This window comes from Rattus norvegicus, chromosome 15, assembly GCF_021556685.1.
Source record: "Rattus norvegicus strain SHRSP/BbbUtx chromosome 15, alternate assembly SHRSP_T2T, whole genome shotgun sequence".
NCBI lineage: Eukaryota > Metazoa > Chordata > Mammalia > Rodentia > Muridae > Rattus > Rattus norvegicus.
Window position 1 is genome coordinate 40828954 of NC_141548.1, and position 126125 is coordinate 40955078.

At 43.7% G+C, this 126125-nt stretch overlaps 5 protein-coding genes, 1 long non-coding RNA gene and 1 pseudogene across 9 annotated transcripts; 5 read left to right on the forward strand and 2 right to left on the reverse strand.

Annotated features, from left to right (window-relative positions):
- Window positions 1–24110: 24110 nt before the first annotated feature.
- On the reverse strand, window positions 24111–31088 carry Defb42 (defensin beta 42). Its single transcript, NM_001037532.2, has 2 exons — window positions 30978–31088; window positions 24111–24405 (listed from the first exon to the last, which is right to left on the reverse strand). The coding sequence occupies exons 1-2, from the start codon at window positions 31033–31035 to the stop codon at window positions 24200–24202; spliced, it is 264 nt and encodes an 87-aa protein (NP_001032621.1). The 5' UTR covers window positions 31036–31088; the 3' UTR covers window positions 24111–24199.
- Window positions 28156–28674, forward strand: Rpl23a-ps2 (ribosomal protein L23a, pseudogene 2; annotated as a pseudogene).
- A 7799-nt stretch (window positions 31089–38887) lies between the features above and the next one.
- LOC148000996 (uncharacterized) lies at window positions 38888–41550 on the forward strand. The gene is made up of 3 exons (XR_015638858.1): window positions 38888–39121; window positions 40789–40984; window positions 41069–41550. It is a non-coding gene; the product is annotated as an uncharacterized LOC148000996 (long non-coding RNA).
- A 2786-nt stretch (window positions 41551–44336) lies between these two features.
- Window positions 44337–48412, forward strand: Defb47 (defensin beta 47). Its single transcript, NM_001037526.2, is given in 2 exon segments — window positions 44337–44421; window positions 46710–48412. Coding segments are annotated over 2 exon segments (240 nt in total). The 5' UTR covers window positions 44337–44363; the 3' UTR covers window positions 46892–48412.
- A 12824-nt stretch (window positions 48413–61236) lies between these two features.
- On the forward strand, window positions 61237–66108 carry Defb43 (defensin beta 43). The gene is given in 2 exon segments (NM_001037528.2): window positions 61237–61414; window positions 65798–66108. Coding segments are annotated over 2 exon segments (213 nt in total). The 5' UTR covers window positions 61237–61356; the 3' UTR covers window positions 65953–66108.
- A 17967-nt stretch (window positions 66109–84075) lies between these two features.
- Window positions 84076–87828, reverse strand: Defb30 (defensin beta 30). Of its 2 annotated transcripts, NM_001037531.2 has the most exon segments (3): window positions 84076–84788; window positions 85990–86161; window positions 87726–87828. In NM_001037531.2, coding segments are annotated over 2 exon segments (228 nt in total). In that variant the 5' UTR covers window positions 87784–87828; the 3' UTR covers window positions 84076–84788; window positions 85990–85991.
- Window positions 87829–101019: 13191 nt separating this feature from the next.
- On the forward strand, window positions 101020–103435 carry Defb44 (defensin beta 44). Of its 3 annotated transcripts, none has more exons than XM_087586509.1 (3): window positions 101020–101157; window positions 101563–101722; window positions 102566–103435. In XM_087586509.1, the coding sequence occupies exons 2-3, from the start codon at window positions 101668–101670 to the stop codon at window positions 102736–102738; spliced, it is 228 nt and encodes a 75-aa protein (XP_087442635.1). In that variant the 5' UTR covers window positions 101020–101157; window positions 101563–101667; the 3' UTR covers window positions 102739–103435. The 3 variants fall into 3 exon arrangements, with proteins under 3 accessions (XP_087442635.1, NP_001399508.1, NP_001032618.1); NM_001412579.1 differs by lacking the exon at window positions 101020–101157 and adding an exon at window positions 101248–101405 and having other exon boundaries at window positions 102566–102947; NM_001037529.2 differs by lacking the exon at window positions 101020–101157 and adding an exon at window positions 101248–101302 and having other exon boundaries at window positions 102566–102947.
- Window positions 103436–126125: the final 22690 nt, after the last annotated feature.

Below are 126125 nucleotides of genomic sequence, written 5' to 3' on the forward strand. Positions count from 1 at the left end.
GCAGCCACCCAGTGATCAGCATGTCCACTCAAGAGTCCCCTCAGACTGACAGGGTTAGTGAGAGATTTAAACATGAAAAACCCTGGCACCTCAGTGCTCTGTCATTGTCCTTGATAAAGGATCCTGCTTTCAGTCCACATCTCTGGCATTTCCCCATCGCTGTTGGTCCTGCACTGGGCGTGGCCTGGCCCATTTCAGCCCAATTGTGAATTTCAGTAAACTCTTTGTCGATAGGCCGACACAAAGTAGGTCTGTGGACCAGCAGGTAGCAACCAAGGCTGGATGGCAGGGTACGTCCATTATCCTACCCAGTACACACGGGTCACTCAAACACGTATGGCTGCTGTCAGTTTATCTAAGCCGTTCAGAACTGTTTCTGAACAGGTGTTTCTCCAAAGGCCCTAGGTGTAGCTGGGTTTAAAATGCTATGTGTCAGACAGGGAGTGTTTTGGGCCCCTATGTTCCCCAGGTATCTAGGCACCTGAGTCAGCCCATGCCTAAAAGATCACGGTTCTTTCCGCAGCTGCCAGTGACTTGCCCACGCTTTCCCCAAGGAATTCCAATAAACTCATTGGCTTCCCCCCAGGCCCCGGCATTGGCTGTTCTTCCTAATGTCCTAGCCTCTCTCAGATCCTGGCTGTGGACCTCATGAACTGTTGGCATTTGCCTCTTTTTAGGGAAGAATCCTCCCATTTTCTCTGTGTCTCCTCCACATGCGTGAGAGGCAGCATTCATGGTGCTTGTTCTGCCTACCCCTGTTCATTAGTACCCAGAGCATCCCAGATGCATGCGGGACCCAGGTGCTCTTTGCCTCCGTCAGACCTCGGAGCAGTGTCTCGAAGTGGAATATGTTGGGGATCAAGACAGATCTCTCAAGAAGCCAAAGGCAGAAGAGAAACAGGGAGCGGGAGGCAACCAGGACCCACAGATCTCAGGATTCCAGAGAAAATTCACCGCATCTAAGGCAGGCTCGCATTTTCTAAGCTACAAATAAAAACTTGTTTGTTATGGGAAACTTAGGATATATTGAGTTTTTTAAAAAGGAACTTCTTACAGGATTCCTAAGACCACAGATGGTCACTACTGGAGTCCCCATCAGCCCTCTAGGGCCTCTAGCCAGATAGACACCAGCTGAGAGAGGGTCTTCGTCTACTCTCTTGCATGGGGACAACACATGGTCAACATGGCCAATTACTTGGCCATCAGATCCCAGCAGAGGAGTTGGTGGATAGTGTGGATACATGAGTCAGTGTTGGCATTTTCAGGATGGCAAACTTGCAGTTTCAGATGCTGGAGACCTGGGTAAGAGGGACCAAGTTCTCCCATGAAGGAGGAAGAATTGAGAAACTCACAGGCCAGAGGCATGTGACCTTCCCTAGAAAATCTATTTCTACACACCCCAGGTGAAAAGGGTGATGGCATACCAGAGAAAGGAGCCCACCGGACCCAATGAACCAGCAAGCTCAGTGGTATTAGATGCTGGAGCATGAGAACTTACTGAGAGCTATATTACAGATGCCCTCCACCCCAGTAACTTAATTCATATATGCTGGGGCCTGAAAGACACTCAGAACCCTTTCCCTCCATGGGGAAGTGTGAATGGAGCCAGTCTTGTGAGGGTCTCATGTAGGTAATCACACCTGCTTTGACTTCTGCCCAGAGGACAGAGCTCCATACCTCATCCCCCTAATGTCCAAGAATGTCCTTGTGAACGTGACAGGAAGCTGTCACTATCCTAGTCTGACAAGCCCCTGAGCTGGTGTTATGGAACCATTTTCTCCCAGTTGACACCCTTCCTGGGGAGAGAAAAAAGGCATGCACGTCCTCAGGCAAGGATGCTCCCCACATCACAAGATTCACGAGACCTGGCCCCAAGGTTATTAAGGCAGCAGCAATTACTGGCAGGAGAAGGTTCCTGGCAGTTGAGCTGCCTATAGGCAGACAGGGAACTCCAGGGGCTAGGGCGGGCTTTTGGGTGATGTTGCTGTTGTCTGAGTCACCCATGCTCCCCTAACCCACTGATTCACTAGGCTGACATTATTCATGTAGGTGAGATTCATTCTTAGGTGAATGGATGTCTCTTCCCAGGAAGAGTCACAATACCAGTTCTCTGGGATGCAGCCAGCACCAATGTATACTTTAATCCTAGAGGAATGATATTGGGACGTATAGAAGATCCTAGGACCTGTGTGAACTGTTTAGAACCAACCTGTCTCTAAAACCAGAGATGTCAGGGGAGAGGGAAGTGGTGGGGGAGGGTGGAGAAGAACCTGTTACCTGGGCCAGACAGCTCTCACCTGTAATACAAACACTCAGAGAAGTCTGCAGCAGAAGGCTCAGTGATTTGTGGCCAGCCTGATACACCCAGAATCCCAGACCAGCCTGAGCTATCTGTTGACCCCACTCCCCAAAATAAAATGACCCTGCACGTCTTCATTTGATGGTCCAATGCAGAGGTCACGTTTTGCCACGCACACGTATCAGTGGGAGGAGAGTCAGGCAAACGTGTGCTGGAGCACCATGGTTCTAATCCCATCTTCGTTCACCAGTGCTGTAATGAACAGCTTCACGTTCCACATCTTTATGCCTTGGGGTGAATATTACAGCATCTGTGCAAGCATTAAATTTGCTAGCACACCTTGGCTGTCGACACTTACACCTGCAGTATGTATGAGAGCCAGTAGTATCTGGGAGGGCATGGCCTCTTGTGCCTCAGTTCCCTCATTGGCCAACAATGTGATGACAAGCAGTGCCCAGCTGTATGTATGGGATACTCACGGGCTGACTGAGGGTTTGCATTTCCTGCTCTATGGAGGTCCCCCACCACCACGAGCTACCTGAGGTCACCATTATATGAGGTCATTGCTGGTAGCAGATTCAGAAGAGAGCTATGCTGTCCTCCAGTTCTGTTTCTACTGTGTTCTGCCTGCTTCCAGATAATTCCAGCCGTCTCATTTTCTCTGTGCATCCATAATTTCCAAGTCCTGGGTGGCATTAAGATGACCCAGATGGCTTAGGTCTCCCTCCATCATCTCAGTCCACGTGCAGTCCTTCTACCCTAAAAATAATCATGCTCACCAGGACACAGTGACACACCAAGTGCCTGCTCTCAGTGTGCACAAGGTGGGTGGGGGGTCAAGCCTCTGCTTTTGAGGATGAGGTTCTCTCTTCCTTGTCCAGGTCCCTGTTCCTTGGAGAGCCAAACAGCTCTTGTTAAACTGGTTTTAGGTCATTCCAGAGAGATTCGGGCCTGTGACAGCTGTACAGTTATTTTTAGATGAAATGTAAGTGACTCAGCCATCGTAAGTGTTGTACCCAACTAGAAGGTACTGAAGGAAGGGGCTAGCCAGGTTCACCCAAGTCTGGATCCATAGCTTAAAGCAATAGATTCTGCCCCTTAAGGTATGGGAGTAGGGGTCTGGAAGCAAGTGCATGAGGCAAGCCCCGGCACAGCCTGGCAAGGACTCGGGTGCATGCTTCTCCCTGATTTCACTTTCTTCCCGAAACGCCTTTACCCATCAAAGTTAGACTTAGATCCAGTACTGGGTCCTGTCTCCACTGTAGGGGGGAAGTATAAGGAATGGGAGCAAGTTCTAAGAGACACTGCCAGCTTGTATGCCTCCAGTGTCTCTTAGAGGGATTTCCCCTTCAGTCACTTCTGTGCCTGTTCTTTTGCTGTTCACGGAGAAAGGGGAGCATTTGTCCAGCTTGCTGTTCCTCAGGGACCAGAGGAATGGGACCTCAGAGAAACACTAGCATGGAACAAGTAAGCAACTAATATGGTAATTTGCTTCTGCCCTAGAGTGAAGTAATCAGCCCCCATGCTTAGAGGAGACAGTCATCAAGCTGCTCCCACCTCTTCCTTGAAACCTCAGCAAGCTCCTCCCACCTCTTCCTCGAAACCTCAGCAAGCTCTTCCCACTTCCTTGAAACCTCAGCAAGCCACTCCCACCTCTTTCTTGAAACCTCAGCAAGCCCCTCCCACCTCTTCCTCAAAACCTCAGCAAGCTCCTCCCACCTCCTTGAAACCTCAGCAAGCCACTCCCACCTCTTCCTTGAAACCTCAGCAAGCCCCTCCCACCTCTTGAAACCTCAGCAAGCTCTTCCCACCTCCTTGAAACCTCAGCAAGCCACTCCCATCTCTTCCTTGAAACCTCAGCAAGCTCCTCCCACCTCCTCCGTGGAACCTCAGACTGTTGTCCTGCCCACATGGCTGACCATGCCCTACAAGAAGCTCAGCTCTGGGCCTGAGGAGTGACCACTAACTAGGGTGCTGCCTGTTCTCTGGGACAAATAAAGAAACACAGCCTTTCAGATTTGAAATTGAGACAAAGCATTCCTGAAATGAGAGGGAAGGGTCAGCGAGCAAATGTGGGACAATTTAGGGCCACAAGAGCAATTTCTGTTTTAAACGTAGGACACAATTTATTAGAGCTTAAAGGAGAAGCTCGGGGCAGGCAAGCTGTAAATCTTAGATGCCATCCAGAGGAGAATGGGGGGGGGGATGGGGGAGAAGACCATGCTCTTAGAGTTACTGGCACAGCACGGAGGTGTCAGGCAGCTCCATGGTGGCGGAGGAGGCTCCAGAGAAGGGTAAGGAAACCCAGAGTGTTGGAAGAAGCATACTTTGGTTCTGGTAAGGATCTGAAAGAGACAGGAAACGAAGGGAGGGAGAGAGGGAAGGAGGGAGGGAGGAAAGGAGAAAGGGAGGAAGGAAGGAAGGAGAGAAGTAGAGAAATTGGGGCTGGGGATTTAGCTCAGTGGTAGAGCGCTTACCTAGGAAGCGCAAGGCCCTGGGTTCGGTTCCCAGCTCCGAAAAAAAGAACCAAAAAAAAAAAAAAAAAAAAAGAAATAGAGAAATTGTGTAATTAATATATGTTAAAATCTCTGAGGCTGAAGTCCAATCCAGTAACACAAAACCTCTACTTAAATCAGTCTACGTTTGTACGTTTGGTAATGGTTACAAAGACTGGCTTAAAGGGCAAAAACATATATGATCAAGGTTTGTCCACAAGTGTTCAGTTTAGATGAACATAGTTATGATTGATACTTTGAAGTCCGTATCCTTTGCTTCGGCTTGTGTCTTAGCTATTCAAAGAGGCAATTCATAGCAGGCTTACATCCAAAAATCAGAGAAATAACATTTTAGTAACTTAGTGACACACCTGAAAACTCTAGAAAAACAAGAAGAAATAATACCTGAAATAATCAAATTTGGGGCCGAATCAATAAAATAGACATAAATAGCAAATAAAATACAGCAATACAAAAATATCAATAAAACCAAGACATTGAAGCCAACAATTAAGAAATGGGACCTCATGAAACTGAAAAAGGACACTGTTGTTTGAGCAAAGTGCCAGCCTAAAGAATGGAACACTTTACCAATTATACATCTGCTAGAATATTAGTATCTAGAATATATTTTTTAAAAACTTAAAAACATGAACATAAAAAATAACCTAATTAGGGGCTGGAGAGATGGCTCAGTGGTTAAGAGCACTGACTGCTCTTCCAGAGGTCCTGAGTTCAAATCCCAGCAACCACATGGTGGCTCACAACCATCTGTAATGAGATCTGATGCCCTCTTTTGGTGTGTCTGAAGACAGCTACAGTGTACTTACATATAATAAATAAATAAATCTTTAAAAAAAATAACCTAATTAAAAGTGGGTTACAGAACTAAAAACAGTCTCAAAAGATGAAATACGAATGGGTAAGAAACACCTTTCTTTAAAAGGTTTGCTTGTGTGTTTTATGTGCATGGGTACTTTGTGTGCATGTACATCCGCATACTGCAAGACGCTATCAAACAGTTGTGAACTGCCATGTGGGTGCTGGGAATTGAACTCTATCTTCAAAAGAGCAGTGAATGCTGTTAGCCACTGAGCCACCTCTCCAGCTCTCAAGAAACACTTAAAAAAAAAAATTCAATATCCTTAACCATCAGGGAAACACAAATTAAAACTATTTTGAGATTTCATTTTATCCCAGCCAGAGTGGCCAAGATCAATAAAATGAATGATAATTTGTGCTGGAAAGGATGCAGAGTAAGGACGCGTATTCTCTGCCAGACAGAGTTCTGCTTCTGCTCTCGGGGTACTCACAAGACCTCGCTAGGCTTGAGTGCCAGGGAAAAATAGCCTTCTCCAAGCTGGTGTTCTGTGAAACTGCGCCTTTTTATTGGGGGGGGGGTAACAAGAGCTCTATAACTGTGGGGAGCAGGTAGGGGGTTTTTGAGGTGAGCATACATTATTGTCTGCTGCTGAGGTGCTGGGACTGTTTCATTTGCATGAAGAGGAATTCAGGTGCTTGCTGAACCTTATAGGGAGAAAAGAGTTAAACCTATAATTTGGCCACCAGATTGCATGACTCCTCAAGAGTGGCAGAGGTGGTGGTCATACAGGCTCATGTCCTGGAGCATGAGGCCCAGAAAGAGCAATCCTGCTGGTCTCCAGACAAGATTTTCAGGGTTGAACACTACTTGACCTCACTCCGGCTCTGGGCTGGCTCCCCAAGTCACGCGCTATCTGGCCCCACAACTCATTGCTGGTGAGAGCACAAACTAGTAAAGTTACTCTGGAGGTTCCTCAGAAAGCTGAAAGATCAATTTACCACGCTCTAGCTCTAACACTCTTGCACATGTACGTGAAGGACTCTACATCCTACTGCAGACACTTGCTTGTCCATGTCCGCTGCTGCTCTATCTGTAATAACCCAAAGTCTGAAACAAGCTAAATGTGTGAGCTGATGAATGGATCGTAAAAATACAGTACATTTACATAATGACTGTATAAAAATGGAATCATCATGAGTGACATAACCCAGGCTCAAAAGACAAATATTATATGTTTTCTCTTTCATGTAGATGTTCACTTTGAAGCTTTAATGTGTGTTTCAGTCCAAATAGCCATGGAGGTTAGGTACCTAATAAGAGACCAGAGGTAGTGGGGGGAGGGAGGGCTCTTTCAGGGAAAGGGAAACAGAGGATAATGTTATAAAAAGATAGAGGGAAACTAGAATAGGAGAATTGAGGGGGAGGAGGGTGGGAGGGCAGGTTAAAGGAGGGAATGTGGGGAGAGACAGCTAACACTGAAGGTCTTTTGAAAAGCCATATGGAATCCTGCTGCTGTGGAAGCTTCCTCTAGGTAGTCAGGGGTCTCTAGAGGAGCAGAACTGATGAAATGAATATACTGGTAGATGAATGCATATTCAGTCATTAAATATGAATTTATAGAATATAGATGTATTAATCAAATACCTAGTATATGAATATTAATGGACTACTATATAAATATCAATTATAATTGAATACATAATCAGTGAATATCACTATATTATATATATTCACTCCCATAAACATCATAAGCTATTGCTAAGATGTAGATTGCTCTATACAACCTGGTAGCAAGGCTCTTCTACCTCTGAAGCCAACACTTATGTCACTGAACATGGAGAGGTCAAGCTAGTGCCCAACTAGCAGACTCATCCCTGCTGACCAGTGTTTATGGGGTTGTAAGTTACTCTGAATGCTACTGGAGGAGAAAGGTAAGCATCATTACCCAACTACAAACCCTGTAACCTACAGCAGCGATCTGTCTGCAAAGTATACTGGGGCAGTGGCAACACAGATGTTATCATAAGAGCTATCCACATTCTGATTAGGCCCACATCTTCAGAGAGGACTCATACCTGACACTGCAAAAGTGCCTGAAACCCCAAGACTAGATAAGTCATGCCCTAGGGGAAAACCCAATACTGTCATCAAAGGGACCTAGTGATAGAAATGAGCTCTGGACAGTGAACTACCCATGGGTCGGTGCATCATCGAGCAACCCTCACCAGAAAAGCTGCTTCTTGCACAGATGGGAGCTAACACGGAGACTCGCAAATGGACAGTCTGCAGAGAGTGGGAGACTTCGGAGTGCCCAGGCCTAAGTAGGATATCGTCATCAAACCGCTTTCCCACCACAGCTTTCTGTACCTCCTGTTCCTGGGTCTGGACTTAGCTCTGTACAGAGGCAGAGCCAGGGCCTGATTTGAAACAGAATCAACGTAGCCAACCAACACAAGTCTTTTGGGTTTGGTTTGGTTTGGTTTGGAGCGATGTTTATTAAGCCAGGGATGTGTGCACGCTAGCCAAGTGCCCTACTACCAAGCTATACCTTCAGGCCCTAACATAGCAAGCACCTTACCCAAGTTCTTTACTTATGGAGGGAAACTCATAGCCAGCCAGAATACTACATGGGCGCTGACATGGAAATGTGTGTATATGTTCTACAAGGCCTGGACATTTCACTGGACAAGTCAGTCCCTGTGGCGTTGCTGGTTCCTCATCTGTGGTCGTCTCGCTGTAACTACCCCTAAGTAGAGCACTTAGCTCCCCAGGTGCAGGCCAGTTCTGTGGGTTTCTGCCTCCTTCGTTCTTGTGGATTTTCAGCCTTGGTTTCTGATGGCTGTCAAGATTTCTGTGCATTTTCATGTTTGCTGCTGGTTGGTTCCTCTGTAGCTGCATCAGGGAGAGTGACAAAAGACTTCTGCTGCCTGCTCAGCCTGCTCTGATGGAGCATCATGAATGACACCTTGGAAAAGGCAATGAAGACTGACAGGAAGGGCTAGCTAGCTGTGCCTCCCGGGCTTCTCTCTCCCCACTCTCTGAGAGCAGGCCCCGCAAACACTAGTGTGTGTTCACAGTCCCTTCCTTCCCTACACGGCGTTGTTCCCACTTAGCTCCCTGCCTCCTCTGTGGAAGCATGCCTGTCTAGTCCAAATGCTTACAGAGTCCTGAAAGAGGATTTGCTGGGCTGTTCATTGCACCAGACACTCCACGGGGGCCATCTAGCACACACGGCAACAGTGATGCTGCTGGAAACAGGCCTCCAGAATCGTTTGAAGTCCTTCTTTCCCCAAATGCATATCGGGCAGTGCAGCTCATACATGTAATCTCGCTCTTCATGAAGTTGAGTCATGGGGTCCTAGGTCTTAAGCCAGTCTAGGGCCTGTGATGAAATCCTATCTCAAAAAACAACTTTTTAGTTAAAATATTTAAATCCAAAGTCCACAAAAGGAAGGCTCATCCTTCAGAGCCCAGCATGTGTCTCCCTTGAATTGTCAGTGATGAGATTTTGTTACTAGGGATGGAACCCAGGGTGTCACTGTCACTGAACTGCACCAGTAGCCTGAGGTGGAATGTGTTTCTCTCTGCCATTGCCTGCCAGAAAGGCAGACTCACATGACTTCTACTACCTGCAGCAGGAATTGTCCCTCCTTGAAGACAGGGAACAGCTGCTATTTACCTCATGTGACTTAAGAGCCTCCACTTTTGGAGGCTTTGCAGGCCAGCAAAGGGATGCACAAAATAAGATAAAGGTCTATGGATATGCATGTCTATATAATAATTGCCATATGGAATCTCAGAGAGATTCAGTCACCCATCCAAGTTCCCACAGAATGGACAAGAGGTGGCGAATCAACTTTTTCTTGAGTCACTAGCCAGCTGAGTCTCAGGTAATGCTGAGTGGCAGTCTATCTTGTTCCCTTGATGAGCATGGTGCCAACTACTCCCAGCCCCCTTTGTGAGGTCTACACACAGGCCTGTCAGTGACATATGACATGTCACTTTCCTGTTCTTAGAATTCTTCAACACTCTGATTCCCTGATGAATTAATAAGCAACCTCACTTCCAGAGAGGTTCCCTACCCTCTATCCACTCCCGGTTTGTAGCAACAGACACACACGTAGTTCCTAACCCTGGAATGGGGAGCTGTGTCTGTCCCATGTAGCGTTGTCCCACTAAGGCAGAATGGAGTGAGCCTGGGTTTGGGAGCCTGGTCTGACCTGTTTAGGGGAACATCCCCTACGTGTAGAAATGGCACATTGGACGGGCACGCCAACAGCTGCATTTGACCCTCAACGTTGGATGAAATTGCTAAGCAATTGATAAGAGTTAGTGGGCACAGTTCTAGAGAAGCAGAGGTCACACCAGTTACCCATAGCTTTCCTGCTGGCCTGGCCCTCCTGGACACCAGCTCTGCCTCGTCCTTCAGAGAGTCGGCTTGAGTAGGTTTCTGGTTGTGTTGGTTTTTCTTTTTAAAGATTTGTTTGTTTTATTTATTGAGTTCACTGTCACTGTCCTCAGACACACCAGAAGAAGGCATCAGATCTCATTGCAGATGGTTGTGAGCCACCATGTGGTTGCTGGGAATTGAACTCAGGACCTTTGGAAGAGCAGACAGTGCTCTTAACCACTGAGCCATCTCTCCAATCCTGGTTTCTGTTCTTTGTAAACAATCTCTAGGACACACATGAGTTTTCAGAAATCCTCCTAGGATGGCCAACTAATGTTCAAAATAAGAATGTTTCTCTGGAAAGACAGGACCAGCCAAGGTTGGAAATGGTAATGGGTAGTTTCAGTCATCATATTTCAGCATGAGTCAATCCAAGAACTTCTCACTAAGACTCTTAGCTAATATTGGGGGCAATCAAGAATTTGATAGGGGTTCGGGGATAGAGCAATAATAAGGGTATAGACTTCTCCCAGGGGAGGGCAGGCCTGGGATGGGGAAGGCACTGTAGCTATTGGAAAATTTACCCAGAATTAATCCTCCTCCCAGTAACAAGGAAAATAGCTTATTAGGATTGCATATGTTATAAAAAGTACTCATCAGTATCTCTAATGTACACAATTCCTCCCGAGAAACTCATTATGTCAATGGAGGCTCATTACAGGAGATTTGGGAGTGGTATTTATATTGGACACAGTCTACTAAATACAGCAGCAAGGACTTTTATTACATGGGTACATGACTTGGAGCAAATGTCTCTCAATAAACTCATTAAGAAAGGATGTAAAACATGCTCTGGGAATGGTGGAGGAGAGATGCTTTGTTCTTAAAGCATCCCTACATAACAGACCCACAGATGCTGAAACTATGCAGTGTCTCTGGTGTGAGCAACTGCAACAGCATTGAAGGCAACTGTCTGATGCAAAGGTACAGATTGCAGAACTGGCTAGTTTTATGCCAACTTCAGGCAAACTATAGTTATCTGAAAGGAGGGAACTTCAACTGAGAAAGTGTCTTCGTAAGTTCTGACTATAGGGCGTTTTTTAAAATTAGTGATTGACAGGGAAGGGCCCAGCCCATTTTTGTGGGTGATGTTATCCCTGAGCTGGTAGTTCAACTAGAAAGCAGGCTGAGCAAGTCATGGGGAGCAAGCCAACAAGCAGCACCCCTCCATGGCCTCTGCATAATCTGCCTCCAGGTCCCAGTTCTGTTTGAGTTCTGTCTTCTGCTAATGAACAGTCATATAGAAGTGTAAACCGAACGAGTCCTCTCCTCTCCAAATTGCTTTGGTCATGGTGCTTCATTACAGGAATTGCAACTATAACTAAGACACGGTTTTTAAATTTAGCATAGGAAAACTAATTAATGTTTTCCTTAAGATACCTACAGGGGCCTAGGATGTAACTCAGTGGTAGAGACCACTTGACTAACTTGCAAAAGGCCTTGAATTCAGTCCTTCGTGTAGCAAAATGAAGTACGTGCATGTAAGAATGCCAGTGGGATGACTCCAGGTGTAAAAATACTTGCCTGAGGACCTGAGTTGTATTCCTGGGACCCACAAAGGGGAAAGAGAGACTCTGGCCTTCCTCACAAATGCTGTGGTGCATGCACACAGGGGCACACAAATAAAGTAAGTAATAAGTAAGTAAAGTGATTTGAAATTTTTTATTTTTAAAACAGAAATCATCGCTTCTCGGCCTTTTGGCTAAGATCAAGTGTAAAACAGAAATCTTCAAAGCCATCTCGAATTAAAGTTAAAATTGGGATTGGCAGGGTGGCTCAGCAAGTGGAGAGGCCTTACAAGCCTGATGACCCGAGTTTGATCCTTGTATCCCACAATGGACGGAGAAGACAAAGTCCTAAAGACTGTTCTGTGACCTCTATGAGTGCACTTGTTCACACACACACACACACACACACACACACACACACACACACACACACATGCAAATAATACAATTAAAACTGTTTACCTAAAAACTCAAATTTTTAGCTTAATTTTTAAGACCACTTTAGGAATTGGCTGATGGGTTAGATGTTCCAGGCACTGTGTTGTCCACTAGGGAACACCACTGCCTGGGACAGAAAGACAGACTGCTGCACAGACTAACATCGTCTGGTGACCTGAGGCACCCACATGCCAACTTTACAAATTATTCTTGGGTGATGTCAGAGATCTCCAGGGAAAGCCAGGGAAGTCTCACTAGAAGTCTATCTGGGGATATCAGCTTGGCAAATGGGGCTCTGGGAATGGGGTTGGAGTAGAACAGGAAGAGACGGGCCCTTCTATCTCATCCCAAGCTTCGACACCTCCTGATGCTGTTCCATTCAGTCCACAAATATGTATCCGGGGCCAACAAGATGGCTCACTGCTACACAGTATTCACCAGGTGTCACTGGGTACCACACAGCCAGCCTCCACCTCCACCTCCACTGGAGGTGATGACCAAGCTCAAATAGTGCATGCTACCATGAACACATGGGGGTAGGGCAGGATGGCCCATGCAACAGTGACATTTCAGCTAAGTCACATGAGACACCAACACAAGGAAGAGTAGGCGGAAGGTCAGAATGGGAGCGAGCGTGCGAAGGGAGGGGTCGACCAGGGAGTAGCACTTAGTGAACAAATCGGAAGGCAGGGTTACATAAGGCAGGAAGCGACAGTGCCAGCAAACGCTGTCAACTTGTATGAAGCTAAGAGACAGACTGAAGCAGCAAAGCAGACGTGCGTGTCTAAGATCCCTCCGTGTCTAAGATCCCTCTACTGCCTGTGTTAAAGAAGCCTCTCTTGAGAGTCGGCTCCATGAGCACACAGCTTCACAGGGGCCAAGGTCATCAGGCCAGAGTGGCAGCATCAGAGCTGAAGGAATGGCACCGATGAAAGGCAAGTTTCAGAAGGATCTGGAAGGCGTCGTGGATGGAGTGGGCGGGGCCAGAGGGGAGGTGTCAAGGATGCATGAGTCGTGTGCCTGGGGATGATGCCAGGTACCACTAGGGGCTAGTTAGAGAGGGAGCAGGTCACAGAGGGCTGACAAAAGGCCAAGGTTGGCCATGCTGAGTTTGAGAGATTTGAAATCTGGACTTGAAGTTCAAAGAAGAAATCTGGTCTAGGTAGAGGCCCCACAACACATGATAGAGTGAGAGATGGGGTAAAAGAGAGAAGAGAACAGGATAGGGCTGGGAAATTCAATGTCTACAGGCTCTATGAGGAGAATCTATCACTTATAGCAGGTCTTCTTTAACTTGCCCACTCTGGAGCCTTTTCGCATAAGAAATCTATACATGACCCCGGATATAAAGATATAATGTAGGTGTTCAAGTAAAGCATTTATTGATAATAAGCTTTAACTTCCCTCCACCACCCCTTCAATCCTGTCTTGCTCACCATTTTTACTTACTCAGGATCACCTTCTTAGGGATGACACCACCCCTGGTGGGCAGGGCCCTCCCATACCAATCATTATTCAATAAAACACCCACAGAATTTGCCCACAGGAAATGGGGTGGTATCATTCTTTCAGTTGAGGTTTCTCTTCCAAGATGATTCTAGCTTATGTCAAGTTGACCAAAACCAACCAGGACATTAAAAAAAATATTTTAAGCAATTCATATGTATGTATGTATGTATGTATGTATGTATGTATGTATGTATGTATGCATGCATGCATGCATGTATAACCATTTATATTCAATATATAACATATACATAACATATTACCATTTACTAAAGACAATAGCAGATTTACATACTGATAAGAAGGACATGATTGCTCATTTTTAAGTGAAGAATTAAATCTCGGCTAAATGTTTGATACCATAGGACACACACTACCTTTTGTAAACTTCATGCTGTCTCGGGACAGGGAAGTCACGTGATGTGCGCTATGGACGCTCACGTGATCCAGAGTCTCCTCCACCCAGGGAAGTCACCCAGCACTCACTCACGTTGACGTCCACCTTCTGAGAACTCAGGTAGGAAGATGCACTTGAGTTTCTGATGTTCAACTTGAATGTTAGGTTCGCATCCTGCCTGCCAGGGGCAAGCACTGGGGACTTGCCTCTGCGGTTAACACCCTGGGCCATGAGATACTTGGAGGCTTCTGGAGATCTCAGATCAAGTATAAAGGTGGCTCAGAGTGTGAACAAAGCCTTGGAGGATTTAGTGAGGGTAGAAGAGCTTGGGAGGGTGGGGGAGACCACACCACATAGACCTACCATTGCGGCAGTTGTCAGGGGAGCATGCAGGCTCCCAAGACCCTGACTGTGCAAACTACATTGAAGGTTCTCCTGCTGGTGTTGAATTGCCTCTCAGACTCCATAGGTGACAAAGTGGACAGGGAAGTGAGCTACCCTAAGTCTCTTGGCCTGTACACACGTCTCAGCCTAATAGAGGATCATTTATGTGTGCCTTCTATGTTGTGATGGTTCATGCCAGTGTGGCTTGCCCCAAAGAACATTGCCTCTGCTATATCAAAGCTGGAAATGGCCAGGGATATAAGGTGGATGCTTCAAAGGTCACCAGGTGTGATGTGACTTGTGTCCTGAGGGAGCCTGCCCATGTGCTTTTATCCATTCAGCAGACTGATCTCAAAATGCCCGGTAGGCAATGTAAACAGGGCTCTTGGCCCCTGAATACCAAGTTTGGAAAGTCCGGCAGAGAAAGCTCAACAGGTTCCTGCGGCTGTAGATGCTCAAGAGAATAGAGCAACCAAGAGAAATCCTCTAACGGGAAAGTGCTTCAGGGACTCAGCTGCCCAAAGCCTGCTCTGAACCTCTAGATGATTGAATCCACTCTGCCAGCCAACAGTTGTTATTCACCAGTTCAGACACAATTCATGGTTCAGAGGGGACTAGGGGAAGAACTGTCCTAACAAGGAAAATTACCCCTTGTCACAATTCTGCCAAGCTCCTGTCTGCTCTGGGCGAGAAACAAAGAGCTAAGAGGAAGGAGAGTGAACGAGGGCAGAGGCTTCTAGTGTTTTACTCTCAGTCTACTTGCTGACCCCAGGTACTGTGGACACACTGTGAAATCTGAAGGCAGAACAAAATGACTCACCCTTAAGGAAGTCCCCATTCGTCTGATCTGTCCTTGTCTGCTTCCCACCTGCCCTCCCCAGCACCAGCTCCCACCCCCCTCACCTCTGGCCCCCAGCTGAGTTCCTGAGAATGTCGATTTGGATGTGGAAGAAACTGCCCAGGGTTGTATTAAAAGTTAAACCCCAGAAAGTTCCTGGATTCTTAGGAGAAGTCTGCAGCGCCCTCTGCTGGAACTCATTGGTCTTGAGCAGAGTAGACAATAACTCACCGCCCACAGGCAAAACCACTTTTATAGATATTTCCTGTAAAAATTTCCTCTTGAGTTTCTATATAACACACTTCATTGTACTTGAGATGCATTTCTCAAATAAATTCTGTTACTTTACACTTTCAGTCTTTCATTTTGCCACTAATGCAAATTGACATTGAATATTAATCCAAGCTGTAGTAATGCTGGCCTCGTAGGTTTTTTTAAGTAGGTGTATTTCTGAGATTTAAATTTCAGTGAGTGAAAAGCTTACTTGCTATTAATAATGTAAAAGAAGAGTAAAGGAATCCGAGTTTTACTTTAGAGAATGCCAGCCTTGGCATAATAGAACACAGGTATGATGCTGTGAAGTAGAAGTGGGGAAATGCGGGTGTAAGAGAGGGAAGGAGAAGGGTATGAAGGTGCTGTGAAGGGGCAGCTCATAGCTTAAGAGCACGGGCTACTCTTCCAAAGGACCTAAGTTTGATTTTTTAGCACCCACAATGTACTTCCCGACCTTCTGTATATAACTCCAGTTCCAGGGGAGTGATGATCACCTTCTGGACTTTGCAAGCACTGGTTCACATGATGCACAGACACAAAAGCAAGCAATGACCACATATAAATAATTAAACAAACACATAAATAAATGATAGCAGGGGCCTGGAGAGGCAACTAATCAGTTAACCTCACTGGTTGTCTTATAACAGTCCCAGGTTCAGTTCCTAGCACAGATTCATGCCTAGTATTCTAGCTATAGCTGACTACCATGGCTAGATGAACTGACGTATATATAGTCCTTTACAAATGTCCTTCTGATGGGCTGGAGAGATGGCTCAGCAGTTAAGAGCACTGGCGGCTCTTCCAGAGGTCCTGAGTTCAGTTTCCAGCAACAAATTCCCTTCTGAGTTAGAGCTGAGGTCCTGTTACATTCAGCTAAAGTAAATGAGACCCTGGGGTGGATGGAGCAAGATGAAGTGTAGTCAGAGTGATACTCTGTCAGGAAAGGTACCAAGAACAGCCTGTGCTCATAGAAGTTTGCCATGATCGACAGGAAAATGGTTAGTTAGTTAGTTAGTTAGTTTTTTAAGACAGGGTTTCTCTGTGTAACAGAGCTCTGACTGGCCTAGACTCAATTTGTAGACCAGGCTGGCCTTGAACTCACAGAGATCTGTCTGCCTTGACTCCTGAATGCTGGGATTAAAAGTGGGCACCACCACAATCGGCTCAAAATGGTAAGTTCTTATGTGAGGAAATTATTAGTCTGGGTAAAAATAAGACAAGTACCATCTCATAGTTCCCTGGACCCAAATCCTGTGGGGAGGAGAGCTGAACACCCAGAAGTGCAGACACTCCTGAGAAATCAGAGAATACTCCGCCCACATTCCCAACCCAAGAGGGAATTGCCTAGTGCCAGCTATGCCAGCAGGGACCTAAGAGCAATCAGGGGCAGGACCCATCTGATTCCTGCCCTCACTGAGAACTGAAAGAAAGTCACCATGGGCACCTACACACCTGAGAGCAGAGCACCTGTTCCCAGAAATGGCTGAAAGAAAAAGGAAAACAGTTCTATAGGAGTGCTAACACAGAGGCCTACAGCAGGGTCAAGTCACTGTCAGAAACAGCAAGACACGCTACCACCAGAGACAACCTGATGGCGAGCAAGAGGAACCAAGACGACTTGGCATCATCAGATCCCAGTTCTCCCACCAAAGAAAAATACTGGATATCCAAACATACCAGAAAAGCTAGATTTAGATTTAAAAATCACATTTTATGACAATGATGGAGAACTTTAAGCAGGACATAAATAACTTCCTTAAAGAAATGCAGGACAACACAAGTAAACAAGTAGAAGCCCTCAAAGAGGAAACACAAAAATCCCTGAAAGAATTACAGGAAAACACAACCAAACAGGTGAAGGAATTGAACAAAACCATCCAGGATTTAAAAATGGAAATAGAAACAATAAAGAAAGCACAAAGGGAGACAACCCTGGAGATAGAAAAGCTAAGGAAAAGACCAGGAGTCATAGATACAAGTATCACCAACAGAATACAAGAGATAGAAGAGAGAATCTCAGGAGCAGAAGATTCCATAGAAATCATTGACTCAACTGTCAAAGATAATGTAAAGCGGAAAAAGCTACTGGTCCAAAACATACAGGAAATCCAGGACTCAATGAGAAGATCAAACCTAAGGATAATAGGTATAGAAGAAAGTGAAGACTCCCAGCTCAAAGGACCAGTAAATATCTTCAACAAAATCATAGAAGAAAACTTCCCTAACCTAAAAAAAGAGATACTCATAGTCATACAAGAAGCCTACAGAACTCCAAATAGATTGGACCAGAAAAGAAACACCTCCTGTCACAGAATAGTCAAAACACCAAACGCACAAAATAAAGAAAGAATATTAAAAGCAGTAAGGGAAAAAGGTCAAGTAACATATAAAGGCAGACCTATCAGAATCACACCAGACTTTTCGCCAGAAACTATGAAAGCCAGAAGATCCTGGACAGATGTCATACAGACCCTAAGAGAACACAAATGCCAGCCCAGGTTACTGTATCCTGCAAAACTCTCAATTAACATAGATGGAGAAACCAAGATATTCCATGACAAAACCAAATGTACTCAATCTCTTTCTACAAATCCAGCCATACAAAGGATAATAGATGGAAAACTCCAACACAAGGAAAGAAACTATGCCATACAAAAAGCAAGAATGTAATCTCCTTGTAATGAAACCAAAAGAGAGACACACAAACATAATTCCACCTCTAAGAATGAAAATAAGAGGAAGTGATGATCACTATTCCTTAATATCTCTCAACATCAGCAGACTCAATTCCCCAATAAAAAGACATAGACTAACAGACTGGATACATAAAGAGGACCCAGCATTTTGCTGCATGCAGGAAACACACCTCAGAGACAAAGACAGACACTACTTCAGAGTAAGACTGGAAAACAACTTTCCAAGCAAATGTTGTTTCAAAGAAACAAACTGGAGTTGCCATTCTAATGTCGAATAAAATTGACTTTCAACCAAAAGTCATCAAAAAAGATAAGGAAGGACACTTCATATTCATTAAAGGAAAAATCCACCAAGATGAACTCTCAATCCTAAATATCTATGCTCCAAATGCAAGGGCACCTACATTCATTAAAGAAACCTTACTAAAGCTCAAATCACACATTGCACCTTGCACAAAAATAGTAGGAGATTTCAACACCCCGCTCTCATCACTGGCAGATCATGAAAAGAGAAGTTAAACAGAGACGTAAAGAAACTAACAGAAGTTATGAAATAAATGAATTTAACAGGTATTTATAGAACATTCCATCCTAAAACAAAAGGATATACCTTCTTTTCAGCACCTCATAGTACCTTCTCCAAAATTGACCATATAATCAGTCACAAAACAGGCCTCAACAGATACAGAAAGATAGAAATAATTCCATGCATCTTATCAGATCACCACGGACTAAGGCTGGTCTTCAATAACAACAATAACGACAGAAAGCCCACATATTCGTGGAAGTTGAACAATGCTCTACTCAATGATAGCTTGGTCAAGAAAGAAAAAAGAGAGAAATTAAAGACTTCTTAGAATGTAATGAAAATGAAGGTACAACATACCCAAACTTATGGGACACAATGAAAGCTGTGCTAACAGGAAAACTCATAGCTCTGAGTGCAGCAGAAAGAAACAGGAGAGAGCATATGTCACCAGCTTGACAGCACACCTAAAATCTCTAGAACAAAAAGAAACAAATACACCCAAGGGGAGTAGAAGGCAGGAAATAATCAAACTCAGGGCTAAAATCAACCAAGTAGAAACAAAAAGGGCTATACAAAGAATCAACAAAACCAGGAGCTGGTTCTTTGAGAAAATCAACAAGATAGATAAACCGTTAGCCAAACTAACGAGAGGACACAGAGAGTGTGTCCAAATTAACAAAATCAGAAATGAAAAGGGAGACATAACAACAGAATCAGAGGAAATTAAAAAAAATCATCAGATCCTACTACAAAAGCCTGTATTCAACAAAACTAGAAAATCTGGAGGAAATGGACAGTTTTCTAGACAGATATCAGGTACCAAAGTTAAATCGGGAACAAATCTAAACATCTAAACAACCCCATAACTCCTAAAGAAATAGAAGCAGTTATTAAAAATCTCCCAACTAAAAAGAGCCCAGGACCAGATGGGTTTAGAACAAAATTCTATCAGACCTTCATAGAAGACCTCATACCATTACTATCCAAACTATTCCACAAAATAGAAACAGACGGAGCCCTACCGAATTCCTTCTGTGAAACCACAATTACTCTTATACCTAAACCACACAAAGACCCAACAAAGAAAGAGAACTTCAGACCAATTTCCCTTATGAATATCGATGCAAAAATACTCAAAAAAATTCTTGCAAACCAAATCTAAGAACACATCAAAATGATTATCCATCATGATCAAGTAGGCTTCATCCCAGGGATGCAGTGATGGTTTAATGTATGGAAATCCATCCACATAATGCAATATTTAAACAAACTCAAAGATAAAAACCACATAATCATTTCATTAGATGCTGAGAAAGCATTTGACAAAATTCAACACCCCTTCATGATAAAAGTCCTGGAAAGAATAGGAATTCAAGGCCCATATCTAAACATAGTAAAAGTCATATACAGCAAACCAGTAGCTAACATCAAACTAAATGGAGAGAAACTTGAAGCAATCCCACTAAAATCAGGACAAGGCTGCCCATTCTCTCCTTACTTATTCAATATAGTTCTCGAAGTCCTAGCCAGAGCAATCAGACAATGAAAAGAGGTCAAAGGTATACAAATTGGAAGGGAAGAAGTAAAAATATCACTATTTGCAGATGATATGATAGTACACTTAAGTGACCCCAAAAGTTCCACCAGAGAACTACTAAACCTGATAAACAACTTCAGCAAAGTGTCTGGGTATAAAATCAACTAAAGAAAAAAATCAGTAGCCTTCCTCTACTCAAAGGGAAAACAGGCTGAGAGAGAAATTAGGGAAACGACATCCTTAACAATAGTCCCAAATAATATAAAATATTTTGGTGTTACTTTAACCAAGCAAGTAAAAGATCTGTATGACAAGAACTTCAAGTCTCTGAAGAAAGAAATTGAAGAAGATCTCAGAAGATGGAAAGATCTCCCATGCTCATGGATTGGCAGGATTAATATAGTAAAATGGCCATTTTTGCCAAAAGCAATCTACAGATTCAATGCAATCCCCATCAAAATTCCAACTCAATTCTTTATAGAGATAGAAAGAGCAATTTACAAATTCATTTGGAATAACAAAAAACCCAGGATAAGGGAAACTATACTCGACAATAAAAGAACTTCTGGGGGAATCACCATCCCTGACCTCAAGCAGTATTACAGAGCAATAGTCATAAAAACTGCATGGTATTGGTACAGAGACAGGCAGATAGATCAGTGGAACAGAATGGAAGACCCAGAAATGAACCCACACTCCTATGGTCACTTGATTTTTAACCTTAACCCTAACCCTAACCCTAACCCTAACACCATCCAGTGGAAAAAGGATAGCATTTTCAGCAAACGGTGCTGGTTCAACTGGAGGTCAGCATGTAGAAGAATGCAAATTGACCCATTCTTAGAACCCTGTACAAAGCTTAAGTCCAAGGTGGATCAAGGACCTCCACATTAAACCAGACACACTCAAACTAATAGAAAAGAAGTGGGGAAGAGTCTCGAACACATGGGCACTGGGGAAAATTTCCTGAACAAAACACCAATGGTTTATGATCTAAGACCAAGAATCGACAAATGGGACCTCATAAAACTGCAAAGCTTCTCTGTAAGACAAAGGACACTGTCATTAGGACAAAATGGCAACCAACAGATTGGGAAAAGATCTTTACCAATCCTACATCTGATAGAGGGCTAATATCAAAAATATACAAAGAACTCAAGAAGTTAGACTCCAGAGAGCCAAATAATCCTATTAAAAAATGGGGTACCAAGCTAAACAATAAATTCTCAGATGAGGAATATCGAATGGCTGAGAAGCACATAAAGAAATGTTCAACATCTTTAGTCATAAGGGAAATGCAAATCAAAACAACCCTGAGATTCCACCTCACACCAGTGAGAATGGCTAAGATAAAAAAACTCAGGTGACAGCAGATGCTGGTGAGGATGTGGAGAAAGAGGAACACTCCTCCATTGTTGGTGGGATTGCAGACTGGTACAATCACTCTGAAAATCAGTCTGGAGGTTCCTTAGAAAATTGGACATTCCACTACCTGAGGACACAGCTATACCTCCCCTGGGTATATACCCAAAAGATTCTCCAACATACAACAAAGACACTATGTTCATAGCAGCCTTATTTATAATAGCCAGAAGCTGGAAAGAACCCAGATGCCCTTCAACAGGGGAATGGATTAAAAATGTGGTACATCTACACAATGGAGTACTACTCAGCAATCAAAAACTATGACTTCATGAAATTCATAGGCAAATGGAATGAACTAGAAAATATCATCCTGAGTGAGGTAACCCAATCACAGAAAAATACACATGGTGTACACTCATTGATATGTGGATATTAGCCCTAAAGTTCAAATTATCCAAGATGCAATCCATAGACCACAAGAAACTCAAGAAGGATGACCAAAATGTGGATGCTTCCTCTCCTTCTTAAAAGGGGGAACAAAAATATCCATAGGAGGGGATATAGAGGCAAAGTTTAGAGCAGAGACTAAAGGAATGGCCATTCAGAGCCTGCCCCACATGTGGCCCATATGTATACAGCCACCAAAACTAGATAAGCTTGATGAAGCTAAGAAGTGTATGCTGACAGGGATGGGATATAGATCTCTCCTGAGAGATACATCCAGAGCTTGTCAAACACAGAGGTGAATGCTAGCAGCAAACCACTGAACTAAGAATGGGACCCTCTTTGGGGGAATTAGAGGAAGGATTGAAAGAGCTGAGGGGGCTTGCAACCCCATAAGAACAATGCCAACCAACCAGAGCTTCCAGGGACTAAACCACTACCCAAAGACTACACATGGACTGACCCAGGGCCCCAGCCGCATATGTAGCAGAGGATAGCCTTGTTGGGGCACCAGTGGAAAGGGAAGCCCTTGGTCCTGCCAAGGTTGGACCCCCAGTGCAGAGGAATTTTGGGAGTGGTGGTAAGGGGGGGAATACCCTTATAGGGGAGGGGCTTATGGACAGGAAATCAGGAAAGGGAATAACATTTGAAATGTAAATAGAGAAATATATCCAATTTTTTAAAAAGGCAAGTATAATCTGTAAATGAGTGTGCCATTTGTTCATAGGAGCAAGACAACAAATGTTACTTGATGTGCTACCTGGTCATATGTCAACTCGATACAAGCTAGAGCTTTCTAAAAGGAGGGAACCTCGATTGAGAAAATGCCTCCATAAGATTGGCTGTAGGGCATTTTCTTAATTAGTGATCAATTCAGAAGGGCCCAGCCCACTGTGGGTGGTGCCATCCTGGGCTGTGGGTCCTGGGTTCTAAAAGAAAGCAGTCTGAGCAAGCCATAGAGAGCAAGCCAGGAGGCAGCACTCCTCCATGGCCTCTACATCAGCTCCTGCCTCCGGGTCCCTGCCCTGTTTGAGTTCCTGTCTTGACTTCCTTCAGTGATGAACAATGCTATGGAAATGTAAGCCAAATAACCCCTTTCTTTCACAACTCGCTCTTTGATTTTGCTGTTTGGTCACAGCAATAGAACCCCTAAGGCAGCTAAGACCTTCCCTTTTGAAGTATGTAACAAGCATTTCCATTGGTTGGTGAAGCTGCACCCAGCAGTGGTGGTGCACACTTTTAATCCTAGCACTTGGGATGCAAAACCACATGGATCTCTGTTTCAGACAGCCAAAGACACACAGAGAAACCTGTCTCAAACTCCCACTCCAAAGCAAGCCGTGAGACTTTCAGCCTCTTCTATTAGCTTTCAGAGTGCCCCCCTTCCTGTCAGCCCCCTCCGGTTTTTTCCTTTGCTTTCATATGTTTCTGATTAATTCTCATGAACTTAAAATACTGCTCCAAATTACTTTCTTCAAACCTTACTCCAGTTCTCTCTCCTCTCCCCTCTCTCTATCCTATTCCTCCTCTCCCAGCGATATCCTTTCCACTCTTACATGATCTGAAAACCCTCAGTGTCCTGTCTTTTAACTTATTGGCTCTATCTGTGAGTTATTTATCTGTTTTATAATTTCATCTTCATTGTTGCCAGTTGTTAATCTGTTGAGTCTCTATTACTGTTTTTAATTTGTATTGCTTTTTTGCGACAGAGTTTCACTGTGTGGCCCTGGCTGTCCTGGAACTTACTCTGTAGATCGGGGTGTCCTCCAATTCAGAAATCCACCTTCTACCCCCCAAGTGTTGCGATTAAAGACATATACCACAACAACCAGACCTGGAAACAGAATTTTTAAAATGATTTTTATTTTTATTTTATAAGTGTTTGTGTTTAACCTCATGTACCTATGTGTACCAAGGGTATGTCTGGTGCTGTGGAGTCAGAAGAGGGTGTTGGATCCCCTGGAAGTGGAGTTAGGGATGGCGGCTGTAAGACAACATGGGTGTGCTGGGAAGTGAACTCAGGTTCTCTGGAAGAGCAGCATTTCTTTCTAACTCAAAGAAAGTTTCTTGATTTTCAAATCTTTTAGTCGAATTTTGAAATGTCATAAAGAAATGATATCTAGGCATATTTGGAATCAATATTTGTTTATTGGCAAGCTGAATAGAACCTGGTTAAAGAGCTGGAGATGTTCGGTGTGACACTGTGTCCTTCTCGTGTTACTTCATCTTAGTCTGGAGGGGCTCTTGATAGTCTGAGAAGATAACTGGGGTTGGAATGGGCAGGAGAACCCACCACAGCCTGCAGCATTTCCATCTTCTCCGGCACGCGCCAATTTCGTCTTCTATCAGTTTACAAATGTCTCTTCTGCAAATGCCCTGAAGGTTGACACAGTGCGTCTCGGCTGCTCCTAAACCACTTCTAACTGCAGAGAAGAAACCAGGGAAGTGATAGGTCAGGGGGTGAGTGTCAAAGTGCAGTCATTCTTATGCACGAGGACAGAATGATTCTGAGCCAAGTGCCTCTCTGTGAGGAAAAGGAGTCAGACCAAAGATCCCCTTAGCAGCTCCTGCAGGATGACCCGCCTGCAGTCACCTCCTCGCCCTTTCTCCCAACAGCTTATTCACACTTATTCACAGCTTGCTCCTTAGTTTTCTTATAAACATATGAAAAGTCTAGATAAAGCTTCAGAAGTTACTGTGTTCAATGTTAGACTGAAACAAAACAAGATAGATGCCCTAAATATGCTGCTCTCTTCATCGCCTTGTTCCTTTATACAGAATGTCAAACTCCCTCTGTTCACTCACAAAACTTTTCTATTCATAATAACACAACGGTCCAGATGCCTTATTTACACAGAGGTTACATTCGATAGAGAGAGCTAATAGTACCAAAACCAAACCAAGCCAAACAACAACAAAAAACTAGCTCGAGTAATGAGGTGATTCAAAAAGAGGCAAACGTTTTGAACAAAATCATACATTGATGAATAAGATATACCCTGAGAATGGAATCAAAATTGCCAGAGATTGCTTTCTGGGGTCATGAAAACAATAAGGAAATATCCAAGGAAGAGAGCAGTGGACACACAGGACACTGAGGGCTGAGTCCCCAGAGTAAGTTCTTCAGAAAAGACTTGGATGGATGGATGGATGGATGGATGGATGGATGGATGGATGGATGGATGGATGGGAGGATGGATGGATGGATGGATGGATGGATGGATGGATGGATGGTGGATGGGAGGATGGATGGATGGATGGGTGGATGGGTGGGTGGATGGGTGGGTGGATGAGTGTGTGGATGAGTGTGTGGATGGGTGGATGGATGGGTGGATGAATGGGTAGATGGAACATGTCAGTGAAAAACATGTAATATTAAAAATGTGATCCATCTCGTACCAGGCTTACAGGCCGTGGTAAGAGTGAAGACTCACATCTCTGATGTAGTGGCTGCTTTATTTCATCTCCCTCACGATGCATACAGCAGCTGTCTTGATGTTCACTGTTCTCACTTTTTCTTACCTTCTTTTCCTCTCGCCCTTTTGATAAGGCAGAATCAAGTTTCCATGGGAAAACATTATAGGGGTAGCCTGTTGCAGTGCTAGTCTCTGGTAAGCTAATAATCCTATTTTATTATTTTTAATTGATATATACATATAATGTTATATAACACGAAGTAGTATATATTATACATATATGCATATGATTAGTTCATATTGTGGAATCACAGTGCCTCCATTGGATGAGGCTGTCTATGTGACTGATCTGGTGCCTGCAACACTGATATTTACTGAATCTGGCTCCAGATCTAGGGTCTAAGTTAACTCCTTATAGCAGTGACTCTAAATGCAGACTTTGACCACTGGTGCACATGGCTACAGTGACTCTAGGAACTAGTGCATGAGTGATATCACTGTAGTAACTGACTTGGTAATTGGTGCATAGACATGCACAGAGAGCTGTTAGTGCATGGACTCTGCCTGTGAAGTGGCTCAATATACAAATGGTTCAGTATTTGAGGAGTGAGTGGGGTTGTAAGAAAGAGAGTGGGTCCTGATACTGGGTCTAGTTAGGGTGTTTCCAACTTTGGTGCTCAAAGACATGATCTAGGCTAGGAGAGTAGTAGACCCAGTCCTGGTGTGAACCAACAGTGTCTACTTCTGTGTAGAGATGGCTAAGGTGAGTCTCATCTCTCTGTTTCCATCTCCCTGGGAGGACTGGTTATTGGTTACCCTAGTGGTAAAACATCTGAGTGCCTCTGTAGAGCTGCTTGAGGACCATGAGTGTGCTCAGTACGGTAACCTATCTTTCCTCTTTGTTCATAGTCATCCCTGGTGGTTTTGGATGCCAATCTCACAGACATCCTTTTTTGTATGGCTAATCAGATTTTCTTTTCCATTTCCCCCACTGTGCTCTGGGAATCCTGAGAGGGCCCTTGAGCCCTCATAGGAGATTTTGGTTAAGAATTGTTATGAGTATCTCATGTGTGAGAGGGACGGAAGCCAGTATCTTACTCTCTATCTTGATGGAATCACCTCTTCAAGCTTAGAAAGAAGCAGAAGTTGCCTTTTCTCTTGTGTTTAATCTTGCACTATCTACTTCAGTGTTAAAGTGTATCTTGTGTGTGCAATGTGCTGGGGTGGGATAAAAACAACACGAAAGCACCAGAGATGATAGAAAGAATGGGCAGGTATGAAGAAGATAAACTACAGATGAAAATGTTGACAAGACAAAATATTAATGACAAATTATACATTGGTGACAGGAGAATTTATCACAAAAGAGACATTTAAATTATTTACACAGTAGACAGCAGTACTGAAACCAAAAGGCTGCTGTGACCATAACAAATCACAAAAGGAAAGCATTGGGGACCAATGTTTACAGAGATTTCATAGTAAGTCACGTAGAAGAGTAAATCAGTAAATCAAGAAGAATCCTTTAGAAGAGACTTTACAAAATGTCAATTAATTATAAACATTAAAAGCCAATACAAGATAGCAACTCTGAGGCATGATTGTTTTTGTTTTTCAAGACAAGTTACTCTCTGTAGCTCTGGATGTCCTGGAGCTCACTGTATAGACCAGTCTGGCCTCAAACTCAGAGCTCCACCTGCCTCTGCCTCCTGAGTGCTGGGATTAAAGGTGTGTGCCACCAGGCTAGGCTGTGAGACATAATGCATAATGAAATAATTTATATCACTGTCACAGCAAAGAATGAAAGTAAATATAAGTATGCTTGTAAAAAAAAGTCAATAAAATATCTGTTGTGGTAGAATTGTGTTCTCAGTAACTCCACCTTCCAAGAAAAGAATTAAGCAGGCATCTGGAAAGCTTAATTCAGAGCACTGGCTGCTCATCCCGAGGACAACCATCTGTAACTCCAGTTCCAAATAATTCAATGCCCTATTCTGGCCTCCATGGACACTGTGCATATGGTGTTCATAAATACATTCAGGCAAAGCACCCAGATGCATAAAACAAAAACAATTAAACTTTTAATAAAACAAAACATCATTAAGAAAGAAAATCCTAAAGAACATTTATGGAGGAAACAATGTAGTAGAGATGGACTTCAGATTCAAGTTAAAATTCTGTGTTAATACCACTAAACTGGCTGTATTATTGAGTGTTCTCCAACATTTGTAAATCTGGAAAGAGCAGAAATAAATGTGACTCAGCTTGGAGTACAAAACGTTACAAAAGCATTTGTTCTTTTCCCAAGAAAGCACGCAAGTTGGATAGAGCTTTTAAAGTAGATCCTCGCTTGGTTCTAAGTTCACTGTAGGAGCTTGGGTCTCAGTGAAAGCTAACAGCTTTGCCCAGCTAAAGGGGAGAGACCGGCGGATGGTTCATGTGTGATTGAGTGGCAAAAGAAAAAAACAGCTGCTGTTGGCAGATATGAGAAGAGTGTCCTAAATTTTAAACAAACATCTGAAGGTGTAGTGATGCTTTTTTTTTTTTAAAGCATTCCCAGAGTCTCAGTTACATTCAGATTCCCTCTCTTTCATGAACTTCCGGTGAGTATTCAAAGATAAATACAGCAAACAAGAAAAAAACTACACATAGCAGGCATTCACAGGCTATTCCAGTTTGAGGTCCGAATTGGAGACTATTAAGAACTTACTAGGAGGAGGTGGAGAAATGGCCCAGCGGTTAAGAGCACTGACTGTTTTTTTTTCCGCCAAGATGGAGCCGAAAGCGAAGAAGGAAGCTCCTGCCCCTCCCAAAGCCGAAGCCAAAGCGAAGGCCTTGAAAGCTAAGAAGGCAGTGCTGAAAAGTGTCCACAGCCACAAAAAGAAGAAGATCCGAACGTCACCCACTTTCCGGCGGCCCAAGACCCTGAGGCTCCGGAGGCAGCCAAAATATCCTCGAATGCACCCAGGAGAAACAAGCTTGACCACTATGCTATCATCAAATTCCCACTGACCACCGAGTCGGCCATGAAGAAAACAGAGGACAACCACACGCTTGTGTTCACTGTGGATGTTAAGGCCAACAAGCACCAGATCAAACAGGCCGTGAAGAAACTCTATGACATTGATGTGGCCAAAGTCAATAATACTCTGATACGGCCTGACGGAGAGAAGAAGGCGTATGTTTGCTTCGCTCCTGATTATGACGCTCTAGATGTTGCCAACAAGATTGGGATCATCTAAAGTGAGTCCAGATGGTTAATTCTAAATATATACTTTTTTTTCCACCATAAAAAAAAAAAAAAAAAAAAAAAAAAAAAAAGCACTGACTGCTCTTCCAGAGGTCCTGAGTTTAATCCCCAGCAACCACTTGGTGGCTCACAAGCATCTGTAATGGGATTGATGCCCTCTTCTGGTGTGTCTGAAGACAGTGACAGTGTACTCACATATATGAAATAAATAAATCTTTAAAAAAAAACTTACTTGGAGTCATAGATCATATCATTCTCCCCTATAAAATGAATGCAGGAGCTGAGAAAAAAAAATCTCTCTTTTACAAATATACAAGTAGAGACTAGTAAGGTCTGATGAAAGGGCAGAAACCAAGACATACTCAGGATATGGGGTACCCCAATACCCCAAATGAAGTGAAAGACAGGAACCCTAACAGATCCTACAGCAATGGAAAATTCCTAAGGATAAGTGGAGATCCAAGGAGTCTCCCTGGCATGACAGCCACAGCACTGAGATACAGAAACTCCCCACAGAGCAATCTGAGAAACAATCATGATTTCTATTTTAGACATATTAGTTTTGAAAATGAAACATCAGCCGCACCATTGGCTCCTGTATGCCATTCTGGAGTTCTAGTGAAAAAAATCCAACAGAGAATTTAAAGGAATGAGACTCTCTAAGTCCCTTAAAATAAATTGGAATCGAGTAGAGAAAGGGCTCAAGGACTGAGCCCCGGGGCTCGCCTCCAAGAGGAATCACCAGAAAAGATGAAGAAGTGGTGGCGGACACTGAGGAGGAAGCACCGATGAGCTAGGCTAAGAAGCAAGTGAAGCTTCTTCACTTCAGAATGGCTGAAATTGGAAGATTATGGAGAGGGGAGGAGCAGACACTGGAAAATCAGCCAACGGGTAGTTAACAATGAGGAAGGGATGGCAGTTGGGTCAACAGCATGGTGATTATTAATGAGTGTGGAGGGAGAAAGGGAAAAGTTTTCTATGAATGGCTCAAGGCAAAAGCAATTTCAATAACAGAGTGGGAGGGTTGGGGGAATGATTGATGGGGATAAGTATACTTAAGAGAGAATGAAAAGGGGATGATTTCAAGACCAAGACTTGAGGTCATGATTTTAAGGTGTTTTTCACAAAATAAAACAGGAAAAGCAAGGAAATACTCTTTTCTTAAGAGGAGGTAAACAATAGCATATTTGTATCTTGGTGATGATAATTTAGTAGGAATCTGATCAATGTAAAATCACCTATACAATGAACTGCGGCAGGAAGAGCCCTAAATATACAAGAGTAGGAATACGTTACACACAGTTGTAATAATCCTCTAATTTCTCAGTCTTGGGAACGTGTGTTATGGTATCAACTCCATCATGTGTGAAGTGGCTATTTTAAATGTGGTCTAGTCTTTCCTTGATCAACAGTACCAGGTTGCTATGAAGTACGCTGTTCTTTCAACAAAATGTTTTTGTTTTGTTACTCTTTTGGTCCCTTTGTTTCTTGTGTTTATTGGCTCTTTCACTTTCATTCTTTGGATTTATTATGATATTGTTGTCCTCAAGTCACATAATCCATGCTCGCCTACTAAATCCTGGCACTCATTCCCATTCCTCACACCCATCCTTATGTTTCCAATTACCCTACGCAAACCTGTTTTGCTCCAAGACATTACAACTTGGTGTCTTTGCTTAGTATTTGTCCACAATTCTTTTTCTCTCCTCATCCCACAGGTTCATTTTGGGGTGCATTTTTCATGTATAACAACTTTCACAAGGTGTGTTCCCTTGGGTTTTGTTGGTTTATATTTTGACCTATGTCACGGAGCCAGTGAGCTAATTTTCTAATGAGAAGATCCATTGGAAATGTGTGTAATATATTCCATCTCCACTTGTATATGTAGAGATTTTTCTGCTGCAGTTCATTCCCAAGCTAACTTCCCGTTGTCTAACAAGAATTCTGACTTTTCACTTGTGTTGGAATATTTGTCTCTTCTCACAAAATGTCCAGACCTTTGGACCCTCATTGAACATCACCTCTCCTTGAAGAGTTTCCATCTTCTGAGAGAGTAGGTGTCCTCAGAAATGCTGCTTAAGTGCTGCTACAAAATGTCCTAGAAGAACTAAGCATCTACAAAGAACTCCTCGCATCTCCCAAGGAATACAGAGAAAGAATGTAGTCACTTGACATTTGGGTTAATGGCAATGTATGCCTGTTTTATCCTGATATAATCTTAGCAGAACTGGTGGATATTGGGCTTCTGAAACTGTAAAATTAATTAATCTCTGACCTTCCAGAGAGACTTTTAAACTGGATATGTCCCTATAATTAGCCACCAACTTACCTCGGGGTAAGAGGCCCAAGAGGAAGAGTAGCGTAGAGAGGAGCAGATACAGTCTCATGGCGGAAGGGTCTGTGAAGTGAAGAGGTAGAGACCTTTGGAGTCTGGACTCTTGGATGATGGCAGATCCAGAGCTTTTTATGATGGTCCTGGGTCTGTGGTTTGTTCTTGGCTAGCAGAGCCTAACAAACAGAGAATAACTTATTCTCCCACAGGAAACCTTCAGACACACAAGTGGACATAAAAGCAGCAATAACTCAATGGAGGAGAAAGAACAGCAGACGCTAAATGGCCAATGCAATTGATAAGGGAAAGACAGAAGTAAAACAAACAAACAAACAAAGCCAACAGCACTGCCTAGCTTTATATTACTTACTGTAATATAAATCACAATAATTAAGATGGATTGTGAAAGAGTAAATCAATGCCTCACAGCAAGAGGAGAGAAGTCCCAGAATTAGACTTATACAAAAATGGTGACAAAAACCAAAGGTAACTCAATGGAAAAAGATAGCTTTCTCAACAAATAGTGCTATAGCAAAACTTGAAACCTACATCTGGAGCGACGTATCTAAGGACATGTCTTATAACTGTCACAAAAAAAGTAAGTTAAGATGGGTGATATTGCTCAAACTCTTGAGGTTTGGCACTGGCTTTTTAAAAGATGAAACTTCAAAAACATGATCTACAAAAAAAAAAGAATTAACAACTTAGACTTCATTAAAATTAGCAACATTTTATGGGAAAGGCACGCTTAAGATGTAAATAGAAGTCATGGAGTTGGAGTGATGGAAGCCTGTATAAAATATCTAATAAAGTTTTGGTATCCAAAATATACAAACAGTGCCCACAAATCAACAAGAAAGCAAGCAACATAAAATTAGCTCAAAAGAATGAGCAAGCATTTTGCCAGAGGTGGGCAGTAAGTAAATGTGCTCAAAAGAAAAGAAAACCCATATTAAAGTAAAATACCATTACAGACAAAATGGCCTAGACCTGTAACACTAGCCCTGTTGAGTATCCAAAATGGTGTGAAGAAATAGGAATGTTCACTCACTTCTGATAGGATGCAAACACAACTTTACCATTGAGTTAAAAGAGATTAGCAAAATTGACCTTTACCATGTTAACCCTTGGAATTTATCTAAACATTTTATACTAATACAAAGCCTGCCCAGGAACTATAGTTAATAACAGCTTTTTATAATTCATCAAAATTTAAAAGCTAACAAGGTACTTTCCAATAGACGTCCCAACACCGGAAGCATTTAGAGTCAAACTAGGCATGCCTAAAAGAAAAAGAACCACAACACACTATAGTTAAAAATGCTAGGGGTTGGGGATTTAGCTCACTGGTAGAGCGCTTGCCTAGCAAGCGCAAGGCCCTGGGTTTGGTCCCCAGCTCCGAAAAAAGAAAAAAAAATGCTAAAAATGTTGTGACAAAGGAGAAAAATTTAAGCTGCAAAGAAGAAATTTCAAGTCAGAGATAAAGACAAAATAATCATTAAAAAACCTGGTTTCTCACCAGAAATTATAAAACTCAAGAGGGCATGAGTTGCTGTGTTTCAGACACTGTGAGAAAATGACTGCCAAATTCAACTACTATACCCTGCAAAGCTATCCTTCAAGGCTGAACAAGAAGTAAAGACTTTCTAAAACAAGCATGAACTGAAATGTATAACCACTAAACTAGCATCACATATAACACTGAAAGAAATCTAGATGCAAGAGAAAAATAATACAAATGCCACCGTAAGCACACAAGAAAGAGTAATTATCACTAGAAGATAGGAGAATTGGGAAGAAGCCACAAATGACTGAAGCCATTTGTAGTAAAATGCCAAACCTCCAAGATGAATGAAGGAAAAAAAGAACATAACTAAGAAAAAAGAAGAAAAACTGAAAAAAGGTAGAAATTAGTACATCCCTTTAAGTAATAAACTTGAATATAAATGGTTTTGATCCTCTAGTTGAAAGAGGTAAGGTGGATGATTTTATTTTTCTTCATGAATAAATAAAATTTCAACAATTTTCTGCCAGCAAGAAACTCAGCTGACTGATGAAGGTACTCAGCTGACTGATGAAGGTACTCAGCTGACTGACGAAGGTACTCACCTGACTGACGAAGGTGCTCAGCTGACTGACGAAGCTACTCACCTGACTGACGAAGCTACTCACCTGACTGACGAAGGTGCTCAGCTGACTGACGAAGGTGCTCAGCTGACTGACGAAGGTGCTCAGCTGACTGACGAAGGTGCTCAGCTGACTGACGAAGGTGCTCAGCTGACTGACGAAGGTGCTCAGCTGACTGACGAAGGTACTCACCTGACTGACGAAGCTACTCACCTGACTGACGAAGGTGCTCAGCTGACTGACGAAGGTGCTCAGCTGACTGACGAAGGTGCTCAGCTGACTGACGAAGGTACTCACCTGACTGACGAAGGTACTCACCTGACTGACGAAGCTACTCACCTGAATGACGAAGCTGCTCAGCTGACTGACGAAGGTGCTCAGCTGACTGACGAAGGTGCTCAGCTGACTGACGAAGGTGCTCAGCTGACTGACGAAGGTGCTCAGCTGACTGACGAAGGTGTTCTGAGAGTGGATATGGAAAGAGTGGAGCACTGTATACAGATGAACGGAAGCTGAAAAGCAAGCAGAAGGAATCAGATCCCTGATACAGCAGAATTCAGGACAAAATCAGTCTGAAGAGACAAAGACGGTCATCGCATATAGAACAATTGGCCGAGGAGGTATGAAGTGTGTGTGTCCGCTTACATATCTATAACCTCATATGTACAAATGATGTCAGACTACACAATTTTATAAAAATATAATACTGGGCATAAATCACAAAACAGGTTCAATAAAATTCTAGTGAGTGAATTTAATGTCCCTCTTTTATCAATAGATAGATATCAAAACAAAAAAATTTAGCAAGGAAACCCTAAAGTTAAACACCACATTAAAAGGACTTGACACCCACAGCATATCCCATTGTAGTCTTCGAATACAAATCCTTTTGAGCAGCTCATGGAACTGTTTGTTTTTTCCAAAACAGATCATGTGAATCAGATCTGAACAAATACCAAGGAAGGACATAATTTCTTGCACTTTATTGGATCATAACTGAATTAAACTAAAAATAAATAGCAAGAGAAATTTACAGAATGTTCTTGATATGTGTGGAGTACCATTACACTCTAGAACAGCGTCACTGGGAGGTTGCCGGGGGGGGGGGGGAGAAATTAAGTTTTCAGCGTCTTAGGGAAATGGAAATGCTGTATGCTACAAACCTATGAGGTACAGTAAACACCGTCCCGAGAAGAAGGCTTATATGTGTGGATGTTTGAATTCATAAGAAAGAAAGATATCAAATGAGTTTTCTTCAGAATCCCGGGGAAAGAGCCATGAAACGGTTCAGCAGAAGAAGGCACCTGCTGCCAAGCCCGACAACCTGACTTGGATCTTTGGGTCACACACGGTGAAAACAGAGAACAGACAACTGCCAGATGCCCTCCGACTGCCACACATCACTGTGGCACACTGGAACCTACACACATGTGGCTACATGCAGACATGTGTGCATACGCGCGCACACGCAGGCAGGCATATACACGCACAACAAACAAGCAAACATAACAGAAATAATTAATTCAGCAAATATCAGGATATAAATCTAATAGCTTTTCACTGCATATGAATTTGCCAGAAAAGAATCAAGACAACTATCCCATTAGCAATAAGGACAACACTTCTTACACTACCTTAACAAAAAAAGAAAAATGTACCTAAGAATAAACCTAACCTGAAACGAGATATCAATGCAAAGAAAATTATAAAACACTGAACAAAACAGACATGTGGACAGATAAAACAGTTATTAAAATAGGAGACCCATTTCTAAAATGTCACGCGTAACTTCCTGGGAAGATGGGATGTCCATATGCTGAGAAATGACACCGAATGCTGCCTCTCAGGTACAAAGGCAACTCCAAGTGGCTCAATGACCCCAGTGTAACATGTGACATTTCTAAAATAGAGGAAATTGTGAATAAATAATTGTGATATTGACACAGGAAAGGACACATTACTAAATAGGACAATGAACTTGCATCAAATTCAAAACCTTCAGCATAGCAAAGGAATTGATTTCCAAAGTGGAGAAAAGACTTCAAGGCTGTCAAGATGGCTCAGTAGGCAAAGGTGCCTGCCGTCGATCCTGACAACCTTGGTTCAATCCCCAGGACCCAGAAGGTGGAAGAAAAGAACCAACTCCAGGTGAAAAAAATTTTAAAATAATAATTATTATTATTTTGGTTTGTTGAGACAGGATTTCTCTGGGTAGCCCTTACTGTCCTGGGACTCACTCTGTAGATCAAGCTGGTCTTCAACTCAGACATCCACCTGACTTTGCCTCTGAGTACTGGGATTAAAGACGTGCTCCACCATCAGGCAAGAAATAATATGCAGGATAGACCAAAAACAAAAAAACAAAACCTGGCCAGAAAGTCATCCATCAGAGGATCGATAACAAGAATGTATCAAAATGCAAAAAGTAACAAGAAGAAACAATCCAGTCACTAAAAATGAACACAAGAACTGAGCAAAATAGTTGAATATGCCCAATTCCATGAAGACACATTCAACATCTTTAGCCGTCAGAAAAATGCAAATTGAAACTATGCTGGATTTTCCCTTTACCCCAACCAGAATGGCAACAACAAAACCAACTTAATGGTTGAGGCGAAGGCAAAGCAAGGCTGGAGAGGGTTCAAAGGCAGGGCAGGGATGAGTGTTTATAGACTGTTATTACAAATTTAAATTGGTATAACTGTGGTGGATATCAGCATAGATGGTCCTCAAAAAGCCAAAGGTAGAATTGCCTCATGACCCTTGGATAGATGTCAAGAGGAATCAAAGCCAGCACATGCCGTTGATGCCTACAGCCACGTGTCTGTCACACTCTCTACACTGTCCGAGGAACCAGCCTAAGTATTTATGAGGGTTTGAAATGAAATGTTCCCCCTAGAACTAAGTGTTTAAACACCTTGTCCCCAGTTGGTGGCACTTGTTTTTGAGGGTTTAGGAAGTACAGCCCTATTTGCTGGCTGTATTTAACTGGCTGGGCGTGGAGAAGACTTTAAGAGTTTTAAAGCCTTGGGCTGCTTCCCTTCACTCTCTCTGCTCCCTGCTGGCATTTGAAGATGTGAGTGTCAGCTTCTTGCTCCTGCTGCTACTGTGGGGCTTGCCTCGAGGTCCCTCTGCAGTGACATATTTTTATTTCTCTGAAACTCTTCCTTCTGTAAATTGCTTCTGCTTACCGTGTATTATCTCAGTAATGGAAAAGTAACCAGAACAATGTCTATCAAGGGATGAATGTATAAGGCAGAGACAATGGCCATAAAGAAGAGGGAAACCATGTCCCTTAAAGGAAAACAATGGGACTTGAGACGGTTGTGTTGGATGAGAGAAGCCAAACTCAGGAAGATGGTCATCCCGTGTATTCTCTCACAAGCCTTCCAAAGAATAAGCCAGAGAGATGGCTCAACAGTCAAGAGCCCTTGCTACTCTTGCAAAGGACTCCCATTTGGTTGCTGGAGCTTATATCAAATGGCTCATAATCATCTGTAACTCCAACTTCCTTCAGGTGATCTGACATCCTGGGGCACCCACATGCACATAAGCAGGCACATATACAAAATAACTAATAACAGTAATAACAGTAATAATAATGATAAAATAATAATACAACTCATTTAAAGAACAAATGAATTTTAAAAAATTTAAAGTAAGACTTAGAGATGCAAAAAGGCCTGTTTGAGAAAGGAAGGCATCTGGAGTAATGGAAAGGAAGCAGGGGCATGAGTGGGGGCAGAGTACGTTATTGTATGGATGTCTCACTATTATTCTGTATAGCTGAAGTGTACCTTAAAAACAAAACAACAGCTAAAAATAAACTCTGCCCAAAGAGAGGTATGACTTTGTCCTCAGTGACGAGGGGGATCCTGAAGTTTTCTCTTTGAGGCAAGTAGCTTTCTTTTTCTCGGGCCGTGATACAAGATTGTCTTCAGGATGAGATTTTGGAATGTTCTGTTTGGTTCTCACATCCGGAAGAAACAGAGACTACAGTTTAGTCCAAACCTTAAAGGTCTGATGGAGACTACAGGTCATAAGTGTAGGCAGGATGTGGCTAGAGGTCAACCAAAAGTCAGAACCAGACGCCTGAGCTTCCGGCCCACAGACACGGCTGCTTCTTGTCTGTGTTGCTAGACCAGCCGCACATCTTTAAAGATGCTGTTAGGTCTGATGCCCGGATGCTTCCAAGATACTCGCCTTAAACAGTTTTCCTTCTCTTCACCCTAGTGTTTAAAAGTTTATATTAAAGTGTCTTTACAAGCTCCAAATATGCTTCAAAAAACATTATCACTATTTACCCTGCTTTGTAGGTCTACTGTTATATTCTATTATTTACATCATAGGGATGCACCCATTTCTTCTAAGTAATATCTGTATGGGCCACAGTAGTTTTTCACCACTGCATCTGGTTTTATCTATTGTTTGCATTTTTCAGAGAGTCAACTTCTGGTTCCACTGGTTTTCTACTTTCTATCCCCTAGACTCACATCTTTTCCTTTATTTTATCCTCTATTTCTCTGCCTCAAGCATGGTTTACTGTTTCTCTCAGAAATCTGTACTTCCTTGTGGTCTATCATCAGCATTGGAGGCTATACACACCCCTCTTCACACGGACTCGGATACATTCTGGAAAAGTCATACACTTTGGTTTCATTTATATTCCATTCAAAAAATTAATTTCCATTATAAATTTCTTTTTGGCTATATTATTTGGAAACATGTTGTTCAGTTTTCAAACATTTGTTACCCTCCTTCATTTCCTCCCCTCCCCCACCGCACTTCTTTCCAGTTTCATGCTATTCAGACCAAAGAATATCCTGTTGGTAAAGAGAGTCTCACGGAGTTTTCGCCCTCTGGTTGACCACATAAGAACGAGTCAGGGACACTTCACCACTGAGATATGGAGGAACCACATGTCCTGTTCTGGGATTATTGCTCTGTGTGGGGGATATCTTTCCTCCGGGTTTCAGATTCAGCCTGTTCCTTTTTCTGCTTAAGCAGATTTTGAGGTTACCAATTGATAAGGTTGCAAAATAACTCCAATGTCTTCCGATGCAATGCACTATCCCTTGGCAGATCAGAGGGCTCCTCTGCGTGTTCATACTGAGCCCTCTCATTGGCCCCCAGAATTTCTAATCAATCCTAAAAATATCGACCTTCTTAGACTACAGCTAAGTGCCTTTTAAACCAACTCGCTCAATTTCCTGCACAGCTGTGTCTAAGAAGCCCCTGATGTTTAGAATCAAGAGATCAGGTGCTATGGAGGTAGTGTTGGTGTTTAAAGAAGGCATTTTCCCCCTGCCTATGCCCATACCTCAAGACACTAGCTGATCTAGAGACTTAGAACTCAAATCCAGGATTCCTGCTCTCCCTCTCACACAGTGGCATTTCGGTACTTCCGCTGATGGAAGCCCTCAGAATAGATAACCACTCAACACCTTCCTCAAGTCAAAAAGTTCACAGCTCAGAGTCGGAGGCAAATCTACATGCCATAGGATAAGTCTCCAGGATGAGCAAAGCCCTATGGAAGTTCAAACCAAGAACTGGGTATGCGATTAATCATTACCAAGTCTAATAATTCTGGGAAATGGTTCCTAGCCAAATATTCAGTCACGTAGTAAGCCAGCAGGCTCCCCAGGAGCCTAACCCACTGTAACCTAATATAGATGACTGTATGGTCACCAACTTCCATCTATAGCCAAAATGTTTGGAGACCATGTTCCTATTTAACAAGGTTTCCTGATCAAAACTGTGCGTGCAACCTCATCCTTGGTGAATCCAGTAACCAAGAGAACAAAGACCCTTTAGTCTTCCCATGCAGATCACTCTACAGATCACTGCCATGAACATCCCTAATGAGGTACAGAGGGACACTCATTGTCCAGACAAAGGCATCGCATGATGCCAGCAAGCCACAAGTCATCTTCACTGCCTCCTGAGCGCAAGGCCACCATGAAGATCTGTCCTCGGCTTTGACACTGTCTTCTTTATGAGTCAAGTTCTACCAGGTAACAATAAACTCTGCAGGTGCTTAGGTAAGAGGAGGATGTCAGACATGTTGTGGGGACATCTTTAAAGGCTAGCCACTCTCACCTATGGCCCCCAAAGGCACTCTCACAAGAAATCTACAAGGCCCATGGTCAGTTGTCTCCACTACAACTGTAGCTTAGAGAAAATGAAGTCAGGGGTGTTCCAAGTGTTTGCAACACTTTTTATCCCATTGTAAGTGTGAATTTAATTGGACAAAGTTACCAAAGCATTCCTAGATCTGGATAATTTAAAAACTGGGATATTTCTCATAAATATCTTCAGAACTCTGTTTACTCAGCAGAGAAGTTACTTATCTTGACCACTGACCTAAGAGCTCTACAGGTCCAGGTGGGAGGACTGGTGGGACTTGTGGCCTTGGGACCACATGTGAGACTGCAGCTTACAATATCCCCAACCCATTGCTGGAAAGTGCCTGCTTCCTTGGTCTCAGTCCTGTGCCTGAAGGCTTCAGCCCAGGTCCTGGCTTCCCTCTTCCTTTCAACACCTAGGCTGTTAAAGAACTGAGATGTGGGAACAAGAGAGTATATCTGCATTCAGCATGAACCATCTGAAATGGCACTTTGCTTGGAGTAACATATATAGGCTCCTGGCTTTAACCTGGCAAAGAAAACAAATCAGGAAATCTAGAATTCCTAACTATGTAGAGCCAAGAGATAATAAGTAGCCTTGTGCTTTACAGCAGAAGAAATCCATTCTCATCCACATTGGTGTCTGTAGGACCTCTGGATCGGGTAGAGTCAGAAACTGGCCCTTTGTCTCAGTTACCTTGGCTGCGTGCTTTGTATGTACAAAGAAAGATTGTGTGTGTGTGTGTGTGTGTGTGTGTGTGTGTGTGTGTGTGTGTGTGTTCATAGTGCTTCATGCTGGGGGAGTGTGGGAAGGCTTTTAGCCCAATTCCAACTATGCTTTGGAAAATATGATATGGAAAAGAGAGAGGGCAAGATGAAAGTGGGAAGAAAATGGAGATTTTTGTAAAAAAAAGAAAAGGTTTAGCATTATAGATACTATGAACTCAGGACCTCTGGAACCTCTTAACCACTGAGCCACCTCTCCAGCTCAGTGTTCAGTCTTTTCATCTGTCAGGAAAACAAAAAATCAAAACTCCATTCCAGGAACTGAAGAGACAGTTTGTCCCCTACCGGCAGTTCTCTTGCAGAGGATACTGTCGGAAAGCAAATACTCAAAGAACAAAATCACATGCTGACCTCTGATCCCCATAAAGTCATACACTTCTCAACTTTGGCTGTTACATGAGACCATATCTCAAAAAGCTTTACTTAAAAAAACTTGATTTTGGAAAAGCTGTTCAGTTTTTTGAGGTATTGGTTTGTGGGTTTATCATTTTGGTTTGTTTTTGTTTTTGTTTTTAATAAAACAGGGTTTCTTGTAGCCCTTGAACTGGCTACTTAGCCAGGGATGGCATTGAGCTTGTGACCTTCCTGCCTCTGTCTCCCAAACGCTGGGATTCCAGCATGTACTATCAAATGCCTGTGGTGCTGGGCTCAGACCCTCATGCATGCTATGTATGCAAGCACGCTAGCCACTGAACTACATTCCCACCACTGCTGCCCTGATTCATTTTCTCATTGTCATGCAAACATTTGTGAATTTGTTCTGTGTATAGATTCTGTTTGCACCCCAAGGACATGGAAATGACGGGATCCACACTGTGCAATGTACAAGGTTTAGGAGCAAAAGAGACATTTTACAAAGTCACCTAATGTTACATCAGAGTCTACACGACATATTACAAATGAAGTTCTGTGAATCTCAGGATTTCCATGTTCTCTATATTCAGCTGCACACCTAAACATTACAAGGTATGTGAACTGAAGGGGACAGCAATTGTCCCCCGCCGTGTGCTGCGACTGGAAATAACTATAGCTCAAGCCATTGCTTCTCAGCCATTTCCTGCATTCTCTCTGTATGCCAAAACCAACCCTGGCTCTGAGTGCCCTTGAGTGACTCATCACCAGATGACACTGTGGTACGAAGCTTGACACTGAGATGGAGAGACGCTCGGTGACTCAGCACAGTGGCCGTCTCCCTCGGCCTTCCTTCCATGCTGTGGTGAACTTTCTTGCTACCATGGGACAGTCTAATCCAAAGGGAACCTGCATTTACAGTAGTTGGCTTAATGGGGAGCCACAAAGCCCAAGAATGAATCAATTCAGATTTGAATCAGCTTCTACTTAGTATTCAACACTTCGAAGGACCATTTTTTAATGGTCCCTTCAATTTGTACCCTTAAAAGTATTTCCCAGTTTACATTCTAAATAAAAAACAGGCTATGGTGTGAGTGTTTGTTCTACTCATCAATGAAGTAAATTTTCAGTATGAACCACAAAGAATTAAATCAATTTAATGCTGTGGGGCTAAGATAATGCAGAGTGGATCTGGGGAGTGACACACACACACACACACACACACACACACACACACACCGATGGAATGACCTCCATCAGCTACTGAGGGTGAACAACAACCTGAACGCTGGCTCAGAAGCAGTAAACTACTGGGAGAGACTGATGGAGGATTTAACAAGCTCAATAGACATGCTTTTGTTTGTTTCTTTATTTGTTTGGTTTGTTTTTATCACACCCAGAAGCAAGGGCATCAAAGTGAAAATATACAAATGGATAAGACCAAGCTATAAAGCATCCTTCTCTTGAGAGGAAACAATCAGCAGAACCAAGGGACAAACTACTGAATGGGAGAAGATGTTTGCACACCATTTATCTGAGGAAGTGATGTTCAGAGTATATGGGGAGCTCAATATACAGTGAGAAAAATCTAATTTTCTTACAAAGACAAGATTATTTGAATAGACCTTTCTCAAAAGAAAGCACACAAATAGTCAAGAAGTTTATGGGAAAAATTCTAAGTGCCCAGAAAATGCAAATTGTGCACATAATAAAGGCATCCTGTCACCCCAGTTGGGTGGTTATTATCACAAAGGAAAAAAATTATAAAACCAGTGATATGAAGATGAACACACACAAAGCCAGCAGGGATAGAGATCAGTACAGTCAGGAGAGGGAGCAGAGTAGAGGCTGCTCAGAGTTACCAACAGAACCACAGGATCCATCAATCGCACGACTGGAATTTTCAAGATCAGTATCTACACTCCAATGTTTATTGGAAATGATTCACATTAGGAAGGAAACGGAGCACATCTAATTCCCTGTCTTTGGAGGGATGGAGAAAATGTGATATCCAGATCACAAGTACAGTACAGTGGCACAGTCATTTAAAATGGACGGAATTCTACTGTTGTCAGGAATGTGTGTTGAGTGGAAGATCAATTACAGTGTTCTGTGAAACCAAGCAGAGGAAACAAACATAACATCATCCCACTCTATGTGCTTCTCTCCGTGATGTAGACACTCCCCTACACTGGCAACTTATTCTACTGAGCTCTTCTCTCATGAAGCTCTTGAACATCGCTTTCATCTGTGACAACATGGGTAGAGTCAGAAAATACATGAACTGAAACCAACCAGGCAGTGAAATGCAAATGCAGTGTGTCCTCACTCATTAGGGAAGCTTAAAGAATCTGATAATGAGAGGAGGGTGGACTGGCCATCAGCTGGAGCAGGGATGGGAGACGTGAGAATGAGGAGAAAGGTGCCAAGATACAGTGCCAGTGAAGGGAGAGAAGCTTCAGCATGCAATACTTCTAAGATGGGCGTTTGATTTGTGAGAATGTCATACACATATTAAAATACAATCATATTCATCCTCCCTCTAAGTCCTCCCAGATCCACCTCTCCTCTCTACCCCTCCCCTTCTTACCTACTCCCAACTTTATGTATCTTTTTGTTGTATCTTTTGTTGTAGTTGCAAGACATGACCATAGGCAAAATAGTATTAAGAACATTATCAGGTTATCAATAGTTTTCTGCTCCAATTTAAAGCCCACTCTTAAGAAGGAAATGCATGCAGTGCTGTAAATCTGGCCAAGGTCTCGTAGTTGGGAAGCTCATAGGTTCTATTAGTAAACCTACTGCTATGATTTGATGAAACTTCCAAGGTATTGATCGTATTGTCCTCTAAATGTGCAGCTCTCTACCCATAGATCAGAGAGGACTTAAGCTCATAACTGGTCAAAGTGTGAAGAAAACTAACTATAGAATGTTAGCCACAAACAAGACACCTGTATCTCTCTCTCTCTCTCTCTCTCTCTCTCTCTCTCTCTCTCTCTCTCTCTCTCTCACACACACACACACACACACACACACACACACACACACACACACACCATGCTCAGGAAGCACTGAAGAAAAGAAGGAAAGATTCTATGAGACAGAGGTGAGAGGACAGCAGGGCAAAACAATCTCTTCTGGACATGACAGTAACTGCCCTCAGGAACTCACAGCATCTGGGATCTGCCTGCATAAGACCTGCACCAGATCAAGCCAATATTTCAACACAAAGGGGCTCACAAGCACCCCACATCTGAGACGCTATGGACAGTTGACAACTTCTGGGGGAGGAAGAGTTGGTTTTCTTCAAAGGCATGGCCCTGGTAGGTGAACCATGCTCTAGTGGACAAACTCACACCCTGAGCACACAAGGCAGCACAAAGGGAACTCAGTGGGTTATTAGAAAAGGATGCATAGGGGTTGGGGATTTAGCTCAGTGGTAGAGCGCTTGCCTGGGAAGCGCAAGGCCCTGGGTTCGGTCCCCAGCTCCGAAAAAAAGAACAAAAAAGAAAAGAAAAGAAAAGGATGCATAATGTTTATACAGTTCAGAACACTAGGGGAGAAGTGCTCGATCATGTTTGATGGCAGAGAGTTGCCATTTACTCTAATTTGACCATTACATGTTGCATACACGGAGCTGATCGCAACACTGCTCTCCACAAACAGGCATAACTATTGTATGCCATGTAAAAAATTCAATCATGAATTGTGTTTTCAAAAAAAAAGAGAATTGGCTGAAGGTTCTGACCACTGGTGGAACTGAGAACACATAGGAAAGAGACGGAAACCATTAACCATCTGGTTCTCTATTGTTCGGTTAATTTGTCACAAAATTTAGAAACTCTAAGGTTTGGAAATACTCCCACAAAAGCAGTTTTTACTTCTTTGCATGTTAAGCTTCACTGACCAGGAGGAGCCACAGGCCCCCAGAAGTGAATAAAAGCTCAGTGCGCCACCAGCTCTGACCACCTTCCACATTGCTGGCCACTCAACCATGAGATCCCACTCCTTCCTGTCTGCCCTCTTCCTCTTAGTGATGATGATGCCGAGAGGTAAGCTGGGAAATAACTTCTGAAGGACTTCGTAGGAGCTCTACTGGGGTGCACACTTGTGTTTTGTCCCCCATACATGCAAACCACATTAGCCCTCTCTTGAATGTTCCATGCAAAGCCTATAAAACCCTTTCCCCACTACATTTTGGAAGAAAAGGGGTTTGCTGGATATACCTCAGGGAGCAGAGGACTGGAGTAGTAAAAGCATCACCCACCACCTGCAGGGTGCCCACATATCTCAAACTGCGCTCTGTCCTCACTGAGAGAGCCCTTCTTGGTTCATCTCTGAGATTATTTTTAAAGATTTATTTATTTATTTACTTATTTATTTATTTATTTGTTTATTTGTTTATTTATTTATTTATTTATTTATTTTAGATGGCAGAAGAGGGCATCTGATCCCATTACAGATGGTTGTGAGCCACCATGTGGTTTCTGGGATTTGAACTCAGGACCTCTGCTAGAGCAGTCAGTGCTCTTAACTGCTGAGCTATCTCTCCGCCCCCCCCTCCCCATCTCTGAGATTCTTTTAAGCACAGCCTAAGGCTCCCACTGGTGAATTTGAGTCTAATTTATGAGCATCCTCATTATCTACCTGGTACAGTGCTGCGCTCTCACAAAGGAGATGGTCTGATCCTCCATTCATTTCCCAGCTGTGGTCAGAAAGCTTGGCTGCGGTGGGCAGACTCGCAGGAACCTGTGAGGTAAAATATGACAGTAACTATCTGAAGGCACACTAGCGGCCATGCCTTCCACATTAGGTAGCAGAAGCCGAGCCTCTTGACTGGGTATTGGGGAAGCTACGGAGATAGATTTTTCCATGTATGACAAAATTGAAAGACCGGGGTGCTACTAAGGATCTGAATAAAACAGGTTATGTTATTTCACTTATACAAGGACTTAAAATAATCAAACTCGGAATAGATACTACAGTGATGGTTATCAGACCCGGGAGGTATGGCGGAAAAGGACAGGAGAGTTCGATATAAAAATTCAGTTAAACCATTTGATGAATAAGTCTTATGGATGAATTCTTAAACTTCATCTCTAGCTCTTAAAAATGTTAAGAGGTTGGGCCTTATGGTAAGTGAGAGGCTGGTTAGGATGAGGAGAGAGCTAGCCTCCTGCAGAGCTCTCAGGGAAATCAGAGAGAGGCCTGCATTGCAAGTCAGGATCCCAGACGCCTCCAGAGCAAGCTCCTCCTTCCTTTGCTCCTCCCAAATGGGTTATACTGTGAGGACAGAGTAAGTCAAAGTCCTGCAGGTCCTCAGTGGAGGGGAGAGCTTCACATGGCCAGGTCTCTTGTGAACCCAGGAAATTAAGACAGGAAAAGATCAAAGAATCTTACTTTTATTGCATCTTTTTATTGCTTGAGAATTTAATACACACATAAAATGTGTCTTGATCAAACCCACCGCCTAACCCCTCTTTCCAATCTTCAGTTCCCCCACTTTTTTCCCTCCCTCCTGATATCATGGGCTTTGTTTTTAAAACCACCGAGTCCACTTCTACTGGGGACCAGAAGCAGAAGCATGTTGTTCTGTAACACTGGCCGTCATCACCAGTGGAACTAATGAAGCTTCCTGGTGCTGGAAAGGCACGGACACATAGCCTTAGCTATGCTCTCCCCAACAGCCAAACAGACTAAGGAAACATGTGGACATACTTGAGGAAAACCTTCCACTCCGAGATGTCTCTCCAAGCATGTAGACACAAAAGGCATGGAGTAATTGAATAAGCACGTTTCTTACACAGTTTTGAAGTGGGGGAGATGACTCAGAAGCAGCAGAATGGACTGATTTTCTACAAAGAATGTTGGGGATGAGAGCATCTGTATCTTATGAGGATGCTATGAGCATGGGCGAAGTCCTGCTGTTGAAACTGCTTCTGGGTAGATGTATCATGCTTCAGTCCAGGGTGATTCACTAGAGAGGAAACTGAGCCAAACATTGCTTGTCCACTGAAGTTCCAAAAAGCCAGCTTTTCCAGCATGGTAAACACCTCCACACATTCCAAGTGTGCTGCCAGGACGAGGACCACATCTCTGAAACTTCATAAGTTACCGTGCTCACTCCAAGGTGTATCCTATCTCAAACGCTTAACCCCTCCCCCCATTGGCCAAAAAATAATAATAAAAAAGGCATTATTTCTGTGTAAGTATTTGATCTCCCTGTGTAGACAATATCGTGCCTCCCATTCCAGAGCCATTCTCTAGGACTGTGGCTGTGTGCGCATTTGCAGTACTTTGAAAGTGAGTTAACAGTGTTGTCTAATTTCTTCCTGTGTAGGAAAGGCTGGCGTTGTCCCTGGGGAAAAGCAGTGTATTCTGTTAAAAGGGGTATGCAAAGACGTATCGTGCACATCCACAGATGACACCATTGGCGTATGTAACGACGAGAAGAAATGTTGTAGGAGATGGTGGGTGTTTGATCCCTACCCAACGCCTGTTCCCAAAGGAAAGTCTCCTTAGAGGGAAGAACATGATAAGCCTTTCAAACTCCAGAAAATGTGGACAAACGTTGTAGACTTCTGCTCACCTACACTCACCTTTTCTCTTGCCTGGAAATAAATATCCTGAGTCCAAACTTCCTGGTTGCTGCAAGCCTTTTAAAAATCTACCAGAAGCTAGCTAAAAGAACTGAGGGGGGACCCCTGGCTGCTTTAGGGTGTACTGGGACACCTCTGTTCAATTAAAACAGGGTTTAAGAAATTATTTGAGATTTATCATAGCAATACTGTCACCTCTAAATTTAATAATAATAACTAGAAGAAAATGTACAAGAAGAATCTTATACCCTGAAAATATTTAAGCAAAATGAGCATCCAATTAAAGGATCAAAGTGAAACTTTAAACGTGTAAAATAATGAATATGAAGTAGATAATGTTTGCTCGTCCACCTTGGGCATGTCTGCATTTCATCTCTTTCATTGGCTTCTGGAAGCGTAGCATTTTTCTGGGCTGAGAGTGAAGCTCAGAAACAGGGCACTTGATTAGCCCTGACTCAAAACACTAAAAATAAATATAATTTTTACTGAGATCACTTGGAGCATATGGGTAGAAGTCTATCAATCACGTGACCTTATTGCCAGTGACCTGAGAGTTAGGCTACGGTCCTTATTCCTTCTCCCAAACACAACTTCAAATGACATAATCCAAATTCTTAAAAATCTAAAACAATTATATTTCTTTAATGTCTATCGCAAAAGATAAAAAGAAAAAAATTCCTGAAGTATAATTCTGGAAGAAAATAACTTTAAAATTTCCTTACATTCATTAACATAAAAAAGTAATTTACCTGTGAAATTTTAAAACATGACAACATCTTTTAGGCTAGAATATACAACAGCACACATGGTTTTGCATAATGATAATGGTTACATAGGTCTAACAACTATGAACCGATCAGATATATCATAAATACGCCAAAGTGAATACTGCTGTGATTGGTGAGTGTGTGCTCTTTATAACTATGACAGCTTAAAAAATCGGTGGGCACATGAAATTTATTAACAAAATCAGCCAAAGATATGAAGAATCCCCACTATCCAGAGCCAACCCCTTTTTATCTTCCACAAAAAAGACATGTCTTTGTTCACTGACGGACTCTCAACATTTCTGTGCATATACCCAGTTCTGACACATAAGGACACCCTTTTATACTCTGTGCACTGCTTTGGGTACATAAAATCTGGGCTGGTTGGCTTTTGTCAACTTGACACAAATCCAGTCATATCTTGATTGAGAAAATAACCTCTGTAGAACTGGCGATAGGGCAAGCCTGTGGGACATCTTGATTAGTGACTGAGGTGGGAGGGTCCAGATCACTGTGGGTGGTGACACCCCCTTTCACCTGGGTTGCATAAGCAAGCAGGCTGAGTTAGCCAGGAAGTAGTGTTCCTCCATTGCTTCTGCTCCACTCCCGTCATTGAGTTCCTACCCAGCTGCCTGCAGACTACAAGCTGCAAACCAAAATAAACGCTTTCCTCCCCAGATTGCTTTTGGACATGGTGTTAACCAAGACAAAATCCATTCCTCTTGTTTCCAGATTTGGACCCAAATTTGACAAAAATCACCCATTAGCATCTTTTAAATGCATCTTCTTCCTTTATGGGTCATGTGTTTATTTCTAGGTAGACAACTTTCTGGTTCCTTCAGGCAGAGAGCTTTGCTTCACTGAATTCTCTTGTAATCTCATCAGTTGGAGGGATGCCAATACAGGCCAAGGAGAGGTTGTTGTTGGTGTTGTTGTTGTTGGTGGTGGTGGTGTGTGAGTGTGTGTGTGTGTGTGTGTGTGTGTGTGTGTGTGTGTGTGTGTGTACTAGCGTGTGTGGGTGTCTGCAGAGGTAAAAAGAGGGCATCAGATTCCTTAAAGCTGAAGTTGCGAGCGGTCGTGAACTGTCTGACATGGAGCCTAGGAACCAAACTTGAGTTCTTGGTAGAAGAACGGCAAGAGCTCTGAGCCACGGAGTTGCTCTCCAGCTCCTCCTTGCCAAATGTCTAGGGAGAAGTCTGAAGCCAAAACTCAAAGAACAAATCTCTCTAAAGACATCAAAATCCAAATAAATTAATGCCTGAAATTAAATTCTCTTTTCCACACTGGGATCCAAAGTTTTTGATTAAATAACTGAGAACTTGAGTATTCAGTTTTGATTCTTCATCACAAAGATCCTTCGGATGAGCTGGGAAGCTTTAGTTCATTCAGTCAGTATGGAGTCTCCTGTGGTCTTCACATTTCATCAGAGCAAAGGGTTAGATAAGGAATGGAAACTGACAAACCGAGGAAGCCCAGGAGATGACTCATTTGGTAAAGTGCCCACCACACTAACAAGACCTGAGGTTAGATCCCCAGAGCCCTATTATAAAGCCTAGCACGGAGCTAGGTGAATGGAACAGGCTGGAAGGCCAAATTAGAAGGCCTGGAATCCTCACAGTAGCTCTGCCTCAGGAAACTTCCCGCTGCCTGAAGATCTGGATATGGAATTCTCAGCTCCTTCTCTAGCGCCATGTCTGTCTTCGTTCTGCCATGCTTCCCACCAAGATGATGTGGACTGAACCTCTGAAAGTGTAAGTAGGCACCGATTAAATGTTTGCCTTTACAAGAGTTGCCTTGCCCCACCCCCCACTCAGCTGAGACACCACAGTGCTGTCTGCAGCAGTCACTGTGAGGATCCATTCTCCCTTGGGAATTTCAGTGTACGAGCATCTTTGGGATTCCATCATACTTGCTCCAAATCTGTAGCCCCACAAACCTATATAGACCCACCAGGCAGAACCCAAGACTGTGCAGCGCCCTGCAATACAGCGGCAGGTGCCCAGCACAGTGGAATCCTGTGTCCCCTCAAGCCTGAGGAACCAAGAGGTTTGACCCTGTGATCGGGGACTGAGCTCCCTCCCCACCCCTGGTGCTCACTGCTGCCTTCCAGTGCTGACCTTTGGAGAGTGCACCTTCCTTGCCTACTGCATCAGTTAAAAGCATAGGAGCACTAAAGTGAAGGGCTGGAAAGAGAGATCCCATGCAAGTAGAAAAAAGGCGTAAGCAGATATAGCTACACTCCGTCAGCTAAAAGAAATTTTAAATCCAAAACTGAGAGTGGGAGGATAGAAGAAGAAGGGATAAACGGATCAATTCAATAAGAGGAGACAACAGTTATCTATACACGCACTGCTGGAGTACCCAGTTACACAAAGTAAACATAAACATGGTTAGGCCGTATGGTGATTAGTGTTAATTTTTAGCTTGACACAGTCTGTAATGGCTAGGGACATGCGGCCTGTGCATCCAGGTGTAGTGTCTACCCACTTCCTCAGAACGCAAACATTTCATCCTAGACAGAAGAGGGGGACTCATAAAGACACACAGCTCTTACAATACCTGAAAGACTCAGGAAGTTCAGAAAGTCACAAGATCCATGAGGCTCCTAAGCACTAAATGATTACTGGGGCAGAGGAGATTCCTCAATGGAGACGTCTGTATGTTGGTCAAGGAACCTTTGGTTCATGAGTCCTCACCTGTAAGCCTCTGCACAGGGCCAAGGTCACCATAAGGATATGGCCTTAAGGTATTAAATCAGGCTCAGGTTGGAGAGGCCGCAGCTCAACTAAGACTGTGACAACTTCACTGAGAGCAAGCAGACTTTATACACCTCTATCAGAAACAGGACAGAATGGCAATTGCCAAAATCAGTACAGTTGTAGTTGCCAGGATACAATGTTTGCAAGCTGTGGGGCTGCGAGTTGTGAAAGGTACCCTGATTCCTGGTCCAGACAGGTTGAATCCCCTGGGACCCTAAAAGGGTCGACAGGCACATTCCCAGCCTCCCAGATCAGGGTGTCACTAGCTGCAGCCCCCCACAAACCCCTGCAGAGAGGTTTGAGACAGACCAAGTCACACAGAGCAATGCCCCAAGTCCCTCCTCCACAGGTGAGGACATAACCACAGGTCACATAGAGACAGATCAATCATAGAGACGGGACCACGCCCCTGATTATGTAAATGAGGTCTGACCCATCCCCAAAAAACCTATATTTAAGGGTCGTGTTCAGAATTAAAGGTGTGCAAGAATCACTCCATCCTCTGAGAACTTCTGTCATAAGAGCTCTAACACCGCCTGGGGAAGAGATCTGCACTCCCAAAATCACTGCCAGAAGCCCTCCTGCATGCCTCACTGGCTAGTTCGTCTTCTCTGCCTGAGGGAGAGCCCAGCCTGAAACCGAGGCAGAACAACACCTGCCCAAGTTCTCCTCCTTTCTTCTGTACCCGCCAACCTAGCTGGACCAGAGATCTCCGTGGAAAACCTCCGGCACAGAGGCCCACAGCAAGCTATACAGGCCGTATCAGATTCACGTCTAAGACCAACTGTCCTGTCAAGCTCCCATGCTTCCTTGACTTCTAAGGGAACATAGAGAAACACAAAGAGGGCTGAATGCTTCTCTGCCTGAGGGAGAGCACGTTGTGTCCCAAGAGTCGTGGACTCTAACCTGAAAAACCTATGAACCTATGAAGATGCCCCCAAAGGTAGCTAAGCCAGGCCAACTCGGTGGTTCCCTTCACTCAAGTGCCGGGGAGGCTCCTGGGATGCATCTCCATCTGAATCATCAAAGTGCCTATTAGCAAAGCCTCACTCATGCTGTTGTGAGGAACCCGCAGTAAATTAATTGTTTCACCAAGCAAAAACTGAGGGATATCATCTTGATGGTCTAATATCCATGCTCTATTTGGCTGAATAGACATTTGTTCACACACCACCTGACCCAAGCCCAGTACACTTTCAACCCTCCATACACATGAAGGTTATTTGCAACACCAGGATCCATATGGTAAGAAAATTGGATCAGAAATTGGTGGATATACATAGTAACAAGTATTATAAATCCCAGTGTGGGGTTCCTTCCATCCTTAGACTATTTATGTTCCCAGATAAAAGACACCCACAGCCTTTATATTTTTACGTACGCCTTAGGCAGCACAATAGCTGGGCAGCTGCCCACCATCCATGCTGTTAGAATGCACCTTCCTACCAATAACCCATTATTACTCACTATGTTTGCTTTGGGTTGCTCTTAGCTCTAATTCTCTTGGCCCTTAGCCCACAGCAGCTTTTCTTTCTCCTCTCCTGTTCTTCTATTCCATGATGGCTTCTCTTTCCTTCTTCTTTCTCCCTCCACGTCCAAGAAACCTCAACCCCACCTATGTCTCTTCTGCCTAGCTATTAGCTGTAGGCATCTTCATTCACCAATCAGAATTAACCTGGGTCCCAGGGGCTAAGTGCCAGGTCTTGGAAACCAGCACTTAGCACTACAATAGACAGTGAAGGACAAACCCTCAACAGAAATACGACAAGGTTCCCTTGAGTAACTTTACAACATCAAATAGTGAAGGTACAAACACACAATAAGAACAAATAAAGATATGGTGGAATATCCATGAAGCCTATTCTGTAGCAGTGTGTTTACACTATTCTGAAAGGAGACTGGGCGTGATTCACGTATGATATGTGCACGTTGGAAAGGTTACAGTGGAACATAATTAGTGTAACTGGTGTGCATTGTTTGCTTTGGCAGCACATATACTAAAATTGGACTTGTGCGAAGATTAGCATGGCTCCTGTACAATCAGTGTGCAGCAGTGACCATAATTTCAAAGTGTTATACAGACAGAATGGGATAGAGAAATGTTCACCGTCATGAAACATCATGACCAAGGCAACTTATAAAAGGAAACATTCAATCAGAAGTTTGTATATGGTTTCAGAGTGTTCACAGCCCTCATAGCAGGGAGCATAGTGACAGGGAGGCAGGAATGGTGGTTTTGGAACAGTAGCTGACAGTTCACTTCTGATCCACAGGAGGCAGGGAGAGAGAGAGAGAGAGCGAGAGCGAGAGCGAGAGCGAGAGAGAGAGAGAGAGAGAGAGAGAGAGAGAGAGAGAGAGAAAGAGAGAGAGTGAGGAGGAAGAAGAAGAAGAAGAGGAGGAGGAAGAGGAAGAGGAGGAGGAGGAGGAGGAGAGGATAGGGAGGGAGGGACGGAGGGAGGGAAAAGCAAGAGCCTGGTGTGTGTCACACCCCAGTGACATATCTCTTCCAGCAAGACCACACCTCCTAATCCTTTCTAAACCGTTCCACTAACTGGGAACAGGTATTTAAATATATGGACCTATGGAAGTCATTCTCATTCAAAACACTACAAGATCATGAAAGGGAGAGATGTGACCAAAAAAATAAATAAATAAATCAAAATAGTAAGGACTTTTTAATTTAGAGTGACATAATATACATACTATTATGTTGAGAATCTTATTTGTTTCCTGGTGTTCAAACAAAAACATACTATTTAAAGGAGGTGAGGAGGGGAACAGGGATGGGGATTGGGTGTGGGGAGAGGGAGTTGGGAAAGGGTCGAAAGAGAGAGTGAAATTGGTGGGGGAAATCTCTGGAACTAGCCAGAGAACTGGGTTGGAAGAGGCTCCCTGTAGCCTAGGGGCATGACCCTAGCTGAGACTCCCAGCAATGGGGGATATGGAGACTGAAGTGGCCACTTCCTGTAGCAAGGCATGACTTCCAATGAAGGGAGGGGGACATCAAGCCACCCACGCAAAATTTGTTCTACCTACAAGATTTACAGGGATAATGATGGAGCAGAGATTGAAGGAATGGCCAAACAATGACTGACTCAACTGGGGACCCATCATCCCATGGGAGGGAACCAACCTGACACTTAATAATACTCTGCTATGCTTGCAGACAGGAGCCTTGCATAACTGTCTCCTGAGAGGTTTCATACAGCAGTAGGTAAAAACAGATGCAGAGACCACAACTTTAAATGGAGCTCTGAGGAGTCTTGTGGAGGAGTTGTGGAAGGACTGAGGAAGCTGGAAGGGTCAAGGACACCACATGAAGACTGCAAAGTCAACTAACCTGGGCCCATGGGAGCTCACAGAGACTGAACCACCAACCAAAGAGCATGCAGGAGCGGGATCTAGGTCCCCCCCCCATTTGTAGTAGATGTGTCTTTACATGGGTTGCCTGCCATTGGATCCCCTACCCCTAGCTGGACTGCCTTGGTGGGCCTCAGTGGGAGAGGATATGCTTCTTAGTCCTGCTGTTACTTGATGTCCCAGGATGGGGAGGTACTCAACGGGGGAGGGGGGTCCCTTTCTCTGAGGAGAAGAGGAGGGGTGATGGGGAGGGATTCGTGAGGGTGGGACTGGCAGTAGAGGAGGGAGGGCTGCAATGCAGATGTAAAGTGAATAAATAAATTAATGGAAAAAATAGTGAGAAAGAAAATATGGAGTAGACTAGGTGTGCTGATAGACGCCTTTAATCCCAGCTCTGAGGAGGTAGAAGCAGGTGATTCCCTGTGAGGTGAGTTCCAAGCCAATCAGGGCTACATAGTGAGACTGTCTCTCAAAAATAAACAAACAGTGAGGATGCATAAGTTCACACATCTATGTCTGTTTGTACATATAAGAATTACTTAGTATTTTTAGTTACTAGTAATTTAACAGAGTACTCAATGAGAACGGAAGGAAAGCTACTGAAATCCATGGGGTAAGGAGTGAAATACATTAACCCAGAGCACAAAGACATTTATTTTCCCAAAGCAAAGTGGGGATGGGGGGGTGGGCTTAGGGTCAGGGAGAATTAAAATAAGAAGAGATAAATAATTTTATGTTTTCTTTTTCTTTTTTCTTATTTATTCTTATGTTTATACTTATTGATTTTTTCATTTATTTTTTATTGAATATTTTATGTATTTACATTTCAAATGTTAGCCCCTTTCCCCCCTCTCCCATAAGTTCTCTCCCTCCCCCTACTTCTATAAAGATGCTACCACTCCCACCCACCCACTCCTACCTCAGCACCCTGGGATTCCCCGGGACCAAGGGCTTCTCCTCCTACTGATACCAGACAATGCCATCCTCTGCTACATATGCGGCTGGAGTCATAGGTTCCTCCATGTGTGTTTTTTGGTTGGTGGTTTAGTCTCCGGGAGCTCTGGGGTTCTGGTTGGTTGATATCGTTGTTCTTCCTATGGGGTTGCAAACAGCTTCAACTCCTCCTGTTCTTTCTCTAACTCCTCACTGCGGTCCCTGCGCTCAGTCTAATGGTTAGGTGCAAGCATCCTCATCTGTATTAGTAAGGCTCTGACAGAGCCTCTCAGGACACATCCATATCAGGCTCCTGCCAGCAAGCACTTCTTGTCATCCACAATATTGTCTGGGTTTGGTGGCTGTATATGCACACCCATGTGCGGCAGTCTCTGGATGGGCTTTCAGTCTCTGCTCCACACTTTGTCTCCATATCTCCTCCTGTGAGTATTTTTGTTCCCCTTTCTAAGAAGGTCTGAAACATTCACATTTTGGTCTTCCTTCTTCTTGAGCTTCATGTGGTTTGTGAATTGTATCTTGGGTATTCCAAGCTTTTGAGCTAATATCCACTTATCAGTGAGTGCATACTATGTGTGTTCTTTTGTGATTAGGTTACCTCACTGAGGATGATATTTTCAAGTTCCATCCATTTGCCTAAGAATTTCATGAAGACATTGTTTTTAATAGCTGTATATTACTCCATTGTGTAGATGTACCACGTTTTCTGTATCCATTCCTCTGTTGAAGTCCATCTGGGTTCTTTCCAGCTTCGGGCTATTATAAATAAGGCTGCTATGAACACAGTGGAGCATGTGTCCTTGTTATATGTTAGAGCATCTTTTGGGTATATGCCCAGGAGTGGTATAGATGGGTTCTCAGGTAGTACTATGTTCAATTATCTGAGGAACCTTCAGACTGATTTCCAGCAAGTTGTAGCAGCTTGCAATCCTATCAACAATGGAGGAGTGTTCCTCTTTCTCTACTTCCTCACCAACTTCTGCTGTCACCTAAGTTTTTTATCTTAGCAATTCTGATTGGTGTGAGGTGGGATCTTGAGGTTGTTTTGATTTGCATTTCCCTGATAACTAAGGATGTTGAACATTTCTTTAGGCGCTTTCTTGGCCATTGGATATTCCTAAGTTAATTCTTTGTTTAGCTCTGTACCCCATTTTTAATATGTTTATTTGATTCTCTGGAGTCTAACTTCTTGAGTTCTTTGTATATATTAGATATCAGCCCTCTATTGAATGTAGTATTAGTAAAGATCTTTTCCAAATCTACTGACTGCTGTTTTGTCCTAATGACAGTGTCCTTTGCCTTATAGAAGCTTTGCAATTTTATGAGGTTTTATTTGTTGATTTTTGATCTTAGAGGATAAACCATTGGTGTTTTGTTCAGGAAGTTTTCCCCTGTGCCTATGTGTTTGAGGTGCTTCCCCACTTTCTCTTCTATTAGTTTGAATGTATCTAGTTTTATGTGGAGGTCTTTGATCCACTTGGACTTGAGCTTTGTACAAGGAGGTAAGAATGGGTCGGTTTACATTCTTCTACGTACTGACCTTCAGTCAAACCATTTTTTTTTAAATTCTGTCTTTTTTCCATTGGATAGTTTTAGCTCCTTTGTCAAAGATCAAGTGACCATAGGTCTTCACTTCTATTCCATTGATCTACCTGTCTGTCTCTGTACCAATACCATGCAGTTTTTTTTTTATCAAGATTGCTCTATAATATAGCTTGAGGTCAGGGATGGTGATTCCCCTAGAAGTTCATTGTTGAGAATAGTTTTCACTATCCTGGGTTTTTTGTTATTCCAAATAAACTTGCAAATTGCTTTTTCTAACTCTATGAAGAATTCCAACTCTATGAGTTGGAATTTTGATGGGGATTGTATTGAATCTGTAGATTGCTTTTGGCAAGATGACTATTTTCACCATATTAATCCTGCCAATCCATGAGCATGAGATGTCCTTCCATTTTCTGAGATCTTCTTTGATTTCTTTCTTCAGAGACTTGATGTTCTTGTCATACAGATCTTTCACTTGCTTGGTTAGAGTCACACCGAGGTATTTTATGTTATTTGTGATTATTGTGAAGGGTGTTGTTTCCCTAATTTCTTTCTCAGTCAGTGTCCTTTGAAGGCTAGTGATTTGTTTGAGTTAATTTTATATCCAGCTACTTTGCTGAAGTTGTTTGTCAGGTTTCGGAGTTCTATGGTGGAATTTTTGGGGTTACTTAAGTATACTATCATATCATCTGTATATCATATCATTCTTTGACTTCTTTCTTTCCCATTTGTATTCCTTTGACTTCTTTTGGCTGTCTAATTGTTCTGGCTAGGACTTCTTCAAGTACTATATTGAATAGGTAGGGAGAGAGTGGGCAGCCTTGTCTAGTCCCTGATTTTAGTGGCATTGCTTCACGTTTCTCTCCATTTAGTTTGATGTTGGCTACTTGTTTGCTGTATTTTGCTTTTACTATATTTAGGTATGGACCTTGAATTTCTGATCTTTGCAAGACTTTTATCATGAAGGGGTATTGAATTTTATCAAATGCTTTCTCAGCATCTAATGAGATAATCGTGTGGGGTTTTTTTTTTCAATTTATTTACATAGTGGATTATGTTGGATTTCCATATATTGAACCATCCTTGCATCCTTGGGATGAAGCCTACTTAATCATGGTGAATGATCATTTTGATGTATTCTTGGATTAGGTTTGTAAGAATTTTATTGAGTATTTTTGCATCAATAGTCATGAGGAAAATTGGTCTTAAGTTCTCTTTCTTTGTTGGGTCTTTGTGTGGTTTTGGTATAAACATAATTATGACTTCAAAAGATGAATTGGGTAGTGTTCCTTCTGTTTCTATTTTGTGGAATAGTTTGAAGAGTATTGGTATTAGGTCTTCTTTGAAGGTCTGATAGACTTCTGCACTAAACCCCTCTGTTCCTGGACTTTTTTTGACTGGAAGACTTTTAATGACTGATTCTATTTCTTTAGGGATTATGGGACTGTTTAGATGGTTTATCTGATCCTGATTTAACTTTGGTACCTACTATCTGTCTAGAAAATTATACATTTCATCAGGATTTTCCAGTTTTGTTGACTATAGGTGTTTGTAGTAGGATCTAATAATTTTTTTTAATTTCCTCAGTTTCTGTTGTTATATCTCCCTTTTCATTTCTGATTTTGTTAATTTGGATACTATCTCTGTGCCGTCTGGTTAGTACGGCAAAGGATTTATCTATCTTGTGGATTTTCTCGAAGAACCAACTCCTGGTTTTGTTGATTCTTAGGAAAATTTTCTTCTATAATTTTGTTGAAGATATTTACTGACCCTTTAAGTTGGGAATTTTCACTCTCTTCTATACCTATTTTCCCTAGGTTTGGTCTTGTTATTGTGTCCTGGATTTTCTGGATGTTTTGGGTTAGGAGGTTTCTGCATTTTGCTTTTTTGTTTACTATAGTGTCAATGTTTTCTATGGTATCTTCTACCCCTGAGATTTTCTCTTCAATCTCTTGTATTCTGTTGGTGGTGCTTGCATCTATGACTCCTTATTTTTTCCCCGGGTTTTCTATCTCCAGGGTTGTCTCTCTTTGTGATTTCTTTATTGTTTCTATTTCCACATTTAGATTCTGGATGGTTTTGTTCAATTCTTTGTCCTGTTTGCTTGTGTTTTCTTGTAATTCTTTAAGGGATTTTTGTGTTTCTTATCTAAGGACTTCTACATGTTTACCTGTGCTCTCCTGTATTTCTTTAAGGGAGTTATTTATGTCCTTCTTAAAGTCCTCTATCATCATCATGAGATGTGATTTTAAATCCAAATCTTGCTTTTCCAGTGCAATCCAGTACTTGTTGTGATGGAAGAACTGGGTTCTGATGATGCCATGTAGTTGTGGTTTCTGTTGCTTAGGTTCCTGTGCTTGCCTCTTGCTATCTGGTTATCTCTGATGTTAGTTGGTCTTGCTGTCTCTGACTGGAGCTTGTATCTCCTGTGGGCCTGTGAGCCTGTGAGTCTGTGATCTTAAGAGTGAGTGCATTCCTGGGAGACTAGCTCTCTCCTGGCAGGCTTTGGGTCCAGAGGGCTGTGGGACAGCCTTTGCTATGGGTGCAGATGAAGACCAGAAGGAGATTGTAAGGATCCTGTCCCAGGCTGTTCCACAGTTCCTGTGCTCTGTGAACTCCTTGAAGGTCCCTCTTTGGACAATTGGTGGAGTGAAAGTGGGGTCTCACCTGAGGGCTGAGGAGTGAGAACACTCCTGGTAGACCAGCTCTCTCTGGGCAAGTTTTGGGTCCAAAGGGCTGTGTTTTCTTTTTTAAGGGTTTTCAGGGTATTTAAAGTAAGGTTACTTAGTCCTAAGTAAAGAAACCCTTAATTTAGAAAGGTTGCATCTAAAAGAAACTGATGTGAATTTTCTAAACTGTTGCGTAGAAATGGGGTGTTAATTATGTATTGCCTGACTAGTGTCTTTCGGACAAGGTATACTCAACAAAACCCATGATTCCTAGACCAAATTTACTATCTGATAGTAAGTTTTTTTCTTTTCCCTTCTGCTGTAACAACATGTGCCTAATGGCTGATAACTCTTTGACCTTCGAGGAAAGGCACTGGCGATTCTATCTGTCCTCACAGAGGCCCCAGGTGATTTGGCAATACCCTGGTGCTCACCAGTCTATAGCCTGAATAGAACAGAACTAGTCCTTTGATGTCTGTGATGGCAGTTAGCAGCTGGGCATCACACAGTGTTCCTGCGCATCCAGGCAACACCACCTCATCCCAGATCTACCACACAGGGAAACATATATCAATTGAAAATGTCTCAAAGTCACTAAAAACCCTGCTTTCAGTGTTCCAAAAAAGGACTCCTATTTCTTCTCATAAATTTTTATCACTTTTCTATGTAAACTGTGCTTCAAAAAGACCAAGGGTTTGCAGATAGGAGATGACAATCAGTAAATTCTGGACTCCTGATCAATGATGGGACAAACCCAAGCCAGATTCCCCTGAGTGGATGCAAGAGTTGTCACTAAGTAGCACATACAAGGACCATCACATAGGTTACCCTTTGAGCTTCTAGAATTCTAGAAAAGTGGGGGCCCAGGTGCCTCTGTTTCATAACTTAGAGGAGGGAAGACCTGAACCTGGGCTTAGAGACAGACACACCACACCCCTAGAGAATTCCTTTCCCTCACTTGTCCTCTTAGTCTAGAATACATCCATCTTCTTTCAGGACCTCCAGTCATATTCCCAGGTCTCTGTTCATTCATCGTCCTAACGATGGCATCTTCAAAGTCTCAACATTTGACATGAACCTACAGCAAAAACATAACTACATGTTCCATCCACCGAAATCCCTAAACAGGAGGAACACCCTAGCAGGCATTGGCAGAAAAATAATTCCCATTTTAGTGATAGAAAGTTCCCAGCTTGGAATGAATCCATCTGGAAGGTACGAAGATTGTGGGGTGGGAGAGACAGCTTAACAGTTGAGCATTTGAGTTCAGTTCCCAGGATCCACATTAGATTGTTAACAACCACCTGTAACTCCAATTCCAGGGGAACTGTCACTCTCTTCTGACCTCTTCAGGCACAGACACTCATGTGCACATTCCTGTACAGAAACACTTTTTAAAAAAATGTAAAGTTATAAAGATTGCTATAGTTGGGGATTTAGCTCAGTGGTAGAGCGCTTACCTAGGAAGTGCAAGGCCCTGGGTTCGGTCCCCAGCTCCGAAAAAAAAAAAAGAACCAAAAAAAAAAAAATAAAGATTGCTATAAAGGATACGGACATGTTTCATAGTTTTCAAAGTTGGGGTGCCTCTGCCTTCTGTAAACCTTCCCTGGGCCCCTCAGACTACTCTAGAATACACTATGTTTGTCTCATCGGAGCCCAGTAGGTAGGTCATTTACTCAGAATTATACTCGCGTTCCCCTTCCATTTGCTTTTGTGCCGTGTGCCTCTGTGTGCTTTATAACATCTCAGTTCTTCCTGTGTAACTTTACAGCTGGGAAGTGTGAATGATTTACGTTACTAAGATTTTTTTTAGTATAGAAGTTAGTTGACCTCATTCGGTTATTAAAATGATAGTTGAAGCTCTCCCCCACCCCCACACACATACATCTCACTAGCCTATATACAGTTTTGAATCTGAATGTCTATTCCCCAAAACACTGACAGCAGCATGATGTCAAGGGTGTCTCTTCCCATTATCAGGGAATGAGGGGAATAGCTTGCCTCTGTAAATGGGGCCTTAACTGTCATAGCTCCAGAAACCATGAGGGACACAGATTGTTAGCTGCATGTCTCCCCACCTTCTCAGGACTGTTGCTCCCCTCCTTGCTCTGTGTTTACCAGAGCCCACACCCAGCCAGCATTTCATAAACATGCTTAAAGTGAGGGACAGTCATCTCCATTGCATGCAACCTCCTGGTACAAAGCCTCATTGGAACCCAGAAATGTTCTAGCTATTGAAAGGTTCAATAACCATGCAGCAACTTACCATTCCTGGGCCACATCCACAGAGAGGCTCTCCTCATTTCAGCCTCTGGTTCTCAGCATCCCTCCTCCGCTATGAGGCTGCTGCTTTCAATCCTGGGGGTCCTCACCTTGTTATCCATACTTCCTCTGGGTAAGACAAAGGCTTTTCATTCCAGGGGTATGACAGCAGAGGTGTAGGAGACACACGGTATGTAAGAAATTTGAGGAGTCCAGAAAAGGAAACTGGGCAATTAGAAGAAGGTAGAAGAAGGGAGAAGGGACACATCTGCCATTGTCCTGGGTCACAGGATGCTGCCAGCAGGAGGCAAAGGCTTGTGTTATGTGTTTCTTTAAAGTTGGTTGAAACTCATATGGTTTTACTTAATCTGTGTGGGCATTGTATTAGGTAGGAACAATGGCTTCACCTGAATTCATTTTTAATGTTTATCAGCATATATTAATTTTACATAATAATGGGTTTCATTGTGATTTTGCTTATATTCAATTCCTTGTCTTGCCCCATCTCCTTCCTCAAAGTCCCTTTCCTCTTGCTAGTCAGCCTCCTCCTACCTCTGCCTGCATGGGCTGTTTCGTTTTGTTCTGGGAATTGTTTTGGTTTTGTTTTGTTTGTTTAGTATGGGGAATTCCTTTGGGTTTGGGGTTTTTGTTTTGTTCTGGATAATAATGTAATTACATCATTTTCTCCCTCCCTTTTCTCCCTCAAACCCTCCCATATACCTCTCCTTGTTCAAATTTGTAGCTTCTTTTTTTTTAAATTAATTGTTACATGCGTATAGGAGTGTGTAAATATATATACACATATTGGTAAATATAACCGCCTGCTCAGTCTGTCTAATGTTACTTGTAGGCATGCTTTCAGGGCTGACAGTTCGGTACTGGATAACCAAGCATGTGCTCCTCCCGGGGAAGTTTCTCCCACTCTCGGCACTCCTGGGTTGCCTGTAGCTCGTTGTGTAGCGGTCTCTCACGGGCTTTCCCCCCTACACTTATCACATCTGTTACTGTCACCCTCGTTCAGCTCAGGTCTAGGCAGTCATGTCAGTGAGACTTTGTGGGTGTGATGTCTGACATTAGGAGACACAATTTCAAAGCAAAACCCCTGCTCCTCTGGCTCTTAGACCCTTCCCCTCCCATCCTCCACGGCGTCTCCTGCGCCTGAGGTGCAGGAGTGCTTTGTCTCTTGGGACTAGACTCCACGATTCTGTGTTCTGATTGGTTGTGGTTTTCTATAGTGGTCTCTGTTTATGGTTTGTTTGGGGCTTTTTGGTCTTTCTCTCTTCCTTCCTTCCTTTCATGTGTGTGTGTGTGTGTGTGTGTGTGTGTGTGTGTGTGTGTGTGTACACGCGTGTGCGCACGCACACATGCACACACATGCATGTTCCAGTAAGTCCCATTAGAGTTGTTTATAGAAGTATTTGAAGCATGTGCCAGAGTTCATTTGCAAAAACATGGGGGAATTACCAGTGGTTACACCACTGAAGAAAATGTTTCTCCCTCCTAGCTGAGTGTTAATATGCAGGAAGGGGTGTGACCCAGTAGCCCCACCCTTCCATGACAGGATATTGATGGGCCCCCATAGGAGTCTTGTGCAGGTCATCATAGGTGCTGGGAGGTCATCATGCCAGACCCAGAATTCAGTGTCCCGTCTCTGTCTCTGTCTCTGTCTCTGTCTCTCTCTCTCACACACACACACACATACACACACACAATCCTTGCCCCCATCCACAATGATCCCTGGGCCCTGGGCGGAGGTGGGGCAATTGATCCCACTGTCATTATTCTCTTTACTGTGACCATCGTTGCAGTCACTGATATCGGCCCAGTGCAGAGGGAAGTTCCTCTGCCAGGCTCTGACAGCAGCCCTGATCTATGGGCCTAAGCCGCTACTTAGTGGGTATTGATGAGTCCTTCATGTCCATTAGCAAAACAACAGCAGCCTTCCACTAGGGCCTATGACCTCCCCAGCCACTGGCTTTTGACCAGGTTTGCAGCACCAGATGTGCTCACAGGATCAATCATTCTGAGTCAAGATCAAATCCCATTTGAAAGTGGTTGTCTGTGTGGCAGAGTTGCTGCTATTGCACCAGGGGGCTTAGTCTGTATTGTACACAGAGCTTATGGCTGAGGACAACTGTTGCTGACAAACCTCTCTGCACTGTGAGAGGGTGAGGCAGTGGGAGGAAGCTTCATCACTGTTCCAGCCTGATGTTCTATGTCCTGTGATGAAGGCACATGGTATTGTCAGGGTCTTACCATCGAGTTCTGGTGGGCAATCAACAACAGTTTCACCTTAATCATTAGCCAAATGCTAAATAATCAATTTAATCTTCCAAATTTAAGTTTAAAAATCTACCAGTATTCTATAACAAATACCTGTCCCTGGGTTTTCATTTATCATCTGTTGATTTGTCTTTTTGAACGCACACTAGCTACAAGTAAGGGTTCCCCCAACCATTGGTGTTGCTCTATATTTTTACTAAGAGATAATTTCCTCTTTTCAAAAAGTTTTGTCCTTAAGTAGTTTCAGTGTATTTGTAAGTTATGCAGCCATTGCCACTCTACATTCCACAGACATTCACTTCCTTCTCCCTCTCCTGATGCCCTGGAAGTCTCCCCCGCTCTGCACCTTGGATATAGACACAGCAATACAACCTCTGGCCCTCTGGTCTGCCTTCTTCTACTCAGAACAATGTTTCTAAGCTCCGTCTCTGCCTCAGTTCACCATTCCTTCTGTTACTGAAAACCGTTCCACTGTGCTGAAGAGACGCAGTGGTTTGACTCCCAGCAACTCCATGGTGACTCACGACCCTCTGTCATTTCTGTATAATATGTCATACATCCTAAATGACGACAGATGAGGAGAAAGGCATTCCTCTCTGTGTCAGCAAGGAAGGTCCCCAAACTAATCTCTGGTGGGGAGTTACAGACAGTGCTTCTGGATTAGCCTGGGCATGTTTATGTGTAGGGCATCTTGAAGAAGAACAGCCAGACAAAACAGGACTGTACTGCCAAGGATAGATGAGGGCATTGCCCCCTGAGCATGTGTGTCTCTAAGCTGTCACCTACTTTAGTCATTCTGCTCTAGACTTCGTGTAAATGGAACTGTGTTTATGTGCTTTTTCTGTATGCAAAAATGTTACCTCACATCACATTCGTGACGTGCACCTGTGTGGTCTCTGTGAAGCATTGCTTCCTTTGGTGGAAATACTATATTACAGTATCTATAATACAGTATTCCATTACATATCCGGGGACTCAACATGAACAAACGAATAGGCGTGACAAGCCACAGTACCGGAGTGAAGGACAGAATCCTTCTTGGTAGATGGAGAAAAGGCATTTGACAAAATTCAATGTCCTTCTTACAGTAAAATCTCCCAACGGATTGTGTGTGAAAAGAACACACCACAAAACAGTAAAGCCTGCATACAGCAAGCCCATAATATTCAACATGAAAACTTGAAGACTTCTGAGATCAGAGACAGAGATGCTTACTCACAGTTTGTGCTAACCCAGGACTAAAATTCCTAGCCAGGGCAAGTAGGAAAGCCAAGGGAGTAACAGTCACTTAAACTAAAAAAAAGGCCAGCTGCTTCCAACTGTGCCCCAAAGCCCCATCCCAGCACCAGCATCCTCCCCTTCCTGAATCTCCACCCCCTGACCTTCCTCCCGCTTCACTTCTTTGATAGTCTGTATCGTGCTTAGATGTTTTCATTTATTCCAGCTTCCACTTATGACAGAAAACATGCAAGGCTGAGCATAGTGACACACTTGCAATCTCACCACTTCGGAGGCTGAGCCAGGAGGATTGCCATAAGTTCAGAGATAACCTGGCCTACATGATAAGTACCTGGCCATTCAAGCCTACATAGTGAGATTCTGTTTCAAACTCCAAAGGAGGAAGAAGGGGGGGGGGCATTCATTGCTTTCTCTTTGGTCTGGGTGGTTTTGCTTAACCTGACGGTCTTTTCATTTCCTGCAAATGACATCTTCCCATCCTTCTTTATACTGATTCTTTTCTTTAACCACTCATCTGTGATCAAGCACATAGACTGATCCTACAACACACACACACACACACACACACACACACACACACACACACACACACAATTTTTCATTGATTATTTATTCACTTTATATCCTGATGGCAACCCCCCTTCTCCTAGTCCCACCCTCACAAGCCCCTCTTCCCTTCTCCTCAGAGAAAGGGAGGCTCCCCATGGGTATCAACCTGCCCTAAGACATCAAGTCACAGCAGGATTAAGTGCATCCTCTCCTCCTGAAGCCAGACAAGGAAGCCCAGTCAGGGAAGGGGATCTGAAGGAAAGCAACAGAGTCAGAGACAGCCTCTGCTCCAGTTGTTAGGGACCCACACGAAGACCAAGCTGCCATACACAAAGTTAAAGTAGTAAAAACGAATCCTTTAAAAAATAATAACCAACCTCTGCCCCGCAAAAATAATAACAAATAAGCAAATACAGTGAAATGTATTTGTCTTCTCTTTTCAAAGCCAGAAGCTTCCTGGCGAATCAGGAGTGTTTTTCCGAGTACCGCCACTGCAGGATGAAGTGCAAAGCCAACGAATACGCCATCAGATACTGTGCGGACTGGACCATCTGCTGTCGGGTGAAGAAGAGAGAAGCCAAGAAGAAGATTATGTGGTGACACACTGAGCTCCCTCTTCTTAGATGCCAGGGAAAGGCACCCAGAGTGTACAAAAGTTCCTTGTCTACCTGCGGATAAACGGTGTGACGAGTAGAAAGGATTTCATGATAATTTCATGCTTAGATGGTCACGTGCACACAAATACATGTCTTATCACACTGTGAGTCTGTTTTCATGTGTATAACTTTCAGCAGATTGTGTTTTTAACCACATCCTCCATACATGCAAGATTGGCCTTGGCAATGTGGGTTGTTAAAAGGAGGAGGAGGAGAAAGGTAGGAAGAATGCAAAGGGCTCAGCAGAAGAGGAGAGATAAAGGAGTAGGGTGGACCTGACCAACATGTATTATACACACACACACACACACAAAGTTGTCAACAAATATGTTTTAAATTATTTTAAAATTTAAAAGGAAAATTTCTGGTCTTGGGTAAATTATTCACCATTTAAATGTAATGAGCTATTAAGATGATTACATAAATTAGAATGTAATACCCAATCTTTCTTTTTTCCTGAAAGAAATGAACTTGCTTTATTTAACAGAAAATATATTTTCAAATTGTGTGTGATATCATTTCTCACCACTTTAGTATTTATTTTTTAATTGCATTTTATTTACATTTTAAATATTATCCCATTTCCCGGTTTCCCCTCCAGAAACCCGCTATCCTACCCACCCCCCTACTTCTAGAGGGTGCTCCCTCACCCACCCACTGATTCCCTCCCACCTGGGACACTGGGCCTTGACAGGAACAAAGACCTCTCTTCCCTTCGATGCTGGGCAAGGCCATCCTCTGCTACATATGCAGATGGAGCCATAGGTCCATCCCTGTAATCTGTTGGGATGGTGGTTTAGTCCCTGGGAGCTCTGAGCTCTGGTTTTACGTGTGTGTGGGGGGGCAGTATCTGGTTGGTTGATATTGTGTTCTTCTTATGGGGTTGCAAAGTACTTCATTCCTTCCTCTAGCTTTTCCACTGGGAACCCTGTGCTCAGTTGAATGGTTGGCTGGGAGCATCCACCTCTGTATTTTTTTTAAAAAAGATTTATTTATTTTATGTATGTGAGTACACTGTCGCCTTCTTCAGACACACCAGATGAGGTCATCAGATATCATTGCAGATGGTTGTGGGCCACCATGTGGTTGCTGGGATTTGAACTCAGGACCTAGGGAAGAGCAGTCAGTGCTCCTAACCACTGAGCCATCTCTCCAGCCCCACCTCTGTATTTTTAAGGCTCTGGCAGAGCCTCTCAGCAGACAGGTAGATCAGGCTCCTGTCAGCAAGCACTTCTTGTCACCCACTATATTGTCTGGGTTTGGTGGCTGTATATGCACACCCATGTGCGGCAGTCTCTGGATGGGCTTTCAGTCTCTGCTCCACACTTTGTCTCCATATCTCCTCCTGTGAGTATTTTTGTTCCCCTTTCTAAGAAGGTCTGAAACATTCACATTTTGGTCTTCCTTCTTCTTGAGCTTCATGTGGTTTGTGAATTGTATCTTGGGTATTCCAAGCTTTTGAGCTAATATCCACTTATCAGTGAGTGCATACTATGTGTGTTCTTTTGTCATTAGGTTACCTCACTGAGGATGATATTTTCAAGTTCCATCCATTTGCCTAAGAATTTCATGAAGACATTGTTTTTAATAGCTGTATATTATTCCATTGTGTAGATGTACCACGTTTTCTGTATCCATTCCTCTGTTGAAGGCCATCTGGGTTCTTTCCAGCTTCGGGCTATTATAAATAAGGCTGCTATGAACACAGTGGAGCATGTGTCTTTGTTATATGTTGGAGCATCTTTTGGGTATATGCCCAAGAGAGGTATAGCTGTGTCCTCAGGTAATTCAATGTCCAATTTTCTGAGGAACCTCCAGACTGATTTCCAGAATGGTTGTACTAGCTTGCAATCCCACCAACAATGGAGGAGTGTTCCTCTTTCTCCGCATCCTCGCCAGCATCTGCTGTCACCTGAGTTTTTGATCTTAGCCATTCTCACTGGTGTGAGCTGAAATCTCAGGGTTGTTTTGATTTGCATTTCACTTATGACTAAAGATGTTGAACATTTCTTTATGTGCTTCTCAGCCATTTGGCATTCCTCAGTTGAGAATTCTTTGTTTATCTCTTTAGCCCATTTTTTAAAAGGGTTACTTGATTCTCTGGAGTCTAACTTCTTGAGTTCTTTGTATATGTTGGATATTAACCCTCTATTGGTTGTAGGATTGGTAAAGATCTTTTCCAAATTTGTTGGTTGCCATTATGTCCTAATGACACTGTCTTTTGCCTTACAGAAGCTTTGCAATTTTATGAGGTCCCATTTGTCGATTCTAAATCTTAGAGCATAAGCCATTGGTGTTCTGTTCAGGAAGTTTTCCCCTGTGCCTATGTATTCAAGGCTCTTGCCCACTTTCTCTTCCATTAGTTTCAGTGTATTTGGCTTTCTGTGGGGGGTCCAAGATCCACTTGGACTTGATCTTTCTACAAGGTTTCAACAATAAAAGAACTTCTGGGCGGAATCATCATCCCTAACCTCCAGCTGTATTACAGAGCAATAGTGATTTTAAAAAATGTATGGTATTGGTACAGAGACAGGCAGGTGAATCAATGGAATTGAAGACCCAAAAATGAACCCACACACCTATGGTCGCTTGATCTTTGACAAAGGAGCTAAAACCAACCAGTGGGAAAAAGACAGCATTTTCAACAAATGGTGCTGGTTCAACTGGAGGTCAACATGTAGAAGAATGCAAATCAATCCATTCTTATCCAATCTTTCTACACTTGTATATGTCCTTCTGGTTCTAAAGGTTTCTGTTAAGGAGTCCAGTGTTATCTAATACCTTAGCAAGAGTAGGGTCCTCTCTCTCCTTCAGTTTTCAATGTTTTCACTATAATATGTCGTAGAAAATTTCTTTTCTGGTCTTGTCTACTTGGTGTTCTATAGGCCTCTACCTGGATAAGCATCTCAGTATGGATTTGGGAATTTTTCCTCTATGTTGGCACTGAAGGTATTCTCTGTGCCTTTACTGTGGTATTCTTCTTCTCCTATGTCCAAAATTTGGAGGCTGGGTGTTCTTCTGGGTCATTTTTATTAGGGAACATCACTATGGGATTTGTGTTTTTCTAGAATGACAAATTCTCTCTCTCTCTCTCTCTCTCTCTCTCTCTCTCTCTCTCTCTCTGTGTGTGTTTGTGTGTGTGTGTGTGTATGTATGTATGTGTGTGTATTGTGGTGTGTATTATTGTGTGTGTGGTGTGTATGTGTGATGTGTGTGGTATGTATTATTTTTATTTCTGCATTGGGATTTATATATCTAGAATTAGTTTGTTGGTTCAGTTTTTCTTTATTTTGTTCCAATCACCTTTCTTCTTTCAACAGAGGTGTTGTAATGTTCAGGATTAAAATGATGACCTCTGTGTTTATGTGGTATTGGAGATGCAGCCTCTCTTCCAGGTCTTGTTTCTCTATCATCACTTGGTAACTTTACCCATTTGGTCAAGAAGCCTGGAACAAATTTCCCCTGACAGTGCAGACTGGTCCTGGGTCTCAGAGCCAGATAGATCAACTGTGGTGTCCCAGTCAAGTGGTTGTTAGGGCTCTGGGACTCTGAGCTAGTTGTGGCTACTGAGTCCCTTGCAGCCAACAGGCTAGGATCAGCTATAATAGAATTTGAGCCATTAAAGAATACAAGTATCAGCCAGATGTGGAGAAGTATGCTTTTAACCCCAGCATGCAGGAAGCAGATCAGATGGATCTCTGTGGATTTGAGGCCAGCCTGGTCTACATAGCAGGTTCCAGGCCAGCCAAGGCTACATAGTGAAAGGAAGCAGAGAAAGAAGAGGAGGAAAAGAAGGAGGAAGAGAAGAAAAAGAACAAGGGGGAGAAGAGTAGAAGGAAGAAGAAAAGGGGAAAAAGGAGGAAGAATAGAAAGAAGAGGAGAAGGAAGAAGAGGAGGAGCGATGGCTTACTTGGATCTATAGAACACTTTGGTAACATGAACCTTCTAACAATATTAATTCTGAGGATTCTTCTTTTCTTCTGATGTGTCCTTGAATTTATTTTTTCAGTTCTCATAGCTTCATTGTGTAGGTCTCTAACATCTCTGTGCTAGGCTGTTACATACAGGGAGAGGGAGTTGAACTTGCATGTCTTTCCTATGGTTGCTTAGTCTGAGTGAGGAAGGCTGGTGACCACCAGAGACGTTTTTCATGGCAGTACTATTTCTTTGTGTATCAGAGGCTTCTGCTGGCCACACTTGGAGTTTCGTCCTGTGGATTGGGCAGGTTCTCTCACCTTCTGAAGGCTCCTCAGACTCACCTCTAGGAATGGCTGTTTTAGGTAAGGGATGTCTACATGTATCGACTGTGTGGGAAACAGCCATAGCACTGAGACCTCTGCAGACAGAACCGCTGTCTTCACACTTTCAAGGTAATAATCACCCTGCAGGGAGGATGTAGCTCAGGGTCTCATGTACCCCACACCAAGCTCAGAGCCCTTAGGCATTAGAGCAGTGAACAACAGATAGGTTGGTCCAGAATGTTTAGTGCGTACTGATCTCAGGCTCCAACTCCAGGGTAATTCTCAGTTGATGAGACCTTTTCCTGGCTGCTATGGGCAGAGCTCTCTCCTAGACCAAGTCAGGAGCCTGCCTGCCTCTTGCAGCCCTCTTGCTCACCACAGCTGTCTCACTGGACTGTCCTCCCAGAGCAATGGCTGGCTGAATCGAGCCTCCTGGGCCTTCCACCCGACCCTGTTGTTACTGTACAGTTATCTCACAAGACACCCTTAGTTTTTCTGTCCACCGCTGACCAGTCAGAATTGTTGTCCAATCCGATCCAAGGCTTTCGAGGCTGTGGCTAATGGGGACAGAACCGCATGGCTTTCGATTGGCTTTCCCTTTCAGAAGTGCTCTCTGTTTCCCTCCCTCTTCCAGACCTGGCTGAAGTAGATTGGCTTGCTTCTCCTTGTCCTGCATTATTTTCTCGGCTCATTTCCAGTATCTGCCACTCCTTTCATGGCTGTTAGAAGCCCTCCCTCTGTCTCTGTCTTTGTAAGACAGGCTTTTGTCTTGTTCGTGCCTCTCCTTCACCAGCACACACAGAGACAGCCTCTGACCCGTCCAGCGGGTCCAGTTATTCAGGGTCCCGAAGAGGCTTTCTAGCTGTGGGTCAATGGGGGTGAAGAGAAGAAGGAGACCAAGCAAAGTTCTGTTGTCAAGGTCTCATTTATTGGAATGAACGTTACAGCTTTTAAGGCTTTCAGGTAGGGGGAGTGACCTTTGTGAAACACAAAGGAGGGAGGGATGAGGGTATAGGCAGTGATAGCAGGAGGCAAAGAGGTCAGGCTGACGATGAGGTCAGGCGGTGGAGACATCTAGTGTTTGCCCAGGAGACATCTGGTATTTACTCAGGCTGAAGTATTCCGTGAATGTTATCTTCCTGTGCCGTAAATTCATGGGAGAGGCTTTTGTCCAACAATCTCAAGGCTTTATGGCAGTCATTTCAAGGTTGAACATCTGTGGCCATGGAGCCAAGAGTCACGTAGGCATTCTGAGCTATACAGTCACAAAACGGCCAGGCCCAAATCCAATACAGCTCCCTACAAGCCTCTAGGCCACCATCTTACCCAAACGTTCATTTTCGCTAATGGTCATCCACAGTTTCATTGCAGATGTAGACAGCCTTTATCCATTCATCAGTCGGTGAGCATCTAGGGAGGTCTGCGGGTCAGTTGTTGTAGCTTTTGTGGTTCCTTCTGCAAGAAGACTAAGATGTGTGACATCTATTTGTGTTGCTGACTGAGATTCCTTCAGATACAGACCCAGGAGGGAGCCAGCGGGACCACACAGTCATTCCATATTTAGTGTTTTTTCCAGACCTCTGGCCCGATTTCCATAGCAGCTGCATAAGTTTATTATCGCTAGCAGTGTATAAAAGTTTCTTTCTTTTTCTTTTACAACTTTGCCAGCATTCGTTGTTTGATATCTTTCTTTCTTGTTTAAAAGAACCTTTATTTTTCATTCAACTGACATAGTATCATGCATTTTTTAAATAAAAAAATATTGGAAGGATTGTCATCAAAATGTAATTAAGGTCTCTTGATTTCTATTTCTCTGAACCTTCTAATTTTCATAAATTTTGTTAATTTTTTATAATAAATGGTTTTTTTGGTTCTTTTTTTCGGAGCTGGGGACCGAACCCAGGGCCTTGCGCTTCCTAGGTAAGCGCTCTACCACTGAGCTAAATCCCCAGCCCCTATAATAAATGTTTTTAAGCCTCAAGAAAATTCTTTTCACTATCTCCTTTTCCATAGCTTTGATCAGTTCACAACTGCCCTGGGTTTTCCTTCAAACCATCATAGCGTCTCCTTCGTTAAAGGTATTTCCGATTAACCAGAGTTGAAGGGTGACCTCTGGTAAGTCCCGGTTTTCGATGAAAGCTGTGTGTACAAAGCTGCCCACAGCTAAGTCTTGGGTTAGAAAGCAGACGCTGTGTGCTTAGGCAAGCCACACTTCCGACCTTTCGATTTCCCGCTTTATAAGAATGATTTGAGTCATTCTTAAATAACTTAAAATTTTGTTACTATTTCTATATTCAGTGAAAAATTCGACTTTTAATTACCGTGGAATTTGACAATTCTGGCAAAGGTAAAGCTGACTTTCTTGATATAAATAAGAAGCATACTATGTAAGACTGCAGATGTTTACCTGGTGAAAATAAGAATACACTCCAGTAAAGAACGTGCTATCTAAAAATTTCAGTTTCTGTCAAATAAACAAATAAATAGTCCTTCTGCAATCTCTGTTTAAAATAAATATAATATTAACACAGCCAATTCAATACATTTTATTCCTTAATCATAAAACCCTGCTGTACACAATGTTTCCATGTTTTCCAAATCTCCACTCATACCAAACATCACAAAAAACATCACTGATTCTAAGAATGGAACCATCAAAAGGAGGGAGGAGAAAGAAAAAAGGAGGGAGGAGTTAATTAACATACATTCAAGGAGTGAATTATAGACATGCACAATTTATTTGACACTTTTCATGAATATTGTAGCATTTTCTTGTCAGAAACAGGTTAAGCATTCAGCTTAAGCAGCTTTCAAACTCCAAGCGATACCCAGTCAGTTTGAAGAAGCAACCCATAACCGGTTTCAGAATAAAGTCCAAACCCTCCAACTCTCTATGTGCTTCCTCCTGTTTCTTTCCAAACACAAATGTGCACTCTCGAGTAAGACACTTTTTGTGTCTTTCGATAAATTATAAGGAATACGAACTAGGTGTGCACAGAGTTTTGTAGGTACTTTGTAAACATCCGCGTCACTTGGATCCTGTGTTGCAAAAGCCGGAATCAAATTGAATCAACAGGGATCACTACTTTCCCAGACGCATTCACTCGCTGCACACTGAGAGAGAACTAGAAGTCCTCATAACCGATGTTCAGGTGAGGGGGCAAGAAGACGATCTCAGCCAGTCTGATTTGCCACGGGGAGAGCCTAATGGGCTGTCCACAGAATCACACTTCGTTAATAAATTCGGTTCTGGAATGAGGCAAGCTCAAACACATTCGTCCTGGGTGGCTGTCACAACTCTGCTGAGGATCTGGAACAATCTAAGCTCAAAAGTTCCTGTTGTCGTTTTGAAATTTCTTCCATCAGTCTGAAATTATTTCTCCCGAACATACCTTGGCGATCTTAGACGCTGAGGTAGGAGATCCCCATGGCCACACACCACGACATGATGTTCGCCACGTCTAGAGGCTGTGTTCCAGCTCAGTCATCAACAGATCTGTGCGCACCGACAGTTTGTGCGGTGTCCGGTCATCCGCGAACCAGCGCAGCCTGGTGTACACCTCAGCCGGCTCGGGTGTCCATGTACGGGTGAGGGTGCGGGTGCGGGTGCGGGTGCGGGTGCGGGTGCGGGTGCGGGTGCGGGTGCGGGTGTGGACTGGGTAAAGGGTTCCCACGGTCGGCCAGAAACTTGGGGAGCCACCAACTCCAGCTTCAGGTGCCAGAGCGCATGCGCAACACTGAGATGAACGCTCAGTGCTAGCGGAACAGGGTATGTAGTGTCCGCCACACCAGTGCCTGAAGCTGGGCCATCATCCTGAGAGTCCGGTGCTGCCTCCTCTCAGGGACCAAGCACTCAGATGTGGCTTGCCCCCGTGGCTCCACCCCCCACTGCTGTGTGACTGCTTAATGATAGCCACAAGTGAAATGGAATCTAGAGACATTTTTATAATTTTAAGAAAAATGTGTGTGTGTGTGTGTGTGTGTGTGTGTGTGTGTGTGTGTGTGTGTGTGTGAATGTGTGTTATGCTTGCGAGTGCTTATATGCACCACGTACATAAAGGAGCCCGTGGAAGCCAGAAGAGGGAGCCGGACCCTATAGAACCAGAATTACCAAGGTGAGCCACCGAGAATGCTGAGAGTTGAACTCAGTTCCTCGGTAAGAGCACTGCCGGTAGCGGATGAACTGTCTCTCCGGTTCCTGGAATATAGTTTTGATTTTCTATCTTTCCGACAGACAAAAAGACTGAACACTGAGCTTGAGAGATGGCTCAGTGGTTAAGAGAACTGGCTGCTCTTCCAGAAGTCCTGAGTTCAAATCCCAGCAATCACATGATGACTCATAACCGTCTGTAATGAGATCTGATATCAGCCCTCTTCTGGTGCGTCTGAAGACAACTACAGTGTACGTATATATAATAAGTAAATTTTAAAAAAAAGACTGAACACTTTTCAGAAAGTTACTGGTCGTTTAGATTTCTTTTTGATGTCTGAATAACTCATACACACACACACACACACACACACACATCTTTTTAGAGTGAGGAAGCTTATTTTTTGTAGTATCATAGTGTTGACACTACGTTTAGCCTCCTGGGACAATTCTACTCCTCCATTAGAGTAGATTTCTATCTGACCTTTAGTAGTTTCCTTTGCCTAGTGTTGACAAATGCCTCTCGCTCCTTCAGCTTTTCTGAATTGCACCTTTTAAATGTGTAGCCCAAGGGCAGATGGCTCTAGACACTTCATAGAACGCCATTTGACTTCTATACTAACTACTAGACACTAGGCAGACTGGTGGGTGGACATGGGTGTGGTGTGTTCCTAAGGATGTTCTTTCAGTTGCTGTTGTCCAATAGTCTTACTGTTTAACCAAGACAGTGGTCTAACCTTTGGCCGTTTTAGCTCTAGACTTCCAATTAAGCATTAGTGTTTAAAAGTAGTTGGGCTGGAGATTGCTTGAACTACATAACAGGCCTGATTTTACGTTGGGTCAGTAGATCATGGAAGCTTAAGAGCTCTCTACTCGCTAACTCTAAACCTAGTAAACTCTTACTTAATGCACTTTCATTTTTTAGTTCATTTAGAGTTCTAGCAAGTCAACATCCTGTGCAAACTCATGGGTATTTTTTCCTTTCCAGCTTTCTAATCTACTTTTCGAAACTGGGTCTCAGACATTGAAGATACTCATATTAACTTATTAGTTTTCCTTGCCATGGCGACATCCCTGAGGACGCCCCTTAGAGGAAGAAGTGTTTATCTTGGCTCACACAGGAGAGATTTCAGTCCTCAGTCATGCAGATCCTTGCTTCTGCTGTTCCCCTGGTAGGACACCGGGGCAGGGAGCGTGTAATAGCAATCTGCGGACCTTGGAGTAAGGAGGTGTTTCCAGGAAGAAGTCGGGGTAGCATGAAGTCCTTGGTGAGTGGTCAGTCAGATCTGGCTCCCTTCAGCTGGGGCCCAAAGCTTATCAAGTCAGGAGCCTGTGTTGGGCTGACCCACTGATGAAGTCAAAGCCCTCACCATCTCCTCATCTAATTGCTCCTCTAAAACCATTGTGTTGAAGACCACGTTTGCAACAAATAAGGTTTTGGAGAACATTTCAGATTTGAGCTCCCTTTTCCTCCCCACAAAAGAACAAAAACAAAAACAAACAAACCAGAAAACGCAAAAGCAAAAGGACCCATGGGAGCATGATTTCCAGGGCAGAGAAACCACAGAGGCAACAATTAAATGTTAGTAATTGTCACTACACATTATGAAAGACTCAAGTGACATAAATAGAGCCAGGAAGACTGCTCAGTGGGTAAGGAGCTTGTGCCACACCTGACAGCATAGCTTCTGTTTCTTCACGTGGTGAAAGGAGAGAACCAGGGGCTGGAGAGGCGGCTCGCTCTGTCGCTAAGAGCTCTTGCTGTCCTTTTAATGGACCTGAGCTCAATTCCCAGCACTCACACCAGATGATTTACAACTGCCTGGAACTGCAGCTCTAGGAGATCCTGTGCTGCCCCACGTGCGCACACACACACACACACACACACACACACACACACATATATACATACACATACATAAACACATATGTACACACACAAATAAAACAAAATAAATCCTTTAAAAAGAATAAAAGGAGAAAGCCAACTCTCACACGTTGTCCTCTGACCTCCACACACGTACAACGGTGCTTATGGGCACTCACGTGAAAGTAACATAAATGCAATAAAATAAAAAGTAATAAATACCGTTGAGTTTTGTATGCTGACTTATTATTTGGTAACCTTACTGAGCCCACTTCTTTTTTTATGCAGCTTTTCAAGACAGGGCTTCTCTGTGTAGATTTCATTTCACACACATAAAATTAAAAAAATAAAAATTTGAAAGTAATGCATGCAATAGGTATGAGGAAGTATCTTTCCTACTGTCTAATTCTTTGTGGAAATACTGTGTTTATCGGCAAATAATTTACATCTCAAGGAACTAAATGTCAAATGTCATCCCTCCAGTTTACTCTGCCATCTATCCTTTCTGGTTCTTTTCAACATAAATTACAGACGGGTAGGTGACAGATGAGGTGTGGGCGAGGCGAGGCTCCTGTCAGCGTATAGTGCATGCGCCACCTGTAAGCGACGTACAAACTTTGTTTAATAGAAATAAGTACATACGTGAGTCAGGATAGGGAATCTTAGAAATGCGGTGAAGAAGGCAGCTTCGTCAATGAGATTAAAAAGTAACCTGATGGCTAACATTATTCTCAATGGTGAAACACTGACCGTGTTGCCACAAGAGTCAAACAGAAGGCAAAGGGGTCTCTCCAGAGATGGCTCAGAGGTTCAGAGTAATGACTGCTTTTCCAGAGCCCAGAACTCACATGGTGACTCGCAACTATCTGAAACTTGAGTTCCAGGGGATCTCAGGCCTCTTCTAGCATCACAGACATACATTTAGACAAAATAAACTCATTCACGTACAGATAATAAAAAGGAAAAAATGTAAAGCCATAAAAAAAAATTCCTGTTCCCAAAACTCAGTGTCCTGCCAGGGTGGGGGCCAGGTTACTAGTCAGTGCGGTGAGGAGGAAAAGTCAAATCCTGTTGAGGTTATCGATTAATCTCTACTCAAATTGTCCCAGCAATGGTGGCACATTTCTTGCTACAATCCTCAACGTTCTGGGTTCCCAAATGAAACACACACACACACACACACACACACACACACACACACACACACACACACGTTTTAAGATGTCTTGAACAGCTCAATGGCTGGGCTACTTCCAAACCTCTACATGGCTGATGTACTTTCCAGTGATCCCAACCCATCACTTACTGAAACCTATATCCCATCTTTACATCTTTACTGAGCCAGACCCAGACCTCTAGCCCTCCTGGGTCACGATCCCAGACTCTTACACGATTGCTATGTTCTCTCTTCTGCACCTCTCAGACCTGCTCTTTACTTCTTTTCTGGCATGAAGGTCTCTCTCCCCTCCTGCTTCTTCCTCAGTTCCTTGTCTAGGAATCCCAAAGTCCTGCCTCTGTCTCCCTGCCCAGCCATTGGCTGCTGGCAACCAATCAAAATCAACTAGGGAAAGGATCCCTCAGTGTCTTGTGTGTAGTCATGTAGATTTTCATATAATTTCATGTAAAGGTAACATAAGTAGTATTATACCAAATCTACAACAAGATCCCACAAATCAAATACAAAGAAACATCTCTTGTCTAAGGGTATGATTAGCCACATAGACAAGCTCAAGGCATCTATTTAAAACAACTATGGGAACTAAGAAGTGAGTTCATGCCTGACAGTGATGGTGCACACCTCTATTCCCAGTCCTCAGGAAGCAGAGGCAGATGGATCTCTGAATTTGAGGCCAGCCTGGTCTACAGAGCTAGTTCCAGGACTGCCAGGGCTACATAGAGAAACCCTGTATTGAAAACCAAATGCATTTCTAGAAAACATCCATTAATAGTAGCACTAGCCATTTTAACACAGAGAGATCATAAGGCTTACAAGCTTAGAAAATTATGGGACTCACAAAGCTCATCTTCAAGGTTACATATACAGTAAAGATTCCAGGAGATGCTTCAGTGGTCCGGTTTGCAGAGAGCTACAGGGATATAGCACCCATATTGGAATGGGCTTCTCAGTGATGCACCTGCCTGAGGGTCTGCCCCTAACCTTGTAAGAAACTCCAATAAACTCATTGGCTCATTCATCTTGGACAGAATCATCTCTTGGTTGTGTCATCGGTGCGCTGTCGGGGGCCAACAGACATCTACTCTCATATTCCTAGAAAATGCACAGTCAGAGCCTGAACAGGACAGACAAAACTAAAGATGAAGTCAGGAGGAGCACATGCATGGTCCCTGCCATGGGGATAAGGCTGTACCTCAGACTGATCTGCTTGGACATAAAGCAGTCATAAGGGCAAGCCCAAGTTGGCTGCCGGTACTGAAGGCTATGACTTGTACTGAAGCGGCAGTTGTATATCTCTGTTGTGAGACATGCAACCAATGTCAAGTCGTCTGCATGGGAAGCATCTCAGGGTGCCAAGAAGACACATGACATACTGTGGTGCAGAGAAAGAAAAGTCTTAAGCTCTCCCTGCTCCACCTTTTGCTGTATTTGGATGCTCAGCAGAACAGAGGGTGCTCTCTCTATACAGAGTGGCATACTTCCTTAACAAACGGAGTCTGCCACACAGATATGTAGATATGAAATCTATGGGTCAATAAGTACAAGGGGCTTGATAATGGGCCAAGATAGGAAACTATGATAATTGGAAAATAGTCTGTGTCTGAGCTACTTGAATGGAAGAAGGCTTTTAAACAGGAGTGAGAGAGCCTCTCACGGCCTGGCCGGTGCGATCACAGGGCCTGGCGACAGGTGGAATAAGTCTGAGGATTTCCCTTCCTTGGGACAAAAGCTGGGTAGTGTGAGCTGATGTGAAAGAGTGCCTCCTGCCAGCCATTCGGAACACTTGGTTATCGCTGCTGGGGTTAGAACAAATGATGTTGATGAGAAAGCTGGACGTGAGAGGGGCAGCGTTTGGTTTCCAAGGTTACTTGGCCTTGCAGAAAATGAAACACGAGTTAACTCCCAGGGGCTTTGGGAGCAACGCAGGACTTTAGTTAGTTAAGGCCCATGGTGGGATATGACAGTCATGAGACACGACAGGCTGTGGAACATTTGCCGATTTGGACTGGGACACATGAGCTTTAGGTGCTAAGGAATCCAAGATGAAAGGGGGGCGGGGAGACCAGATGATGGAGCCTGCATGGGTATTCAAAGCATATGTGACAAGATTTGTATTGAGTCCCAGTTCCCAACAAAAATATTTGAGAGAAAAACTAAGCGCCAAGATAGCAAGTCTCTGAAAGGCTTTTTTTAAAAAAATTTATTAGATATATTTCTTTACTTACATTTCAAATGTTATTCCCCTTCCCGGTTTCCTGTCCATAAGCCCCCATCCCCTCTCCCATATGGGTATCCCCCCATACATCCCACTTACTGCCCCCCCATATTCCCCTGCAGTGGGGGTCCAACCTTGGCAGGACCAAGGGCTTCCCCTTCCACTGGTGCCCCAAAAAGGCTATTCTCTGCTACATATGCAGTTGGAGCCCTGGGTCAGTCCATGTATAGACTTTCGGTAGTGGTTTAGTCCCTGGAAGCTCTGGTTGGTTGGCATTGCTGTTCTTATGGGGTTGCAAGCTCCTTCAACTCCTCTGAAAGGCTTTAAAGCCTGGGTAACAATTTACCAGGGGGATAAAAGAGGGAATGAATGACAGAATAGAACAAGTTAAAAAAAAATCGATTAAGCTTGTCCTAGATTTAAAGAATTGTTTTCCACAGAGAATACGTGATATAATTTTTTTTTCTGCCAAAAATATGTATTCTTGGAGGCACAGTTGTTTGCATAGTCCAAGGTCCTAGTATAGCCAGGTAAAGCTAGAAAGTCAACAGTCCTGGAGCCAGCCTGTCAGACTTGAGAGATGATCCCAGTAGCAAGCATGGGCGTTGAGAGCACAGCCATGAGGATGCATAGGGGAAGGGACTGCACACTGCTCCTCCCGTGTGCACCAACAGGAATTTGCTCTTAGGTTCACACCATTGGCTCCTTGGTCTCAGACCTTTGAACTTAGTCTGAATTAGACTTCCCTCAGTTCCTAGCTTGCAGATGGAAGGGGCCTAAACTTCTCAGCCTCTAGAATCACATGGCTTAAGTTTGCCAAATAAACACATGAACAGATTATCAGAATGCTTAATCGTTAGGGACCCACAAGGGTCACAATGAATTAACACTACATATACTAGTAAGGGTAATTTTTTTTTAACTGAAAATACCAAGTACTGGTAAGAATGATGAGCAATTGACACTCTTCTCTCTGCTGGTAGAAATGCAAAGTAGTGTAGTTTGGGAAATAAGATAAATATGTAGGTTCTTTTTTACATCTCTTAATAACCTTACTCCTAGTCTGTAGCATGTAATTATTGAAAAACAATCCATACTAAAGTTAGCTATGCCCTGGCAGTGGCGGTCTCCTCACCCCCAGTTTCCTGTGGTTCACTGCTGTGTAACTGCTCATATCTTCCCAGGCCATCCTCCCCCTGGCATGCCCTGCGGCTAGCCTGCTGACACTGGCGGCCGAAGGCTCTAAACCCCTAGCTGCGTTAAAGGAAGACTTGAGAGGCTTGTAGTTTTTCAGCCATATTTATAATAGTAAATCCTCAACTCCCTAAATGCCCACATAAAGAACTCAAAATTCAATTGATATAAATACAAGACTCACACCTAGATGAGACAGATGTACCCTACATTACTCTATTCTCCTATGCTATCCATAGCTACCTGTGACTCTTTCAAGCCATGTAGATAAGGTTCATCTTCTTCTCCATCGTTCTCCCCTCTCTCTTTCTCTCTGTCCCTTCTCTAAAACGTTTAGCTCCACCTTCTTTTTCTATTGCCCAATCACAGGCTCTAGCCTTACATTTCACTTGACCTCCTAACCTATGTACAGACAGCAATCTACATTTCCCCCTTTTTGTCCAATTAAAAGGCTCTTTTCTCTCAGATATAAATTGAGCACAACTATTACCATTCTGTAATGTATAAAGTATGAGACACACCTAACACCCAGTGAAATAAAGCACTCTGACATCTATCCTAACTTTGAAAGACATAATTTTTTAATATTTTAACCTTTATTGAACTCAATAAAGAAAAAATATATACAATTTTCACTTTTATGTATAACTGAATGAATTGTTCAAATTGATTATAATTTTATACCTGAGTTATATCCTGGTTTTAGATTGTATATCATCTGAAAATCATCACCTCAAATCTACAACATTTTTCTTAATGCTAAACAGCTTGGGTTGGGGGGTTGGGGATTTAGCTCAGTGGTAGAGTGCTTGCCTAGGAAGCGCAAGGCCCTGGGTTCGGTCCCCAGCTCCGAAAAAAAGAACCAAAAAAAAAAAAAAAAAAAAAAAAAAAACACAGCTTGGGTTGGCTATGAGACTAAAACCAGTCTTCGACACCATCAGAAATCTGAGAATGACTAATATTACCTGAAAGTATAAGGAGCACAAAACATAGCTTCCAAAGCTTAGCCTATTTATAGAGACCACTGAACCTGGACAGTCCTCCTTCCTCAAAACTTTGGAGCATCAGTCTTCAGCCTTCTGACCCAGGATCATGTGACAGACCTTTGTAACACAGAATTTTGAAGGACTGATTACCCTGTTTTGGCAGAGATTATCAGTCAACTATTCTGCATAGTGTGTCTTTTTTCTGGACAGTATTTTGTCTGTAGATGAATTGAGGCAATTCTTGCCTAGTAGCTGTCTCGCCACAACTGGAACAACTCCATTGATGCTCAATTTCTTCTTTGAATCCAAGAAGGGGTGCTGTCAGGAGCAGACAGGTCTCTAGTCAAATGATCTTTAATAATGAAATGGTCTTAAACATCATATTCTGTGGACTTCTGATGCCTTTGAAGACTATCTATCTACACAAAGTACTTCTGAACTGTTAAGCCTTGACTACTCTCAGTCATTACTATTGAAATATCTTGAAAACACGTTAACATTTAACTCAGAGCCATGAATTTGCCATCTGGCCAGTAACTCATATGCTTAATCATCTAAGGTCAATTTGTAATGTCAGGACAGGGTCTAAGCTTTGTATACTTAAATGTGTTGTATGGGCACAATGCCTATATGAGAGTAACAATACTAATCGCTATTTTATATCAATAAAGAAATCCATACCAATGAGAGACTTAAATTTGTATCAATTAAATTTCGTATCAATGTAAGAGATTATAACTTCAACTTCGTATCAATTATAAAGATTTCTACTTATGTAGGATATAGCAATGTAATGTTTTAATGTATATTCTCACCACCATGGAGATAAAAAAAAATACAGATATAGATAGATGCTCAGAAACATCTTTATATTTCACCCAAACTCACAAATCACATGATTTTTATCTGTTAAACAGATGAACATTGTAAGTCGATTTTCTTTGATACAAAGGAGTAGTCCCCATGGGTCTAGTCTGGTATACAAACAGATTGAAGATGGTCACTCACCCTAACAGGTAAGTGATGGAAATTAAAGTTCACTGTTCCTCTTAGAAGCACAGAGACTGGGGCCTTGAGAAATGAGCACAATTTTAGACTGATTAAAGTAAGCACTTCCCGTGGTTCTTCCCCAGGCTCAGCATAGAAAGAATGGACATGATATCAAAGTCCCACCTTCTACCTGGAAGAGGTTTGTCTGCTCATTCCCAGACAATGCCTTCAGATCAGGGTTCTAACTGGCCTGGATGAGGTTGCCAGAAAAGCACCTATCTCATTAGTAGACCCCTTTCAGACAGAACTCCAATGAAGGGACTATAAAACACCACACAGCACAAAAACAGAAACTTCATAGCAGAATAATACAGTAACTGGATTGAAATCTTCAATGAGGAAATATTATGAATTGCGGTCTGTTTTTCTGCTCCCTCAAAGGGGGTGCCTGTTCTCAGGTGAGGTGAGGTGAGGTGAAATCTTAATTAGTCAAATAAGACTAGAGCCTGTGATTGGCCAGTAGAAGGGAAGGTGGAGCTGAAAGTTTTAGAGAGGGGACAGAGAGAGGGGGACAGGGAGAGGGGGACAAAGAGAGGGAGAGGGAGAGGGAGAGGGAGAGGGAGGGGGACCGAGATGGGAGAGACAATATGGAACCTGAGGGAGAGGATGTTGACTCAGAAGCACATGGTCCTAGGAGCCATAAGTAACTGGGGATTTCACAGATGGACAATTGAGTAATGTAGGGCACATTTGTCCAATCTAGGTGTTCAGCTTGTATCTATCAATTGAGTTTTGAGTTCTTTGTGTGGACATTTTGGGGGTTGATGATTTACTGTTATAATTGGCTGGTAAATTACAAGCCTCTGGAGTTTTCATTTTAAGGGGCTAGGAGATTAGTGGGGCGGATGGCTTGGGAAGATAGGGTTGGTTTGGCAGCCGGTTAGCCATGGGAAGATGGGGGCGGCCAAGACGGCCTTTGCTGATGCTTAGTCGGACTTAATGTGGATTGTTTTTTATAATTACACACTACACGGAAGTATAACATCAGACAAGGTCAAGAAGAAGACAAGATCAGCCAGGCTGGAGACATCCCCAACAATCAGGCAAACTGAAAATAGAAAAGAAAAAGAATATAAAGATGCAAAGTTGAATTATTATGAGATATACATACAGAACAGTCAGGCAGATAGTGTGTTGAGAGTACCAGAGAGCCGGGAAGAGTCAGGAAAAAAGTGCAAGTTCTTTCTAATAATCCTTTATTTTAAATATATATATATATATATATATATATATATATATATATATATATCCCTTGCATCTAAGAATTTAAGTATACCAAAAAAAATTGGCAAATCTGAAAGGAGAAGTTGATGACCGTACAATATTAGTAAAACGATTTCAATGTCCACTTTTCACAATGAATAGAAAATCCAGAAGCCAAGTGTGGGGATGCATACCTGAGATCACTGGGGAAATGAACCCAAGCGTTCTACACACTGAGCTCCATCCCCAGTACGACAGCAATGTCTAAGCGATGTAGATATACTAGGCAATAGAAAGTCCCCTGTGTCTTATAAACTGCAACATACTCAATACTTCGATTTAGGTATTTTCCAAATGACCTTTATTTTTACTAGTTTTTACATCAAATTATGAACAAGCACATCGTGAATAAGGATACATAGGCAAGTGCTCTAACCTCCAGCTCTGCCCCAGTCACAACCAAAGACACATGACCATTTAGTAAACATCTATTAATCAGAGCGGAAATACAAATTCAGTTACCATGTATCATTAGGATGCATACCCCAGAGGGGGTTAAGGGATAGAAAACAGTAGCTAGGATCCAGAATATTTAATAACAACATAAAGAATGGAAATTGGTGCAAGCAATCTGAAAATCAGAGGTGAGATTTCTGGGTCCGAAACGGCACGTGGATCTACTAAAACCAAATGTGACCTGTTTAAAAAAAAAAAAAAAGGAAGAAAAAATGTTTATCACAACACTATAAAAGCCCCAAACTGGAAACTGTTGATGCAATCATTTAACTACACAAGAATAGTCACAGACATGTCCCCGATACTGCTCATGGTGGAGAGGTGAGTACAGTTACATGGTACAATGGAATGCATTTCAGAGTAAAAGTATGACCTGAAAAAGTACCAGCCTGCGCTGGGGAGATCTAGATTAGTCATAGAGACCTTGCTTAGAATGAGTGAGTCTCTGGGCTCCATCTGCAGCTCTACAGAAGTACGTGTGTGTGTGTGTGTGTGTGTGTGTGTGTGTGTGTGTGTGTGTGTGTGCGTGCGCGCGCGCGCATGCGCGCGCGCTGCAGGAGTTTTAGTCTTTATTTTTTATTGATTATCTTATTTATTTGCATTTCAAATGTTATCCCCTTCCCAGTTTTCCCTCCAAACCCCCTATTCCACTCCTACTCTCCCTTGCATCTGTGAGGGTGCTACCCCACCCACCCACCCCCACTCCCACCTACTGCCCTAGCATTCCTCTACACTGGGGCATCAAGCCTTCACAGGACCATGGGCCTCCCCTCCCATTGATGCCAGATAAGGCCCATCCTCTGCTACATATGGAGTTGGAGCCATGGGTCCCTCCATGTGTACTCTTTGGTTGGTGGTTTAGTCCCTGGGTACGGATGCTTGCAGCCAACCATCAGACTGAGCACGTGGACACCAATGGAGGAGTTAGGGGAAGGACTGAAGGAGCTGAAGAGGTTTGCGACCCCATAGGAAGAACAACAATATCAATCAACAAGACCCTCCAGAGCTCCCAGGGACAAAAGTGCATCTTAAAGAAGTAACTACTTGATGACACCACTGATATAAGGTTAAAAATGGGTTTGGGACTTTTCCTTTAGAAGCATCTTAGAAAATGTTCCTTACGGGGTAAAGAGAAAAATACTAGTGACAGGGAATTTAAAGTATTTCCTAAAGGAAGGAAACCAAGAAACACACTATACAGAAACACCGTCTGGCAGAAGCCATTGTTTTAATGGGATGGATGGCACAAGGGCAGCAAACTTGCTTGCTGCGTGTTCACCAGCCCTGTGGCTCCACTCTGGGGACAAAGGAATCAAGAGGACACAGGGTGCAGTGTCCATTCTGACTGTCTCAGAATTCCCAGAGGAACCCTGGATACTCACAGCTACTTCACGAAGAGAACGGGCATTTCCTTTCTTTCTATACAGCACAGAAATTGAGTACCACAAAAAATGTGAAAAATTTCTTTTTTTCCACATACATTCCTGCAATGCCCTTTTAGTTTCCAGCATGTATCGTAAATCTGTCTTATGTACATGTTCACTCCACTTCTAACTGCAAACAGAGGGGGAAAAGTTAATATATAGTTATTGTCCTCCAGTGTCACATGGCCAAGGATAAGTTAGACTTCCGGCACCTCATACATTTTAAGTTGAAACTCTACATAATCAAATATATACCTCTTTTTTTTACCTCATTTTCCAAGGACTATATTAGGAGCCATTAGCTCCCATGATTACAAAAAATTACATGATCTGCTGATCATTTATATGCATCTGACAACACAATGTAATCAGCTTGCGGCCATTTTCAACGTGGAACGATCAGTCACGGAAGGAGCTCCAGTTATACACAGAGTCCATACCAGGAAAAACAAGCATATCCCAAAGCAGCTTTTGATTATCAAAACCTGAGTCCGAAGAAAGGAAGATCAATAGCCTAGAATTCAGAAGCCCTTGTTAAAGCCCTGTATTTCCAATAACCTTCAGGATAACTTTTTGTTATGTGCACCATTATCTGTCCTAGCTTAATGACAAGGGAGTCAGAGGTGTCCTGTAAGATAATGGGTAAGAAACAGTAGGAAGGACCTAAAACCCATGCAACATTGAGACCTAAGTGCCTCTGGAAGCCAGGAAATAAGGGGCAGAGTGGGTGGGGGAGGAGGTTATGGGAAAGGGTGTAGCCCTGGGTATAACTCTTCTGTGGTAAGCCTTGGTGTCTCGCTAGCTGCCAGCATGAAAGCATGGATTAAACCTTTATCTGCAGAAAGAATCAATGTGTGCAAATAATCAATATTGTGTAATCAAATTCTACCAGCAAGCAAACTTGCCTTTTGTGTGCTCACTAGCCCTGTAGCGCCTCTCTGGGGACAAAGAAATCGAGAGGAGACGCTATGCGGTATCCAGAGATCCTACCTCACACGAGAGCAGCAACCATCTCAACGTGTTTCCCAGCGTCTGCTTTTTAAATGTTTCACACTTGGTCCTTAAGTGGCAGCTTGTGAATTAGGTTTGAGGTAGGAGGAAGGAGCGTTCTGAACATCCCCAGAAACCTACAAGCCAAACTGTGTTTTGAAAGCCCAGGCTTCAGTTGTTAAGTGGAGTCTTCTCCATATGCATTATTTGCTTCTGTAAGAGCACAGAAAGTCTGGCTATTCATTCTGATGCCCTCACAGGATTCCCATTGTTACAGTCATTTAAAACAGACTGACAGCTAGCTAGTTTTTAGATTCTTCTCACCATAACATTCGCCTTGACTTCTGAATAAACGGAAAGTGCGGAGAGCTGAGTGTGAGAGGCAAGCTCTGAGAGTTTCAGCTTTCTTCCACCCCAGCTCCTATCTGTGCTCTAAGACTCCCATCACTCCACTCTGCCATTTCAGCCCAGCCTTACCCACAAGCATCACAGATGCTCAGGAATAAAATTCAGAACCAGTTTCTTCTCAGAAGAAAGCGATCTCCAGTCAGTGTCCCCAGCATCTTCATTCCCAACAACAGCCCACACTGTCCATCTCTGCCCATGTCCCTCCCTGCTTCTGCTTCTCTTCTCTCAGCACCACCTTCGTCTTCGTCTTACAGAACCTCATAGCCCAATTCCATAAGGAAAGGAATTCATTTTACCTGGAGGAACATCGGAGAGCAAGACAAAGAGCACAAGGATCAACTGTAGGCTCCCCATAGTCAAACCAGCGAGCAAAGAGTCATCTGAGGTGCAAAGGAAAGTCACTCTCTGTGTAGCTTTCTAGATATAAGGACGTACATGGCTAGTGAACCTTTGGGGACAAGGACATCTGCTTGCTCCACTGAGCAGCCCAATAAAGGCAAGATCTGATTCTGAAAGAAACATCTGATCCCTAACACCTGCTTGCTGCCAGCTGCTTGTGAATTAGCAACCTAATTTATACCATTCCTAGTCTCTTTCTAAGCCCTACTGGGAATGCAGGGTAAATGTTGTTGTATCTTCAGAGTGCACGTATTTAATAGATGCCTAGCATGTTTATGAAGCTGTATGTCTAGCACATGTCCTTGGTACTGTTGGTGCTGGTTATTTTTGCTCTTACACATTCAAAACTCGGACGGGAATTCTCCCCATTTGAAAAGCAAGTCCTCTGAATCGTTACTGGAATAACAGCTTTCCCAAGTCCGTGCAAATCATCAATGCCAACAGTACAATGTGCACACGGGTCTTCCTGAGTCTTGGCACATTGAAGACTGGCCTATCATGATTCTGATTGGGCTCAAAGCTCTTTAAAAAGTAAGAACTCCCTCAAAGAGTGCAGGATTTCCCCTGTGATACCACCAGCACCCAGCACAATTCCAGAGAACACACTGAGTCATGGTTTTCTACTAAATTCTACAGGCATGTTCTTAGGCATGCACTGGGCAATGGGAGCTATGCACAGGAAGTTCAAAAAGCCTCCATTGACACTCACGTCTTCATAGTTACATCCCACCACTAGCAACTTTTAAGTCATCCATCAAAAGTACTACTAATCCTGACACAATTCTACTTCATGAAATGTTTGAGAAATAAGAATCAGCATTCCTAATTACTTAGCAGCTTACTTAATTTTAAATCAGAGGAAAGTGGAGCAATGTGAGTGGAGTACAGAGTTGCTGCCTTCTGTGACACAGTGACAACACATAGTAGGACTACACAACTATGGCTGCTAGTGTGTGGAGTTAAACACTGGGTTAGAGCTTGTCAAACTCCTGATATTTTAAATTTGCACTTAGATTCTTCTTTCTTTCTTTCTTTTTAAAATTGTTTTGTGTTTTCAAGGTGGTCTTTCTCTGTGTAGCTCTGGCTGTCCTGGAACTCTCAAGGTAGACCAGGATCTGAGACTAAAGGTTTATGCCGTTACTCCAAGCTTTGGGCTTAGATTCTTCAACTTTAAAATCAGTGGTTGAATTGTCTTTTCTCTATTGGAAGGCCGTGGGCTTGCCAGTGTCAAGCCAGTACCCGAGACCCACCCTTCAGGTCCTCTGTACACCCAAGAATCCAAACTGATCCTCATGGATTCATTTCAAAGTCTATTTTTATAGACCTGGGCTCTAGATACAGCCCTTCAGATCTAGGCACCAAAGTTGCATACCTGCTGACCCAGACAGCAGGCGTGCCTCTGTGAGAGATCCAGGGGGCAAGGGCACCTACATGCCATGCCGGACAGTTTGTGTGGTGAAGCCCTCTCAGTTCAAAGATAAGAATAAGGCCCACTTCACATCTGCAGATGCCAACACAATGCAACCCAACAAACATAATAAACCAAGGAACCAAAACATCACATGAATTCAGGCACAAGCACAAGCAGAAGATTAAGCTTCTGAGACAAGTGGAAAACATAAGGAGAAAGCAATCAAGACACACCACCACCACCACAAATAAGTAAACAGATAAACAACAGACAGACAGACAGACCACAAAGGAAGACTTTAAAGATCCGAGATAATTAACAAAATGTAGTGGTTTTCTCCAAAGTTCGATAAGGTTCTCGTGTCAGGTTTCTTTTCTTTTTTCTTTTTTTCTATATCCATTTAGTTTCCCTAGCTTATTACCGCTGTACATGATTTGCTTAGGGTGATCGTTGCGATCTCACATGGAGAAAACCATGAAAAGGCTCTGAACCAGAGTGATACAAACCGGAGAAGCCTTATCTCTGCCTTTTACATGAAGGAGACCTAGAAGGAAGTTGAAGCTCCTGCTGTGTTAACTGAGAAAACATCCTGGTCCAAGTCATCCGCCCTCTACCGCCCTTTGTGACTAGTTTACTGGACCTGGTGAGGAGCGCTCCTCTCTCTAAAAGGATACATGATGTGGATGGAAATGCACTCTGGCCACCAGATAAGTCTCGGAATTAACGGTAACACTACAGAGATGTGGGAAGGGATGCGGGCTTCGTGGGAAGGGATGCGGGCTTTGGGACTCTATCAGTTTGGGGACCACTGCTGGGATACAGGGATGAGGAACAATAGAGAGGGGAACAGCAGCATACAAGTGATCTGATCGGGGCGTTGGGAAAAGGGGGCCCTTTAGAGAGGAGGAGGTAAATAAAGACTCTGTTGGGGTGTTTGTTTGTTTGTTTGTTTAGTGGTGTTGTTTTGTTTTGTTTTGTTTTTTTGAGATACGGTTTCACTGTGTAGCCCTGGCTATCCAGAACTCACTCTCTAGACCAGGCTGGCTTCAAACTCAAAGATCCTACAGACTGTTTCCGAAATGCTGAGATTAAAGGCATGTGCTGCCACCACCCAGCTGGTTTTTGTTTGTTTGTTTGTTTGTTTGTTTGTTCTGCTTTGTTGTTTCTAAAGCATAAAAATATCCATGTTTCTATCTCCCAAGAGCTATTGCATACCCCCCACACCCCCTTTTGCAACCAGATAACGGAAAAAATCCTTAATGCCTATTTCTCACCAGAAGTTTGTATGGTGCTCTTATAAACCAAGCCTATAGACCTGGTTGATATTAAGCTACTCCTGGGTGTACTTTAGGGAAGGGTTTTTGTTTTTAGCGAAGACAGACTGTGGATTAAGGCAAACAATGTAACACATCCTCTGGAACTCAGTCACTCTCCAAATATTGGCATCGCCAGCGATCCCTGCACACCTTAACTCAAGTGTTATTGTTCTTAATAACAGTTGCATGGGGGACACGACCTGCTGGAGCCCTGCTTCCACCTAAGGCAAGCCAGCAAGGGATGTTGCCCTAAGAGCTGATGAAACAGCCGGGGGGGGGCGGGGGTGGACAAAAACTCTAGCTCCATTAACAGCAGCCTTCTCCTTAAACCCATCCCTACACGGAAGTGCTCAGGAGACATGCGCAGACAGGAAACCAACCTCTCTACTCCTATTCCGTCTTCATCAATGGAAGTTTCACCATAGCCTTTAATACCACCTGGCTGTAACGACCTCACCAACCTTACCTGTATCCGTTCCTCATACTCTGAGACAAATAAATGCATGTTCATAATCCATACTCTCGGGCTCTGTTCAGCTGCACCTATTGTGTGTTCTTGGGATCAAGCCTTCCTGGACTTTCTAGAGTATTCCTTTCTACTTACTCTTAAAGATTTTACTCCAGGCATAATCACTTTTAGAAATTCTTTGCTACTTCTTTCTAAGCGTAATATGTTGCCCTATAATATTCTATATACAAACTCACCTAGGTCTTACCTAACTATATTAAAATTATAACCTTGGGAACAACAAGATGGCTCAGTAGGAAAAGGTGCTTGCTGCCAAGCCTGGTGACCTGAGTTTAATCCCAAGAACCCACATTGCTGGAAGGAGAGAACCAACTTTTGAAAATTGTTCAATAACCTCGCTGATCCCCGCCTGCAGCTCACTGCTCCCAAACCCCGTGAGAGAGAGAACTCACCGCCCAGACAGGTGGGCACTCCTGAGACTGAAGAGCGGGAGAGACCACCAACACTGCCCACCCCTGCCCACATCCCTGGCCCAAGAGGAAACTGTATACAGCCTCTGGGTTCCCATAGATAAGGGCACAGGAGCAGCAGGTCCCCTGTGCCTGAGACACCGCCGGAACCTGAGGGGACCGACCGGATAAACAGTTCTCTGCACCCAAATCCCGTGGGAGGGAGAGGTAAACCTGCAGAGAGGCAGACACACCTGAGAAACCAGAAGAGACTACACTCTGCCCACATTTCTGACTCCAAAGGAAAACACCAAATGCCATCTGGGACCCTGGTGCACGGGGGCTCCCGGAAAGCGCAGCGCAGGTCCTCCTGGTTGCTGCCCTTGCAGAGAGCTCATAAGCAACACCCCACGAGCAAACTTGAGCCTCAGGACCACAGGTAAGACCAACTTTTCTGCTCCAAGCAACCTGCCTGGTGAACTCAGGACACAGGTCCACAGGAACAGCTGAAGACCTGTAGAGAGGAAAAACTACACGCCCGAAAGCAGAACACTCTGTTCCCATAACTGGCTGAAAGAAAACAGGAAAACAGGTCTACAGCACTCCTGAAACACAGGCTTATAGGACAGTCTAGCCACTGTCAGAAATAGCAGGACAAAGTAACACTAGAGATAATCTGATGGCGAGAGGCAAGCGCAGGAAGCCAAGCAACAGAAACCAAGACTACATGGCATCATCAGAGCCCAATTCTCCCACCAAAGCAAACATGGAATGTCCAAACACACCAGAAAAGCAAGATCTAGATTCAAAATCATATTTGATCATGATGCTGGAGGACTTCAAGAAAGACATGAAGAACTCCCTTAGAGAAACGCAGGAAAACATAAATAAACAAGTAGAAGCCTATAGAGAGGAATCACAAAAATCCCTGAAAGAATTCCAGGAAAACACAATCAAACAGTTGAAGGAATTAAAAATGGAAATAGAAGCAATCAAGAAAGAACACATGGAAACAACCCTGGATATAGAAAACCAAAGGAAGAGACAAGGAGCCGTAGATACAAGCATCACCAACAGAATACAAGAGATAGAAGAGAGAATCTCAGGAGCAGAAGATTCCATAGAAATCATCGACTCGACTGTCAAAGATAATGTAAAGTGGAAAAAGCTACTGGTCCAAAACATACAGGAAATCCAGGACTCAATGAGAAGATCAAACCTAAGGATAATAGGTATAGAAGAGAGTGAAGACTCCCAGCTCAAAGGACCAGTAAGTATCTTTGACAAAATCATAGAAGAAAACGTCCCTAACCTAAAGAAAGAGATGCCCATAAGCATACAAGAAGCCTACAGAACTCCAAATAGATTTGACTAGAAAAGAAACTCCTCCCGTCACATAATAGTCAAAACACTAAATGCACAAAATAAAGAAAGAATATTAAAGGCAGTAAGGGAAAAAGGTCAAGTAACATATAAAGGCAGATCTATCAGAATCACACCAGACTTTTCGCCAGAGACTATGAAAGCCAGAAGATCCTGGACAGATGTCATACAGACCCTAAGAGAACACAAATGCCAGCCCAGGTTACTGTATCCTGCAAAACTCTCAATTAACATAGATGGAGAAACCAAGATATTCCATGACAAAACCAAATTTACACAATATCTTTCTACAAATCCAGCGCTACAAAGGATAATAAATGGTAAAGCCCAACATAAGGAGGCAAGCTACACCCTAGAAAAAGCAAGAAACTAATCGTCTTGGCAACAAAACAAAGAGAAGAAAAGCACACAAACATAACCTCACATCCAAATATGAATATAACAGGAAGCAATAATCACTATTCCTTAATATCTCTCAACATCAATGGTCTCAACTCCCCAATAAAAAGACATAGATTAACAAACTGGATACGCAATGAGGACCCTGCATTCTGCTGCCTACAGGAAACACACCTCAGAGACAAAGACAGACACTACCTCAGAGTGAAAGGCTGGAAAACAACTTTCCAAGCAAATGGTCAGAAGAAGCAAGCTGGAGTAGCCATTCTAATATCAAATAAAATCAATTTTCAACTAAAAGTCATCAAAAAAGATAAGGAAGGACACTTCATATTCATCCAATGAAAAATCCACCAAGATGAACTCTCAATCCTAAACATCTATGCCCCAAATACAAGGGCACCTACATACGTAAAAGAAACCTTACTAAAGTTCAAAACACATTGCACCTCACACAATAATAGTAGGAGATTTCAACACCCCACTCTCATCAATGGACAGATCATGGAAACAGAAATTAAACAGAGATGTAGACAGACTAAGAGAAGTCATGAACCAAATGGACTTAACAGATATTTATAGAACATTCTATCCTAAAGCAAAAGGATATACATTCTTCTCAGCTCCTCATGGTACTTTCTCCAAAATTGACCATATAATTGGTCAAAAAACGGGCCTCAACAGGTACAGAAAGATAGAAATAATCCCATGTGTGCTATCAGACCACCACGGCCTAAAGCTGGTCTTCAATAACAATAAGGGAAGAACACCTACATATACATGGAAGTTGAACAATGCTCTACTCAATGATAACCTGGTCAAGGAAGAAATAAAGAAAGAAATTAAAGACTTCTTAGAATTTAATGAAAATGAAGGTACAACATACCCAAACTTATGGGACACAATGAAAGCTGTGCTAAGAGGAAAACTCATAGCTCTGAGTGCCTGCAGAAAGAAACAGGAGAGAGCATATGTCAGCAGCTTGACAGCACACCTAAAAGCTCTAGAACAAAAAGAAGCAAATACACCCAGGAGGAGTAGAAGGCAGGAAATAATCAAACTCAGAGCTGAAATCAACCAAGTAGAAACAAAAAGGACCATAGAAAGAATCAACCGAACCAAAAGTTGGTTCTTTGAGAAAATCAACAAGATAGATAGACCCTTAGCCAGACTAACAAGAGGACACAGAGAGTGTGTCCAAATTAACAAAATCAGAAATGAAAAGGGAGACATAACTACAGAATCAGAGGAAATTCAAAAAATCATCAGATCTCACTACAAAAGCCTATATTCAACAAAACTTGAAAATCTGCAGGAAATGGACAATTTCCTAGACAGATACCAGGTACCGAAGTTAAATCAGGAACAGATAAACCAGTTCTGCAGGAAATGGACAATTTCCTAGACAGATACCAGGTACCGAAGTTAAATCAGGAACAGATAAACCAGTTAAACAACCCCATAACTCCTAACGAAATAGAAGCGGTCATTAAAGGTCTCCCAACCAAAAAGAGCCCAGGTCCAGACGGGTTTAGTGCAAACAGAATTCTATCAGACCTTCATAGAAGACCTCATACCAATACTATCCAAACTATTCCACAAAATTGAAACAGATGGAGCACTGCCGAATTCCTTCTATGAAGCCACAATTACTCTTATACCTAAACCCCACAAAGACCCAACAAAGAAAGAGAACTTCAGACCAATTTCCCTTATGAATATTGACGCAAAAATGCTCAATAAAATTCTGGCAAACCGAATCCAAGAGCACATCAAAACAATCATCCACCATGATCAAGTAGGCTTCATCCCAGGCATGCAGGGATGGTTTAATATATGGAAAACCATCAACATGATCCATTATATAAACAAACTGAAAGAACAAAACCACATGATCATTTCATTAGATGCTGAGAAAGCATTTGACAAAATTCAACACCCCTTCATGATAAAAGTCCTGGAAAGAATAGGAATTCAAGGCCCATACCTAAACATAGTAAAAGCCATATACAGCAAACCAGTTGCTAACATTAAACCAAATGGAGAGAAACTTGAAGCAATCCCACTAAAATCAGGGACTAGACAAGGCTGCCCACTCTCTCCCTACTTATTCAATATAGTTCTTGAAGTTCTAGCCAGAGCAATCAGACAACAAAAGGAGATCAAGGGGATACAGATTGGAAAAGAAGTCAAAATATCACTATTTGCAGATGATATGATAGTATATTTAAGTGATCCCAAAAGTTCCACCAGAGAACTACTAAAGCTGATAAACAACTTCAGCAAAGTGGCTGGGTATAAAATTAACTCAAATAAATCAGTAGCCTTCCTCTACACAAAAGAGAAACAAGCCGAGAAAGAAATTAGGGAAATGACACCCTTCATAATAGTCCCAAATAATATAAAGTACCTCGGTGTGACTTTAACCAAGCAAGTAAAAGATCTGTACAATAAGAACTTCAAGACACTGAGGAAAGAAATTGAAGAAGACCTCAGAAGATGGAAAGATCTCCCATGCTCATGGATTGGCAGGATTAATATAGTAAAAATGGCCATTTTACCAAAAGCAATCTACAGATTCAATGCAATCCCCATCAAAATACCAATCCAATTCTTCAAAGAGTTAGACAGAACAATTTGCAAATTCATCTGGAATAACAAAAAACCCAGGATAGCTAAAGCTATCCTCAACAATAAGAGGACTTCAGGGGGAATCACTATCCCTGAACTCAAGCAGTATTACAGAGCAATAGTGATAAAAACTGCATGGTATTGGTACAGAGACAGACAGATAGACCAATGGAATAGAATTGAAGACCCAGAAATGAACCCACACACCTATGGTCACTTGATTTTTGACAAAGGAGCCAAAACCATCCAATGGAAAAAAGATAGCATTTTCAGCAAATGGTGCTGGTTCAACTGGAGGGCAACATGTAGAAGAATGCAGATCGATCCATGCTTATCACCCTGTACAAAGCTTAAGTCCAAGTGGATCAAGGACCTCGACATCTAACCAGATATACTCAAAAAGAAAAACTGGGGAAGCATCTGGAACACATGGGCACTGGAAAAAATTTCTTGAACAAAACACCAATGGCTTATGCTCTAAAATCAAGAATCGACAAGAGGGATCTCATAAAACTGCAAAGCTTCTGTAAAGCAAAGGACACTGTGATTAGGACAAAATGGCAACCAACAGATTGGGAAAAAATCTTTACCAATCCTACAACAGATAGAGGGCTTATATTCAAAATATACAAAGAACCCAAGAAGTTAGACCGCAAGGAGACAAATAACCCTATTAAAAAATGGGGTTTAGAGCTAAACAAAGAATTCACAGCTGAGGAATGCCGAATGGCTGAGAAACACCTAAAAAATTTCAACATCTTTAGTCATAAGGGAAATGCAAATCAAAACAACCCTGAGATTTCACCTCACACCAGTGAGAATGGCTAAGATCAAAAACTCAGGTGACAGCAGATGCTGGCGAGGATGTGCAGAAAGAGGAACACTCCTCCATTGTTGGTGGGATTGCAGACTGGTACAACCATTCTGGAAATCAGTCTGGAGGTTCCTCAGAAAATTGAACATTGAACTACCTGAAGACCCAGCTATACCTCTCTTGGGCATATACCCAAAAGATGCCCCAACATATAAAAAAGACACGTGCTCCACTATGTTCATAGCAGCCTTATTTATAATAGCCAGAAGCTGGAAAGAACCCAGATGCCCTTCCACAGAGGAATGGATACAGAAAATGTGGTACATCTACACAATGGAATATTACTCAGCTATCAAAAACAATGACTTTATGAAATTCATAGGCAAATGGTTAGAACTGGAAAATATCATCCTGAGTGAGGTAACCCAATCACAGAAAAACACACATGGTATGCACTCATTGATAAGTGGCTATTAGCCCAAATGCTTGAATTACCCTAGATGCATACAACACATGAAACTCAAGACGGATGATCAAAATGCGAATGCTTCACTCCTTCTTTAAAAGGGGAACAAGAATACCCTTGGCAGGGAATAGAGAGGCAAAGATTAAATCAGACACAGAAGGAACACCCATTCAGAGCCTGCCCCACATGTGGCCCATACATCTACAGCCACCCAATTAGACAAGATGGATGAAGCAAAGAAGTGCAAGCCGACAGGAGCCGGATGTAGATCTCTCCTGAGAGACACAGCCAGAATACAGCAAATACAGAGGCGAATGCCAGCAGCAAACAACTAAACTGAGAACAAGACCCCCGTTGAAGGAATCAGAGAAAGAACTGGAAGAGCTTGAAGGGGCTCGAGACCCCATATGAACAACAATGCCAAGCAACCAGAGCTTGCAGGGACTAAGCCACTACCCAAAGACTATACATGGACTGACCCTGGACTCTGACCTCATAGGTAGCAATGAATAGCTTAGTAAGATCATATATTATATATTTATATATATATATATATCACCCTTCCCAGTGATGTATCCAACTCAATTAGAGAGGCACCTCTACCTCTTTCTAGATAGTTTAAGGTCTGGAATCGCCATTGGATTTGAAAAAAAATAGCAACTTACAAGACAAACCTACTTTCTGACATTGTGTGTGCCTCCCACTAATAGGGATGGGTACAAGTCAAACAGAGACGTGAGAGCACCTACCTGCACCTTCCCTCACATCCCCCGAAATTCTCAAAGGACTGAGGGGATGTGTCAACAGAGATCCTCTAGACGAGTGGTTCTCCACCTTCTTAATACTATGACCCTTAACACAGTTCCTCATCTTGTCAAAGTGACCCTCAACTATGAAATTATTTTTGTTGCTACTTCATAACTGTAATTTTGTTGCTGTTATGAATCTTAGTGTAAATACCTGTGTTTTCCTAATAGTCTTAGGTGATCCACTGGTTAAGAAACACTGCTGTAGAAGATGGCTAGCCTGGGAAGTTCATAATCTTTTTGATAATTGATAAATCCAAAAAAAGTCCCACATAGGATAGTGAATACCTATAATTTTAGTGCTAAAGAGGCTGAGGCAGAAGAATTAAAAATTCAAGGCCAGTCTAGGCAACATTGCAAAACCTGGTCCCCCCAAAATAAACTAAAACCTTACATATTAAAAGAAAACACACAAGCATTGTGCAATGTTTAAATCATGTTAATTATTCATATTTACAAACATTTATCTCTTTTTGGTTAAAACCTTGTTTCATTTTGCTTGAACTCACTGAGGCTGGCCTTGAACTCTTGATTGTCCTTCCTCCAGCACTAGAAGGCTGGCCTTATGGACGTGAGTCATCATGCTTAGCTGGTGACAATTTTAAAACCCTTCTCCTAGCTGCTTTAAATGTACAGAACATCATTGTCATCTATGGCCAGCTAGTGTGCAATAGCACACATAACTTCTTGCTTCCATCTAGTTGTGACCTATACACAGTGAGGGGATTGCCCCACAGCCCTCTTTTCCTGCCTTCCCTCCTCGAATAACCACACTTCTGCTCTCAGCTTGTGTGAGCTCGATGTTTTAGATTCAGACATTGTGTGAGTGAGATAGTGTGGCACTTCTCCTTCTTATCCCGCTTTACAGGATCCCTGTTCCATTCACGTCAGATGACTAATGTTGAATATAGGCACCTTTCTTTTTTCCCTGCCCAGTCATCAGTTGACAGACATATAGTTTATTTCAATTTCCTGGTATTGTGAAGAGTTTTCATAATTGATATGGAAGCCCCCGGTGTCTTTTTGACACGCTGATTTCATTTCTTTTTAATAATTTCCACTAGTGTCACTTCTGATCATAAGGTAGTTCTCTTTTAATTTCTAGAAAATCCTTGGGGTTTGAATATGCTTAGTCCATAGGGAGTGGCGCTATTAGGAGATGTGGCCTTGTCAGAGGAAGTGTGTCACTGTGGGGGTGGGGTTTGGAGGTCTCCTCCGATGCTCAGGCTCTACCTATTGTGGAAGAGAGCTTCCTCACACCCGCCTGAAGAGGCCAAAGTCTCCTTTGAATGAAGATGTAGAACTCCCAGCTCCTTCTCTAGCACCACATCTGCTTGGATACTGCCTGCCATGTTTCCCACCACCATGATGATAATGGGCTGAACCTCTGAACCTGTAAGCCAGCTCCAATCAAATGTTGTTCTTTTTTTTTTTTTTTTTTGGTTCTTTTTTTTTTTTTTCGGAGCTGGGGACCGAACCCAGGGCCTTGCGCTTCCTAGGTAAGCGCTCTACCACTGAGCTAAATCCCCAGCCCCAATGTTGTTCTTTATACGAGTTGCCTTGGTCATGGTGTCTTTTCACAGCAATGAAACCTAATTAAGACAACTCTCCATGCTATTGCCCACAGTGGTCCTACTAATTTACATCTCAACCGATAGTCCATAAATATTCCCTTCTTTCACTCTCCCCAACACTTGTTATCTTCAGTCTTTCTATTGTAGCCATTCTTACTTGACTCAAATATTTAATCCCAGTTTTTATTTGTATTTTAGGTCGTAGTGATGCTGAGAATATTTTTATAAAAGGTATCTCTTCTTCTTATTATACTGATAACCATCATTCTTGGGAAAGTGGTCCGGCATGAGAATATCCATTCAAAGCAAAAACATGGTTTTAGGTTTGTGAGACACACACATCAAAATACCATGACTAGAAAACAGCTCCGAGAGATTGTTTTCTACATGCAAGCCCTTTCTACCCCCTCTGAGCCTTGATTTCTCTGTCTCTACGAAGATGGCCAAGCCTCTTCCCTGTATTTATGATAGCGGAGGCTTGAGAAGGAACGGAAGCTTGTGAGACTGGGCAGCCAATGCAGGATGCCCTGCAGCCTCTCATTAGCAATCCTTCCTTGAGAGAGACATTGCACCACTGGTCACCAATACACTCCAGTGTGGGACCCACTCTCACGGTCTCACTCTGAGTTTAATCCACACTAGTGCTCTCAGTTTTAGAAGCATCAGTGGAGACCGAAGTAAAACTCTCACAGCAGGATTCTGCCTTTATCAGGAAGGCATTTGGAAGTTGCTGAAGGAGAAAGGAAGACAGATGCTACAGTGGAATTTAGTGATAATACTAAGTACTTGCATATACCAACACATGTGCCAGCAAGATGGCTGAGCTGGTAGAGTACAAGGAGCGGAAGCCCCACAGCTGGTGTTTGATCCCCAGCACTCACATAAAGGTGAGGGAAGACATCACAAAGCTGTCCTTTAACCTCCTCCACGTGCATGCTGAACATGCGCATGCGCGTGCGAGCACACACACACACACACACACACACATTATATTTTTAAAATAAAGTATACCTGGGTTGGAGAGAGATAGCTCAGCAGTTAAGAGCACTAGCTGCTCCTCCTGAGGTCCTGAGTTCAATTCCCAGGACCCACATGGTGACTCACAATCATCTACAATGAGATCCGATGCCCCATTCTGTCATGCAGACATACGTGTAACTAGAATGCTTAAATAAATAAATATTAAAAAAAAACAAAGAAATGTACCAGCAGAAATACATTATTTTATTTTATCCTCATATCCTCAAAAAAGAACTTTCCACAATGCATGTGGTTTTAGAGAGGATGAAGACAGAGTTGAGCTACTAAGTAGTCTTCAAAGAGAGCACGCCTTCAAAGCACAGTGTAGTCAGTAAAACCACACTCTATTGGCTTCTTACAGACTGCAGTGTGTGGGCCACTTGGCAACAAGCCTACCTCAAAGGACAGAACAACATCAAAGTTAGTCTTAATCATTCATGACTGACCCCAAAGACTCTTTCCTGTGGGCCTAACGACTCTTTCCAAAGGCCACATCCTTACCTCCAGGGAACTAGTGTTCAGTTCCGCCTCTGGATCTGGGCATCCAACCTTGAAAACAGCACAGAACTGGCCCTCCCATGAGAAAGCTGAGTAAGTTCCAACACTACTACCCAACTACCCCAACCTGTGAGCTCCTCCCTGCCACCTGAGGTCCTCAGACCCAGATGGGTGTCTCAAGCCATTTAGAAGAGGAAGCTCACTGGGGACTTTCTCACAGCAGTCTCTGGTCAGATGAGTAAGTAAAACTGACTGAGGAGTCTTCTCCACTCACTGAACAAACCCACTACTCTTAGACAAATTCTGTTGACATGTTAAGAGCCTTTTGCTTCTTGAACCCTGTGAGTATTCTTTCCCTGTGTCCCTCCTATCCTTGCATTGCCTGTGTTCTGTAATACTTTTTCTGGGACCCTGGGCTGAGTGCCTTCATGTGCTTTGAAGAAATGAAGGTGGTGCTGAAAGGCACAGGGCCTCTCTCCTCCTCTTCTGATCCTATAGAAGCTGGGATCTCCCTGGAAGAGTGAGCCCGAATCCAGACCATCTCTATACACAAGGCTCCCCAACAGCTGTCTGGGCAGTTCCAGCACCACACCCTTCACAGCTATGGACCTGCATCTTTTATGTTTACTGCTCTTCCTGGTGACCTCATTGCCTGAAGGTAAGAGATGGACCGTGGGTCTGAATATAAAAGGTTTCCTGAGGCTAGAGAGATGGCTTCCAGAGGACCGGAGTTCAATTCCTACCACCCACATAGTAGCTCACAACTATCTATAATGGTATCCGATATCTTCTTCTGGTGTGTCTAAAAACAGCTACAATGTACTCATATAAATAAAATAAATAAATCTTTAAAAAAAAATGAAAAGATCTCCCAAAAGCTCAGCTCCTAAAATTTTAGATAGATACGTCGATTGATAGATAGATAGATAGATAGATAGATAGATAGATAGATAGATAGACAGACAGACAGACAGACAGACAGACAGACAGACAGACTATGAATATAAGCCCAGCATGGGATGTTCTACCCACAGGATATGGGCCATCAGGTTGGAGCTAGGATGTAGCTAAGGGTTGCCTTTCTCTATACTAGCCATTGTTCATTATTTCCTAAAGACCTCCAGGATCTTTAGGGGAGTCCTTTTCATGATGCATACATCTCTACTCACCAAATTCGTATTGTTTTGTTTTAATTCAGAACCTCTCTATATAGCCCTGGCTGTCCTAGAACTAGCTATGAAGACCAGGCTGGCCTTGGATATCTAGAACCGACTCAGTATCTACAGTGCTTAGGGTTGAGGGCATGCACCAACATGCCCAGCTTAAATCTGTCTTCATAGACCTAGACTCCACAGTCTTACTGAAGTAGAATAGGACGTAAGAGGATGGGTCCCCAGAAGAAGACCGAGCAGATACCAAACTCTCCATTAGCAAGAGTAAACAAGACCAGGTTCATTCCCAGCTTCATGAAGACTCATTTTCCCCTTCTCTATTCCTTCAGGTTACTGTGTGATCGGGAATAGTGGCGTATCCTTTAAGCCATGTACTTCAGAAGGAGGCTATTGCTTTTTTGGTTGTAAGCTAGGCTGGATATGGATTACTTACTGTAACAACATAATGTCCTGTTGTAAGAAGGATACTAAGCATTCACTTCCTCAAACCAAAGGTGTGTGACCTAGCTTCAGAGCTCCAATTCAAAGATCATGTGAGTGATTAAAAGCTCCAAACCTGTCTGTGAGGACGAAGAGCTCAAGAAACAGTGTGGGTGACAGATAGGGGTGACGCTGGCCAAGTTTCTGTTTACTGGCAAAAGCCCAGATATATTTTGAAGAAAAAAAAAAGCATTGTAATAAATGGCACTTCATGGTCTTCCTCACCTTAAATCATAAATTCCTGTTTCAAATTCACCTGTGTGGAACTGGAGAGATAGCTCAGTGGTTAAGGGCACTGGCTGCTCTTCTAGAGGACCTGGGTTTGATTCCCAGCACCCATATGGTAGCTCACAACCATCTGTGACTCCAGTGCCAGGGGATATAATACTCTCTTTTGGCTCTGTGAGCATTTTATATATGTGGTACACAGATATACATTCAGGCTAGACACCACATACATACAACTAAATTAAATTAAATTAAAAACAAAAAACCAAATTCAACTGCTCCGTACAAGCCACGGGCCCAAGGAAATGACATTCTCTGAGAAATATCCGTGAGAATAAGCCACAGCAACTGCCCTGAAGCCCCCAGCCTTTAAACTGTTTTGCACATATCAAGTTACTTAACCTTTAAAACAAAATCTGATGTCTTTAAATGATGGTGACCACACATGTAATAAATTAGTTTGTCCTGGGTTTGTACCCAGTCCATCTTCACTTTTTTCTTGTTATTATTAATTTTTATTCCATCAAGCTTTAAGCATACCAATTGGTTATCCAAAACCAAATGGTCAGCCATGAAAAACACAGAGCTACAACTACAAGTAGTCTATGAACTGAACATGTATTTGCTTATTTGGAAACACATACACATGCATCCCACCCAGCCTGTCTTGACTGCATCTGCTTTTGGTTGCACCGAATTCCTCCCTTGGGAATACAGGAGTCTGGCTTCGTTGTAGTTTCAATGAGTAGTTATGAATCCAACCAGAAACAGGAGATACCGAGCCGTCAAAACTCTTTTTAAGGCTCAAGGCCATAAAGCTCTGCTCTAAGTTCCGTTTCTGACTCTTGGCACGAGTTCCACATATTAACATCATTTTGTTTGCCCACACATCACGGACCCTCATGCTCAGAGTCAAGCTCTCCACACAACTGCCAGCGTGCTTCCTTACCATCCATTCCCATGTGCCCCTGCCCCAGGGGCAGAACCACAAGACTCCATCAAGATCCTCATAACTCACTGTGGATCAATGAGAATGGTTGGCAGCCTCAGGTCATGATTGGTCTTCCCCAAACTATGGCCACAGGAACACGCTATGGCAGGAGGGAACCACCTGCTCACAGGCCTCCCTCCAACTTCGGGTCCTCACACTTCCAGCAAAATAAAAGATCACGATGGGTTCACACAGCTAGACTCTCATGACACGATACTTTGCTTAGCCCGTTTGAGACCGTCTAGTAACACCTACAGTATATGCAAGCCTGCACTGGCTCTGTAGAGCTCGTGCACTTACCACAAGAAAAATGGGAGTGTATGGGTTTCCTGCTCTCATGGACTGTCGGCCGATTCAATCCATGAGGGCAGAGGGAGCAGAGACATCGAGGAGGGTGGGGGTGGAGGGGTGCGGGGTTGGGGGTTGGGGGTGGTGGGGAATGATGGAAGTGGGATGGAAAGGGTTGGGAATGTTCTGAAACCCTGTGAGTACCACACTGGGATCGTGGAGGGGGCGGGGGGGGGAGATCAACTTTACTTAGGGAGATTCAAGGCCTATAAAGTTTTTTTTGGGGGGGGAACTAAATGTAGCACCGAACTGTACAATTAAAAGGAATTGGGAAGAAGACTGGCAGAATGGTTCAGTGGATGAAGGCACTTGTTACCAAATCTGAGCTTGATTGCCAGAACGGCCATGGTAGAAGCAAAGAGACTCTGATGCATGCATCAGCACATGTCTAGATGTGTAAACACACACACACACACACACACACACACACACACACACACACACACCACCACCACTACCACCACCACCACCACCACCACCACCACCACCACCACCACCACCACCACCACCACCACCACCACCACCACCTGACTGAAAACCAGTGAGAAGCTGAACTGAGACGGAGATAGACAATTAGAGTTGTACCAACCTTTTCAATGTTCATTGAGAAAATGGACAGATACCAACACTTGGGTAAGATTAAAAAAGGGCACAGATCAAAATTCAGTGCAATCTGCTGCCGGTTGTGCCGACCTTTGAAAGCTCTGGGGTTCCCTCAGCACCTGAGGCTTGGACAAATGAAAACCACAAAGGTAGGAAGGCCAACCCCTAGTTTTTGCTTTCAACACCAGGGGGCGCAAGTGCAATCTTCCAACCTTGCCACATCCCGCTGGAAGTCTATAAGCTAAAAAGGTGTGAACTTGAATACAAAACTCAGAGCAATAGAGGGAGCCAGACCCGTGGCTTTTACGCTGCAGCTTGTGGAGGAAAGGGATAGGGTGGGGCGCTTACTAATACTGGCTGTGAGGACAAAATCCATTTCTGGTTGCTTGTGGTAATGAAGACCCTTAGCAACAGCAGCGTCTGGATTGGAGGGTTTTTTTTTTTTTTTTAATTGTACATGAATCTAGACTTGGAAACCATCTATCTGAGCTTGATTCCTTGTCACTCTTTGTTAAGTGACATTAGAAAATGTCACTCAACCGGAGCTGGAGAGATGGCTTAGCGGTTCCAGAGGTCCTGAGTTCAATTCCCACCAACTGCATGGTGGCTCACAACCATCTGTAATGGGATCTGATGCCCTCTTCTGGTGTGTCTGAAGATAGCGACAGTGTATTCATATACATAAAATAAACAAATAATTCAAGGGGAAAAAAAAGAAAATGTACAATGCACTTACCAAACTCTAGCTGACCATGTGAACATGGAAAATACATAACTACATAATATACCACAAGGAAGCTGGTGACAGAGAGAGCTTGAGGGGGTCTAAAATAGAACATTCCAGGCTTGGTCTTAGACTCTAGGACAAAAGGCCAGAAAGAACGACTTCCGAGACATGTGGAAAGACCTTCTCATACAATATTTCTCTATATATTCCTTTTAATCACCTGAGAGCAGTGGACTTTTGAAAGGTACAAGTTTTAAGGTTGCCCCCCTAGACAAAAGTTTAGAATAGAAGAAACTGGCCGGGCCCCGGAACTGCAATTACATCGGCCGGTTCAACAGCTTTCTCTCAGGAACTAGCTGACCATAAAGTTAGATTAAAATCTTAGAGAACGGGGCTGGAGAGATGGCTCAGCGGTTAAGAGCACCCGACTGCTCTTCCAGAGGTCCTGAGTTCAATTCCCAGCAACCACATGGTGGCTCACAACCATCTGTAAAGAGATCCTATGCCCTCTTCTGGTGTGTCTGAAGTCAGCTACAGTGTACTTATATATAATAAATGAATAAAATATTTAAAAAAAATTAAAAAAAAAATCTTAGAGAACAATCTTGAGAAGCAGGAAGCTTCTCCCAGGAACTAGCGGACCATAAAGTTAAACATTCTTGAGAAACAGAGAGTTTCTCCTTGTGATTTTTCACTGGTATTCTCCACACTTTCCAATGACGCCATCCCTGCCCCCTTGGGTTGTGGTTTCTTCCTTTAAATACCTCTTCTCCCAGCCTCTTGGGGTCAAACTCCACTGCTCCTGCATGGGATACAAGTCTTGACCCCAGTGCACTGGTTCCTGTCAATAAACCTCATGTAAATTACAGCAAGGATGGTCTTACATGAGTTCTTGGAGGGTCGAGCCATCCTGAGACTTGAGTGAGGGTCTCCCCGCTCCGGGGGTCTTTCACTTTCATGGGGGCTTTACACACCATCTTTTTAAAAATTATTTTATTTACTTGCATTCCAGCCATTGCCCCCTTTCCCATCCTCCTTCCAACAGTTCCTCATCCCACTCCTCCTCCCCCTTTCTCTGAGAGTGTGCTCCCCCACAACAGACTCCCCCTTTCCTGGGGCTTCAGAAATTAGACACATCCTCTCCCACTGAGGCCAGATCAGGCAGTCCTCTGCCTTATATGTGTAGGGGGCCTCAGATCTGCTCACCTGCTCCTGTGTGCTGCCTGGTTGATGGCTCAGTCTCTGAGAGTTCCCTGGGGTCTGGGTTAGTTGAACTTGGTAGTCTTCCTATGGGGACACCCTCCCCTTCAGCTTCTTTAATCCTTCCCCTAATTCAACCATAGCTACCCCATCCTCTCCCCTCCTCTTACCCCTGCCAAAGTTCCTGCCTAAATCTTTAACTTCTGGTATTCCTGCCGCCCACCGCCACTACTGTCATTGGTCTACCCCCTCCCCCCCTAACTCCCACTCTACAGCCCCAGAACCCTGCCCCATCTCCCATTAAAGCTTCCTTCCTTCTCCCTCTCATGGCCCTTTCTAGCATCCTGGGCTCTACAGATTCTTCCAAATTAAATACACAAATACTTCAAAACCAGGAGCCAAATATGAGGGAGAACACGCAGCATTTGTCTTCTGGATCTGATTACCTTACTCAGTGTAAGGCTTCCCAGTTCCTTCCCATTTTTTTCTACGAATTTCATTTTCCTTTGTGTGCGAATCACATTTCTGCTATGAATATATGACCTGATGGACGTCTACACCGAGTCCATTTCTTAGTGATTCACGCAATATTTCTAATATTCTAAAACACCCAGCTAGATCATCAGGCACCCCTTATTCAGAGTTGGAACATATAACCACCACCTAAAAGACAGTGGGGGAAATAAAAACATCCTCATGCTTGAATTAATAGCGCAGATAAAACAAACAAATAAACCTCTTTGCAAAGAAACAACAACAACAAAAAAAGCAACACGTAGAAGACGGTGTAACAAGGAACAGGTAAGCAGCTGTGAAGGTGGCTTTGAAGGCACTGAAAAAGATGTTCATGGATGGAAAGATAAAGACATCTAATATAGCAGCCAGGTCACACGCTTCCTGTCAACTTTAAAAATGCATGTAACCCCACAAAATCTTTGAATCACACAGACTAAACCTCGAGCTCCTTAATAAATTCTAAAGTAAGAGTGTCCTCAGAAGCTCTGAAGATGAGGAGTCTGCCTAAGTCTCCTCCTAGACATTCAAGCCTATTATTCCGTCTTAACAAAGGAAGCCGACAGCAGTGTGTGGCCGGCCGAATTGTCAGGCAGCAAAGGAAAGTCAGGGACCTTTCAATAAATAGGACTAACAATGTGTCATTCAGTAAGTGGGGACACCTCTCTAAAAGAACAAGGTTGGTGGCTCACTGAACACCTTACCCTAGAATAAACTCAAAATGAACCAGAGCTAGAGAATTATAAAGAAGGAACCATAGGGTTATCATTGTCTTACCTGAAATAAAGCACAAATGCCATTTAGAAAATAATAGGCTACATCAAGTGAATGATACATGAAAAAGTTAAAAAGGAAAATAGTCAGAAACACAACAAATAATAAATTCTTAGAAGTTGGGTTAAAAATTCCAAGTAAAGCCTTTCAAAAGTTAATTTTAAAAAAAATCCCTTGAGATTACTTCTATAAAGATAAGGTGTGTGTGTGTGTGTGTGTGTTATGTGCATCTGCATGTGTGTGGTGTATGTTCAAGTGCATGTGTATGGTGTATGCATGCATGTGCGTGAGTATGTGTGTGTGGTGTGCATGTGCATGTGCATGTGCATGCTACAACCCATGTATGGAGGACAGAAAACAGCTTTTCAAGTTGTTCTTTTCCCTTCTATCTTCGTACATAGGTTTTAGGGGTAGAAGAGGGGTGACCCCCTGAGCTGTCCCACTTGCCCAATATTGGGATGCTATTAAATGGAACGCATCCGAGCTAAGAATAACTTCTGCTACTCACAACAGCACAGCACTGCCCGCAACCTCCCAGATAAAACAATGGGGAAGAGAAGCTAGATACAACGGGAACACCACTGACGGCCACTCACTTGAACGTGAAGAACATGGCACTGTGTCAGAAGCAGGGAAGTGTCTGTTTCTGGTGGGTGGGTGAGAAGGAGGATGGAGAATGTGTTGAGAACACTCTGGGAACGTGTGTAGGAACCCAGGTATTTTAAGAGCCCATCAGTCTACTTGCATGCAAAAGACCTGTCACTCACATTTCTTAATGAGTTCTTGGGCCTTGCAGACAGATTGGGAGCTTCTAATCAGTGAGTGGAGCTAGGAAGTGGCTCACAGCTGTCCTGGGTGGCCTCTGAAAACCTGGAAGCTGGAAAGACTTCCTAGGATAAGGGCAAACCCTGGAAGTATTTCAGAGTAACAGCTCAGATGTCTGGGGGAGCATAGTTGTTCCTTCTGCATGCTGTAAGCTTGTTCAGGGTCCAAACAGGGTCCACTTGACCGAGAACCCTAGAAGAGGAGAGCCCAGCCTTTTAGCTGAGCTCCCATTTTCTCTTCCAGACTTCAAGCATGGGCTGCCCGGCCACTCCCTGCCCTTCGAGTCTCTTCTCATCATTCCCAGCATGAGGCACTGTCCAGACAAGACCCAGGCTGTACAGCCTGTGGCGCCAGTAAGGGGAGAGCAGACAGCATGGCCCCTTGAGCTCCCACCACCTCCCTTCCCCTGGCACCAAAACAAATTACCTCATCTGAGGAACCAGCTCCTATCAGCCACCAGCCTCACTCCAGGCCAGCAGAGGGATCATCAGGAGGGGAGGAGGCTGGCCCTGGGTTCTGCCTACTTTGGCACAGACCTGGTTCTGTGGAGCATCAGTTATAGCCTTCAAGTCAGGGAGACCTCAGCTTTGTTCTTAGATCCTGAATACTGGGTGAGCCCTACTCCTGCATGTAGCCCTCTCTCTCAGACATCCTCCTCTGCATTATCCTTGGGTATACACAACTACAGAGGATAGCCACCACACAAATAGCCAACAAAGGACTGAGGAGACTCCACGTGTGCGTGCACGTGTGAACAGCTGCAGGTATTGTTTCTTATGTGTACATTGCAAGTACCTCTTGTCTTTAGAAATTATTAGAAGAGAGCAGGGGTGTGGCTAAGTTGGTAGAGCACTTGTCTATCATGCATGAAGCCCTGGTTCCATTCTGAGCACTACATAAATGGGCTATGGCCCTACTCAGTGCAGTAATCCCAGCAATCATGAGACAGAGGCAGGGGGATCAAGTGAGTTCAGGCTAGCCTGGGATACCTGAGACTTAGGTCTCAAAAAGAAGAAGGGGGTAAAGGGGAAAGTGGGAAAAGAAGAGAAGAGAAGGAGAAAAAATAATCATTAGGCAAGAGGTAGATTTTGTTAAACATCAGGAAAGACCTGTATCAAGTCTCTCCCTTCCCTGGAGGGCAGCAGATGAAGAGGTGCTACCTTGAACGTTCCCCCAGTAAACAGAGTCGCCAGCCACTCAGTCCCAGTGTCTCTGCAGAGACTCCAGCAGAGTGACGTCTCTTCAACACAAGGGTCACTAAAGGTTGGCCTCAGCACCATGGGGTAGATGGTCAGATACTAACTAGAGACAGAAGGAAGGGCCTTGGAGGATCTCTGTTACTCCCCAGAGCCTACATTCTCACCAGCTCCTGAGTGCCCACAGGGGCTTCCTATGACTTTGCCACACATCTCTCCTTCAGCAGGTACTACCCTCCCCCGCCATCACACTCTGTTGGGAAAGGGATTACTGAGAACTCTGAGAAAGGGGAGTCAGCAATCGCCCAAGGGCTCAGCTACTGTACATGCTGTTTTCTGCCCTTATAGAAATACAAGGAAAAGAAAACCTTTTAATGCATCCCCTCCACTATTTGTCTGATTTCGGGTTGTGCTGAATTAGAATGTTAGATTTTCACAATTGCTATTTGAATTGCTGAGTTGGGTTACCAAAAAAGACACCAAAAAAAAAAAGTGGGTGTCTTAGCATTCTATTGCTGTGAAGAGACACCGTGTCTACAACAACTCCTATAAAGAGAAGCATTTAATTGGAGCTGGCTTACAGTGTCAGGGCATTAGTCCATTATCAGCATGGCAGGAATCATAGCACCAGGCAGGCAAACTTGGTGCTGGAGAAGCTGAGAGTTCTGCATGGGGATCTGAATACATCAGGAAGAGAAAGACCGTGGGCCTGGCTTGAGCATTAGAAACCCCCAAGCCCAGGCTGGAAAGATGGCTCAGTGGTTAAGAGCACCCAACTGCTCTTCCAGAGGTCCTGAGTTCAATTCCCCACAACCACATGGTGGCTCACAACCATCTGTAAAGAGATCCGATGCCCTCTTCTGGTGTGTCTGAAGATAGCTACAGTGTACTTATATATAATAAATGACTAAATCTTAAAAAAAAAAAAAGAAAGAAAGAAAGAAACCCCAAGCCCATCCCCAGTGACATATTCCTCCAACAAGGCCACACCTACACACCTCCTAAACCTTTCAAATAGTGCCACTCCCTCTGTGCCTATGGGGGCCATTTTTTCCTTTTTCTTTTTTTTTCAGAGCTGGGGACCGAACCCAGGGCCTTGCGCTTGCTAGGCAAGCGCTCTACCACTGAGCTAAATCCCCAACCCTATGGGGGCCATTTTTATTCCAACAACTACCTTGGGCCAACAAGCTGGCTCAGGGATTAACTCGGCATTTGCAAACGAGTCAGATAGCCTGAGTCTGAATCATGGGTCCCATGTGGTAGTGAGAGGGATAAGGCAGGCTGACTCCATGGCAGGCTTCAAATTGGCAGTTAAGGAGATTCAGCCTAAGAACTGGGCAAGTCCAGGCAAGTCAATTACTAACAGAAAAAAAACTAGGCTGCAGCTCTCATGCCCAGGTAATGGAATGTCCCAGCCACCTGGCCTGAAGCAAGGCCAATGGGTGAACAGCAGTTTCCAGACTTCCTCAACTGCTTTCTCAGTAAGGGTTCCCAGACCTCCCCAGCAAGTTTCCAGCCCATACACCATTGTAATGGAATCTCCGTAGAGAGGGACTCCACCTCAGAATTCCCTAATGTGCTTAAAATCAGGCCTGCAAGCTCACTTGGATGTCTCTCTGTCTTGGTAATGGGGAGACCCCAGCGTGCTGGACGTCTGCAGAATAAAACCCTCCTCGTGCTTACATCCTGTTTGAGTCTGGGGTGTCATTCTTCAGCAAATCATGGGCCCTGACAGTAGAAGGAGAGGATAGAGTCCCTCAAATTGTCCCCTGACCTCCACGTGTTATGGGTGTGTGCGCGCGCGCGCGCACACACACACACACACACACACACACACACACACTAAAATGACAGACGTGTTATTAGACCAATTCTCCTCTCTCACTTGAGCACACCAACTCCTCCCCCAGGAGGCTGCAAGCCACCAGCTGGCCGGCCCCTATTCCAAAGCAACTAAATGTGACGGGAAGGCTGTGATTTAAAATAAAAATAAAAACAAGCAAACAGACAAAAAAAACCAGACATCTCAGAAGAAAAGCAACAGGACTCATGACTTGTGGAGTGGCCTACTCAGACACTGGCGAAGCATAACATAGAAAATGATATTACCACCCATATAAAGAAAGACTTTGACAAGAAATTACAATTTTCCCATGTTGGGCAAAACTTCAGTAGCCCCGTGACACAAGAAACCACTGCATCTATTTCTACCTGGACATTCTTCTGTTCAAATCTGGTTAAAAGTGATCCATCCCAAACCAATAATAACATCGTAAATCCCAAATCCCAGCGACTTGCTAAAGGAATCCTTTGCTTTGATTCTGTGGTGTGTCGTCCTCTGTGTAAGACAGCATCCATTTCTATCTGTATTCTAGTTCATACTTCTGTGCCTCACACTACCCTAATCCCTGCTTAGGCTGCTCCTTTAAAAAATAAATTTGTTGGAGATGTTAAAAATTTAAATACAATACAAATAATGCACTCGAAAGACATGACTCAATGAATTTTATCTTGAGATTAGGACAGAATTTCTGACAATTTCTGAAATAGTCCCAAATAGTCTCAGAATAAGACATTTATAAATTAAAAGCCCAGAGTATTAGAACCATTACACTACGGAACCAGCATGGCAATTATAAATTCAGTCTCTAGGTCAGATCTGAAAGACGGTAACTATCGCCTCCAATATGCAACACCCAGCCACACTTCACTTCTTCGTGTAAAAATCAGCAAGCATGTTTTTTTTTTCCCATTAGCATGCGATTTTACTTTTAGCAAAAGCAAACCAAAGGAGTGTTTTAAATAAATTGCTTAGGGCTGGAATGAGGACTCCATGGAGTCCCCTTTGGTCAAGGATGAGAACTCTTCCTGAGGATGGTGGTTCAAATCCCTGAGTCTATAGCAGAGCCTGCAACCCCAGCTCCATGGGTCCCTACTCTTTGTTTTGGCCCTCATGGGCACACAGAGGCAAGTTTTCAGACTCACACATACACATACATGGTAAAGTCAATAAGTGTCCTTATGAATTATTATGAGTAAATGTTTGCTTTGCGTGTCTATATTATAGACTATATACCTGAGATCACAAAGAAATTTCTCAGACCAAAAAGGATCAAATGTGGGACAAGTTTAGAAGTCCTGTTCTAAATAATGACACAAAGTCATGGGGACCAGAGTTCGGATCCTATTACGCACATGACAAGCCAGATATCCAACTGGAACCCCAGCTCAGATATGGGACGGATGTAAGAGGGTCATTAAGCTTTGCTGTTATCCAGCCCAGCAAAGAAAACATGAGAAGGGGACCCTGCCTCACAGGATTGTTGGAGAGTAATGGAAGTAACCGATGCCGTCTCCTGAGGCCTGTGCAGATACACACACGTATGCGAACACACAGGTACACACACACTCATCCATATGTACAAAATGAAAATATAAAAAAATTAATGACATGAAGTAGACACACACATTTCCAGGATACAGTGTAACTTTTGATCTGAATAGACAATGCACCATGATCAGGTATGTGTGATTGGAACGCCATCACCTCAAACACCAGCCATTTCTGAGGGTTGGGAAGGCCCCACACCTTTCGGTGTGTATGTGTGCAGTGTACGTCTGTGCACATGTAGCCCTGAAGAGAGCAGCTTGTGTCTTCCACTCTGTGCTATTCTTTTGAGGCACAGGGAGCTCTCCCTGTCCCCCACGCCCATCCCCAACTAAGCTGGGAGCTGGTGAGCCCCAGGAGGTCCTCCTGTACCTGCTGTCCTTAGTGCTGAGATATAAACGTGGATATCACTGCTCCTGACTTATCCGAGATGCCAGAATCCAAACGGAGCCCTTGTACTCCAACCCATGTCCCCATCTAAGCCAGCTCGCCAGCCACCCCGGCGTCATGATTTAAATGACAGGTGTGTGAACTAAAGACAGAACTGGTCCAGAGGAACATCCATACTTTGCTGATGGCAGTGAAAAGTGAAGTCATGGTTTTGGAAGGCATTGAGATGCTACAGTCCAAAACACTTAAAAACTGTGCCCCACGTGCTCCTGGCTCTCCTCCTTGACTCTGCCCTCCGACTTCAAACCTCTGCCTGCTCTGGCTCTGACCTCTTCACCCAGTTCCACATCACCCGTTCCCTCAGAGCCTCTGCCTCAGTCTGGCTACTCGATCCACCAGGTAGCTTTGGTCTTCCTGACCTTAATTATTTTTACAATTTTTTTTTAAGCTAGACATGACTAGCTTCTTCTAGTCCTAACAGGTGCTGACAGGACATTCCTTGGGTACAGTTCCTGACGCCTGAGCACAAGGCGACAGGGGCCAGGCTGTCATTTCCTCTGGGAAATCAGTTTTCAATAAGAAAGTAAAGCCAGGTCTCAGTTGGACTGGAGAGCAGAAGTCTCGGTCCCTAGAGAAAGGGGACAAAGAGCATGAGAGCTACAGACACGTGGCCCAGAGCACCACCTGACAGGCTGCTTTTCAGTCTGCCCTGATGTTTCTTCTTATCTTCTTAACCCCACTGCATCTCAGTGAAGGGGCTGAAGAGAGTAGAGACACAACTCTCCAGGTCCTTGCCTTTCTAAGAGTGTACACCAAAATCTGGTTGCCATGACACCAGCTACACACACACACACACACACACACACCTATAGATACTACTGTAGCCTTCTATGTCAATTAGCAGTCAAGAAAATGTCCCCGAGTACATGCCCCCGGCCAATTCGATGGCATCAGTTCCTCAGTTGAGGTTTCCTCTCCCCAAGTATGTCAAATTGACGACCAAGGTTAGCCATCACACCAGCTTTCAAGATGAAGTGACTGAACTCTTCGTTTCCCAGCCATGCAAGCCTGAGAGTCCTTTGCCTTCAGCTTCCTGTCTAAATGCAGATTTCTTTGGGCTCTAACCTTCGCTCTAGCCCTGACTACAGGGAGGAGAAGCAGGCTGCTCATGGTACCTAGGATCAGGGTGAAACTGGCTCCCAGCTTCAGAAAGTGAGCAGAACACCACACGCACCCACCGGTCACCAGTGTATCTCCCACACTTTCAACAGACACATGGAAGGGATTCCTTAAAGTGCAAGTCAAGAGTGGCCTAGATACATGGGGCTAAGACCACAGGACCAGATGCAGCTCTCACCAAGCTACAGGAGGAGACAGATCATAAAGCCAGTGAGATGTGGGAAAGAGAGAGCAGGGAAAGACAAGCAGACCTCATCCTTCCCAGTTCTTTGAAAATGGGACAAAGAAAGGAAGGGGGCTTGTGAATCTGTGTCTCACCTGCTCCAAGCTCAGCCACTTGCCATCATCCCCCTTAACACAATGTCTGGATTCTCCACTGTCACTAGGGCAGTAGTTCAAAACCTGTGGATTGCAACTTCTTTAGGGTTAGGGGGTTATCGAACAACCCTTTCACAAGGGTCACTTAAGACCATTGGAAAACACAGATATTTACGTTACAACTCATAACAGTAGCAAAATCACAGTTATCACGTAGCAACGAAAATCATTTTGTGGTTGGGAGTCACCACAACATGAAGAACTGTTTTAAAGGATCACATGCTGCATTAGGAAGGTTGAGAACCAAAAAAAAAAAAAAAAAAAAAAAAAAAAAAAGAAAGAAAGAAACAAAAACAAGGGGCTGGGGATTTAGCTCAGTGGTAGAGCGCTTACCTAGGAAGCGCAAGGCCCTGGGTTCGGTCCCCAGCTCCGAAAAAAAAAAAAAAAAAAAAAGAAAGGAAAGTTGAGAACCACTGGCCTAGAGACTCTAACCTGCTGTCCTCTCCTGGTGGTCCAAGGAAGCTGACAATTCCGAGGTGCTCCCACCTGTGGGTTCAGCTCCTCTACCTTGGCTGTCACTGTCTACTCCTCTGGCCTACTCCAAGTTGTGTCCCTGTCCAACACAGCCCTGATTTGGAAACCCCAGAGTGGGGAAAGCTGCACAGAGGCTGCCAGGCTGAGTGTTACTGTCCAGATCTCGGCTCCCACTTATCTGGGTCGCCCACATGGGGAAATGAGATAGTCCAACAGCACTTTCCCATTAATATTCTTATCTCAACTGAAAAAGATGCTCTTTGTGTGTAGCGACACGTGGGCGTAAGCCTACAAACTCCCGGGTGCCCTCCTTTCTCTGTCTCTCTGTCTCTGTCTCTGTCTCTGTCTCTGTCTCTCTCTCTCTCTCTCTCTCTCCCCCTCATCTTTTTCTGACCATATGGATGTATATCTGGGTCCCTGTATAACTGTGATTACAGAGTATGAGCATATGAAATATGCCTGTTTGACATATTATAGAGAAGCAGGGAGGAGGGGTGGGAGGTATGGAGTGGTGCACACTCGATCCCATGCATCTTGGCCATGCTAAAGGAGGAAAACTACAATGGGGGAGGGGCAGAAATCTTTTAAAAGAGCCAACCAGTTCTGTTGAGATGATGGAAAATCAGGTCATTTCATTCATTGGTCATAAAAAAATAAATAAGTAAAGACGTGTTAGTCCAGTCCTCTTGGAAAGCCCGTTTGAAATACCAAACCATCAGAAAGCTAAACGTGCCTTCCCTTCACTGGCAAGTTTACCTTCCCCGATTACACAAGAGAAAAACTTTTGTGTATACAGAGTTAGTCATAGAAGCAAAAGTTACAAACAAGCCAAATGTCAATTGACAGACTGATTAAATATACTAAAGTATAATAAACCAGGTCTGTGGGTCACTATGTATCAGTCAGAAACAGAAAACATCTTCATACACAAAGAAAAATTTCCCAATTTATATCGATTATACACATCATTTAATCTCCTCTCTGCTGCTATGATAAAATACACGAACCAAAGGCAAAGCAGAGAAAGAAAAAAATGATTCCAGGCCTTCGTTCATCATTGAAGAAAGTTAGGGCAGGAGGTCAGGCAGGAACTTGAAACAGAAACCATGTAGAAAAGCTGCTTGCTGCCTTATTTGGGAGTCTGGTTAGCTAACTGTCTTCTGTAGCCCACCACTACTTGCTTAAGGAATGGTGCCGCTCACAGTGGGCTGAACTCCCCCATGTCAATTAGCAACTAATACAATTCCCCACAGCATACCACAGGCCAATCCTATCTAAGCATTCCCTTAATTGAGGCTCCCTTTTCAGATGACTCAAGGCTGTGTCAACTTGGTAATTAAAGCTGACTATGACACCACGTAAGACCCCCAGTGGCAGGGAATAGAGAAAGATCTGGGAGGTTCGCACAGCAAAATAACAGTAGTGGCTGCCTGCCTCTCTAAGACGGGACTGGAATGAAGGTGACTGAAGTATCCTTTGCATAGGACACGTGATCTGAGAAGTTCTACAATGGAAGGAAATTTCACTATGTTATAGTTCACTAATTTTAAATCTAATGATCCAAAGGCTGGAAAGAGGGCTCAGTGGTTAAGAACACTGACTGCTCTTCCAGAGGTCCTGAGTTCAAATTCCCAGCAACCACATGGTGGCTCACAACCGACTGTAATAAGATCAGATGCCTTCTTCTGGTGTGTCTGAAGACAGCTACAGTGTACTTATATATAATAAATAAATAAATCGTAAAAAAAAAATCTAATGATCCAAACACAATTAGGATTTGTTTTTAAATGATCTTGATTTCAGTGGCAAATGTATGTCAGAGGTTAAGAAGGAAGCCAGTCTAAAACGCGAGCCAGTGAAGGTTCTGGGTCACATGCCCTATCTAGTGCCATGGTAAAAGAGGCCTTGACTGAAAAGTGGGGTCTAATTGAGAAAAGAGCTTAGTTAGAGCTTACCTTTTTATTTTTATTTTTCTTCATCTCATTCACCTGAGGCAAGTGCTCCCCTTGAGCCTGAAGCTAGGCCCATGGCCAGTGAGCTCCAGCCATCCTCCCTTCTCTGCCCACTGCAGTGCTGAGGTTACAGACAAGCAGACATGCCTAGCATTTTAAAGGGTCTCTGGGGATTTGAACTGAGGCCCCTGTACTTGTCCAGCAAGCACTTTTACATGTTGAGCCATCTCCCCAGCCCTGATGTCCTCTTTTGTAAGGCAAAGTAACATTTAGTTTTATGCATATGTCACATTTGTCTGTAAGTTCATCCCTGGGTGGACTTCTGGGTCGCCTGAGACCAGTGTTTAACATGGAAAATGTTTGATCTTTGTCCCATTTAGAGCACTAGGCAAAGCCTCCCTCACCAGCAGTGGGGTTTTTTCCCCCAAGAATGCTCCATCTATTGAGCATTCTGTCTTTCTTTAAAAAAAGAAAGAAAGAAAAGAAAAAGAAAAGATTTATTTATTTAATGTATATGAGTACACCGGAGCTGTCTTCAGAAACACCAGAAGAGGGCAGCAGATTTCATTACAGATGGTTGGGAGCCACCATGTGGTTGCTGGGATTTGAACTCAGGACCTCTGGAAGAGCAGTCAGTGCTCTTAACCACTGAGCCATCTCTCCAGCCCACATTCTGCCTTTCAAGGGTCCTAATTTAAGAAGGCCCCTGGATCTGCCTGTCATTTACAGGCCTCAGAATCCAACAGCCCACCACGTTTACAGACGCGAGACACAAACCCAGGCATCTGGTCAACAGGCTCTGCTTCCGGATCCACAGCCACTGCCTCGCCTGAACTCCAGCCACCGAAACAAACTTAAACTGTCTTTTAATCCCCTCTCCACCCCTGGAACCTTAGGATTCTGTTCCTGCTTTGAAGTAAGCAACTGAAGACATTAAAAAAACAAAACAAAGCAACAACAACAACAACTGGAAACACAACACAAAACAGTCACTTAAATCTGAAGCATAGTTTATTTTGAAACACATGGAGACAACCTAAAGAAAATTCACATACGATATAAATAAAAGTACAGGATGTGCCTGGAGCATTTTTCTAATACATTATAAAACTGCGTGGGACAAGTGTGACCGAGAATCATAGGCCTGGAACAAGAATGAGGTATCCAAACCATGAAAATCCCGCCTTGAGACCAAAATCTTATCTTGAAACCAGCAGGAGTAAGGATCCTCCACACGCACTAGTCTCGGCCTGCTTGCCTCAGGACACATAGCTCCGTGACCCCCAACCCCAACCCCGACCTCTGTCTTTCTACCCCGACCTCTGTCTTTCTCGAGGAAGCTACATAGCCTCTTGACCACATTACAGACCTGGAATCCCTCTGCATGCAAATAAAGCATTCTGTCACCTCAGCCCCAATACTGTACACTCTCCTGCCCACTCCCCAAGATTTATACAGCCCTGTCACCCCTGAATAAAACTGCTGTTTCACAAAGTATAGTCTAAGAGAGCTGTTTCAGTCTCACACAGCCCCACCTCCCCACCCCCACACATCGAAACCCCATGGCACTCACTGTTCCTGACCAAGATCCTGCCAACCCACGTCCTCAAACCTGTACCGGAATCGTCAGACACTGAGAACTCAGTGTCCAGTGCTGATGGCTCTGAACTGAGGACTAACAGGGGGAGAGTGAGGTGTGTGACTATGTCTACAACCAAACCTTGACATGTAAACAACTTAGCAACTTCCTTCTGCCTTCCTGTGGGTTCTTCTTGCAGAGTCCACATTCCATGTTGCTGCTGTTCTGATGGTTCCTGCTGAGTCTTCCCAGAGGATGGTGGTTTGCAACAAGATAAACCTGTTACACGGGTCTTCATATTGTCAGGTCTGCTGAAGAATTACACTGTTCTCTAGGCCATACACGAGCCTGGTTGCTACTCAGTTACCCAGATCACTCCAGGAAATCTGTGGATGGCGACAGCTATCAGAGGGCTCCTCAGTTACTAACCCAGCTCCTGCAGGAGCCCAGACAACACATTGTGCATTTTTATGATAGGTGTTGGCCTTTAAGGTCTAATTTTTTATTCTATATGTATTTGTGAATATCTGTGTGTGTGTGTGTGTGTGTGTGTGTGTGTGTGTGTGTGACACATGTGTCTGATGTCTGGGGAGGTCAGAAGAGGGTGTCTGATCCCCTGGAACTGTGAGCTATCTTCTGGGTGCTAGGACCTGAATCAAGGTCTTCTGCGAAGGCAGCAGGTGGTTTTTAACTGCTGGGCCATCTCTCCAGCCTACGACTTTGCTGTTATTTCTTGCCCTCATATGAATGAGGTATATAACACGTGATGAATTGAAATCTCATATAGCATAATAAAGACTAATTACTACCATGGCAGGCTATGTTAAACACAAAGAAGCGTTTATAAAGCCAATTCCCAATATGAGCACCTGTAAGCTGTTGGGGTTTTTTTGTGGGTGTTTGTTTTCAGAGACTGGGTTTCTCTGGGTAGCCATGACTATCCTGGAACTCACTCTGTAGACCAGGCTGGCCTCAAACTCACAGAGATCCACCTGCCTCTACTCCCCAAATGCTGGGATTAACGGTGTAAGCCATCACGCCTGACTGCACACGTAACTTTCAGTGAATGGTAATATCTTGCCACTCTGGCTTCAGACACCTTAAGAAGAAAAGCAAATCATTACAGATAGAGCATAAATCTTTGTCATTGCCGCTATTCTAACCCAGACAGGTGAGCCTGACACCCAGAGGCTGTTTTCATCATTTACAGTCATGTTGTGAGCTATTTCTGAGCATACACTTCTAAGTAGCAGACAGAGCTACGCAAGCCCACGTTTGTTTTAAACCTAAGATTGCATTGGAACGCTACAGGCAATGCAGTGCCTGAAACTTCCAGCAGATGGCACCAGAGTCTCGATTAGTGAGGCTTTTTTTTTTTTTTTTTTTTTTTTAACATTTAGCTGTGTTGGGCAGATGAAGAAAACTACTAGCGAAACAAAAGGGCTTCAGTTTTCCGTTTTTGGAACCGATAACACCGGAATCATTTCTTCCAACTCTTGCCCTAGGGGCGGACGACTCCAGAGTAAAGGACATCAGCAGAGGTGTGGGACTACTTTTCGGCTGTTGAAGCTGCTCACGTCACCTATGTGTGGATTGGAGGTCCTGCTCCAAGGACAGGTGGCTCAGGCACAGTTCATCACTGCATATGGTACCTCTGACTCCTGTCACATGGTTGTGGCTCCTACCGACTGGTGTGAACAGAAAAGCAGGAGCTATTTCTGAAGGTCCGGAGTTTGGAATCCACCCCCTGCCGTCTTGATGTACAGGGAAGGGATAGACTCACAAGCTCAGGGCTTTGAGCATCATCCGCTTGGGTACACACAGATTTGGCTGTTATTAAAGGAGAGTGCTGTAAGATGAGGCACTAGGCGAAGACTCGGAGTCAGAGCATAGGCACTGGAAACCTCCCAGAGCTGTGCGGACTGTGTTCAGCCTCTTCTGACGATTATCTCTGGCCCTCAAATTCATGGCAGCCAGGACACAGGCATCCACTCTTAATCCTACTCATGAAAATAGCTAACAGATACCGTTAAATTGAAGAAATTGAGCAGGGTAGGGAAGGAAGGGCTCACACCCTGATGACCCCTCAGGGCTCTGGTGCCCATATGGTCCTAATGTCTGGCCTAGAGGTAGGGATATGGACCCACAAGCAGGTCCTGGGGGTCCTGGAGACCTCGGGTTCCCAACAACTACCCAAGAGGCTTAGAGACGTGGCCACACTGCACCACCTCCTCTCCTGGCCCCTCCCTGACCTGCCCTCTCTCTGGCCTCTGGGCCTGAGAAGGCCTGCAGAGGCCGTGGGAGTTTGGCTACCATTATCTGGCCCTTATCACCACTAAGTTCAGGCTGACACGGAGCCCTCTTAGTTCAATGACGAGGGGCCCGCCCGAGGTCATGCCTGTCTCCAGAGAGCCGGGCCCTATCTCAGCGACCTACGGAAACCTTGGCGTGAGCTCATGCTTTCTGACGACAGAGAGGGTCCCTGCCCTATCACTGCCCAGACACCCACCCCCATGGCGTCTGGCATGAGCCTGGTGAAGGCTCCACCATTCTTCACTGAAATAGCAACACTGATAACCGCAGCAGACAGAAGTACATTGACGAATCTCCATTCAGAAAAGCACTTCTCCCTCCTCCCTCTGCCTTGATGCAGTCCTCCTGGGATGGACACGGCCATACAAGGCAGAATATGTCCTGACATAACAATAAGAAGATGGTGTGTCCATAGCCCTGCAGAATCCAGGCTAAAGCATACTTTTTCTCAGGCAGAAACACATCTTTGGATGCCAATCCCCACGGGCCAAGGGTGCTGCAGAAAGGATCGTGCCTGGATTGGTGATGTAAGCAGAGCACACTGGGAAGAGCCCTTGTGTAAGCACCCATAACAATTGTAAATCCGTTCTCCTTGTGGCAATTTCATTTCTTTGGGTACAAAGTTATCTTTCCTGTGTCAGGCCCATGCTACTGGAAAAATTGCTTATTGAAACTATTTCAGACCCAGATGAAACCACTTTCCTTCAAAGAGAATTCTGCTTGCTTATGCCTCAACAACACCACCTTAAACCCAATTCAAAGCTTAATGCTCCTTGGACTACCCAGGCTATGTAACTCCCACCCCTAGGAAACGGGTGTGTATTTGGTTTAACCTGACGGTAGGGATACAGCACAGGATCCCTGCGCAGTGTAGGGAAATTTTCCTATTCAGTCTTTTGATTGATTTGGGATCAGGTTTATTTCTGTCTCCCATTCTTTGAGAGGCTCTCAAAATAAAATCCAATTGGCTAGGAGTGACGAATGTCCTGCAGGCAAAAGTGGTTCCTAGATTCTATTAGTAGCTTTAGGGACTGGTTGAGACTGGGGTTTGGGCCTGATTTGGTCCATATTACTAATGACTTATCAAATACTTGGGAGAACATTCTTGATCTAAAATTTGTTCTCAGGGGGTTGGGGATTTGGCTCAGAGGTAGAGCGCTTGCCTAGCAAGCACAAGGCCCTGGGTTCGGTCCCCAGCTCCGAAAAAAGAAAAAAAAAAGAAAAAAGAAAAAAAAATTTGTTCTCAGGGTCACCCAACAAGGTGACTGTTGGCAAAGGAAGGAGGCATTCTCTGAAGGCTTGACGAGGGAGGGAAGTACTTATGAGTCACCACTGCCATTGTGTGTGAGGAGGGGATCCCTAGGGGGATGATGGAATGATGGCTCAGCTCCCATTGGTCGAGTGGGCTCTCCTGTGCTTGCCATATGATCCCCACATCTTATCTTGTCAAAACCATCAAGGGACAGTCTGACAGAAGACCAAAGTCAGACTCCTGGGGTCTAATCACAGAAGTGACATCCCTCTTGTGGCAGTTACTAAATTAACCAGAAGCGAGCTACTATAGGAATTCATGGGGTGGGAAAACCAGGCAGATGGAACCCCCAGAGACTTTCAGAGCTGCCGGCATGTCCATCCTAGGCGTCAACCTGGACTTGGAAGTGTTCTGTGGGACATCTCCTCTCTGCCTGGAAGACACCATTCAAAGCCTAATCACACAAGTGTCTTGACTATCTTCCTCAATCATTGATTTACCTTCAGCAAATCATCTCCCTGAAACTTTGTATTCTGGCCTTTAAACTAGAATAATGAACCATGCCCCCAACTCCCCAAAACACTCATCCACCATCACAGCTTTGCACTATACAGTGTTGAAATATTTATAGATTGCTTGGCAAAATCCTAGTTTTTCCGGATGTCCCTTGACCACTCTGAGTCTTAATCCTGCCTCGGGGTCCCCTTGAACTCTTCGGTCTCCAGCAGCATGGTGCCTGTTGAAGCCAGAAGGGGGCATTGAATTTCCTTAAACTGGAGTTACAGACAGCTATGAGCCACTATGTGAGTGCGGGGAATTGAACTCAAGCCTCTGGAAGAACAGCCAGTGCTCTTAACTGCTCCGCCTTGTGGAGTTGCTGGACTCTTGGGTAAAGGTCTTCTGACCCTCCTCAGCACCACCTTCTACAAGGGAACAGCCAGCAACGGGCTGGATCAGGGGGGTCTCTTGTGGTTAAGGTAGTAGTAGCTGATGTGCTTGAAGCACAGCATTCCACAACAGTGGTGCAGCCATGACATTGCAGAAGAGGTGGGCTAGCAATCACAGAGAAGGCCAGCAACAAAGGACAGTGACAGCTGCCATCTTCATTACCTTTTCTGATCACCCTCTGACTTTGGTGAACGTGTTTCCAAAGCAGGAGTCTTTAGCCTCTGCAAAAGAAGCCCCAGAAGTATCTGACCCAAACCTCTCTTTTACCAAACACAGCATCTGGCACATAGGGAGGAGGCATGACTTACCCCCAACCACATAGAAGCCACGCACGTTGTTTGACACACAGCCCTATGCCACACACTAGAGGAAGCTATGTAGACAGATGAGGTGCCCAGAGAGAGTGTGACAGGGCTGTGGCTAAGGACGAGTGGCCCTGGCCCAGCCACGATCCAGTCTCTTCCCCATTCCTTCATCTCTGATGGCCGTTTCTCCCTTTCCCTGCCTCCCTCACCAGCATACCGACTTGTAGTCCTCGTAAGTGGCAAATTTGAAAGTGTGATTCTTAAAGCATTTTCCAAACTTGGATTGAGTCTCAGTACCTGTACCCAGCCCCTCCTTGCCCACCAAAGCAAAGGACACAAGACTGTCCTCGGCTCACAGAGTCTATCTGGAAAACACTGCTCAAATCTAAATCCCATCCCCAGGTCATCTTGGTAATAGGTGTTTTCCTATATAGAAAAGTGTCACTACTGGATGCCTACTAGGATCTACTAAATTTCTAGGGAGTTTCTACTTTACATCTTTCTGATCCATCTGCTAAAATAGCCATCGGTCACCTGCTATGCATGCATGCATGCCATCCTGTGCTGGGCAATAGAAACATGGCCTCTGTCACCAAGGGAGCAAAGTCAGCTCGTGAGCCAGCCGAGTTCCCAGGGCAACAAAACTCAAAACAAGAAACTGGGAGGTCTGTAGAAATCAGGTCAGGCTGCCTACCTACCTCACTGCAGGATTCCCAGGGAAAGAAATACCTAGGTTGAGTCCCAGATATAACACAGGCAATGATCTGGCTGCAGAGAGAGGAGCCGCCCACAAAAAAGGAGGTGGGAAAGAGTAGAGCTGTCTCTGTAATTGTGACAGAGAAGTGGTTAGTATTGATTGTCACCATGAGAAAATTTAGAATCACCCGGGAGACAAACCTCGGGAGTGCCTTGAAGAAGCTTCTAGATTGGGTTAATTGAGGTGGGAAGACTCCCACCCCTAACTGTGGCAGCACCATTGCATGGGTCGGGATGCCAGGGGCATAAAAAGGCAAAAACAATGAGCTGAGCATTTGCATTCATTGCTCTCTGCCTCCTGACTGTGCAAACCACCAACTACTTTAAGCGCCTACTGCCATGCCTCCTTCACTGCTAAGGACCAACCTCTTAAATGGTGAGCTAAAATAAATCCTTCCCTTCCTTCCTTCCTTCCTTCCTTCCTTCCTTCCTTCCTCCCTTCCTTCCTCCCTTCCTTCTGTTCTTTCTTCCTCCCTCCCTTCTTTCCTCCCACTCTTCCTTCCTAAAGTTACTTCCCCAGGAGCTGTGTCACAGCAGAAAACACTGATGCAGGGGCCGCTGTAGCACCAGCACTGGGTTATGCTCAGCAGCAGCACAGGAACCAAGCACAAAAGCCACAAACCCCTCTGCTCTGCATCACGTGAGAACCTATGTGGATTCTTTCTCCAGGACTCTTTTCCAGAGTGGTCTTCCCTCTTCCCTCTGTAAACCCCACCTTCCCCTAGGCTGACCTCAGAATCCTTCATTCCTCAGACTTGTGCTCACTGCTGTTCTCCAGCCCTGTCCCTACAGCCAGCTAAGTGACTGCCTGCCTGGGCACAGGGTCTGTGGCCACATCCATACTGGTGCCTCTGAAGAACTCCCAGACCAATGGCCAAGCAGGCAGCCTCCTGGGAAGACCCGGGTGTCAGAGGGTGCAGAAGGAGAGGGCAGATGGAAAGTTGGAGCTGTTAAGAGGGGAGCCAAGACCTGCTGAACAGTAGAGGCTCCAGGTCATCTGGCTCAGAGGAGAGCTGACCCAGAAACACCACTGACCACACGATCGCTGAGGAAGACGTTTCCATGTGCTGCTGTGGGTGGTACCTCAAGG

What these genes read in the sequence shown, in the direction of transcription:
- Defb42 (NM_001037532.2), bottom strand. Translation starts at nt 31,035, where the DNA reads ATGAGACTGTATCTGCTCCTCTCTACGCTACTCTTCCTCTTGGGCCTC. An exon ending in CTTGGGCCTCTTACCCCGAG is followed by an intron (nt 24,406 to 30,977) that starts GTAAGTTGGTGG and finishes TCTTCTCTGCAG; the next exon opens with TTAGAAGTGGTTTAGGAGCA.
- Defb30 (NM_001412584.1), bottom strand. Translation starts at nt 87,783, where the DNA reads ATGGGGAGCCTACAGTTGATCCTTGTGCTCTTTGTCTTGCTCTCCGAT. An exon ending in GCTCTCCGATGTTCCTCCAG is followed by an intron (nt 86,162 to 87,725) that starts GTAAAATGAATT and finishes CTCTGTTTGCAG; the next exon opens with TTAGAAGTGGAGTGAACATG.
- Defb44 (XM_087586509.1), top strand. Translation starts at nt 101,668, where the DNA reads ATGGACCTGCATCTTTTATGTTTACTGCTCTTCCTGGTGACCTCATTG. An exon ending in GGTGACCTCATTGCCTGAAG is followed by an intron (nt 101,723 to 102,565) that starts GTAAGAGATGGA and finishes CTATTCCTTCAG; the next exon opens with GTTACTGTGTGATCGGGAAT.